The sequence below is a fragment of the Pinus tabuliformis genome, chromosome 4_2 (assembly GCF_031772625.1).
Source record: "Pinus tabuliformis cultivar Carrire ecotype Pingquan chromosome 4_2, CPIR1, whole genome shotgun sequence".
Lineage (NCBI taxonomy): Eukaryota > Viridiplantae > Streptophyta > Pinopsida > Pinales > Pinaceae > Pinus > Pinus tabuliformis.
The window spans coordinates 143330901-143475079 of record NC_142304.1 but is presented as its reverse complement, the minus strand read 5'-3'; positions in this window follow the sequence as shown (position 1 = coordinate 143475079).

Sequence of the window (144179 nt, the reverse complement as noted above, 5' to 3'; positions counted from 1 at the left end):
GAATGAAGAATTTACTATGTGTATTGATGCATGTAAGGAAGGGCTTAGATGAGTCGTCATGCATAATGGGAATTTGATATGATATGATTCAAGGAAAATAAAGGAGCATGAAAGGAATTATGCGACTCATGAATTTGAGTTGGCCTATAATTCATCCCTTAAAACCGTGGAGAAATTACCTCCTGGAAACGAGGTTTAAATTGAGGATAGACCATAATGGTTTGAATCATTTGTTTGGTCAACAAACTTTGAATGCCAACTAAATTAGATGGTTGGAATTTTCAGTCGATTATGACTTCGAAATATAGCACATAAAATTGAAGGAGAATACGATAGTTGAGATAGTCAACAGGAGGGTGCATGAAGTGCATGCTACATTGATAAGTGTATGTAAATATGATTTGAAAACCAAAAATTTAGATGTTGGAATTTTAGATCAACGATACATGCAAATTAAAGACAACCTACAACAAGATAATTTGAAGCTAAAATACAAAAACTTTGCGCTGAAAGAGGTTGTAATTGTCTTGTACAAGAGAAAAAATTATGTGCCAAATTTTTAGGGGCTAAAAAATATAGTGTTGAGTGAGATGGACAATGTAACCTATGTGGGATATCGAGGGTACCACAAAATAATTTTACCTATGAAGATCTAATAGTTTTAGATGGGTATGAAAGGAGAAGTGGTTGATTATGTAGTAGGTGTTTGGAATGCCAAAGGGTGAATGTTAAGCATAGGAACCTACCTGGATTGCAACAACCAATACCCATCCCATAGTGTAAATGGGAAATTGTTTCAATTTATTTTATTACAAAATTACTCTGGACTATGATGTAGCATGATTCCATCATGGTAGTGGTAGATAAGCTCACAAAGGTTGCCCATTTTATTCACATGATTCAAACACATAAGGTAGAAAATATTGTTTAAATGTATATTTTATAACCATATTTTCCACATTTTGTCAGTTAGAGTAAACACATGTCAACTTCCTTTAGTTATTGGTATCAATATAGACCTTCTCCCCGTATGAGCTTAGTTAGTAGCCTATCGCTCCCACAACCTTGGCATCTTGTGTACTCATCACTACCACAACCTTGGAATCTTGTGTACCCATTTCTCCATGCATGTTTTCTTCTTAGCACTTGGTATACATCTTGTCCTTTTCCTAGGATCAATGGTGGTCAAAAGTCTAGAAGATGTCTTTTCCAAGGAGATCAACTCGACCTATCTTATAATGAGTTTACTAAGGGCAAATAATTGTAGAAGTTTCCTAACATGTCTTGGCCCTAAGTATAACAGCCCTAGGTTAAAAGTTCATGTAATAAAGTTAATAAAGGAAAAATAATAAGATCAATGTCATGGGACATGTATTCCAAGTTGAATGTTGGGAAAAACATCATAGTGGGTGTCACTTTCAGTTTATTATGGCTAAGGAAATTGGCACAGGCATTGGAAAAGGAAAATAGGCATTAATTTGCATTTATTTATGAAAATAAATGAAAATAGGAGAAAAGGGAGATGAAAGGTCACAGATTTGAATGAGAGGTAAATTGAAGGAAAAATGAAGGAAAGTGAAGAAAATAAAGACCTCAATAATAAAAAAAATTATTCTAAGGATTAGTTCATAGCTTTTGTCAGTTCCATATTTTGTTGGTTTAAATTTTTGTTAGTTTGTCTTTGGAAATAGTTTCATAGAGAGAAGATCACCAAGAGGAGAAAGCAAGCAATCAAGCAAGGAAAGCAAAGGACAATAGAGGAAAGTTCGATCAAATAGGTTGAACAAGAGGACTTTGTAGGTAATAGGTTGCATGTGTGATTTCCTAGCTAAAGCATGAATGCATGGTACATGAATTTTTTTATTTGGTTCATTTGTTTTCATTTGTATGGGTTTTTCTTGATTTGACAATGGTTTCAAACTTTCCTTTCCATTTCCTAGATAGCCATGGTGTGATGGGATTCTTTTCTCGGTTGAGCTTTGGAGTCAGAAGGTTTTAGAACCAGGTGAGGTGATCTCAAGAAAATTCCCAAGGGTTTGGGGTGGAGGTCGTTTAATATTTGGGAAGCCCTCAATAGGATGGTGGAGATAGGAAAAATCCTCAAGGTATTGGTGAAGAAACTCTTAGGAATCCAAGCTTGTTTTGGGATTTGTTATCTCTTGACCTGTTTTGGCGAGATCACGATAACCTGAGGGTGGAGGTGGTTTAATCTCTAGAAAGCCCTAGTTTTTTATGTATTGAGATCCCACATTCATGCTTGGAATATGGAATGAGGGTGATTGGCTGAACAAAAGATTTGATTCAGCCCAATCTATGGTCAGGTGGTATGTGGAATTCCCTAGCTTGGTTAGCTTTGTCATAAGTTAATAAGAGTTATTTCCTATTGTAATCTATGAGAACTTTTACTTGTTATTATGTTGATTTAATGGTTGTTCTGTCATGATTATTAATCTAGTTATATGCTAGTTATAAGCATGGATTTGTAATATACTTTAACTATGACTTTTTCAAGATTTGATAAGTAATTGATGGTTAATGAATGCATGGGCTAATAAGTGTTATTGAAACTATTATGAGAGGGAATTTGAACTTCTTGGTTAGGCCTGGTTAGGTCAACTTCTTGTTCAATCTTTGTATGAATGGCATTTTCATTAAGTCATTTATCATTCTGGAAAGTCTCAAGAATTTTTGGATAGTGATCTTGAGGCCAACCTAGAACTGTGGCTCAGATATTAGGACCGCACCCTCTGAACTAAGGATTTTGCACTATAATTGCACTTTTACAGGATTTTGTGTGTGATTAGAGGATCATAACTACACCTTTGCAGGATTTTGCATGTGGTTATGGTCCCAGGTCACTAAAAAATCTATCCATCTCAGGGTTTGGTCACCTGGGGTGGTTCTTTGGCCCCTAAGTGTCTTGTAATCCTTGAGGGATGTCTATGAGTTGTCAGTTTTCTTCCCCACTTCCATAATAGAAGATTGGAGGTCGGTTCATGTCATAGTAACTCTTTTCATAATGTTTACCCTGGAAAGCCAGTGAAATTGGGTAAATGTGGGTGGGGGAAGTTACATGGTGGTATCAAAGTGGTTTTTCATTCTCTTTGGGTGATATTTGATACCATAGGATGGTATGAGAGCATGGTTCAAATACATGGATGACATGGGCTAGATGCATGTCCTTATGGATGCATTGTCATGGTTATGTTTTTCATGCATGAGGTCATTATTTTCCGTTAGTTTCATCATGAATTATGTTGATATATTGATATGATTTTGTACATATAAGTATCGTGTTAATCTAGATTGATTTTGAAAATGTGATAGCCTCCTATGAACTTCACTGAGGTATGTTGATTATGTTTATATTTGGTTATCTAACATGGTATGTTTGAAAGAAGAAAAGGATCAAAGATGACTAGAAAAATGGTGGATTACAATTCGCGAGCCTCCCCTTACATATCAAATGAGCAGCCAAGAGATGATTACTCTCCTGGCATAGCATATACCTTGATAATTCTAAAGGCAGAGATCAGAAGTTGCAAGGTGGGTAATGACAGGATCATTCAGTCGCAGGAGAGACTTGCCAGGGCACAAGAAAAGCAGGTAGAGTTCAATGCAGTTATCCTTCAGAGTTTCTCAGATTTGCAAAGGCATGGACAACCACAGATCAATTATGGAAAAGAGGATAGGACTAATAGGGGATATGGTAGCACGTCTCATGGAGGGTACAGGTCAAACAAGGATGACATATTCATAAATGGTAGGTTCTTGGGTACACCTAATAGGAGAGGTAGTGGTTATGGGTTCTATTCTAACTCTAATTCATACAGGTATCATAGCCATCATCATTATCATCCTTATAGGAGGAGTGAGAGGGGATACTTTTCCGATGAGTTCAAGAAATCCAAGCTACCTACATTCAATGGATAGTTGAAGAAATCGAAATATGTAGAAGCATGGATACTTGGGATGAAGTTCTTCAAGTTGCATGATTATCTAAAGAACATGAAACACAAGCTAACTATTTTCAGCCTAAAAGGGAAAGCAGACATCTAGTGGAAGATTTAAAGTGTGTTAGAGGCATTAGAACAGAGGACTTGAGTTGGCATGAGTTTAAAAGACTCTTCAAGAAGAGGTACTTGTCAGAGAGATACTATAATAGTAAGGCCAAGGAGTTATATGAGATGAAGGCGGGATCTATGACAAATGCAGAGTACATGACTAATTTCTTGGAGTTTTTGAGGTATGTTCCTTACCTCAAGGATGGGAAGATGAAGGTTCAAAGATTTATTATTAGACTACCATTAGCATTCAAGGATCAGATTGAGTATGGTGATCCTCGGTCTCTGGAGGAAGTCATTGGAAATTTGAAGAACTATTATGAGCAATCAAAGCATAAGTCTTAATCTAAGCAGGGTTAGAAAGGGAATGATAAGACTAAATTAAATTGGCCATCGAGGTGAGAAATACCTCAAGATTCAAGTGGGAAGGAAAATGTTGCAACTTACAAGAATTTTAATGCAACGAAGAAGGGACATGGACCTTAGCCTGGAGAGCAGCAGAATATGGGAAGTGGCAAAGCTAGTGTTGGACATGTGGCAAAGGTCATCACAAGAAGGATTATCTATTGTATTAGGGTGGAAAACCTCATATTTATAGTGCTAAGAAGGTGTAGACAGCTAGGGATGTGGTCCAGGTCATTCCTCGGATCTATGCAACATTTGGTAACAAGTAGGAGGATCACCATACATCCATTATTGAGATGGAAGGTAATATTTGTGATTGAGTTGTTTGCATTTTGATTTATCTTGGATAAATTATATCTATGTTAATCCTAACTTGGTGGATAAGTGTGGTTTCAGAAAACAAGTGCATGCGGAGTCTTGGTTGGTGTGGTTGGCCACACGGACTAAAAAAAGAGTTCATCATTGGGTGAGAGATTGTGCATTTGATTTGAATGGTATGCATACATCAGCGCATCTAAATGTGCTTCCATTGGGATCATACAACATTATATTGTGTATATATTGGTCATACCTTCACGAGACTAAGGTGGATTTTTATGAGAAATCTATCGAGTGATTGGATGGTGATGGAGGGAAGAGAATATTGCAGGGTAAGAAGAATCCTACATTAGTAAGAATGGTTACAGCTATGCAGGCAAAGCGCAGTTGCAGGAAATGGTGTGTATAATTTATAGTACATGTTTCTAGTGACAACGGTAAAGATTTTAAGGATGCAAAAGTATTGAAGAGGTATTTGATTTTGCAACAGTTTCAGGATGTATTCCCAGCAGAGATTTCAGAGTTACCTCTTCACAAGAAAGTGGACCTTTCTATTGAGTTGGTACTAGGAGCAGCATCAACATCAAAGGCACCCTACATGATGAGCACTTCAAAGTTAGTGGAACTGAACTTGCAGTTGAAGGAAATTCTTGAAAAGGGGTATATTAGGCAAATTTTATCACTTTAGGGTGCACCAATGTTGTTTGTGAACAATAAATATGATACTCTTGGATTTTGTATTGATTACAGGTAGTTGAATAAGGTGACGATCAAGAATAGGTATCCTTTACCATGGATCGATGATTTATTCGATAAATTGAAGGGAGAAACAATGTTCTCGAAGATTGACTTGAGATTAGGATATCATCAGGTACACATCAAAGAAGAGGACATCTATGAAACTACATTTTGGACCAGGTATGGGAATTATGAGTTTGTTGTGGTTCCTTTTGGTTTGAATAATTCTCCAGCTACTTTCATGTGTTTGATGAATAATGTGTTGCATCCTTATCTAGAAAAGTTTGTGATAGTATTCATTGATGATATGTTGATATATTCTAAGAATGAGGAAGAGCATGCAGAACACCTAGCAACAATGTTAAGACTATTGAGAGATCATCAATTGTATGCAAAGCTTAGTAAGTGTAGTTCATTTCAAACAGAAGTTCATTACTTGGGACATGTTATTTACAAAGAAGGTATAACATTGGACCCAAAAAATATCAGAGCTATCATGGAATGAGAAGCTCCTATAAATGTGGATGAGGTCAAATAATTCATGGGGTTAGCACGTTATTACAGGAGGTTCATCAAAAATTTCTCACAAATTTTCTATCCTATTATATCTTTGCATAGGAAAGCAAATAAATTTGAATGGACAGAGGAATGTGCGACTAGTTTTGAGTAGTTGAAGCAGTTTTGTACAAATTATCTCGTGTTAAAGATTTCAAATCTAGATAAAGTGTTTGTGGTGTGTACATATGCTTGCAAGAGAGGACTTGGTGGAGTCCTGGTGCAAGAGGGATAGGTGGTATGCTATGTCATGGAAACTGAATGAGCATGAGAAAAATTATGTGACTCGTGACCTTGAGTTAGTAGTGATCATTCATGCATTGAAGATATGAAGGCACTATCTTCTTAGCAAGAGGTTTGTTTTGATGAGTGATCATAGTGAACTAAGATACTTGTTTGACCAATCTAATTTGAATGTCATAAAATATATATGGTTGACGACACTCATTGATTTTGACTTCGAGATCAGGTACATCAAGGGAAAGGAGAACAAGGTTGCAGATGCTCGTAGCAGAAGAGTGCAGGTAAATCATATTGTAGCTATGACTTCATTGTTAGGATATTCCGACACATAGGAAATAGTTAAGTACAACTTGGTCTAGTATAGAGTTAGGTATAGAGTTAGGTAAAGTGTGTTTCTTTACCGTTGTACATTTTGTAACTTACAATCCGACGGTCACGATATGTAGTGATCCGACGGTTCATTCTCTCCTCGGTATTACCGACACTTGATCTGTGGCTTGACACCCGATTGGTCCATGATTTCTATTTAAAGCGCATGGAGGGTCATTTGTAGGGTAATCCGTGCATGAGAGAAGCATATGTAAATTTTCATTCTTTTATTAATAAATTGCCTGAAGTGGTCGTGTTGGCTCAGGCCATGGACTGTTTCCCTCTTTGAGGGTTTTAACCACATCAAAAATACTGGTGTATTGATCTGCGATCTGGTTGTGAGCGGTGTCCTTTGGTGTTCTGTCTGAGGAACTTACCCTGTAAATTCCTACATGGCATCAGAGCTATTTGAGGGTCGCGTCCATTGGTGATCCAAATCTGAAGCCGGTAGAACTGCATCCGACTGCTGTTTCCTAGATCTGCTGTTTCTGACTGCTTTCGGGCCGAGAGGACTGCTCTGTTGTGTTGGGAGCATCTGTTCCAGTGAGGAACCCCTTTCGTTTCACGCGAAAAGGTTTCCGGTAGCCCTAGCTGCGTCATTTTTAAGATTTGGAGGTATACAGTGTTTATTTGCAGTTTACTGTTATTTTCTCTCTGTTTATTTTGGTTTTGGTTTATTTAGCTTTTTTTTATTACCGGATCTATACCTTTCATTTCTGCGTATGCTCTTTGTCCTGCGACTCTGTGCGATCTGGGCAAATCAGAAACAGAAAGGAAGGATTTTTCTCATGCGTATGCTCTTTTCCCTGCGCCTTAGGGTGATCTCAGAAAATCAGAAACATTGAGGAAAATATTTAGTTTCCGGGCAAAGCTAACTTTGAGCCGCAAGGTTCATTTTTGAAAATATTTAGTTTTTCGGCCAAAGCTAACTTTGAGCCGCAAGGTTCATTTTGAAAATATTTAGTTTTTCGGCTAAAGCTAACTTCGAGCCGTAAGGTTCGTTTTCTTTGCATGTCCGTGTTGGGTTTTCTGTTTTCTGTTTTGTAGGGAAAAAGAGCCTTCTCAAAGCAAGCACACAACCCAAAGCATCAACCCCTCTCTCTCTCTCTCTCTCTCTCTCTCTAATTTTTTGTATAGCTCAATTGGTTCAAAGCTATTCTAAGAGAGTAGAGGTCTTGGGTTCAAGTCTCCATTTTTTGGGGGCGGAATTTTTCATTTCCGCACATTCCCGCACTTCATCGGTGACTTCATCAACGTTTTTTCAAAAAGCCATAACTTCTTCATCCGGAAGTCGTTTTCAGAGCCGTTTTTTTAAACCAGCCTAATTTTTCGAGATCTATCCATTGGAACACTTATTTTCAGCATCTTTAGCTTCAGTTTCCGTTGAAATGGAAAGTCAATACCAAGTTACCCTTGACAGCACCAACTACTTCCAATGGTTGTCCTACATTGAGGATTTACTTAGAAGTGAAGGTCTCTACCGAATAGCCTCAGGCCAAGAAAAGAAACCAAATGATGAAGATAAGGCTTCTAAATGGGAAAATAGGCAAGATCAAGCACGTGGATTGATAGGGATGTCTATTTCTCCAGATCTTAGATTCCATATTGCAGAACTTGATACTCCTAATGAATCAATGAAACAAATCAATAAATTTTTTGGGATTAAAAATGAACTTAGAGCCCATCAACTTGAAAATGAGTTGCTTACATTGGACCCTAATAATTTTTCTTGCATTGAAGATTTCTTGTCCAAATTCAAGACCCTTAGATATCTCTTGGAAGGTGTTAAAGTTAAGAAAGAAGATAGTAACCTTATCTATTCCATTCTTACTAAGTTGGGACCAGCCTACTCTGTGTTTGTTTCCACCTTCCATTCTATAAGAGAAGCCTTCATTTCTCAAGGAACAGACTACAAGCCCCCTTCCTTTGACTCTTTTTGTGATTCTTTAATAAGAGAACAAGAAAAACTCTTACACCTTGGTCTTCTTAATCTTGGAAACTCTTCCAAGAAAGCGTTAGCCGCCCAGCAGCAACCAAATTCAAAGAATCCTAAGAAGTCATATCCTAAAAAGAATGGTCCTAAACCAAACAAGGGTCCTAAGCAATTTCAGCCCCAAAATGAAAAATCATTTCAACAAAATGATAAGACAAATAAAAACAAAGGGAAGAAGACTGATAGACATTGCAATTTTTGTAATCAAGATGGCCACTTAGAATCAAAATGCTTTAAGAAGATGGAAGCCTTGGAAGTAGCAATGAAGAAGCATAACATCCAATTGGGGCAATCTTCAACTTCAACTTCATCTTCAGGAATGGCACTTTCTGCATGTGGTTGTCAAGCATCTCGGTTTGGCTATGCATTAAATGTATCTTCTTCTTCTCATTCTCATGAGTGGCTCATTGATTTTGGAGTTTCTTATCACATGGCCAAAAACAAAGCCATGTTTTCTTTTTTAAATGATTGTAACACCAAAAATATATATGTTGGTGATGATAGATCTCTTAGTGTTGTAGGGACTGGAACTGTTCATCTAGACAATGGTCAGTTTAATGATGTATTATGTGTTCCAACCTTATCCTGCAACCTTCTATCTGTATATCAGATAACTCATTCAGGTGAAGGTAAAATCGTTGAATTTTCACCTCATGATTTTGTAATCAAGGACCTAAGAGATCCTAAAAAGATTTTAGCTACTGGCATTGCTGATGATTCTACAAGGTTGTATAAGTTTCACAACTTTGGGTCATCAAATCTTCCCTCAGTATTTGTTGCTCATAACGATGAAGTGAGCAAACTTTGGCATGAGCGATTTGGTCACTTAAACTATCGCTCCCTTCAGCATCTATGTAAAGAAAATATGGTGACACGTCTTCCTATGGTATCTTGTAGAGATGGTGTTTGTTTCGGATGTGTACTCGGAAAACATCAACGGGACAATTTTGAAAAACGTGCCTCTTGGCACGCCTCAGCCCCTTTACAGCTTGTGCATAGTGATTTATGTGGTCCACTTCCTGTTGTTTCATTCTCTGGCTGCAAGTATTTCTTAACTTTCATTGATGATTTCTCCAGACGCACTTGGGTATACTTCTTAAAACTCAAGAGTGAAGTATTTAACACATTCTTAGCCTTCAAAGCCTTTGTTGAAAAACAATCTGGACATCAAATTCTTAAGCTAAGATCTGATAATGGCGGAGAATATGTTAAAAACACCTTCATCAACTTTTGCACTGAGAATGGAATACAAATGCAACATACTGTTCCATATACTCCACAACAAAATGGTGTAGCTGAAAGGAAGAATCACACCTTAAAGGAAATGGCTAATTGTATGCTACAATCTAAAGGACTTGGTCTTAGTTTTTGGGCAGAGGCAATTAACTGTGCAAATTACATAATAAATCGCACTCCTACTAAGGCTTTAAAGAATATCACTCCAGAAGAAGCATGGAGCTCAATCAAACCAGATGTAAGTCACTTTCGTGTTTTTGGAAGTGAAGCGTGGGCCCATATTCCAGATGAAAAGCATAAAGCTTTAGAACCTAAGAGTGAAAAATGTACTTTTGTTGGATATTCTGAAGATGTCAAAGGCTATAGACTTATTCCATTTAAGTCCAAAAATGTTATCATTAGAAGAGATGTAAAATTTGATGAAAATATATCGGCCTGCGAGCCTAGTCCGGCGGTTGTGCCACCTCTCCCTATCTCTTCTACTTTTGAAAAAAGTTCTTCTTCAGATGATGAAAGTGAGGATGACAATCCTACCCCACCATCTCAGGATCCTCCTTCAGCTCCTCAGCTTCCAAAATGGGTTCGTGCTACTCGAGATGCAGCAGGTGATCTTGTCGGTGATCCTACAAATCAGCGATGTACACGTTCTCAGTTCAAGAGAGCCTCTTCTTTACTGGCTCAAGCTCTAGTAAATTATGATCCTGACACCTTTACAGAAGCTTCAGGCCATCCAGATTGGGAAGCAGCTATGAATGAAGAATATCATTCATTGTTAGCAAATGATACATGGGATCTTGTTCCTTTACCAAAGGGACGAAAACTTGTTAGATGCAAATGGGTTTACAGAACCAAGTATGGACCAGATGGGAAAGTTGATAAACATAAAGCTCGTCTTGTTGCTAAGGGTTTTTCACAGGTTGAAGGCATTGACTACACTGAAACCTTCTCCCCTGTTGCCAAAATGAACTCTATCCGCCTTGTTATTTCCCTTGCTGCCTCTTTCAAATGGGAAGTCCATCAGATGGATGTTAAATCTGCCTTCTTGCATGGGGACTTGCATGAAGACATCTATATGGAACAACCCATTGGCTTCATACAAACAAACTCCAGCCTTGTATGTCGACTTAAGAAATCCCTTTATGGTCTCAAGCAAGCTCCTCGGGCTTGGTATGCCAAAATGGATAGCTTTCTTTTAGAATCTGGCTTTTCTAGGTGTCATTCTGACAATACTGTCTACACCAAGAAAGTGGGAAACTCTCTTAACATCCTTGTTCTTTATGTTGATGATCTTATCCTTACTAGTAGTGATCCCAACCTTATAAACCATGTGAAGTCTAGCCTTAAAAGGAAATTTGAAATGACTGACTTAGGACACTTACACTATTTTCTCGGTCTTCAAGTCTTGCAATCCAAGGAGAGTATTTCCCTTTCCCAGTCCAAGTATGCTTGTGATATTCTATGTCATTTTCACATGGAAGACTGTAAGTCAGCCCCTTCTCCCTTTCATTCTGGAGTCAAACTTTCAGTCACTTGTACTTCTCCTGAAGTTGATGCTACCTTATACCGTCAACTTGTAGGAAAACTCTTGTATCTAACTCATACTCGTCCTGACCTTTCCTTTGTTGTTGGCCTTGTTGCTCGGTTTATGCAAAACCCACGTGAAAGTCATTGGAAAGTATCTAAAAGAATACTTCGTTATGTTCGAGGTACAGTTCAGTTTGGGATTCATTACAGTGCCGAAGCAGCTCCTCTATTGGTTGGTTTCACTGATTCTGATTGGGCTGGTGACCCTGATGATCGGAAGTCTACTGCCGGTTATGTGTTCACTCTTGGTTCAGGACCTATTACATGGGCTTGTAAGAAACAAGCTGCCATTTCTCTTTCATCAGCAGAAGCAGAGTATCGCGGTGCCGTAGAAGCTAGTAAGGAAGCTTTGTGGCTTCGTCAGATCCTGTCAGAGTTTGGCTTTCAGCAGTAGCATCCGACTACACTTTGGTGTGATAATCAAAGTGCCATTCAGCTATGCAAAGATCCAGTCCAACATCAGCGCAGCAAACACATTGAACTGCACATGCACTTCATCAGAAAGCTCATCCATGACCATGTTCTTGAAGTGCAATATTGTTCTACAGATGATCAAGTTGCAGACATCTTTACAAAGGCTCTCACAGAGGCGAAGTTCACTAAACTTCGATTTATGGTTGGAGTTCAGGAAGTTGTCACTAAGGGGGAATAGGCTCTAGTGCCTCCTTCCTTCTCCTATTGTGTCATATTTGTAAATCCTTCAATCCTATCCCAAGTGGTTCTTAAGGGGGGATGTTAGGATATTCCGACACATAGGAAATAGTTAAGTACAACTTGGTCTAGTATAGAGTTAGGTAAAGTGTGTTTCTTTACCGTTGTACATTTTGTAACTTACAATCCGACGGTCACGATATGTAGTGATCCAACGGTTCATTCTCTCCTCGGTATTACCGACACTTGATCCGTGGCTTGACACCCGATTGGTCCATGATTTCTATTTAAAGCGCATGGAGGGTCATTTGTAGGGTAATCTGTGCATGAGAGAAGCATATGTAAATTTTCATTCTTTTATATTAATAAATTGCCTGAAGTGGCCGCGTTGGCTCAGGCCGTGGACTGTTTCCCTCTTTGAGGGTTTTAACCACGTCAAAAATACTGGTGTATTGATCTGCGATCTGGTTGTGAGCGGTGTCCTTTCTCTCACAGGAGAAGATCTTGTAGGTAGGAAAAAAGGATGGCAGGTACCAGCATCTTAAGCATAGGTTACAACAGCAGGGTACAGGGGATCAGGATGTGGATTATCATCTCATGGTAGATGGCTTGGTGAGATTTAGGGACATGATCTATGTGTCAAACACCTGTGAGAGAAAGAAGCTTATATTGATGGAATTTCATGTTAAGTCATATCCAAACCACCCATGATATTATAAGACATTGAAAGTTGTGAAGAAATTATACTATCAGTTGAATTTGAAGAAAGAGGTGGTTAAGTTCATTGGAAGGCGTTTGAATTGTCAACAGGTAAAAGCAGAGTGTAAACATCTAGCTGGTTTATTACAGCTGATTCTGGTTCCAAAATGGAAATGGGAGGTAGTTTCCATGGATTTCGTTATAGGTTTTCCAAATACATCCAAGCAACATGATTCCATTATGGTTGTGATTGAAAGATCAAGGTGGCTCACTTCATTCCAGTGAATTCTACTAATTCAACTAGCGTGGTATCTAAGGTATTCATCAGGGAGATAGGGAGATTGCATGGTATTCCCAAGAAGATTGTACTGACAGATATGTTAAGTTCACTTCCAGATTTTGGAAGGAGTTTTTCATTGGTTTGGGGAAATAGTTGGCCTTTAGTACAAGAGATATGGATGGACAGAGAGGGTTAACAAGATCCTTGAGGACATTTTGAGGATGTATGTTATGCACCAACAATGGAAGTGGGAGGAGTATCTTCCACTAGTAGAGTTTGCGTACAATAATGGGTATCAAGAGTCCTTGAGGATGATTTCATTTGAGTCTCTTTATGGACAAAGATGTAATACTCCTATTAGTTTGGGTGATCCAGTGAATAGGGTGTTAATTGGACCAGACATATTGGCAGAGATGGAATAGGAAATGCAAGTTATCAAGAAGAATCTAAAGGAAGCACAAGCATTAGGGGAATTTTGAGGTCTAAAATGGGCCTCCTAAGGAAATAATAAAATAATAGCTAAACCAATAAAATAATATTTATGAATTTTTCAATTCACATTTTGCACCACAATCCATGTAACCATGGTTAAATTCAATTGAAAAGTTGTACCAAAACAAAATTAATAAAAAAATTGAATTGATGTGACTATAAATAAAAATTAGTTTTTTAAGAAAAAGTCATTATCGTTTAACAACTAATGCATTTGTACTTTGTATTTAAATAAATTAAAATAAATTATAAATATAAATTCTTAATTGTATAATATACTATTAATTAATAATTTAAATTATATAATAACATTTAAAAAGACACTTTTTTTTAGGATTTTTCGTGAATGCCTCCAGAAACCGCAGTCGTTGCAGTGCTCAGCCGAAGCACCTCGACACCCAATCTGCAAGTCACACCATGGCTGCCCACTTCTCCTCCCATGGCCGGCCTCGCCATCAGATCCAGAACGCGGCTCGCCTCTCCTCCCTACTAGCTCTGATCCCTTGCTTCCTCGCCCCTGCTGGAGGTCAAGCCCAAGTCTGGATTGGGCACTGCTTCAAACCTATTCGCCTCTGAGGATGACCTCGCCTCCACTGTCACTGCATAGGTTGATGATGCCACCAAGCGCTGGGGCTACTGAGGGATCGTCTCCAAGGCCAAGAAGAGGGTCAGGGTTTTGAAGGAACCCGATCTTAACGATAAGAAGGGCTCTATCTAGGCTGATCTGAAGGCCCCCCATGATGAAAATCAGTACATTACAAAGGATCCACGCATTAGGGCCGCCGTTATCATCACCAAGTACCAGATCGACAAAGGTGCCAAGGTTATTCTTACAAGTTACCTTATGGAGCAGGCAAACACCCAGGGGAGGCCGGATCTGGTCAACTTCAGGGGGATTCGTAATCGTACCCTAGATCTGGAGCACACTGCAACTGCTTGGGCTCTGATATGGTTAAACCCCCCTCAATCAGGAATCTATGCAGCAGAATGTCCCCTAAAATGGTCATATCTAAATCAATATTCTTAGATTCGAGGCCTCCCACAGCTCGATGACAAGAAGAAACGGGTTGGGGTGTGCGGCAAAGCAAGAATGGGGGAAAACATGATAGAAAGTAGTCCCCTAATATATAATGACACATTATTGATCAATGCAAGGCTAGAAAATCCAATAGATAGCCCAGATCCGAAGATTGCAAAACTAGACAGAGCCCTGATATGCCTTGATCCATCAGATATGGATACCTGGGCAATAGATCGAGCCCTTTCTCAGACGAATCCACACCTTACTGAGGCAGATCTCATACAAATTTTCATCAAAACGCTAGAAGGCAGGCATCTTTGCTGGAGGATTTGGAAGGGGAGCAGGACCCAAGACCTAAGGTATAAAATATAAAACCACCTTGGTATACCAGCTAACAGGCAAAATCTGATCTATGCGGGACACAGTTTAAAAGATAACTACACCCTTCAGGATTATAATATAACTACAGACTCGACCATCATCATCAATCTCCGTCTGTGGGGTGGATGCTCTGGAACTAGTTCTAAGAGCACAGGCTCCTTCAAGGATGCAGTCAAAGGTAAGGAAAAAGCGCAAACCAAACCAGCATCAATGCCTGAGCTTCCTGGGCCCTACATTGTAGAACAAAAAACTGAGAATCCGGCTCTCACCATTGCAATGCCTGAGGTAAAGGACCTGTACTCAGACCTCTACTCCAAATAATTTATATGAAGATTTAACAGATTTTGGCCCAAATCTAATGTTTTGCATCAATGAATATATGATACATGGTCACCAAATTGTGAAATATATTTGTGCCCCAAGGGGTTCTTTATAGTCAGATTCAAAACAGAACAGGAAAGGGAATACATCCTCAATAAGGGACCATGGTTCTAGGGCAATGCAGGGCTCTTCATGACTCCTTGGTTTCCAGATTTCGATGCCAACACAATGGTGGTATCAAAGATGCCAGTTTGGGTTAGGCTGCACAACCTCCCATTACACTTCTAGCATCATAATGTTTTAATTTCCATAGGGAACACTGTGGGGAAGTTCCTTAAGATTGATGGGGACAGACTTACAAGGGGAATATTCACTTTCGCCAGAATTTGTGTTGAAGTAGACCTTAGCCAAGGATTACCAGAAAGCATAACACTAAATTTCAACAACACACAATGGACACAACCTTTAGATTACGAAAATACAGCATTCTGATGCCATGGATGTCTACAAATAGGCCACCTTCACAGTGCTTGTCCACAAGCAAAACAAATCCCCAAATGGAACAAGAAGCAACAGAGAAAGCCAAAAGGATGGCAATATATAACCCCTTTGGATGAAGAAGTAGACACAGCAGAGGCAACAAAATATAAAGTAGAAATGGAAGATCAAAAAGTCTAGAACAACACACTAAAGGAAGAGGAAGCTCCCAGTAACCCTATGCAGCAACAAGAAACTCAGCCAACAGGAATGGAAATATCTGGCATCAAGCAAACTCATGGATCAGAGGGATCAGATTTTGACAAAGACTCTCCCATAAATATAAACAAAAACCAGCTATCCATTGTAACAACCACCCCCAACACTGGAGGTTGGCAGAAGGTGGAGAAAAAGAAAGGGAGAAAAGAGTAGTATTTTATTTTTTTATTCTTTTGGTTTCTGTGAAAACAGAAAAAGACCATATGCATATGCTTTTAGCATCTACAAAATGTAATTTTGTCTTATGAATAAAATTACGACTTTTTCCACGGGAAAAAAAAATAATATTTAATTAAGATATTGTATAAAAATCAAATAATATAATATAATAAATGTAATATATTATTTTGTGTATTAATTTTATATTACATATTTAATTGAATTGATTTATAACATAAGAATAAATAATATATAATATAAAAAGAAATATAATATATATCCTATTACCTTTAGATTATTTTTCATAATTGAGTTGTATTTAAAATTAAAGAAAAAAATATTGAAATAGATTTATTACACTGTAAGGCGTTCCCTTTGGGAGGAACTCCCCCAGCTGCCATTCTGCACTCTTCTGCACCATCAAATCCAATGTTAGACAATTGAAAGTTCTTCCAACATCAGATCCCACTACTTTAATTGTCAATCGTTCACCTTGTTGATATTTATCTTTATTATAATCCAAGAACATATTGCAGTTACTTTCCCTCATTTTTTTCTCCTCAACCACCATGTCGACGGATCTGACTATGAATTCAAGGTTGATCCTTGCCATCAGATTCTGAAATAGACATAAGTTCAAAGAATTTTTTAACAAGAACATGCCAATTCAATGTCGGGAAACATGATTTTTCTAATGGGCATATTTATTTTGATTACAAATATTCCAAAAATTGACATCTTTATTTTGGTATCTTTATCATTTTATATGATTTTTTTTCCCTTTTGCAATTTTTTATAATGTTACCATTAAAATTTGAAATTTAGATCTCTCAATGTTATGTTGAAGTATTAATTGATTTTGGATGATTTATTGAACATGATGCAGATATACTGAATTTGTTCCAACTGTTCGATGAAAGTGTGGATTTTCATATTACCTACAATAATTGCGTGTGCAATCCTCACAGCCTATCGAATGCAATAAAAAAAGGTTTCAACTTCATTCATTCCAATGAGAGAATTATTAAGTTTTATGAATGGTGGTATCACTCCAAAAGTTCCCACCCTAATATGCATGATCAGAGCATCTCAAACGAGATCAAATCAGAGAAGCACATGTCTTAAATAAGTTTGAAGATGTTGTTCCTCAATACCAAGTATTAGAGGGTTTTGTCAGTGGAGATAAACTCTAGAGGATGTCGTCAGAATGCATGCCAATTTTTGTATAGGCATGAAGGCTAAGCTCATTGATTTGAATTTAATTTTGCAGGATTTGACATGATTCCACTCGCCCAATACCGATGTAAGAACCGAAGTCTACTAGAGAGCTTCCAATTCCTGTTTCCTCTCTTAGTAAGGTTTCAAGGGCTAATTTCCTATATTATAATATTGGCACTCCCTGAAGCATTGACCTACGATAGCCTTGGACTGCTTTCAACATTGAGATATGGAAGGTGATTTAATTTAATGGTTTTAATTTCAAAACATGCTTACAATGCTTCCTACTATTGACACCTAGAAAGTGATTTAATTGAATGATTTTAGTTTGCCAAAGTGATTTAATTGAATTATTTTAGTTTTCATTTGGAAATGGATTGTATTGGACCATTCAGAAATGAAATTTTCCATTCTAGATAATGCATGTACTACAACCTAATAAATATATAGTCTGTTATTCCTGCAAATCATATGAATACATTAGAATAAGCTTGGACCTCTTCCCAAACATTGACAACTAGAAGGTGTTTAAATTTTATAGTTATAGTTTTAATTTTGTAATCAAATTGTACCAAACCATTGTTTAGCGAAAAAAAAAAATGAAATAAAATAAAATAAAAAATAAAAAAATTTCCCATATCATTACAACTACAATATGCATGTAGTATGCAATTTTAATGTTTTGGCCCAATGTTCTTTTCATAGGGTGTGACATTCAGCTATTACACTCTTACACATTAATTGCATAACATATAATGAGTTTGCATTACATTAACATAAGAAGGTAATTTGCATGAATGATTTTAATTTTAATTATGTTGATATTTTATCTTTTAAGATGGAATAATGGGGGAGAGGTTCTCTCTCTATCTTTTCATGTTATGTAAATATAAATAATAAAATAATAAAAATAAAAGTAATCTATTGATCCATGGTATATAGTCTATTAAAGGGGGAAAGACTCTTTAAAAGGGAAAAAACTAAGATCCATCAAAATTTCAAGTCTCACGGATCAAAATCTCTTAAGTAATAAGTTTGTACTACATTTATCACTAACATGAGAAGTTGATTTACTTCAATGGTTTTAACATGAAAAGGTGATTTAAGTGAATGATCTAAGTTTTAATTATGTTGATTTTTTTATGTAGAATAATTATTTTTTTATTAAAGATTTTTATTTTGTGTTTATACTTCTTTATCAATGGATAGAATTATAAAATTTTAAGTGTTAATTTTCTTACCCTTTTAATACGCTTATTGTTAATAAATCTAAAATTTGCAAATGGGCTATTTTTTTGGACATTTTCTAAAAAAAAATATTTGTCAATTTGGTTAAAAATTCACCGATTAAATGGAATATATTCCCCAAAAAAGTACCAATTTTAATTGTAAATTTCATGTGTTTTATTGAATATTCACCTACATTCTATACATATGAATTTTCAAACCAGAATAGCCGTCTGCAATACTATATAAAGAAAAATATTTAAATCCTTAAAAAATGCCCTGTTACACATTATCAAATAACAAATAACAAATAACATCATAGTTTATAAAATAGATAATGGGTATGTAGAATTATGCACATGGATTCATTCTTATGATCTATAAAATATTTTTCATTCTACAACCTAATATGAGGGCGAAGTGTGATTCCTTCAGTGACTAATATGAGGGCGATGTGTGATTCCCTCAATGCTCAAAGTGGAGTTGCCATATGTCCCTTTTAAAATAAAAATAAAATATTATTGAAGTATAAAAATAATGTCCCCTATAATAGAAAACAATAACAAATATGCGTGTTTAGTTAGTTTTAATTAAAGGTATTATAAAATTCAATAATCTCAAACTCACTATAGTCATGTGATAAAAATATTTAACTCAAATATGTCATAAATAAAATATTTTGATGTCCACATAATGTAAGATAATTTCATAACAACTTTAACCAGAGATAAAGATCTATGGTAACTAATTTATGTCGATGTCAACTTCATATATATCTATATAGAAAGAAATTGTTAAAATAAAAGTTAATTAAAACAAATTATTGTACTTACTAATAAGAATTAAAAGAGGGAGATGTGTAATTGATTTGATTCTTAATTTAAAATTAATATATAACATTTAAAAATATTTTTAATAATTAAAAAATTCAACATGAGTTATCAATAAAATATTTTAATATGCACAATTAAGTAGTATACTAAAAACTATCTTAATAAAAAAAAAAAATGGATAATGTAGTCTATAGATAAAATGTTTTAATTTGCATGTTATGTAATATATAATGATTAAACTCCACTAAGATTAATGTGATCTACCTCCGATCGAGGTATGTGCCCAAGTACGCCGACTAGTTATGGTCGTCAGGTCACATAAGGGAAGGGTACTCCCCACCGCCCCTCACACATGCTCATGGTGATGGGTGTGATGGCCTTTCGCGTGGTAACTGACAGAAGACAAGGAAGAAGTGGTAGTCAGGGCCAGGGTAGTGAAGGAGGTGGGAAGGATAAGCTAGGACAGGTGATGGGAAAGAGGAAGGTGGAAGGGGATTATGAAGGAAGGCAAGATGGAGGGAAGAGTATAGTTGATATGAGAGGAAGGAGGAGCGAAGCCACAAGATAGGGAAGTGACTAGTAAAGACCTCTACGAATTGCCTCTAGGTATGTTCACTAGCCTTACACTCCCATTTCTATGTTTACTGTGCTATTCCATGCCTGGGGTGTGAGGGAGAAGACCAGGGAGGGGAATTGGCATAAAAGTTGGGGAGACCAACATATGATGGAAAGGACGGTTATCAAGTTTGAGCTAGAGGCTAGTGCTGGGAGAGAAAATTGGGGTTGGGACCTTGAGAAACCACCTGCGATTAAGCAAGATAGCTAGGTTACCAGGGAGGGAGGGGAGACTGTAGATAAGCATGTGCGAGGGAAGGCAATTCGTCTTGGTAGAGATGAGAGAAAGCAGCACAGGACAAAGGGGCGAGGGAAGGCTATGTGAGTGGGAGTGATGGTAACCTGGCTCGATGGGTTGGCGGTGAGCGTCGTAAGCATAATTCGAGTTTGGCATCGGGACATTACCCCCGGGAGTAGGGGAGAGATATGCCAAAATCAGAAAGGTGGAGAGGCTACCGCAAGGTAGGTGAGGGGCACAGACACTTCAGATAGAGGAGATGCACCACATCTTTGGGTAGAGGGGTACCTGGGAAGAGGCAATTATGGCTTGAAATGTGAGGGGAGGGGAATCAACATCAATCTGGAAAGACACGAATCTACACCCAGTAAACTAACACATATTGTGTGTGAATAGGTTCAAAAAAAAGAAGAAGTGATGGCCAGACTAACACTTGGAAGAGGACGAGGTAGAAGGGGGAGGGAGTTGCCTAGAACAGTAGACACGAGCACCTCAGAACCTACGCATGGGAGAAATTCGATAGAACATCTCATCAGTGAAGCCGCAACAATGTACAGGGAAGGAATGGATTCAAACATCTGCAATATTTTAGAAGAATGGGAGGAAAATATAAAGCAAGAGGAGGAATTTGAAGAGGAAATGGATAATTGGCGGGAGGTAATCCCAGATCTTGGGAATACTAGGGGTAAACTCACACAGTTTAAGCAGACACTAGATCTGTACTGGCTCATGAAGAGCCTTATGGGGAAGTCCATGGAGCAAATGTCAGTGGGGATGGCTATGACCCTCCAGGACATGCCCAACTACAAGAAAGACTTGCAAACCATTCAATTCCAATTGTGTAAGCAGAACATCTGCCTAGATCTTATTCAAAGGCACATCCCTTGTATTATCGAGCTAGCTGACATACCCAGAGACTCTGCCGAAAGACCCAGCTCCGGTGGAGTCAGATCCACAAGATCAGCAGGACTAGTCAAGTTCCAGGATGGTTTTTTTGGTTTCTTGCAGGTAACATTTACTTTTACTGATGCATGTTTATGATAGATAGACACTTCCACTCTTATCATGATACATATACATATATAGCTTTAGTAGATCGCCTGAAACTATATTATTTTCGAATGGCTTATAGCGAGGATAGGTGGCCAACAGACTTGGTTTCCCACTGGGCAAGTTGAGGCCACCTATCTCACATATGTGGTGTAAACTTGTTTTTTATAAATAGAAAAAAGAAGGTCGTGCCAAGCTTAACAAAAAAAGAAGAAGATTAATGTGATCTATTAAATTGTGTCTCTTTAGTATTTACTTTGTAAGGAGTTCATTCTCTCTGGGAAGAACCTGTTTTAATTTTATAGTTATGGTATTAATTTTGTAATTAAATTGTACCGAACCATTGTTTAGGAAAAAAACAGTTTCCCATATTATTACAGCTATGATATGAAATTTTAATGTTTTGGCCCATTGCATGTTTTCATTGACTATTCGCATACAGTATATGCATATGAATTTTCAAACCAGAATAGTCTCCTGCAATACCATATAAATAAAAATATTTAAATCCTTAAAAAATGCCCCAATTACGTTACACATTATCAAATAACAAATAACATCATAGTTTATAAAATATATAATAGGTATGTAGACTTATGCATGTGGATTCATTCTAATGATCTATAAGATATTTGGCATTCTACAACCTAATATTTGGGCCAAGTGTGATTCCTCTCAGTGCTCAAAGTGGAGTTAGTAAATGTCTCTTTTAAAATAAAAATAAAATATTCTCTAAGTAGAAAAATAATGCCTATTATAATAGAAAACAATAATGAATATGCATGTTTTTTAGTTTTAGTTAAAGTTATTGTAAAACATCAATAATCCCAAACTCATTATGCCCATGTGATAAAAATATTTCACTCAGATACTCTGAGTCATAAATAAAATATTTTGATGTCCACATAATGTAAGATAATTTTATATCAACTTTAACAAGAGATAAAGTAATTACAAGTAAAAATAAGTGTGAGTAAGATGTTTAAACCTTAAATTTTCAAAAATATTTAAAGATCTATGTTAACTAATTTATGCCGATATTGACTTCATATATATCTATATAGAAAGAAAATGTTAAAAGAAAATACTGTAATGGTGTATATAGTAAAATATTCAATGTCCATAGAAAAAAATAATTGAAAGTTAATTAAAAAAAATTATCGTACTTAGAATTAAAAGAGGGAGATGTGTAAGTGATTTAATTCTTAATATAAAATTAATATATAAAATTTAAAAATATTCATAATAATTAAAAAAATTCAACATGAGTTATCAATAAAATATTTTAATATGCATGATTAAGCAGTATACTTAAAAATATCTTAATATATAAAAAAAAAAATATGAATAATGTAGTCCATAGATAAAATGTTTCAATTTGCATGTTATGTAATATATAATGATTAAATTCCACTAAGACCAATGTGGTCTATTAAATTGTGACACTTTAATATTTACGTTGTAAGGCATTCCCTCTAGGAAGAACCTCTACGCCGTCAGATCTAATGTTAAAGGATTGAAATTTCTTCCATTGTTTGATCCCATTGCTTTAATTATCAACAAAATATTGATTTGTGCAACCATTCAACTTGTTGATATTTATCTTACACAAGAAGATATTGAAGGAACTTCCCCACCATTCCCTCATTTTGTTCTCCTCTGCCTCCCACCTTTCCTCATTTTGTTCTCTGAGTCAGCCACAGTGCTGAGGGATCTAAGTATGAATTCAGGGTTGATCCTTGCCATCACTGCTTCTTTGCATTCTTTGATGGACATTTCCATTCATAATGTGGACGAATATGTGCAAAACCGTCCCGCCATAACATGTGTTTAAGAGCCTGTGGTACGTGATGTTCCGGATGAAATTGTGTTCCCCCTGGAACATTTATAAATGATGATCTTTTCCGTGCTATTCCATCCAGAAAACACATGGAAACAGACCCAAATGCCATTGAATATATAATATATACGCATTAGAGATATGTGTAAATGCCATTGAATATATAATATATACGCATTAGAGATATGTGTATTTAAATACTTATTGGGTTCTCTAGCTCTAGATATGCTTCATGGTTATTAGTTTTAAGTTTATGTATGTACAATATACATAAAAGGCAGTTGTAATCCCTTGCTAAGAAGATGCATGTTCAATGTGCTTACATTTTGATAGATATATACCATGAATAGATGCTTATCAATATTGATGATGTGGAAAGAAGTTACGAAAGTGGAGTGTGAAGTGTCATATTCCTGAATGATAGAAGTGTGATATGGAGCGTGATAGTTCTTGAGTGGTCGAAGTGGGAGGAAGGGCTTTAGATATTTTTATATATTTTTCATTAACATCCTTTTTTTTTAGAATTCATTACTTACCTTTCTTAACATCCCTATTTGTTTATAATTCATTATTTACCAGTTGTTTACCTTTCTGTCGATGTATGCAAACAGAGTTTCAGTATGGAATAAAAATGTTTTACATAATAAGTCATTTGTAATACATTTGTCATTAATTTTTCATTTCAACTCTTTCTCATTTTTCAGTGGAACATATCAGTAGTAATTTGATGGCATGACCATTTCCGAACACTTTTTGTACCCAAAGAAACTTCTTGGGATCATCCTCTAAAAAAAAATGGAGCTAGCACATGTTTCTTTGAACATTTCTTTCTGTGGATCTTGTAAGTTTGGATGACATCTCTGGCTTCCCAGCAGATTTATTTAAGTTTACAAAATTATTGTGTGAAGGATTTGGGGACAACCATAAGGAAGTATGTTTCTTGTTAATAAGGGACTGAGGGTGCCCAAGGGAGGAGAAATCTTGGTTGGCCTTTCCCTCACCTTGTGGAAGCATCCATGAAATTGATGCTCACAGAAGTTGCAAAGTGTTAAAATCTTCTACTTCAATGTTCCCTTCATTAAAATCCAATTCATGTTAGACATGTACCGAATAGTTCTCCATAGAAAATCTTGTAAAACTGGAGTTTCACTCTCTGCTTATATTATAGATCTCTTCATCATCATGCATAATAAATATATAATTTCAATGTATTTTCTGGGATTTATAGAAGTATAGAATGAAATGATAAACAATAGTATAATTTCTTGTTGTTTCTTTTCAATCATTCCTAAAATGTTAGTATAACAATTGGCTAATATTAAGCTTTTGATGGTGTAGAATGCATAATCCTACTATGAGAAAGACTGCCTCTTATGCTATCTTATATTCTATGCTTCAAATTATAAAGTAAATTTATGTATTCGCCAGAAATAAGAACATTAGTATCTTAATTTTATGTAGAATTATGATGCATTGATGAGGATATATGTTACATTGTGAAAATATATTATAATATATTTAGTGTCAAGTCTGTTTAGTCGTCAATCCAGGGTACATTAGTTAGATTTTCCATTTAAATTGATATTTCCAAGGGTCTAAACTAGGTGCAATATATTTGAGGTTGTAAAATTATTTAAAATGTTGTATAAACTTTTGTTCTTTTGAATAGGAGGAAGAGTTGTCTCTTTGATTTATGGCATTGTCATTATCATTTTCTGTGACTTTCCATATCTTATTTGTCTTTCCATATTAATAGTATTAAATGATTGAGGTATGGGATCGAAGGTTCTTTTTCTCAAAGTTTTTCCTCTTGAAGGGAAGCCTACCTAACAGATACATACTGAAAATAAATTTCTTTCACTCATTCACAAACAAGTCTGCCCTTTTCAGTTAATGCAAATGCAATCTTGGGATAAATCCACTGGACCAAGTCACATTACCTGACCAATAAGAACCATGTACATGCAATGATGAATTTGTAGCCAAAGGCAAGGAGACTTGTATTAGCAATACCCAAGGATCTACCATCCATTCTGATTCACACACATAAATCTCACAGCTTGATTTTTATCTTTGTTCTATCATGCCCTTCGTTTAGTCCCTTTGCTCAAGTGAGCAAATTTTTTTAGGAATATAATTCGTATCTCTGCTCAATTGTTTTCATTTATTAACTACAACACTACTTTTATTTGAAAATCACATTTCATTCTCATTCAGTTTAGTTGGCTCATTTCCTAGGTAAGAATTTTGTAGAAATCCATGTAAATTTCAATCATTGACTCATTCTTTTAATTTCTTTGATACAATCCATTACTATGGCAATATAGCACCATGCTGAGAGCCGATAGATTAGTAGTATGTGATTAATAGGGAAGATTTAATGAAGTCATGGACTGTGGAATTTTTTATGCTAATTTTGAATGCATATATTTCTGAGATCGATTTTAATGTTTCTTGTGACAGTGCGTTTAGATTAGTGTGCATTTTATCATAATAAGATAGTATTTCTGGTGGATAGGCTCCCTTGGCCCTCATGGGGTAAGTGTTTTAGTTTATAGTTACATATCTATTTCTAAGTCAATTTATTGCTCCTTGAAACTCTGATAAACTTGGGGTGAGAAATTCTTTGGTGTTTCAGTATTATTTCTTCAGTATAATATGGTTGCTCACTATGGGGAAATCAATGAAGAGTGTCATTATAGTGATCTTTCTTCTTCTTTGGGGAAATATGAGCCCCATGAGGCACCCTTTCATGAAGAGCTTCCTAGGCTACCTGTGCCCAATTTTTACTACACTCTCGAGGATATTGTATTTGAGGCTGCAAAGAAGAAATAAGGATTAACTTGGTCTATTCACCATCTGACACACATATTTGGCTTCTCTCCTTGGATCTTGATTAATGTTTTAGGCACGCTATATGTTTACATTTCCATTTTCAAACAGGAGGGGTTGTCCTTCAAGTACCTAAGGAACAACATTTCATGGGAACAATTTATGGATGCATCTGATGTAGATTTAATTTTAGAACAGGAAATTTGGGCTACCACAGATCCTTATTTAAAGAACGAGGTATTTAATTTTGCTAATGGAGACGTGTATAAATGGAAATACCTATGGAGAATGCTCACATAGAAATTTGATCTATCAATTAAACCCACTCATTTTTTTTAGTAAATTAAGTTTTATTCTTCTACTATCACATTAAATAAATAATTAACTTGTAAATATACTTCTTTACCAAAAAAAGGATTGATATTTGTTAGTGAGTGAAAATGGTTGGAATAACTTATGAATATTGTTCTAGTAGAAGTAAAATATCATCAAAAAGGGCATTCTAATGTGTTGTATATTCTTACTCATCTACCTTTCATGATGATCTCCACCTCTTCCACTATTACGTAATTTTGGGACATGTTTCATTTGTAGTATATAACTAAATGCCAAGTATGGCTCTTGATAATCTAGTGTATGGGAATGATTGTTTATTTGTTTAGGGTGTGAATTTAATATTTTCATATGGTAAACCACCCATCTCCTAATATTATGTGCATCTTATCAACTCCAAAAGTTTTTCAGAAAGAAAAGCGCTATATTATATTGAGGCAATATATACAAAATGTTCTGATGGATCTGATAATAAGATCGCTTGAGAGAGACTGAAGAATTCAGCATTACAGTGACATTAAAGGATAAGGACAAAATACGGAAAGATAGAAGCCTTCGGAAACAACAAGGATATAGACCAAAATTGAACTTCACATGGACTGCATTCAACGGATAGGTGGAAAGAGAGCTGAAAAAGAAGAGAGGACATAATTGGAGGAGATATTTGAATTCTCAAAGATTTTTAAGTTCTTCCACTTCCAAAGGCACCATATAGCGATGGGAAGGATTGGAGGTATATCAGTTTCTTGTCTTCCCCACCAGGTGAAAGCTGCATCAACAGAGATGAAGTTTAGATGCGGAAAAGAAAAAAACAGAGCTAATTCATACCAAATTTGTTGGGAGACCATGCACTTGAAAAACAAATGATAGTTTGTTTCCTCCTCCATTTTGCAAAATAAGCATCTGTTGGGACCATGCCAAGAACGGATTCCAACTCCAAAAGTTATGGAGTCATATTTCATAGTTCTTTCAACATGGTTATCTCAAGCTCGCTATAATACTCTACCAAAAATTTAGGATATTGTTTACATCAAATAATTTATAAAAATTAAGAATTTTTATCTTCACCAAATAATTTATAAGTAGGTTACAATTGGAATATTGTTTGCATCAAATAATTTATAAAGATTGAGGATTTTTTTTTGTTGTTGTCAAGATGGCAGGTAGTCACACCAGGATTTTTTTTGTTTTGTGTTGTCAAGTTAGCAGGTAGTCACGCTGGGATTTTTGTTTTGCGTTGTCAAGCAGGCAAGTAGTCACGGCGTCAAGAGTGAACTTGAAACAGGTTTTGAACTTTAAAAAGCACGTGAATTACTTAGGAATAAAGGATTAGAAAGTGCATAAAAGAAGGCTAGCCGAATTGTAGCTCAAGGGAGAATAGGCTCCTATATCCATGATAGTCGTATTGGTGTACTGATTGAAGTAAATTGTGAAACAGATTTTGTTTCTAGAGGTGATATTTTCAGGGAACTAATTGAAGACCTAGCGATGCAAATTGTTGTCAGTCCACGAGTTCAATATATATATTTGTGGATGATGTTTCAGAAGATGCTGTGCACAAGGAAAGGCATATTGAACTGGAGGAGGATCTGATAAATAAGCTAGAAAATATTAGGGCAAAGATTGTAGATGGTCGCATTGGAAAGATACTTGGGGAGTTGGCCCTTCTAGAACAATATTATATTAAAAATGACAAGATTATTGTGAAATATTGGGTTAAGAAAAGCATAAAAACTTTGGGGGAGAACATTCAGGTAAGAATATTTGTTCGGTACAATCTTGAGGAAGGTTTGGAAAATAAAAGCCAAGACTTTGCAGCAGAGGTTGTTGCACAAACTGCAGCAAAGTCTTCATCCTCAATGCCAACAGAAAACTTTGTTGTTAGATCTGAATCACCTAAGATTATAGGAGAGATCAAATATTCTAGAGAAAAGTAAACAATGGTTATTTCTGTTGTATTATTAAAGAAACTTGGGGAGGAGACAGGGGCAGGAATTGTGCACTGTAAAAAAGATCTTACAATGGTGGGGACCTTGTAAAAGCTGAGGAGGTTTTGAGGAAAAAGGTTAGCAAGCATTACAAGCCGTAGGGTAGAATAGAAACTAACAGTAGAGTAGGTTCCTATATTCATGTTTCAAATGCTACCCAGAAGCCCTTGTCTCGGTGGCCAAGTCGAATTTGGAGGTCTTTTCTTGGTTTTCCCGCTAGGTCAAATCTGGAAGTATTTTCTTGGTTTTCCTGTCAAAACAAAAATAATGGCGTGCATCTAAGTACATTTAAATTGCATTTGGAATAAATGCAACATTTCGTATCTGCATTTTCCATTCCCACAATTTTTTTCAAGCCCTTCTTTTCCATCCCCATAATTGTTTTCTTCTTGGCCAACTATCAGTATTAATTTCACCTCCATTAATTTGAAATATGGCCTCCAAACTCTTATCACAAAGAAAATATTGTATGACCAAAGAAAAAATGAGGAAGAAAGATTTCGAAAAAAAAGGAGGAAGAAGAATTTCAAATATAGGAGCTACTCTAACACACCTTGTGGGACTGAGGAAGTGACTAATATGGGAACTCGACTCTCTAGGTGAGAATGGGTTCTACGACTCACATTATTTAAGTTTGGCTTCGGTTGGATTATTCATTATTTGCAGGGATCTAGTAATTTTTCGTGGTAGTCCCAATTTATACATAAGTAGGATCATTCTGTAATATGTTGATTCCATGAATTCCTTCAAGTGATAGATAACAATATCACAAAAGTTCTATACCTTTTCCATGTTTCAAGGTCATATAAAAATATTGGGCCAATAAGAGTATTGAATGGCTTCACTAATTTCAAGACCTAGAGATTTTAGTAATAGGTCTTAAGGCTTGACATAAGGTCAATACGAAAATTGCAAGTTCAGTTAAGGTTGGGATCATTTCTTGGCTTCCTGCACAAACAACATTTGGTCACATATGGAAACAATCCATAATTATTTAGGAAGAGATATACCCTTGAACGACAACACATTCTATTATCCAATAAGTAGGAGGACATAAATAATTTGAAACATTAACCAAGGAAATCATTCTTGAACTTACCTATTGCATGGACCAAGTTTTTGGAAATTATCTCCACCTCTTTGAAGATGGTTTTGTCTTCATAAAGCCATAGATCACAAGGATCCAATTTTTTTATAAATGGGTTATTTCTTCCTCTCTATATGATATGCTCATTAGGACCATGAAATCTTAAACTACCAACTTGAAACTCTAAGTGGAGTACCACCCTTCGCTAAATTCCTTGAATGAATGTGGTGTTATTCCATCATTTTGCTATTTTTTTAGAGGTCATTGGTTTCTCTATAATCTTAGGCTTTCATTGGTAGCTCAAAGTGTCAATCCATTTTGAGAGATCATATCTACTTACTCAGTGTGGCCTGTTTTTTTCATCAACAATAACATTCCTCCATGGATGTCATTAAAGAGGGAGCACATAATATTGGAAATTATTGTTCCATATATTTGTTTAGAATACCTTGAAAGGCCTTGTTTGTGAGAAAGTTAGTCAAAGATAAACATTGTAAACTTTTACTATATTGAACAATTTCTCTAAACCCTTCAAGTAGAGGTTCCTTATCACATGTTCTAACTTTATGGGATCAATAATACACAACCACAAACTAGTGAGAAGAGAAAAATTCATTTTCTTGCAACATTAACCGAAGTTGCATTTGTCATTTGAAAAAGGAAGTTAGTACTTAGGTGAGCCTAGGCCAACTTGTTAAAAATAGCCACAAGGCCTTCCTCTTTTGTAGATCTTTAACAACAAGGATCTAATTGAAAAATACATATTTCCTTTAAATATTTGTAGGTTGAGGCAACTACTTCAAGCCCTTGAAATTCAAGATAATCGAATATTTGCAATTTTTTACAATAATAATTGCATTATGCACACTCCTCATATTAGAGTTCGGTAGAGAGGTAGAATACTTGATTTATGCCAACCTTGTAAATGAACAACCTTGCATACTCATTGGTTGGACTCTCCACCACTAGTTGAAGAAGTATATGTGCCTTGAATCAAAGATGATATCTTAATAGGATTTATTGAAACTTGAACATAACTGTCATGGATCTCATGGACGAAAAATGGAGAGAATATTTGAATCTTAGGAAACATTTTCTCATACTATACTTAATCTATAGGTGGTAGGTCTTCAATTTTTTCCATTTACTGAGAAATCTCACACAAAAAGTCAACCATTGACGAACCAATCCTACGTAAATCACACCTACCTTCTTATTTCTAATACCTTCATGAGCTTTCATCTATGACCCTTATAATCATCTTCCTTTAGCACCTTGAATGGTGGAATATAAAGCGTGGAAAAAGGAGGTAAACTCCATTCCCCTTCACCCTTTTTAACACCTCTAAATACACCTACAATCCATAACCCTCCTTTGAATCAACATGTATTTTTTTTCCACTTCCTTTACATACCCTCCCTTCAAGGGAATCCTCATAGGAAGAGATCGTGGTTGAAATATTATGAAAACAAAATGGGGCACACCATATATTTATAGGGTTTCAAGGGAGGGGTATTGGAAAATAACCATATTATCCCCTATAGTCCTTAAGACCTTCTAAACACATAAATGAAATGACAGACTGATAACTAGACCCAAAAACATATCTCAACATTCAAGGGCAAATCCAAATAGAAACATGCACACCATGGATTAATCATTGCCATTGATTTTTGATAAAATCAAGGACCTCCTTTCAAGATCATGACCTCGTTTTAGATTCTCAAATGGAAGATTTAAAACCCACATTAAAAAGGGGAGATTTTCACCTTAGCCTTTGCAACCCTTACCCAAGACAAATCTATCTAATGGACTAGCTTGGATATGTCAGGTATTGGATTTATAGACTACCCAATCAGTGCTTTTGAGGTTAACTCCCAAGCTCCAACTAAAATTTAGTCATATTGAAGAGGCAAATTGAAAAATCTTGCTAATAGCATGCATTTTTCCTTTTGATTAATTTGCAGCAAACCTCAAAGCCTCTCCTTTCTTATCTTCCTCTTCCATTCTCCCAAAAAAAATCATTAATATTATATCATAAACACTTTATATAGGTAAGCATTGTAATCATTTTTATCAACTCATGGGGTACATTTACACATCAACCCATGCAAGTCAACCTAAGTCCATGGCACAACCCATCACACTCTAAAATGGTTCTAATTGTCTCCTCAAAACTAGGGCATAACACACCTTACAATGCCGAATGGTTAAGCCATCTCAAACTTGTGCTTTAATTTACAGTACTTTACTTTATGACTTTAAAAGTACTTAGAGCACTACCATGGTTAACCATTATTTTTTATCTACCATGGAGAATGTGGCAAGAACCTCTAACTCTATCAAAGCCACCTCAACCATGGGGGATGATGCCATCCCCTAAAATGTGATTGGTTCTCATAAAGTGAATTTTTATTGTACATTTTCCTTAGGAGGCCCATTTTTTACCTCAAAATTCCTCTAATGAAAGGCAAAAGAGTTATGCAGATCATCATAGGGCATTTAAAGAGTTTCAAGTTGGGGATAATGTGTAATTTCACATCAAACCCAAGAGGATATCCTTGAGTATTGGATCATGTGCTAAGTTGGCACCTTGGTATTGCAGGAATTTTGAGATCCTTGGGAGGATTGGACTAGTGGACTATAGACTTGCACTTCCACCGATAGTGAGAATCCATGGTGTTTTCCATGTTTCATTGCTTAAAATATATGTGAAGGATGTTGATCATGCGATTGATTAGTTTGTACTGTAGGTGGAGCCAGAAGGATAATTCCAGCAGGAATCTCAATGCAAATTGAAGCGGAAACAACTTATGCTCCAAAACAGAGCAATCGAGCAAGTTAAAGTGCAGTGGAAGCACTTTGGGCCTCATGAAGCTACATGGGAGATGATTGATCAAATTAGGGCTTTATATCCATCATTGTTTGCTAGTTGAGGAAAATTAGTTTTGGTATATGTACATATGTATGTATGGTTGTTATTGGAAATACTCTAATGAGGTGTGTTATAAAGCTCCAATAAGCGGTATGATTTCCATGTTTGTCATGTTGATCATGATTTTTAATAGTTTTTCATTGTAAATATTTCATAGAGCTAAGTTATAAAGCTTTATAGGTAGCATGTTTTGTTTTCAGCGGTTTGTTGGTCATAGGTGTCATAAAACACCAATGGCATTGTTCCCCAAAGGCGGAGTAATTTGTGACAACCTCGGGTTAAAAGTTCATGTAATAAAGTTAATAAAGGAAAAATAATAATACCAAGGTCATGGGATATGTATTCCAAGTTGAATATTGGGAAAAGCATCCTAGTGGGTGTCACTTTTCGTTTATTATGGCCAAGGAAATTAGCAAAAGACAAAGAGGAATTAATTTCCATTTATTTATGAAATAAAGTAAAATAGGAGAAAAGGGAGATGAAAGGTCACAAATTTTAATGAGAGGGAAATTGAAGGAAAAATGAAGGAAAATTAAGAAAATAGAGGCTTCCATAATAAAAAGGATTGTGAGGATCAGTTCACATCCTTTGTCAATTATAGCTTTTATTGATTTATATTCTTGTCAATTTGGGTTTGGAATTAGTTTCAGAGAGAGAAGAGCACCAAGAGGATAAATCAAGGAAGGAAGAAAGGAAAGAAAAGGATAAGAAATGAATCTTGGGTCAAGTAACTTTAGCACGAGGAATTTCTAGGTAACAGGTTGCATGTGTGATTTCCTAGCTGAAGTGTGAATGCATGGTACATGAATTTGTTCATTTGGTTAATTTTTTATTATTAGCATGGGTTTTACCTAGTTTGACAGTGTTTTCATCCTTGCCTTACCATTTCCTGGATAGTCATGGTGCGATGGGATTCTTTTCTCGGTTGAACTTTGGATTATCGAAAGGTTTTGCAACCAAGTGAGGTGGCCTCAGGAAAATTCCCAAGGGATGGAGGTGGAGGTGGTTTAATCTTTAGGAAGCCCTCAATAGGTGGGTGGAGATAAGAAAATTCCTCAAGGTATTGGTGAATAAACTCTTAGGCATCCAAGCTTTTTTTTGGTTTTGTTATCCCTTTACCAGTTTTAGAAAGATCGTGGTAGCCTGAGGGTGAAGGTGGTTTAATATATGAGAATTCCTAGTTTTTTATGTCTTGAGATCCAACATTCATGCTTGGAATATGGCACGGGGGTGATTGGATGAAAGAAATATTTGGTTGAGCCCAATCTATGATTGGGTGGTATGTGGAAGGCCCTGACTTGGTTGTCTTTTGCATAAGTTAATAATACATATTTTCCTATTGTAATCTATGAGTACTTATACTTGTTATTATGATGATTTAATGATTATTATGTCATGGTTATTAATCTAGTTATATGTTGGTTATAAGCATGGATTTGTAATCTACTCTAGCTATGACTTGTTCGGTATTTGATAAGTAATTGATGGTTAATAAATGCATGAGCTAACAAGTGTTATTGCAACTATTATGAGAGGGAATTATACCTTCTTGGTGATTCTAAAATAAGTTTCATACTCATATGATTAGATATGCATTCATAACTCGTAGTTCACATGTTCACAATATGTTTGATGAAACACTGTCATGCTTAGTCCTGGTTAGTTCAAGTTCCTCAAGTTTTATATGAATAAAATTTTCATTAAATAATTTATCATTTTGGAAAGTCTCAGGAAGTTTTGGATAGTGTTTTGGAGGTTGTCCTAGAATTGTGGCTCAGATCTCAAGACCGCACCCTCTGAACTAGGGATTTTGGGCTATAAACACACTCTTACAGGCTTGTGTGTGTGGTTGCAAGGTCATAGCCACACCCTTGCATGCTTTTGCATGCGATTATGGGCCAAGGTCACTGAAAAATCTATCTAACTCAGGGTTTGGTTAGTTGGGTGGTTCTTTCGCTCCTTATTGTATTGTAAGCCTTGAGGGATGTCTGTGAGTTGTCAGTTGTCGGCCCCACTTCCATAACTGGATATTGGAGGTTGGGTCATGTCATAGTAACTTTCTGTCTCATGTTTATGTTGGCAAGGTAGTGAAATTGGGTAAATGTGAGGTGGGATAGGTTACACTAAGTGTCTAAATACATCCTCCTAGATATAGGAGAGGTCCATTTAGCGAGACCCTCTCAAGGGTGAGAGGGGAAATCATAGATAGATAACCCAATAATGGGCACATTTTTTCTCTAAGTTGAGAACTAATGAACCCAAGAGGAGAGAATTTGCTATGATTAAGGTATAATCTCTTAATGTACTGTTGTTTTTTTTTTGACAATAACGGCTAGTTATTATTTATGATTCGGCAAAACAGCTACCGAGGACTTTAACAAGGCTACTCTGTAATTCATTGTTACAGAATTGAATTTGAATGCAAATGAGGCTTGATTGTGTTCCGTTTTTTCTGTTGTTCCTTTTTTGCTGTGTTTTTTGATGCTCCTTTTCTGTTGTTCCTTTTCTGTTGTTCCGTTTTTTTTAGTTGTTCCTTTTCTGTTGTTCATTTTCTGTTGTGTTTTCTGCCGTTCCATTTTTCTGCTATTCCTTTTCTACTATTCCTTCGGGAAAAAGGAACAGTAGAGACCAAAGGTGTTGTTCCTTTAGATCGGTAGAAGAAGAAACCAATGGGAGGAAAGCTCTGGAAGACCTGAAAGCAAAGTGAGAAGGGGAAGAGAGTAGTGCGAATAAATAAGATGGGAGGCGCAGAGGATTAAGTAGGGAGGAGAAGTCATGGGAGGGAGACAGCGAGTGCGGAACAGGAGTCATGAAATGAGACACAGCGATGTAGTCTAGCAAAGAGCGGAAATCAAAAATGACTAGGATGCGTTCTGAGAAATTCCTTGTGGAGGAGTCCACGGAACCAAGCTGCTGCCAACAAAATTTGACCAAGCCCGAGGTTCAGGAGGAATCAGAACCAGAGGAATGCTCAAGAAGCAGGGGCCCAAACTTCTCCAGACTTAAGGAATGCTGCATTCCGAATCCACATCGTTGATTAACAGAGATCTCCTGCTGCGGGTGGTTCCTTGATTGGCAGCCAGGTCCGCCTGAGAGTTTAGCTTCCTCAAAATATGATAGAAGGAAATTTTGTGGAACAAGGGCAGAACTAGAATGATTTTTTTGAGAATGGGGGCTAAATGAACCTGAGAAGGGATCTTTTTAGAGATCAAAGCCTGGATAATAATTCTAGAGTCCCCAAAGACTGAGATGGAGAGGAGATTCCTCTTGATGGCCAGATTTAGCCCCTGCCACAGAGCAAGAGCCTCCGCTCTGTTGTTAGTTTCATGCCCTAGACCCCAAGCAAAATGTAGCTTTGTTGAGCCACCTGGACTAATGAAAACTCCACCGCCTCCCGCCGCTCCTGGGTTACCTTTAGAGGCCCCATCGAAGAAGAGGCAGTGCTCATCCAAGGCTGATCTCCATTTGATGAATTCCTGTTCTTCCAGACGAATTTCCCAATGAGCGGGGGCTTTAGCAGAAGGAATGGGTCTATTCTGATGGTTTGGAGCTAGTTCTTTTAGCCATTGATCTTCTTCGCTGTCCAGGGACATACCATTTCTTATGGCAGGTTTGGCTTCTAGGGCCTCACCCAACAGAGCTTTGATCTTAGAGATAATTCTGACCGGATTACAACTCTCCTCCCTAAAGATTCTGTTGTTCCTCTCCAGCCACAGTTTCCAGCATGTGAATTTGGGGATCCACATCCAGCCAGTCTTGAGAAGATTTTTTTTGGAGAGACAGAACGGGGATAACTTGGCCCAGTTTCTTAGCAGGTCCGGAATATTTTTGGGAAGCTCTATTTTGTCAGGTCCTAACATCAGGACACCCCTCCATACTTCTTGAGCAAAGGGGCACCTTAACAATAGGTGATTAGCCGTTTCTTCATCTCAAACACAGAGAGGGCACCTGGAGGGACCTTCCATTCCACGCCTTCACAGATTATCTCTAGTGAGGATACTTTTGAGTGCCAAAGTCTAGCAAAAGAAGTCAATTTTGGGAAGAGCAGGAAAGGACCAAATAAATTTCCATTGGGTTGGCTTTGGGGGAACGTTTGGAACAACAAATATACTTTTGTAACCTTCTGTTGTTGAGTATGAGCCTGAGAGAGAGCCCCACTCTCTTTTATCCTTAGAAGAGGCCTTTAAAGGGGATTTTCCTTGAAGCAAATCCAACAAGAAATTGGCTTCACCATCCAGCCAATGAGGAACCTCCCCCAGATTCCAACCATCCCAGAGTCCTCCTGTATCTTCTGTCCAATTGGAGATATTGTTATAGACAATTTTGTGCCTTGCAGCATCAGGCATGAATTGTCAATAATCCAAGGGATCCAAAGTCCCTAAACATGATGTTCCTACCCCTAGAGGAACAAGGTCAGCAAACCAACAGCTCTCAGATCAGTTCTCCACCTGAAAACACTCAAAAACAAGCAATCCTGAAATCAAAGCAGGTGTTCCACTAGGCTTCTGCGCTGAAACTCAACTCCTCCATGGTGTACCTGCGTTGCAAAGCAGGTAGAACAAAGGCCACCTGCGCTGAGCGAGATGGGACAAGTGGCACACTGAGTCATTGCTCTGGAATCTTCCAAAAATGACACTTGGATCAGGGATTTCGCCTTGTGATGAGTCAGAGGCTCTGTTTCTCCAAGTGGAAGCAAGGTTCTCCAAGTGGACTCAAGAACTGAAGATCAACTAAAGATCAACTGAAGAGAGAGAGGACACAAGGCAGCTACACATCAGTTGCAAGCTGACTCATCCTTTCTCAATTCATCTATATATTGAGCTCTCTCCTATGAGCTCAGGAGGCTGGAATTTTGTGCAAAGTAATGATATGATGTTGGTTTCACTATAGAGCTATTGGGTGATTGCTTGAAGGAGGTGAAGAGGAGAAATTCTTTCTGCTGGGAGGTGTTGCTGGATTGGGGCCTTCAATGGTTGTAACACTCTCAGAACTTTACTTCTTCCATTAATAAAAGCTATTGAGGTTCTTCTATATGCACTTGTTTCAATGATGTATTGTGATAATTGTATATTTGATTTATGCTAATCCTTGAATCAGTTATGATTGCATGCTTCTTGTAGTTTCCTTCTTTGTTATTTTGCAGGATCTCATTGTAGCTGGGCCAGCAAAAGAGCAAGGAGCTGGGAGCAAGCAAGCAAAGAGAAGAGTTTGGATTCGACATTAAGCGCAAGACAACGGTTAGTGCATTTCTTCATTCTCTCTTGCTTTCATAAAGAAGTAAACCTTAAGTAGTTTTCTTTACAGTTGTTGCTGAGGTACTATCACCCTTAGAGTGGGATAGGGTCATCCGAATCGGATACTTTTCCCTACAACAAACTGGCGACTCCACTGGGGATCGTATCTGTTTGATTGTTTGTAGTATTTTTCTATTCATTTCCTGAACAAAAGAGTACCAAATCGAAAAGCTTTTGACTATATCAAAAGCGAAGTAGAGGGCAGCTACTCTAGCTCATTTCTGAGCATGTTCATGATTTGAAGAGCTGATCTACAAGGATCCTTGTAAGCTCTTAGTGATAGCTTTTCATCTTCCTTGTCATCCCTTAGTGTGTGCTTGACTGATTGCTTCTGATTTGAGCAAAAACTGTGCATTTTTTAGAAAATTGTGACCCGGAAACTGTGAAAACGAAACTTTCGTTTTCCAAAGCAGGTAGTACACAGGCTACCTGCTTTGCAACGTAGGTCCCGAAGGGGCTACCTACGCTGAGAGCCAGACTGGCTGTGCAGCACTTGCGTTGGCCCAAATTTGCCTTGTGCATTTGGGGTTTCCTCCCTTTTTCTTGCCTGTTTTCACTATAGATTTTGCTGCAAGTTGTCTGTCTTGTACCTATTCTGAAACCAACCTTACTTGCCATCATTCCGCCTCTGTTATATAACGAAATTGTACTTGTTCTTTTTGTGTTTCTTACATCATTTACAATTTCCCATAACGGAAGTGAACTAGTCTTGCTTTGGCCTCTTAGATCTGAACCTGTGTTAGCCATTTTGCTGGTCTAAAGAGTTAGCTTGTTTGTTGTCCATAGCTGATTAGTCTTTTTATTTTCGTCATTATGGTTTGATTTCATGTATTTCCAGTGATTAAACAAGTAAATCTTAAGGTGTCTTTTGATTTTGGACTAGCTTGTTTACTTTCGCTTTAAATCGAAATCAAAGTTATATAACAACTTTCTTTTTGTAATACATCAACATTAAGAAAGGGAAAAGAAAATACATGCATTGTGCATTTTGCATTTGACTGCTTGCATGACGATTTAGGAAATTTTGCATTAGTGTGTGCTCTATGATCTGTGTGAAAAGATTTGCCTTTCTTCTCCCTCAGTAGTTAAGATTTTCAAAGTTGAAAGATTGAAAAGTTTGCTTCTCATCTTAGACTGCATCAGGAATTTGTCATATACATCTCGTGGTGATCCTTAAAGGCAAACTGCTAAGCAAGATCAACATTAAAATAAATTCAATTTACATAACAACGCTTTGAAACATAACGCAAACACATAGAGGTCTAGGTAGAGACGTGTTCCGGCGTCGTTAAACATAGTGACTGTCGATCTCTACGAAGGTGGGTGATTCCTCCTGAGAGTCGGTGGCACTAATACGGACTTGTGCTCCCACGTACCGTCGCGTATATATTGGGAGACCCCTATAGGAACAAAGCCTTTATCCATAGGAAGCCGTGTCGGCCGCCCTACTGATCGCGATGCAGTGAACACAGCATTCACGAAGATCGACCACCCGTACCGTAAAACGTATTCTGTGGTTTCGCGAAAAGTTTGGCACACCCTCTGCCTAGAACTCCAGAGCAGTTTCTTTTGGCCTTTTTCAAACTCTATAACTAAAAAAGTCCATCCGAGCATTTGTCACTTCGGGCTCGTTAATACATCGAAGGAGACTAGAGTCATCTTTAGCTTTTTCTCGACTCTTAAAACATGAAAAAGCAAAGTTGTGTCTAAAGCGTCGTTAATAAAATTTATTTTAATCGTAACATAATCACCTGTTATTCCCACGTTGATCTTTCAGTTGAAAAGTATGGAGCCCACCAACCAAGGAAGTCACCTTGGTGGAAGTCCCAATCCCTTCTCCTCTTGGGGAGATGTTGGTGCGCCTCATATGGCCACATTGTCACTTCCAGGATTGACAATTGGCCTACCTGTATGGCTCTTTTCAACTAATGTAGTTCAAATCGCCACTAATCCTGAGCAGTCGAATCAACAGTCAGACCAGTCTCGAGCTACCCACCAGCCTTCCACCTCTTACAATTCTTCCTCTGATCCTTCATCTTCGCAGGGTAGAGTTGGCAGAAGTCAGCCTCCCATGGAGAAGAAGGAAAAGAAGAAGAGAGAAAAGAAGTAGAAGGGGCCTATGGCGAAGGCGACTGGGGGCAAGCAAAAGACATCTGACAAAAATCCACACACTGCACCGACCGGGCCTAAATCGCCATGTGTCATTTGCAAAGGGACCCACTTCCATCATGATTGTCCTTGTATTCCCCGGATACTAAGGGACTGGTCCCCCAAGTTGCACAATCTGGTAGCATCAACCTCTGGTAGTCATGTTGATTGCAGTCCATCAACTAGCGAGAGTGAAGGACGAAAAGGGAGACCAAGATCACCCTGTATGTTGTGTGAAGGCGATCACGCCATCCACCGATGTCCATTCTTAGATGAGACGAAGAGAGTTTTGGAAGATCGTCCGGTATCACCGTTACGACTTCCTCCTGGATACCAAAAACTCGTGCCTAATCCCTCGATAGTTGAAAATCCAGCTGGCCCGCTCAAGTGGTCAGCTGAAGTGTCCGTCATTGAGAATGAACCTACTGAATCCAGACCAGACGAAAGTCTAAAGGTCGAAACGGCAGTTGACCCGGTTCTTCCTTCAGAGGTTTCATCCTCAGATGACACCGTCGTTGAAGATTCATCTTCGAATGACACCCTCACTGAAGAGAATAAGGATGACACCATCCAGATTCTTTTCATCAACACAGACTCTGATGAGCATCAGGGCAATGCGCCCATTCCTTTATCGCAGGAAGGAACATCGTCAGGGTCGTATCCGGCCGCGTATTCGGTCCCACCACCAAGCAACCTAGTTGTATCCTTTGATTGGAATCAACTAGGCAGACCCCGGTTACCAGCCAGTTTACCATTCAGAATCATGGTCCAAATCTATAGAATGGTAATGGCTGGAACCATCATTGATGAAGGGGCATCTGTGAGTATCCTTTCCTCTATTGCTTGGAAAGCACTGGGTTCCCCGGCGCTTTTACCTGAGATGAGAAATCTATCGGGTTTTGATAAAGGAACCAGTCACCCGTTAGGGATTCTCCCCAATGTTCCAGTTACATTGAAAGGGAAGACAGTTCATATGAACATCATGGTCGTCCAGGGACCCTTGGTTTATAACTTACTCCTTGGACGAGACTATATATATTGCATGGAGGCGATAGTGTCCTCACTCTTTAGAGTCATGTGTTTTCCGCACGAAGGAAGAATGGTCAAGCTCGTAGACCAACTTTCATTTCCAGGATCACGCATCGCAAATAGTCAAATACCATCCCTTAACGGTTTATTCACTCAAGGAATGCCTCCACCCCCAGTTCTACTTCCCGATGAATGCGAGTGATTCGGAAGAAAGAACTAGGACCCAGGGGGCATGCACCCTGGCCTGCCTTGGGCAGAGGAAACCTTGGGTATAAAGTTAATTTCCACAGAAGAATGGACTAGTCCGTACCCCGTCCGAAGAAAGGAAGAGAGGGTTGTTCTAGGATAAAGTTCTTTTGTCAAAGTTATGTGAGCGAAAGAATCGCTCCCTTTGTCTAAAAAAGTAGGCTCTCCTAAGGGAGGAGATCCATTTGTGACGGCAAGTAGCCACCATCTTTGAATGTCAAGCCTCACCCATTAAAACATATGTTTTGAAGGATAAGTAGGGGCAGTCTCCAAAGAAAGAGATGAAATTGCTGCAACAAGTAGTCACCATCCTTAGCAACCTAATGATAGACACCGCCGAAAAGAGAGTTTAGTTTGCGGCAGCAAACAAAACCATTTTTCGGATAATAAGTAAGAGGGCCTCCCTCCGTAACACCAATGTTTTATCTGTTGCGATCTTGCAAAATCAAAAAGTGAACTGATGGGAAGACAAGTACCGTCGGCACCGAAAAATAACGAGAAGACAAGTATCGTTAAAAATATAGCAAGACGACAATTAGAAAAACAGAGGTGGGACAGAGGAGGGGCAGCCTTGAAATTATTCTTTATACCTGGGGGCATGCGAACCTTTTGGAGTGCAAGCACGGGACGACTATTTATTTTTTTAAATTTTTAGGTCCTCCCTTTAAACCTGTAGGTCTAACCCGTTAAACTCGTAGGATTAGCCGTTTCCAGCTTGCATATAAAAAGGAATGTGGGGCAAAAGTTAAAACTTGCCAATTTGGAGTAGCTAGTGAGGTATAGCTCCTTAAATAAGAATACCTCATCTGAGGCGTTCCTTGTATTAAGACTGGTATAATTGAGCAAGGTTTGAACGCATTCAAGCTCGTTAAAAAATGAACTGCCCCTTAAAGTTTAGGGGGCATATGCCTCGTCTGCATTATTATGCTAGGGGCATCATCGAGCAGTTTTAGCAATGTTCATGCTCGTTAAAAAATAAACGCAAGAATCCGAGCAGTTTTAATACATAGTTCATGCTCGTTAAAAAATAAACATAAGTTGTGAGCAATCTTCCCCTACAGTTCAAGCTCACCCAGAAAAAATGAACCGGTAAATAACCTTGAGAGATGTAACCTTTGACAGCCATATTAAAAGCCCTTGGTCGTGTTTATATGCCATCACCTCCATCCGTTCATTTGGCCAATCGTTCATCTCCATATGTTTGTTTACCCATTTTGAGGAACAGCTGCGAAGAGTGATTTCACTTAGCCATCCTTGTGACACTGCCGTGATTGGAAAATTCCAACCTGTACCTGGAATCTGCTGCTATCCCTGTTTATCACTCGTTCCTCAAAAGACGAGTCTTCTTTGAGCTCTTTTCACTGACTCGTAAAATATGAAAAGTTTGCCGAGTTTTGGCCTTCCAGCTCATTAAAAGGACCGGAAGAGCTATCCCTCCTCTAGATTTTAATCTTTTTGGACCTGAGGGATTATTGCACAAAAAGATCGAGCGCTTGTTTTGTTCGGCTCGTTAAAGCAATCGAAAACTCATCCCTTCTGTATTGTTTTATACTTTTTCGGACTTAAGGGATTAAATGACGAAAAAGGAATTTTGGAGTTGACTTTATGTACCTTTTCAGACTCTCTAAAAATGAAAAGGACCGAGTTTTCCTTGTCGTTAGACTCGTTAAAATGATTAAATAGCGACAAACTTGTCTTTAGACGAGAACGAGTTTCCCTATCGCTAGGCTCGTTAAAACATAGCGATGGGCTTGCCCGAAGGGCAGGTTATAGAACAAGCATATGTTATCCTCCTCAAAGCTTGACAAAAATAAAGAGGTACTGGTCAGCAATGACTGGGGAAAAATTGGGAGAACCTCACAACTTTAATGGTAGCAAGTCGCTCTTGAACATGACACTTTGTCCTCCGTATCACATCGGGATGGGTTGTTTCATTCACCGGTCTCATAACCATGGTCCTCGCCACACCATCCACATTTTGGGGTAATGCTACCAATCCATCACATCAGTGTCGTTATATGTTCAAGAGATGTTGTTTTGCAAAGAGTCAACCGTGTCCCATCCACTGCCATACATTGTCCTTCATCCATTTCATGACCGCCGCCCTGAATCATACATCACAGTTTGTTTTCACCTCATCACAATCACTAGCTCCGTTCCGTGTCACTGATGTGGGATTCATTAAGGCCCTCCTTTGACGGATCGCTCCTTGTCGACATCAGCTCATTATCCAAGGAGTTGATCTAGGAACAACCCCTTCAGTACTTTGAAGCTTGCATGCCTCAATGGCAAGTTTCTCACTTCCGGCGACAGGTATACATCAATGACCTTCGACCAGAAGATTTTGCATGGTGGTCGACGCCAAGTCCTTTATTCCCACCATGTGAATTGTACTGCCGTACCTTGAGGGTCATCATCCTTATCGGTGATTCCTCTCGCGCTTGTTATCGGTTTACATCATTGACCGGTAATCAAGCGATGTCTTTCCATGTTCGACTTCAAGAAATTCTCACATGGATCGACTTGTACATCGAGTGAAGATCGGAAGAGATTGAAGACCCCGGATCTAGTTTCATCCATCTGGGCTGCGATATATATTCAGGATATAAAGACATTTGATGTGTACATCATTGCAGCATATGATCATCCTTCTCAAAGGATGATAATTTCAGCAGAGAATTATCAGTCTACCATCAGACGATCGTCTGTTCTATGTACCAAAATGAATTTATAAAGCTGAGCATGGGAATGCCCGCCTCAGCTAGATCATGAAAAAGTATGAAAAATAATGTATTGTATTGTGTCTTATTACAGGACACTTCTCAGCAGATTGAATGAACTTCGGATCCTCCTAATAAAGCATTTCACCCGATAAACGACCTCATACTTTAGGGGGCATCTGTTATAGACAATTTTGTGCCTTGCAGCATCAGGCATGAATTGTCAATAATCCAAGGGATCCAAAGTCCCTAAACATGATGTTCCTACCCCTAGAGGAACAAGGTCAGCAAACCAACAGCTCTCAGATCAGTTCTCCACCTGAAAACACTCAAAAACAAGCAATCCTGAAATCAAAGCAGGTGTTCCACTAGGCTTCTGCGCTGAAACTCAACTCCTCCATGGTGTACCTGCGTTGCAAAGCAGGTAGAACAAAGGCCACCTGCGCTGAGCGAGATGGGACAAGTGGCACACTGAGTCATTGCTCTGGAATCTTCCAAAAATGACACTTGGATCAGGGATTTCGCCTTGTGATGAGTCAGAGGCTCTATTTCTCCAAGTGGAAGCAAGGTTCTCCAAGTGGACTCAAGAACTGAAGATCAACTAAAGATCAACTGAAGAGAGAGAGGACACAAGGCAGCTACACATCAGTTGCAAGCTGACTCATCCTTTCTCAATTCATCTATATATTGAGCTCTCTCCTATGAGCTCAGGAGGCTGGAATTTTGTGCAAAGTAATGATATGCTGTTGGTTTCACTATAGAGCTATTGGGTGATTGCTTGAAGGAGGTGAAGAGGAGAAATTCTTTCTGCTGGGAGGTGTTGCTGGATTGGGGCCTTCAATGGTTGTAACACTCTCAGAACTTTACTTCTTCCATTAATAAAAGCTATTGAGGTTCTTCTATATGCACTTGTTTCAATGATGTATTGTGATAATTGTATATTTGATTTATGCTAATCCTTGAATCAGTTATGATTGCATGCTTCTTGTAGTTTCCTTCTTTGTTATTTTGCAGGATCTCATTGTAGCTGGGCCAGCGAAAGAGCAAGGAGCTGGGAGCAAGCAAGCAAAGAGAAGAGTTTGGATTCGACATTAAGCGCAAGACAACGGTTAGTGCATTTCTTCATTCTCTCTTGCTTTCATAAAGAAGTAAACCATAAGTAGTTTTCTTTACAGTTGTTGCTGAGGTACTATCACCCTTAGAGTGGGATAGGGTCATCCGAATCGGATACTTTTCCCTACAACAGATATCCCAAAGAGTTTCCAGATTGTTGGTTTGTAGCCAAACTCTAATATTTACAAGCTCTGCCATCTGATTCAAGGGCTAATCACCAAGGATCAAATCTTCCCAAATTCTTATTTGTTTCCCATTACCTAGGATCCAGTATAGCTTGTGACTGAAATGTTTCATAGCCGTGAGGCAGAGTTTGAATACCAGTGATCCTTTGGTTATTTTTGGAGGCTGGTCCAAAGACCTCAAGCGATGCCCATGGAAGTATTTTTTCCACAGAACTCTCTTGCTCCAACTTGGTTTCTAGAAACAATGTTCCAAAGGAGCTTTGAGCCCAGAGCAAGATTTTGGGCTGCTAGATCCCGCATTTGGAGACCTCCTTCCAAGAATGGCTTCTTAAGAGTGTCCCAGTTAACTAAATGGAGCCTTCTTTCATTATTTTTCCCTCCCTCCCACAGAAATCTTCTCAGGAGGCCATCCATTTTACTAATAAAGGTTTTAGGGGCCAGGAGAATGGAATTCTGATATAACGGAAGACTAATGAGAACAGATTTCATTAGGATTACCTTCCCAGCATTATTCAACCATGAGGCTCCCCAAACTTGAATTCTGAGCTTTAGCTTTTCTAGCAGGGGCATCCAGTGAGCTACCTTAGGGTTTGATTTGAAAATTGGGATCCCAAGATACTTAAAAGATTCCCAGGTCAGGGTTCCTTCCATTTCTAACAGCCTGGCTATGTCTATCAATTCCTTGATCGAGCAATTCCAACCATAGATCATGCTTTTTAGATAGTTGATCTTGCTGCCCGAAACCTCCCTATAAATGTCCAGTTCCTTCTTGAAAATCCTAGTAGAATTGATGCTAGCTCCTCCAAGCAATAATGTATCATCAACAAACTGGGCATGATTTATGTCTTTAACCTTGTGAGCCATCCTCAGTCCTGGAAGAGATTGGATCTGTTGATAGTAGTCAAGCTAGAAGCTGAGCACCGAAGCTTGAATGGCGAAAAGAAGCGGGGACAAAGGGCAGCCTTGTCTTAGCCCCCTCGAGGCCTGGAAGAATTCGGTTGAACGACCATTAACCAAAGGTGCAATCCATGGGGAGGCAATGCAAGATTTCACCCAAGTTATGAGGTCTTTTGAAAAGCCAAATTTCTCCATCACAGAAAACAGAAAATCATGTCTCACCCTATCAAAGGCATTTGTCAAATCTAGCTTAATCACCATGCCTTTCTCTTTTCTATGACAACTTGAGTATATTGCTTCTTGCACTAGCACATTATTGTCTAGAATATTTCTCCCTTTGATTAATCCTCCTTGGTTTTCAAGGATGATGATCGGTAGAATTTTCTTAAGATGGTTGGCTATTATTTTTGTAACTAGTTTATAGCTTGTATTACACAGAGAGATGGGTCGATATCTGATGAAGTCGGTGGCGCCTAGATTTCCAAACCATTCTCAGTAGATATTTTTTAATTGTTGGCTAGCAAGTCAGGTAGAACCTTGCTATGAACCCATCACGGTCTGGCGCTTTATCCAGTTCCATGCAATCTGGAGCTTTTTTAATCTCATCCATAATTATTAGTGCAGTCATCATAGTATTGTCAGAATCTTGAACACTATGAGGAATTAGATCAATCAGATAGGCTTGAGAATCGATAGGTGGGTGTTCTGGGGCTGAGTAAAGTTCTTTGAAGAAGGAGTGGGTTGCTCGCTTTATGCCTTCAAAATCTTTAACCACAGCATTTTGATAATGGGTTTCATTTACTGTTTTGAAGTGCTTGTGTGCTTCAGCTTGCTTATGGAAGTAACTTGTAATTTTGTCTCTGGCCTATAACCAAAGATTTCTAGATTTCTGTCTCCAGAACTCTTCTTCATCCCTACTTGCTTTATGGAGATCTTTTTGTAGCTCTACTTCTTTTTGAAGAAGGGTTTGAGTTACGTCGGAGTTCTCCATAGCTAATTGATGACTTGCTAAACTGTCATGCATCTCCTTTCTTTTGGTGGTGGGCGTTTTCAGCTTTTTAGCCCACTCCTTGAGCCCTCTTTTCAGTCCCCTCAGTTTTTCTTCCCACACAAGGAACACGGATCCTTGAACTTGCCAATTCCAAGCCTTGGTTACCACCTCCTGGAAACCTTCTTGATGAATCCATAGAGAACTGAATCTAAGGGGATGGGGCCCAGATTTCCATCAAAGGAGAGCTCGAGCATAATGGGTTTATGGTCAGAGATGTAGTTTGGCAGGATTTTAGAGGTGGCCATTAGACCAGAGGTCAAGAAGGAGGATTCGGCAAGAAATTTGTCCAAGTGAGCATCAATGTGAGTGGGGCCTATCCTTTTGTTGGACCAAGTGAGTTTACGTGATGAGGGCTTGATATCCTCCAAATCCCAACCTAAAATGAGATCTTCAACCCATTCTCTAGTTGGGTCCCTGACCAGCGAGCCCCCCTTTTTCTCTTCTGCAGCTAGAGTAACATTTAAATCACCTGCAATAATAATATTTTCTAGATTGTGCAAGAGGAGATATGACTGGAGCGAGTCCCAATTTTTTTTTTTCTCAAATGGTAAGACTAGAGCATATAGATTAAACATACTTACTTGATGGCCAGATTCTTTGTGGAGGAGCTTAGTGAAAAGCGAATGGGAGCAACATTCTTCGTAAATCAAATCATATTTGGAGTTGTCCCAAAAGGAGGCAATCCCTCTAGAGGCACCTCTGGCGCTGACTGCCCTCCCTTGGACTTTATGCCATAATGCTTTGCTTGCTTAAAGGAGTAGAATATCCTCTAGCTTTGTCACCTAGATGAGAAGGATTTCAGGCAAGTACATCCTCACAATGTCTTTTAGAGCTTCTTCTTTCAATCTGCTACCTAACCCTCTGCAGTTCCAGGAGACGTATTTCATTATTTACTGGCTTGGGGGGTTGTGGCTCCTTTTGGAGCCTGACCAGACTTGCGCCTGGATCTAGTATTCATCATTCCTTTGAGGGTTTTCTGAGAGCCTTGGAGTACATCTAGGTATGTTTTTTCTTCTCTTTGTTTCTTCTTGGACTTTCGACTCCTGGCCAATTTGATAGGAGTGACTTGCGAACTATCTGATTTGGAGACTCCATCTTCTGAATCTCCCTCAGAATCGGTTCCTAGATTGATGTGCTCCTTGTTTTCTTCTTTTCCCCCTTGCTCATCCTCTGATGGAGGAAGATTTGACTTTGCCTCAGCTTCTTTCGCTTTCTTCGATGGGTCTTCTGGTTTCTCTTGGGTCCCAATGGCATCCGTCTTTTCCCCTAAGGGAGGGCATTCTTTTGGAGCTTCTGTGGCTTTTGGTTTAGGCTAGGGCTTCACCAATGGCCCTGAATTTTTCTTCACAGTTGGCTTTGGGATTGCCTTGCCCTTTTTGATCTCTTTCCATCCTTCTTCATCCACTTTGTCCCTGGTTGGAGCTTTTGGGAAATTTTGTTGGAAGTGTCCATGCTCGTGACAGGTTCTGCATTTGAAAGGCAATTGCTCGTAATCCAATTTTTGATAGTGTTGCCATTCTTCAACTGTAAGTTTTACCGCTTCGGGCAGTCCAGCTTCCAGGTTGACTTCTACACAGATTCTTGCACAGGTATATTGGCCCTTGTTGTCTACTTTGTCAATGAAACAGCCAATACCATTTCCAATCTTTTGCAAGGTGTGATAGCTCCAGCAGTGGATCGGAAGATTAGGAAGCTGGACCCAGACTGGGACCTTTTTAGGGGCATCGACTAAGGGACCGAAGTCAGGAGTCCACTTATTAAGATATAGACCCTGATTTCCCATAAATTATGGACCGTTCCTGAATACCAGATCTTGATCTTCTTTGGAGGTGAACTCGAAAATGAAATACCGTCTTCGAAAAGCATAGTAGATCACATTGTTTTTTAGCTGAGGTCTCCAATTGCATTGGATCCAGTGATCTGTTGTTTTTGTAGATGGCCAGCATCCCATAAATTTTCCTACCAACCCTTTATCAGCCAGGGCAAGGGTGATTTTTATCAGTTGATCTTCTGGCAGGGCAATCTCAGGGATTTCTTCCAGTTTTTTGATGAATTTCGGAACTTCTGGGATCAGATTTTTCCTCCCTTTTTGCGTTAACAGTCTACGGAAAGCTTCCTCTGAAGATAATGGAGGGGTGGGAGAAGGCTCCCCACCCCTGGGCGCACTCATGGTGTGGCTGGGCTCCTCTGTGGCCGCTAAGCCTAGCAGACTCGGACGTTGAAGCGAGGTGCCTCTGTTAACATCTACTAGCATTGGCTGAAGGGGGATGGCAGAGCCTGATTGCGGGGATGTCAGGGAGGAATACTGGAAGCCCAGCAGCAGGGGTTGCCAGGCAGGAGGACTGTGGATGGCCGCAGGAGACAGGGATGCAGGGGCACGGGAGCTCCAATTCTCCAAGAGCGCGAAAATCCCTCTTAATGTACTATTGTTATTATATGAATGGAAAATCTATTTTCTTATCCATTTCATGTTGGTGTATGTGAGGATGTGGTATATTTTATATAATTATACATAGTGTAATCAAACTTTCCTTTTGTGTAGGCATACATCGTGTTATTTTTTTGTGCATATGTAACAATGCCTCCCCTCACATCTACCCACTTTCATCGGCTTACCCTAGGTAAACATGAGATGAGAGGCTACTATGAAAAGGCTATACCTCCTAGGTGGCATTAAGGAAGTGGAATCAATGGAAACCCACAACGCAGGCCTTTTATACTTGCTACAAGACACCCAAAATCCTTCCCAGTCATCCCCATGACCATTTCCTAGGTCCCACTGATTTTTTAGACCATTAGTCCCCCTTTCACTCACTTGACATGGGAAAGAGTGCATCTAGGAGGCTCCAGTCTCTTTCACAGCAAGGCATGGGTGTGATTGGGGACTTTTCTCCTCAGTCCTATGCATGTGACTATGGGAATTATGCCACTTTTCAAGCCCACAATCTAGGCCATTTCCCAGAAACCCCTGTAGCTTTCAGAATCCATAATTTACATGACAAAAAGACTTGTAAGCCAAAATGTATCTCCAGGACTAGGCCTGACCATCCCCAACCAAGACTAACATTATGTCAAACAATTGGAGTCAATGCAATCTACAGGACATGAGTACAATACTAAGCACAAATGATTGATAACTCATACAAGACTTGACAAGAAGGATAACCACCCTCTTCCCTTTATTGTTCTTATGTCAATTATCCTTTTAGTTACAAATAAATACACGAAATAACCATGACAATAACCAGTCATATAACCATGCTTATAACTAGAATTAAACACTGTAAATAACAATGAGATAAAAACTATTAAGGCCATGTAATAACAATTACAAAAGAAAGAGAACTTGGATTTTATTAAACATAGGCAAGATCCAACCAGGTTCAGGACTTCCACGTACCACCTGACCATAGACATGGCTGAAACAAATCTTTCTTCCAACCATTCACCCCCATGCCATATTCCAAGCATGAATATGGGTTCTCATGGATAAACCAATCCAAAAACAACCAAGGGAATCCATAGGTTAAACCAACTCCGCCCTCACCAAACTGTGATCGCACAAAAACCGAGATCGAGATCACAAAACCAAACCATGCTTGGATTGCCTATGGAATCCATCACTATAATTGAGGAATTTTTTTTCTCCTTGTCTCTGAATATTTACCTAAATCCATGCCGGATCACTATTCCCTAAACCAAGACTCCACCCTCAATATTTACTGTGTATCTCGCCAAAACCGGTCAAGGGATTCCTAGACCTTGGGGATTTTCCTTAGACCACCTCTACCCCAGATTCTAAAACCATTCAGAAATTCCAAATCTCAAAACTGAGAAACAATCCCATCACACCATTGTTATCTAGAAAAAGGAAAGGCAAGGCTGAAAGCCACTATCATAACCTAGCAATACCATGCCATTGACAACCAAAGAACCAAATACCAACATGAAAATCCATGCATGTCAAAACCAGCTAGGAAATCACACATGAAATATGTTACCTACAAGAATTTTGATTGAAGATGCTTGATCCTTCTCTTCCTTTCTTGCTCATGCTTTCCTTTATTTTCCTTGTCCTTCCTTTCCTTTCTTTTCCCTTCCTTGCTCCAAACCTAGAATTCTCCGAGAAAACTCTAAGTGTCCAAGAGTGAGAGAGAGAGAGAGAATAATGAGAGAGCTCCAAAATTGAATTGAAAAAAGGTTACAAACTGATCCTCAGGAGCCTTTTTATCAATGAGGCCTCTATTTTCTTCATTTTCCATTATTTTCCTTTATTCTCCTCCTCACATGCAACTTGTGACCTTTCACCTTCCTTTACTCTTATTTTCCTTTATTTTCATAAATAAATGTGCCAAAATACCTTTTTACCATTTTTAACTCATTAACCATCGCATTTGCCAATTTCCCTTAGCCATAGACACATACATTGTTCCCCACTATGATATATTTTCCTAACATTCATCTTGAAATAAGTGTCCTTTAACTGTGGTATTATTTTTCCTTTATTAACTTGTATTAAATGAAATTTTAACGAGTGTTTGTTACAGACCCCTCCCCCTTGGGGAACATCATCCTTGGTGTTAAACCACACCAAGACCTAAGAAAAACCACTTTATAACTTAGCTCGTTGCAATATTTATAATGAATGACCTGCTCAAAAGCAAAACATCATGACAACATGAAAAAATAAAAACCATACCGCTTATTGGAGCTTTATAACTCATCTCATGGCAGTATTTACATCCATATACATATGTACATATACCAAAACATCAACAAAAAATATTCCAACATATACCAAACATCATACAAAAATTGCTTTGCCTCCATCGGAAAACGAAGAAGGATACATGGCCCGTATCTAATCCTCCATCTCCCATTTAGATTCTCCAGGCCCAAAGTGCTTCCACTGCACTTTAACTTGCTCTATGGCTCTATTCCTGAGCACGATCTACTTCCGTTGTAATATCAAATGAGGCTCCAACTAGAATTCTCTTTCTTGATAGACCTATAATAAAGGCCAATAAATAACATGATTGACATCCTTTATATACCTCTTAAGTAATGAAACATTGAAAACATCATGGAATTTCATTTTTGGAGGTATTGCAAGTCGATAGGCCATTGGTCCAATCTTTTCAAGGATCTCAAAAGGCCTACAATACCGTGGTGCCTACTTGGCACATGATCCAATCCTCAAAGATATCTTCTTGGGATTGATGCATAAACACACATGCTCCCTAACCTAAAACTCTTTGAATCCTCTATATTGGTCTGCATAACTCTTTAGTCTATCCTGTGCTGCCTTTAGATTCTTCTTTATAACCTGCATTTCTTGTTCCATGTTTTCCAACATATACAGTCCAATAAGTACCTTTTTCACTGGATCACTCTAGATGATGGGAGTATTACAACTCCACACATATAGTGCCTCGAAAGGGCTCATCCTAAATGACTCTTGATAACCATTTTTGTACACAAACTCAACCAGTGGAAGATACTCCTCCCATTTTCTCTACTAGTACATCACGTACATCCTCAAAATATCCTCCAAGATCCTGTTGAACCTCTACGTATGTCTATCTGTTTGCGGATGATATATTATACTAAAGGCCAAATATGTACCCAAACCTATAAATAGCTCCTTCCAAAACTTTGAAGTGAACTTCGCATCCCTGTCTGACAAAATATTCTTCGAAACACAATGTAATCTCACAATCTCCCTTATGAAAACATGTGCCACCTCACTAGATGAATATGTCATCTTCACTGAAATGAAGTGAGCTACCTTTCTCAACCTGTCAACCACAACCGTAATAGAATCATGTTTTCTCACTATCCTCGAAAGACTTGTAATTAAATCCATGGGAATGACTGCCCATTTCCATTCTAGAATCGGAGTAGGTTTTACTAGGCCACCTGGATTCTTACATTCTTCCTTTACCTTCTTACAATCCAAACATCTAGCCACGAACTCTGCCACTTCCTTCATCAAATTCGGCTAATAGTAGAAATTATTCACCATCATCAACGTCGTCCAATATCCTGGGTGACGTGAGTATGAATTGACATGAGATGATAGTCTGCATCCTGATCACATGTACTTTTACCTGTGCATGTACCTGTGCCTGTACCTATACCTATAATATGTTGTAAACTATGCATAATCTCCATATACATGGCATCCCTCTATCCTACCTACCAGATCCTATCCTACAAATATTTCCCATAAGAGCTCATAGTTGCTATATGATTCACCTTTACCTTCCTACTAAGAGAATCAACAACCTGGTTCTCCTTTCCCTTAATGTATTTGATCTCGAAGTCAAACTCACAAAGGGTAGCCAACCATATAGCTTGCTTGGAATTTAGATTCAACTGGTCAAACAAGTATCTCAACCCACTATGATCACTCATCAATAAAAATCTCCTAAAAATAAGGTAATGCCTCCACATCTTCAAGGCATGAATCATATCTTCCAACTCAGTATCATGAGTCACGTAGTTCTGCTCATGCTCATTCAACTTTCTGGACTCATAGCACACCACCTATCCCTTCTGCATAAGGACTCCACCAAGTCCTCTTTTACATGCATTTGTACACACTACAAACTCTTTATGTGAATCTACAATCTTAAGGACTGGAGCATTGGTCTGTTATCCCTTACAATTTATTAGGTTGAGGAGAAGATCGAGAAGGGTAGCCTCGAACCACTTTCAATTCAGTAGCTAGCCCTACTGAGCCATAGAGGTATCTCTAGAAGTTTTTTTCAATGAATAGCTTTAAAGAACCAAGTTTTTAGGCTAGGTATACATATTTGTTTGTGTGTTGATGAATTTGAGATTTTAGGGTTTGTTGGACTAAGGTTTAGAGCCAATGATTAGGTCTAGGCTTTAGGAATGTAGAGACAAATATAGTGTTAGAAAATTATATATTACGGAGCAATGGAACACATAAAATATTGCAGAAAGATAAACACAGAAAACGCATAAAACAAGAGAGACACAAATATATGTGGTTCACCCAGTTTGGGCTACATCCACGAAGAAACAAGCAGTCCTTCCTTTTATATTATCCAGCAAACTAAAGAGATACAACCTACAACAGATCCGCTGTAACACCCTCTTTGCTCTCAATCTCCTCTCTCTTCCTCACTCAGAATATAGATCTACATAGACGTAGTACAATTCCCTCATATATAGTGAGGCGTTGTCTTCTAGGGCAAAAAACCCTAAATTAAACATAACTTCTACCGTCAGATCATCTGCCTAATGAATGGCCCGGATTGACTAGAAATTACTGGACTTTTATAAGGCAATTTTACATCTATTTTTGGCTTCGGGGGCGCTGCCCCGAACCCCTGCCGGGGGACCGCTGGCCCTCGGACCCCTGCGGGGGGGACAACTCCCCCCTGCACCCCCCTGCATGGAGGGGTGTACAATCTTCCTGGGGTATACATCCAGCTGAAACCTTTGAATACAAAAGATAATCAGGCTCCACACCCAACAATCTCCCACTTGGAGACTGATTATAGAAACTCCACCACTGCTTCATTTACTAGACACTGACTCCACTTTGGACCTGGCTGTTTCTCATCTTCTTCATCATACTTGAAGACCAATTGAAGCTGAGCAGATTCTTAGTTTCTCCCTGGTTACAACTTTTATTAACATATCTGCAAGATTCTGGCTAGTGTGTATCTTTTTTAGCTTCAACTCTCCATCTTCCAACACTGGTCGTATGAAATGGTACTTGAGCTATATGTGTTTAGTCCTAGAATGAAATGTTGAGTTCTTTGCAAGATGTATGGCACTCTGGCTATCACTGTATAACCTACCCAACTCCTGCTTCTTACCCAATTCATCCAGAAACCTTTGTAACCAAATCATTTCTTTACTAGCCTCTGTAGCAGCAACATACTCTGCTTCTGTTGTTGAAAGTGCAAAAACACTTTAGATTTTTGAAACCCAATTAATAGCTGTTCCACCTACAATAAACACATACCCCGTTGTGCTCCTCTTGTTATCTCTATCACTTGCCATATCTGCATCAACATATCCCTGTAGAGCAATGTTTGAACCACCAAAGAATAATGCTTGATTTGTGGTACCTCTCAAATACCTGAGAATCCACTTCACCACCATCCAATGTTCGTTTCCTAGATTGTTCATGTGCCTACTTACAACTCCCACTGCATGTGCAATATCAGGCCTTGTGCAGACCATTGCATACATTAAGCTTCCAACTACTGAGGCATATCGAACTTTAGACATATGAGCCATTTCTTCCTGAGTCTTGGGACACGCCTCCTTACTTAATTTGAAATGGCTAGCCAAAGGTATACTAACTGGTTTTGCATTTTTCATATTAAACCTTTTCAACACCTTTTCTATGTACTCAATTTGAGACAATGTTAATTTTCGATTCTTCTTGTCTCTAGTTATTCTCATACCAAGGATTTGTTTTGCAGCACCCAAATCCTTCATTGCAAATGAGTTTTCCAATTTTCTTTTGAGCACATTTATTTCCTGCATGTTAGAACCTGCAACAAGCATGTCATCTACATACAATAACAATATAATATAGCTGCCATCATTTTTCCTTTTGAGATAAACACAATGATCAGAGTGACATCTAGTATAACCTTGTTCAGACATAAACTTGTCAAATTTTAGATACCACTGCCTTGGAGCCTGTTTTAAGTCATACAAGCTCTTCTTCAACCTGCACACTAGTTTCTCCTTCCCTTTTACCTCATATCCTTGTGGCTGCTGCATATATATCTCTTCCTCCAAATCCCCATGGAGAAAGGTTGTCTTTACATCTAACTGCTCAAGATGAAAATCTTCAACTACTACTAGACTTAAAATAGTTCTGATTGAAGTCATTTTAACAATAGAAGAAAATATTTCATCAAAATCAATACCTTTCCTCTGTGTAAACCCCTCCACCACAAGTCTAGCTTTGTACCTCTGTTTTCCTCCATCTTCTTCCTTCAGCCTATAAACCCATTTATTCTACAATGTTGTTTTGCCTGTAGGCAACCTGACTAAGTCCCAAGTCTGGTTATGTGCTAAGGAGTCCATCTCTTCTTTCATGGCTTGCTTCCACTTCTTCCTGGTTTCTACCTGCACTGCTTCTCCATAACATTCTGGTTCACCAGAATCAGTCAACAATACATAATATAATGAAGGAGAGTATCGTTCAGGGGGTCTACTTATCCTGGTAGATCTTCTAACACCACTTTCAGGTGTTTTAAGTGCTTGTTGTTGTTGTGGTTTTTGTTTTGGCTGTTGATCATTATGATTTTTAGGCACCATCACTTTTCCTGTGATATCGTCAAGCACTGTGTATTCTCTGTTTTCTTTTTCTTGTTTATTTTCCTGCAACTGATTCTTATACAAGACCTTTTCATTGAATATTACATCTCTAATCCTAATGATTTTGTGATTTTCATAATCATATAAGCGATAACCAAAATCATTAACACCATATCCAATAAAGGTACATTTCTTTGATTTTGCCTCAAGCTTTGTTCTACTTTCTTTGTTAATGTGGACAAAGACTTCACAACCAAAAGTCTTTAAAAATGAGTAGTTTACCTTTTTACCTGTCCATGCCTCCTCTAGAATACCACCATCCAAGGAACTTGAAGGCCTTTTGTTTATTAGATAAACAACAGTATCTACAGCATCTGCCCAAAATTGTGAAGGAAACCCTGCATGCAATCTCATGCACCTTGCATGCTCCATGATTGTCCTATTCGTCCTTTCTGACACACCATTTCCTTGTGGTGTTCCTGGGACTGTCTTCTCTCTGTGAATTCCATTCTCTGAATAGTACCTATCAAACTCTTTGCTGCAATATTCACCTACATTATTTGGTCTGAAACACTTCAACCTTTTCCCTGTCTAATTTTCAACCAAAGCTTTCCATTTCTTGAAAGTATCAAATACATCAGATTTACGTCGAATACAATAAATCCAGGTTTTTCTAGTTGCATCATCAATAAAAGTAACATAATAATGAGAGCCACCAGGAGATGATACCTGCGTAGGTCCCCATACATCTGTATGCACAAGCTCTAATTTTTCACTCTTCTTTTCTTTCCCAACTCTAAGGAATCTGACTCTCTTTCGTTTTCCATAAACACAATTCTCACAGAATTTTAAATCAACATGCTTCAAACCTGGTAACAAATTTCTTGAGTGAAGAATCTAAATCCCCTTCTCACTCATGTGCCCGAGCCTATGATGCCACAATGCCATATCTTCTCCTATAGAGGTTAAAGCATTAACAGAATTAGAAATACCATTGCATAAATACAATGTGCCAACCTTTTCTCCTTTCTCTATTAGTAGGGATCCTTTAGTGACCTTCCAGGTTTTATCTGTGAAATTAGTTACGCAACCTTCACCTCCCAACTGCCCCGTTGAAATTAGATTTTTCTTCAGATCTGGAACATGCCTTACCTTCTTCAATAGCCACTGATTTCCATTTTTCTATTTTATGAGAACTGTACCCATTCCAACAATTTTACAGGGTTTATCATCACCTAATCGAACTTTTCCAAAATCTCCTTGAACATAATCATGAAAATGTTTCTTATCAGGTGTGGCATGGAATGAGGCCCTTGAATCTACCACCTAGGAATCAATAATATTTTCTAATGAAAGAATCAAAGCATCTTGCAACACATCACTTGTTATATTCGCTTCATGATTAGTTTCTTGCTACGTGTCTCCTTCTTTTCCCTTCTGAGACTTGCAGTCTTTCTTAAGGTGTCCTTTCTTCTTGCATTTCCAGCACACTATCCTTGATCTGAACTTGGATATGCCTTTTCTTGACTTACTGTGATATCTTGGGCTCTTTCTTCTTTCCATTTTTCTTCCCCTAGTCTCTGCAGTCAAAGCATTACCTGATGTCTCACCAGAGCTTTTCCGTCACATTTCCTCGCTAAGGATTGCACCGACAACATCATCAAACTTTAAAGTACTAGATCCAAAGATAGAGTTACTAATGGCCATAACTAAACCATTCCAACTTTCTGGAAATGAGCATAGAAATAATAGAGCCCTAACTTCATCATCAAAATCTACCCCTAGAGAACTTAACTGACTTGTAACTGTACTAAAATCATTTAAATGATTTGCAATAGATCCATCTTCTGACATCTTCATATTAAATAAACACTTCATAATAAATACCTTATTTGAGGCCAAGGGTTTTTCATATAGTTTGGCCAATGCCGACATTAAACCCTGTGTTGTCATTTCCTTTGAAATATTAAATGATACCGACACCGTTAGGCACGGCTGTATTGTTCCAAGTGCCTTTCTGTCTAGAATATCCCATTCTGTGTCTGTCATACTCGTCGGCTTCTTTGTATTTCCGCTCAATGGTAGGTATAGATCTCTTTGATACAGATAATCTTCCATCTTCATCTTCCATAGCTGGTAGTTTTGGCCATTGAACTTTTCGACCCTAAACCTACCATCTTCTGCCATTGCTCCCACTTGAACCAGGAACCCTTCTCTCCTGCACGTTTATCAGCCAAATGGACCTTTGGCTCTAATACCAATTGTTAGAAAATTATATATTATAGAGCAATGGAACATAGAAAATATTGCAGAAATATAAACACAGAAAACACATAAAACAAGAGAGACACAGATATACGTGGTTCACCTAGTTTGGGCTACATCCACAGAGGAACAACCAGTTCTTCCTTTTATATTATCCAGCAAACTAAAGAGATACAACCTACAACAGATCTGTTGTAACACCCTCTTTGCTCTCAATCTCCTCTCTCTTCCTCACTCAGAATACAGATCTACATAGATGCAGTACAATTCCCTCATATATAGTGAGGGGTTGCCTTCTAGGGCAAAAAACCCTAAATTAAACATAACTTCTACCACCAGATCATCCGCCTAATGAACGGCCTAGATTTACTAGAAATTACTAGACTTTTACAAGGCAATTTTACATCTATTTTTGTCTTCGGGGGCGCTGCCCCCGAACCCCTATCGGGGGATCGCTGGTCCCTGGACCCCCACAAGGGGGACAAGTCCCCATAGCACCCCCCCGCATGGAGGGGTGTATAGTCTTCCTGGGGTATACATCCAGTTGAAACCTTTGAATACAGAAGATAATCAGGCTCCACACCCAACATATAGAAAGGAGATAGGTATCAAAAGGCCATGGTGTACTTTAAATATTTCCAATGTAGTATAGAATAGAAATATTTGAAGAGACTAATGAGCATATGCAAGTATGAGTTCAATAGCTTTTAGAAGAAATAAACACAACTATGAAAACCATATAAACAGAGCTTGAAATCAAGAATCCTGTCTATTTAACTGCAAGTTAATCCACAGAAAGAAGACAAAACATGTGGAGAAATATGGTTTAACCTTTAGAAAACTTATAGAAAGAAGAACAAACACCATGCACTCACTAGACTAGAGTTCCTTAAAAATAGCTGCAACTACATATGTATTAGCTGAAGAAAACATAAACATGCAAGCCTCCTCCACAAAAGTCCAACATAACTCTCTAAAAGAGAAATGATACATATATACTCTATTAGAACACTTCCCCATGTTCAGGAGTCAAATTCCTTGGTGGTGGAACTGACTCCAAGATTCTCTCAACAAACAGGTGAGAGTGAGAAGGTAAAACACAAACACTTATTGGAGACTTTGTTTAGGACTTTTCTTCCTTAATGAGGCCTATTAAACATAAAAAGCAACCTATCATGTCCATTTACTTATTATTACATCATTTAAACTCGAACCAATTTCAATTACACAAATGTTTTTGACTTTGACTAAGTCAAACTGAAAACTAGGAAATTTACATAGTGAAATTTTAAATAAAAACACAGGAAATTTCATAGGTGCAGCGCTGAGTTTGAGCCCACTTTAAGGTGCCTTACAAAGGTCCAAATGAAGATATGAAGGAATGGTCAACTATATTTTCCAGTATAGTGTCCATAACACCTTGACTTATTGAAAATTACCCATGGAATGCCTTCCAAAATCCAAGCTCCCAAGGTCGCTCCAGAAGCACATCGCCTGTCAAAATGAGGTCCAGAAAACTGATTTTTTTACCACTTTTTCCCATTTTTCTCAAAATTTAGGCCTCCTTTGTAAAATTTGAAGAATTAGGTTTTGAGAGGATCCCAAGGGCTTTCCAAAAATGCAATCCATTCCTGAATTGAGTGCTTGAGGAAAAATCACGGTGCCTTAACTCGCTAAATTTCTGAATAAGGCACTAAAATTTCCAAAAAAACAAAAAATGATAATAATTTCTTCAAAATTGGTCAAGAGTTGTAAAATGAGGTATATTAAGCCCTCATGGATGCTTCATAAAGCATCTCCAGGTTTCCTTTATCATTTTGGTCCTTTACAGCTTCTTTGAGCTTGTTTTTCAGCTGTTTGACCTTGACATTGCAAATCATATTTCTGGCCTGGTAGTGATGTGCCATGTGCCTCAGTAGTTGGTTGTCTCTATTTCCCTTGTCTAGAAGCTTATCCAAGTGGTTATTGACCCTGTCTAGCTAATACTCCCTGTCTTCATTAATCTCTAAGGCGATTTTGTCTTCTAGCTCTAGTTCTTCATCCAACAAGATGTGTTTTTTCTCCTCTTTCAATGCCTTTCTAAGCCCTCTTATTCTTGGCCTCTTTCTCTCACTCGATCCTTCAGTTTTTTTAGGCTTATTGATTTCCAAGACTACTTTTCCCTTGCCTGCTTGTTACACTAGTTTAGCTTGCTTCTTTTCCATGATTAGTTGTCTTTCCTTCAGTTGACTATTTTCTTGTTCTAAGAATGACAAATCTTTCCCTTGCCATGTTATCCATGAGTTCTTTGATCTTAGAATCCTTCTCTTTGATGACATGTTGCATGTTTGAAGGCTCATTTTTTGCTTCTAGGTCAACCAACTCAAACTCATGCTTAACCAATTCTTTATCCTGCACTAGTGGTCCTTGTTTTGTTGATGTAGAAGGCTTGGCCCCTTTCTCACCATGAGAAGAAAACACAAGCCTATGTCCTCTTTTGTACATCCTAGTCACCTCATGTCTAGGTGCTTTAGGAATCTCCACTGATTTTATTGAGGATACAATCTCCATTTGTTGTGTTGGCATGTTAGAATGTTGAACCACCACATTGGATTCATGCCATTTCAAAGATGTCTCCAAGAAAGATCCCCATGTCATATTCTTCTCTGCAAGTTGATGAAGAACTATAGTATTTATTAGGTTATGATGAAATAGACTAGGATAGTGTTCTTTGGTCTTCACCTCTATCCTCCCTAACATCTTTGAAAGGCTTCTACACAAATAGTTGCACATATTGAGTGGTTTCTAAGTTGTAAAGTGCATTAGAATCTGAATGTGATAGGCATATAGTCTAGAGAATCTTCCTTCACATGTGAAGAATTTTATGAAAGATTTCATCAATGGAGCATACTTCTCCAAGAGGTACCTGAAAGGTATGATATGAGCATGTTTTTCCTTGTATGGTGTTTTCAAGAAAGATCTATAATGTACAAGATCTAAGTTCATCCCCTTGAACCAGTATTCACCATTATCTGGTATCCCTGTAACAAGTGAAATGGAAACAACTGAAAAAAATGAACTCAACACCAGCAATAATGGCACTTTCACTTTTCAAATGGGTAGCAAACCAATTTGTCAACTGCTCGTGGAAACCTACTTCACACACCCTTTTGCAAAAATCTAGACAATTCACATCTTCAAAACAATGTTTGATAAAGGGTGATGAATTGATTTCATTGCAGTTCGATGGTTCATATCTGAGAATATTTCCTCCCTTGTGTTGTTTCTTCCTTTCTGGTGAAGAGTCTCCTTCCATGGTGACAGACACCCTAGCATCAGGAAAATGAGAAAAGACAGTGAGGGATGAGTGAAAAATGAAATGATGGGTAGGTGGAGTTGAAAAATTGGCAAGGGGAATTCGCAGGAGGTGGATATGGACTATGAACAACTCATGAATATGAAAGGAGGTAAAATGAAGGAATGATGTATTTGTGAAAAAAGCAAAAACATGGTTTCTAGGAAAATTGTCCAAATTCCATAGGAATGAGCTAGGGTTTCATTTTTGGTGAAGTAATTTAATGGTTTGTAGTTAGTTCAGTGGTTCATGATGTATATTAAACATGTGTAAAGGTGTACGATGAGGTTTTACATGTTTAAACTTATGAAAACTATATGATCATCATCAACCCTAGCATCATTTCATGACAAATTCACTAGAAACCCTAAATGAAGAAACCTTTGGCTTGAATTCATTTGGAAAAATAAAAAGGTAAGTAAGATGATGTACTTACTTGTAGATGAGTCGAGGTTTGCAAGAAAAAGAATTTGCAAGATTTAGAATTCGATTTGGGTGAGTTTCTGGTGATTTAAGTTGCTCTAGCACAAGTGCAGGGTAGTCTCTATGAGCGCAACACAGTGTCCAGGAGTGCAGTGCTGGCCTCAGAAGTGTAGCACAATGTTTGGGAGCACAAAGCCGGAGGTTTTTTGCTAATTTTTCCTAGAAAATCAAGTTTTTCTCACTAATGGAAGGGAGAGCTCAATGAAAAATGAGGATTGAAAGGAAAATAAGATGAGTTTTGGGATTTTTGGTTTATATAGGAAAACTAATTTCCTTTTTGAAAAGAAATGGGACCCACAAACGTTTGAAAAACTGATTTTTCACCTTTTAAAATTGAGTCACCTTAGAAGGCTGAGACCTGGACTGTATTTTCACTTTTTGAACTCTGGAACTTCTTCTCCTGGAGCATTTCAAACAGAAATCATGATGAACTTGTGAAAACTCAACAATTTAATGTCAAAGAGATGATTGTCATGATTTATTCAATGTTGGATTTACACATGGTAATGACGGACCTTGAAAACCCTAATGACCTAATGAAAAACCTGAAACTAAATGGAATGATGATGATGAGTGATATAAGGAAAAAATTACTTTTATTATGACACCTTCATTTGAATGAGACAGGTGACCAACATATGTGACTTTCCCAATAGACTGAACTCATTCCTAGACCAACTAACCAGTAACCAAATTTTACTCTGTAAACCTAGTGAAATGGTAAAATTTGATTTTGAGAACCCCTGAGAAACTTGGTAAAAGCATCTTTGATCACTAGTGATAGGAAAACAAGACTGACATAACATTGGCTCTAGCTAGGGATGGCAGCTCCTTGGAGGTGTCAAGAACACCATAGACCAAGTAGCCTTATTCATTGGGCAATGGAGTCAACATGCAGAGAACCAAACTTTGACTCAAAAACTCACTGACTTTTTGACATGATAAGGCTACAAAAGTAAAATAAAAATTGCAGCTGACCAAATAAGCCTTAGGGCCTTCTCTTCTAGCTTCAAACTCCTATGATATCCACTTAGATACTAGAACATAAAAACACACCGTATATACAATGATGATGAAATTTCAGAAATTTTTTTAAACCTAGTAGTGCTTGAGAAGCCTACCATTGATCGCTCCTCCTGAATAATCTTCTCCATCCATTTCCTCCAATAGGAATGCATTCTTCCCTCTAAAAGTAGAAATTTTGTAGGGTCCCTTCCAAAAGTTTTCAAATTTTCCATGTTTTCCTTTTGTTTCATTTCTAGCATACCACCAAAGAACCACATCTTCTAAATTGAATTTGTTCTCCTTGGTCTTGTGATCATAGATCTTTCTAATCCTCTCCTAAAGTTTAGAGGTGTTTTGAAGAACCTCCTCTCTAGTCTATTGTAGATGAATCATCTTATTTATCCTTATTTGCATATCATTGGTTTCACTGTCTAATTCCTGCAGAATTTTCATGACCTGGACAACAATAGATGAAGGAAACACTGTGTTAATTCCATACACCAACTGAAAAGGAGACATACATATTGATTTCTTAGTGCTGACTTTATCCTCCCATAAGGCATTAATGAGATTTTTATGCCAATTCTTCTTGTTCACTTCTAAAACCTTCTTGATGATGTTAATCAATGAATTGTTGGAAGATTCAGCTAGACCATTCCCTTAGGGATGATAAGTCGTGGAATGGCCTAATACAATATGGTACTTAGGACAAAAATCCACCATTCTTTTATACTTGAAGGAAGCAACATTATCAATGATTATTTTCTACGGGCAGCCAAATCTAGACAAGATATTAGACTCAATAAATTGAGTGTTAACAGAATCAATAGCTTTCCTGGTTGGGATTGCCTCAATCCACTTTGTGAAGTAGTATGTAGCTGTCAAAATCCATTTATGTTGTGCCGATGATGAAGGATGGATCTCACCAATGAAATCAAGACCCCACTGCTGAAGAGGGGCTAAAATTGAGATGGGCTGCAAGGGTAATGGAAAAAGCTTTCTTTTTCCTTGGAAAATATGACATTCATGACAGCTCATCACTGTTTTATATACATCAAAAAAGAGAGTGGGCCAATAGAAGGTAGCTCTTAAGATCTTGTTTGTTATAGTCTTCTAGAAGTGATGGCCACCATAGTCTCCTTTGTGAAAGTCTTTCATCACATCCTTAGCTTCATTTTCTACCAAACAATTTAGCAACACACCACTAGGATCTTTCTAGTATAAAACACCATCAAGAATACAATAGTTTGAAGCTTTAATTTTTTATGATATAACTTTAACTTTGGGAACTTCCAATGGAGGATTTAAATGTTGCAAGACATAGACAATGTTGGAATACCATGGAGAGGAAATGAACATATCGAACACTTGTAGGCATGGGTCTTCTTCTTCTTCTTCAGAAAGTGCAGCAATCAAATTAATGTCTAGTGCATGTAGATTTTATTAGGCCATAATTTTAGCTAAACCTTGTCCCTTGATGAAATTTGTAGGCTTTATCTCCAAATCATACTCTAGCATGGATGTAATCCATTTTCCCCTTCTCCCTTCAAGATCTGTCTATACAATAATTTCTTTCACCATTGTTGTAGGAACATAAGCAATGGTGTGGGAATGCAGAATATAAACTCGAAAATTCTTGAGAGCTTTCACCAAAGCCAAGGCTTGCTTCTCAATGATGTTGTATCTTAGTGTTACATCTCTTATGGTGTGACTAAAAAATGCTATGGGATGCTTGTTTTTCTAATATTTCTTTTGCATTAGGACTACTACTAATGTATGCTCAGAGGCAAAAGAAAAAATGATGAAATCTGAAGTATAATCTGGACTAATCAAAATAGGAGCAGTGGATAATGCAAAATTAACTACATGAAATGATTTCTTAGCCTCTAAATATGAATTTACCTCATTTTCCTTCTTCATCATGTATGCCATCTCTTTCAAATGTTCAGGTAGATTGGGGATGAATCTTCTCAAATAATTGACTTTCCCATTAAAAGACTGAATCTTTTTCTTGTTCCTTGGGAAATTTAACTGTTGAATGGCTTGTACTATTGCAATATCAATGCAAATGCCATCCTTAGAGATGATGTGTCCCAACATCTTACCTTCTTCCATGGCGAATAGACTTTTCTTTGGATTGAGTGAGATGCCAAATTTTCTGATTTCTGGAAAACAATTCTCAAATGATGTAAATGATCTTCATCAGACTTGGAAAATATTGTGAGATCATCTAAATATATAACCACAAATATATCTTCTTCATTAGCGAAAGGTATGTCCATAGCCTGCTGAAAAGTTGTCACATTCTTTAATCGAAATGGCATCTTGGCATACATGAATGTACCCCATGGTGTTGCAAATGTTGCCTTCAGCTAATCATCTCTATGCACCAAAATATGATTGCACCTAGAGTATACATCTAGAAATGACATTCTAGAAGACCCAACTACTCTCTGAAGTTAGACTTTAAGCTTCTATGGTAGTTTTTTGGAGTAGTATGATCTAGATTTCAGAAATTTACTCTCTAAAGTATATGATCTATCTTTGGCAGGGGACAATTATCTTACAAGGATACTTTGTTTAAATTTCTGAAATCAATGCAAAGATGAATCTCCCCAGTCTTCTTTCTTACTAGCACTATATTAGACATCCATTCAGAAAATCAAATAGGAACTATGATACTAGACATATAGAACCTATTTACCTCTTTTTCAATTGATGGCAACAACTTAGGATTCATCCTTCTAAGTTTCTGGTGAAATGGATTATGATCAGGCTTAACCGGAATGGTCTGATAAATGATACTCTTTTTGTAAACTGTCAGATATGAATAGTCCCAATAAAATACATCAGAAAATTCTTTCATTAAGGCTATGTACTTACGTTTCATTTTAGGAGATAAGGACTTTGATATTATGACCATCTTAGGCTTGTCAGATGCACCAATATTTACATCTTCAACATCTTTTTCTGTGAGAACCATGGTGGGATTTTTGGCACATCATCATGATTGAACAACTCTTCCAAAGGTACCAAGCCTCTTGGAATCTTTTTGTCCTTCAGCTACAATATTTCAATCTCAGCTGATTGGATGTCCGAATCATTCATATTGGATGTTTCATCAATGCGAGAATTCTGAAATTCTCCTTCCAATTGCAGAAAATTGTCGATTTGTTTATCATCCCAAAACACTTGCCAAAATATCATATTATCTGGGATAGTTGGGTGATGTTTGACATGGATATATTACTTTTGATTAGAGTGAATAGGAATCTTCACCATACTATATGCAGTAGCAAGAGATTCAACTATAACATTCTGAGTTCTAGGAATACGAGACAAAGTATATTTTGTAAAAGTTTTGAGAATGTCAAGTACAACATTGCGATAAGTTCTCATTCTTGGATGCTTGGCCTGGTATTCCACATTAACTTGTTTGATTACTAACTCGGAGTGGCCATAAATAGAAATTTTCTTTGCTCCCAACTTCTTCAGAATTTTGAGGCCAACAATCAATGCCTCATACTTTGCCTCATTGTTTGAGCATTCAAAAGCTAACTTGTAAGAACTCATTCTTACATTGTGAGGAATATTGCATGACTGATGTAATGGACCATGAATCCAAACACCAATCCCAACTCTTGCTCTTCCCACTACACCATCAAACGCCATGGTCCAAAGACCATTTTCTTCATTCGGAAAAAAGATTTCTGAAGGCTTAACTTTCTGAGATTTTGAAGGATGGCTAGCTATCTCAAGACACTCTATTTTCTACACTATCTCAACAATATCTTCAAGAGTGTTTTCTGGCTGCAAACACTCTTCATCCATCTCTTTCCCTTCATTTGTGATAACTCTTTGCATGTTGCTTATAACCCTTGGAACTTCTGAAATTTCTACAAGATGACTTTCATCATCGACTGAATTCATATCGCTAAACAAAATGAAGGAATCAAGATCAGTGTGCACAACATGTATAGGGTGATTTATTGGTTTTTCCTTACTACTGATCATGAATTTCATCTTCTTTTCTTGATAGATCTTCCTAAGCTGCCCAAATACTAGGATAGTGGCATATGAAAAGTCAAGCTATAGAGTGCCCTTTACTTTTTCTCCCCAAGACCTTGAAAGCAACATACCAAACCTAGGAAGAATATCAACAACTACTGCATCCATCCGCACATTTTTGGTTGAAATTTGTTCCAAGGATACTACCAAGTCTTTAATGAGGCTAAGACATTTCACTCTACCCAAATCAAAGAATAGAGGTCATGATAAGGTTGGGTGATACTTAGTCCTAGTTTGTCCATGATGACTTTAGGTATAAGATTATGTGAGGCACCGGAATCTAGCATGGTGTTATGGAGGATAAGGTCATGAAGTTTGAGACTGAGATGAAAAGGTGGAATTTCACTATCTTCAGGACTTCCTTATAAGGCTGGACCAAAAAGGATTGCTAGCTCATCATCAGCCACATTCATAGTATCTGACATCTGGTCAACCCTAAGAATTTTTTAAATCTGAAATTTATATTTGTTATTCTTCACTAATTCAGTGAGAGGAATAGAAACTTTCAACTTAGAAATTTCATTTTCCAAACTAAAAATATTAGATTGCTTTTCTACCTCCTTTGCAGTGATATCCTTCTTTTCAATCTTCCCTTTATCTTGGGATTCCTTCTTGTGACTTTCACTCTGAGACTCCTTATCCTTTCTCACATTTTTGGTAGATGCCTCATTTGTTTTATCCTGACTCAGTATAAAACCTTCTTTTTCTTTATTTTGATTCGAAGGAACTGCTTCTTTGCTTGGTGTGTCTTTCTGCAGATTTTTCCTCTTCTGGTTCAATGTAACAGGTACATTTATGTTCCTCAAGTTGTACTACTTTTGCAGATGACTAAGAGCATTTTGATATCCTCTTTGATATTCTTCAGTTTGAACAACCAATATATCATCACTTACAAGTACAAGCTACTAATCACTTGGTATGAAAGAATCTTTAGAAAATTGATCATACTCTGTAAAAAAGGTAGGCAACTCATCTTCTTTAAGGAAGTGATTTGCTTCCACAATATCTTCTTCATCTTCAACCTGACCTTCAGTATAATTTTGTTGAAATTGCACTCTTACTTTCCTTGAGGATCTTGATTTCGTTGCTCTTTCTGTCTATTTTTGAACTATTGTTGTTGTTGGCCATGAAAGCTCGGATTCCTCACTGAAGGCTCCGCTTGTCGATCAGCTATGGATATTCTATCCATCATTATCTCCACGGTTTTGACCAGAGTGTCAAGCTTTACATTTGAAGATGATGAAGGTTCTTCTTTAAACAAAACTTTCTTTTCAGTCCTCTCGGGATTTGATTTAGACTTCTTGATAAGCAGATTGGCTTCAACACTCATTGCATTTCGTTGCATTTCTTCAAGAGTAGCAGGGTCTCTCTCTCTGAGCTGATATGCCATGTCTAGGTCAAAGGCATCAAGATAATGGAGAAGTGCTAGACTAGGTGGAGGCTTCATATCATCAGGAATAGAATTGTATACCAAATTGAATCTTGTTGTAAATTCTTGGACTGTCTCATTTGCATTTCTTTTCATTGAGTTATACTCAGCCAATATCTGTAATGGATTCTTCTTCTCTTGCCAGCGAGCTAGGAACAACTCAATCAACCTCTGTGAGTTATTGACAAAATTAGCAGCTAAGCTGCGAAACCACTTCTTTAGATCCTTTGAAAAGCTCTGAGCTATGATTCTCATCTTAGAATCATCTTCATCAATTTCTTCCAAGTCAATAAAATCTATCAATTTATCAACATGATGTTGAGCTGTGATTTCTGAACTCCCATAAAATAGAGGAAGTCTTTGACCATAGTCCTAAAGCAAAGCAACAAGTTGAGCAGGTAGTATGAGAGGTACAAATCGTGCCATGACTGCTGCAGGAAATGAAGGTACAACAATGGGCTGAGTAGGTAAAGATGATGATATTGATGGAGGTGGATGAAGAAAGGATGAGGTGACTGAGGTACTTGGAGATGTAAAAGAGGTACTTGGAGGTGTAAAGGAGGATGAGAGAGCAGTTAAGTATTCAAGTTGATACTGAATGTAGGATTTTTCATTGGTGATTTGAAGTTGGCCAGCAAGACTTTGAAGTTTGTCAAAATTCAACCACGGCTCCTAATCAACTTTATGAGATAGAGATTTTGAAGAGTGAGAGTGAGTTTCAAATTGAAGTGTTTCAAATGTTAGTTCAGAAATGCAAGACTCATATTTTGACCTAGAAAGAGACAACTATAACTGAGTATTGAAAGGAAGTTGCTCAAAAGAAAATATATTTCTAGGTAGAGAGGTTGTTCTTTTAATTTTTTGAACTACACTTTTAGTGATATGTAACTTTAGTTTTCTAAGTAGTTTTTTTGCATCTTCAACAATAAAAGGTGGATTCAGTTCAAGATTTGACCTAGTATATATTTTAGGAGCTAGAATTGTTCACACCTTAAAATTGATGAAATCTATAATTTCAGCCTATCTTTGGATACTGGAAACTTCCAACCACAGAACAGATCTTTTGAAATCTCTAAGATATCTCCCAGGAATGATTTATCAATCGTTCCCTAGCAACAGTGCCAAAAATGTTATGCCTTACGATTTCCTAGGCTGAGGAGGAGATCGAGGAGGGTAACCTCGAACCACTTTTAGCTCAATAGCTAGCCCTACTGATCCAGAGAGGGATCTCTCAATTTTCTTTTCAATGAATAGCTTTAAATAACCAGTTTTTTAGGGTAGATATACATATTTGTTTATGTGTTGATGAATTTTAGATTTTAGGGTTTGCTGGACTAAATTATAGAGTCAGTGATTAGGTCTAGGCTTTAGGAAGGCAGAGACAAATATAGAAAGGAGCTAGGTATCAGATGGCCATGGTGTACTTGAAATATTGTTAATGTAGTATAGAATAGAAATTTTTGAAGAGACTAATGAGCATATGCAAGTATGAGATAATTAGCTTTTAGAAGAAATAAACACAACTATGAAAACCATATAAACAGAGCTTGAAATCAAGAATCATGTATATTTAACTGCAAGGTAATCCATAGAAAGAAGATAAAAAATGTGGAGGAAGATCATTTAACCATTAGAAAATTGATGGAAATAAGAACAAACACCATGCACTCACTGGACTAGAGTTCCTTAAAAGTCGTTGCAACTACCTCTGTATTAGTTGAAGAAAACATAAACATGCAAGCCTCCTCCACTAAATGATACATATAGTCTCTATTATACCACTTCTCCACCTTCAGGAGTCGAATTCCTAGGTGGTGGAGCTGACTCCAAGATTCTCTCAACCAATAGGTGAGAGTGAGAAGGTAAAACACAAACACTTATTGGAGACTGTGTTTAGGACTTTGCTTCCTTAATGAGGCCTATTAAACATAAAAAACAACATATCATGTCAATTTACTTATGATTACATCATCTAAACTCGAACCAAGTTCAATTACATAAAGAGTTTTGACTTTGACTAAGTCAAACTGAGAACTAGGAAATTTACAAAGTGAAATTTAAATAAAAACACAGGAAATTTCAGAAGTGTGGCGTCGACTTTGATCCCACTTTAAGGTGCCTTCCAGAGGTCCAAATGAATATCTGAAGGAACAATCAACTATATTTTCAAGTCTCGTTTCCATAATACCTTTAATTCTTTAAAATGACACATGGGAATGCCTTAAAAAATCCAATCTCCCAAGGTTGCTCTAGAAGTGCAGCGCCTATCCAAAAGAGGTCCAGAAAGCTTATTTTTTACCACTTTTTCCCATTTTTCTCAAAATTTAGGAATCCTTTGGAAAATTTGAAGAAATTTGTGTTGAGAGGATTCCAAGGGGTTTCCAAAAATGCAAGCCATTCCTGAATTGAGTTCCTGAGGAAAAAGTGCAACGCCTGTGACTGGCCAAATTTTTGAATAAGGCACTAAAATTTCCAAAAAACCAAAAAATGATCATAATTTCTTAAAAATTGGTCAAGAGCTATAAAATTAGGTATATTAAGCCCTCATGGATGCTTCATCAAGCATCTTCAAGTTTCCTTTATCATTTTGGTCCTTTAGGGCTTCTTTGAGCTTGTTTTTCAGTTGTTTGACCCTGACATTGCAAATCATATTTCTGGCCTGTTAGTGATGTGCCATGTGCCTCAGTAGCTGGTTGTCTCTATTGGCCTTGTCTAGAAGCTTTTCCAAGTGGTTATTGACCCTGTCTAGCCAATACTCTCTGTCTTCATTAATCTCTAAGGCGATTCCCTCTTCTAGCTCTGGTTCTTCATCCAGCAAGATCTGTTTTTTCTCCTCTTTCAATGCCTTTCTAAGCCCTCTAGTTCTTGTCCTATTTCTCTCACTTTGTCCTACAGTTCATTCAGGCTCATTTATTTCCAAGACTACTTTTCCCTTGCCTACTTGCTGCACTAGTTTAGCTTCCTCCTTTTCCATGATTAGTTGGCTTGCTTTCAATTGATTGTTTTCTTGTTCTAAAAATGAAATGACAAATCTTGCCCTTGCCATGTCATCCATGAGTTCTCTAATCTTAGAATCCTTCTCTTTGATGATCTGTTGCATGTTTGAAGGCTCATTTTCTTCTTTTAGGTCAACCAACTCAAACTCATGCTCAACCAATTCTTCAACCTGCACTGGGGGTCTGTGTTTTGTTGATGTAGAAGGCTTGGCCCCTTTCTCGCCATGAGAGGCAAACATAAGACTATGTCATCTTTTGTACATCTTAGTCACCTCAAGTCTAGGTGCTTTAGGAATATCCACTGATCTGCTTGAGGATCCAATCTCCATTTTCTGTGTTGGCATGCTAGAATGTTGAACTACCACATTGGATTCATGCCATTTCAAAGATGTCTCCAAGAAAGATTCCCATGTCATATTATTCTCTACAAGTTAATGAAGAACTATATTCTTGATCAGGCTATGATAAAATAGACTAGGATATTGTTCTTTGTTCTTCACCTATATCCTCTCTGATGTCTTGGAAAGGCTTCTACATAGATAGTTGCACATGCTTTCACATGTGAAGAATTTCATGACAACTTTCATCAAAGGAGCATACTTCTCCAAGAGGTACCTAAAAGGTATGATATGAGCATGTTTTTCCCTGTATGGTGTTTTCAAGAAAGATCTATAATGTACAAGATCTAAGTTCATCCCCTTGAACTAGTATTCACCATGATCTGGTATCCTTGTAGCAAGTGAAATGGAAACCACTAAAAAAATGAACTCAACACCATCAATAATGGCACTTTCACCTTTCAAATGAGTAGCAACCCAATTTGTCAACTGCTCATGGAAACCTACTTCACACACCCTTTTGCAAAAATCCAGATAATACACATATTCAAAACACTGTTTGATAAAGGGTGATGAATTTATTTCATTGTAGTTGGATGATTCATATCTAAGAATTTTATCTCCCTTTTTGGTCTTTCTTCATTTCTATTGAAGAGTCTCCTTCCATGGTGACAAAAACCCTAGCAGCAGGAAAATGAGAAAAACCAGTGAGGGATGAGTGAAAAATGAAATGATGGGTAGGTGGAGTTGAAAACATGGCAAGGGGAATTTGTAGCAGGTGGATATGGTCTATTAACAACTCATTAAGATCAAAGGAGGTGAAATTAAGGAATGATGTATTTGTGAAAAAAGGAAAAACAAGGTTTCTAGGAAAACTATCCAAATTCCATAGGAGTGAGCTAGGGTTTCATTTTTGGTGAATTAATTTAATGGTTTGTAGTTAGGTCAGTGGCTCAAGATATATATTAAACATGTGTAAAGGTGTAGGATGAGGTTTTACATGTTTAAACTTATGAAAACTAGATGACCATCATCAACCCTAACATCATTTCATGAAAAATTCACTAGAAACCCTAAATGAAGAAATGTTTGGCTTGAATTCATATTGAAAAATAAAAAGGTGAGTTAGATGACATACTTACTTGTAGATGAGTCGAGGTTTGCAAGAAAAATAATTTGCAATCTTTAAATTTCGATTTGGGTTATTTTCGGGCAATTTTGAGCTGCTCTGGCACAAGCGTAGTGCAGTGCCCAAGTGCAGTGCAGTGTCCAAGAGCATAGTGTTGGCCTCAAAAGCGCAACGGAGTGTCTAGGAGTGCAATGCCGAAGGTTCTTTGCTAATATTACCTTGAAAATTAAGTTTTTCTCACCAATGGAAGGGAGAGCTTAATGCACAATGAGGAATTTGTTGGGCATGGAATCCCCCCAATGCATGTTTTGGGGCTTAAAGCCCAAGTTTTGACCGAATCTTGTTGTAAAAGCTCCGTGAATTTCTAGAGCAGCGCACGAAAGTATAATAGAGTCACAGGGTTTTCCACCTTAGTTTTTGTAATGTAATGTTGGCTGGATAGACCTACCCATGGGATTGTATGAATAGAGCAAGGCTCTAAGTGTAGAAGGGAGGAACTAATAGAAGCAAGAGAAGTCTAAGTGATTGAGTTGAAGTGTAAAGTGTGTCTGTGGGTCGTAGATTAGGAAAAGGCTCTGCAGCTAAGTGCGCAGAGGCCTAGTAGTTCGCAACTGAGTGCGTGGACCCCTACTGTTGAGTGCGTAGGGCAGGTCGAGTCTGTAACCATTTGAAGAATCAATAAAGGAAAGTTTTGCTATAATTCTGTGTATATTTTCCCGATTTAATGCATGATTGGATATAATTTGCAAGTATACTATTTATTTACTGCACGAACCTGTATGAATGTTTTGTATTGTTAAGTATAACTTAACACATTTAAGTAGGCTAAGGTGCTTAATTAATACTGGAAGATAAATAAGATCTTGGGTAATAGCACAGAGTGTGGCACATCCCCTAGTTAGGGTTGCACAAAGGTAAGGTATCAAGCCGTGAGGGATGAAAAGTGTGCGAAGCCACCTGCCCGCATGTTATAGACAATTTTGTGCCTAGCAGCATCAGGCAAGAATTGTCAATAATCCAAGGGATCCAAAGTCCCTAAACATGATGTTCCTACCCCTAGAGGAACAAGGTCAGCAAACCAACAGCTCTCAGATCAGTTCTCCACCTGAAAACACTCAAAAACAAGCAATCCTGAAATCAAAGCAGGTGCTCCACTAGGCTTCTGCGCTGAAACTCAACTCCTCCATGGTGTACCTGCGTTGCAAAGCAGGTAGAACAAAGGCCACCTGTGCTGGGCGAGATGGGACAAGTGGCACACTGAGTCATTGCTCTGGAATCTTCCAAAAATGACACTTGGATCAGGGATTTCGCCTTGTGATGAGTCAGAGGCTCTGTTTCTCCAAGTGGAAGCAAGGTTCTCCAAGTGGACTCAAGAACTGAAGATCAACTGAAGAGAGATAGGACACAAGGCAGCTACACATCAGTTGCAAGCTGACTCATCCTTTCTCAATTCATCTATATATTGAGCTCTCTCCTATGAGCTCAGGAGGCTGGAATTTTGTGCAAAGTAATGATATGCTGTTGGTTTCACTATAGAACTATTGGGTGATTGCTTGAAGGAGGTGAAGAGGAGAAATTCTTTCTGCTGGGAGGTGTTGTTGGATTGGGGCCTTCAATGGTTGTAACCTTCTCAGAACTTTACTTCTTCCATTAATAAAAGCTATTGAGGTTCTTCTATATGCATTTGTTTCAATGATGTATTGTAATGATTGTATATTTGATTTATGCTAATCCTTGAATCAGTTATGAATGCATGCTTCTTGTAGTTTCCTTCTTTGTTATTTTGCAGGATCTCATTGTAGCTGGGCCAGCAAAAGAGCAAAGAGCTAGGAGCAAGCAGCAAAGAGAAGAGATTGGAGCAAATATTAAGCGCAAGGCAACGGTTAGTACATTTCTTCATTCTCTCTTGCTTTCATAAAGAAGTAAATCTTAAGTAGTTTTGTTTACAGTTGTTGCTGAGGAACTATCACCCTTAGAGTGGGATAGGGTCATCCGAGTCGGATACTTTTCCCTACAACAAACTGGCGACTCCGCTGGGGATCGTATCTGTTTGATTGTTTGTAGTATTTTGCTATTCATTTCCTGAACAAAAGAGTACCAAATCGAAAAGCTTTTGACTATATCAAAAGCGAAGTAGAGGGCAGCTACTCTAACTCATTTCTAAGCATGTTCATGATTTGAAGAGCTGATCTACAAGGATCCTTGTAAGCTCTTAGTGATAGCTTTTCATCTTCCTTGTCATCCCTTAGTGTGTGCTTGACTGATAGCTTCTGATTTGAGCAAAAACTGTGAATTTTTGAGAAAATTGTGACCCAGAAACTGAGAAAACGCAACTTTCGTTTTCCAAAGCAGGTAGTACACAGGCTACCTTCTTTGCAACGCAGGTCCTGAAGGGGCTACCTGCGCTGAGAGCCAGACTGGCTGTGCAGCACCTGCGTTGGCCCAATTTTGCCTTGTGCATTTGGGGTTTCCTCCCTTTTTCTTGCCTGTTTTCACTATAGATTTTGCAGCCAGTTACCAGTCTTGTACCTGTTCTGAAACCAACCTTACTTGCCATCATTCCGCCTCTGTTATATAACGAAATTGTACTTGTTCTTTTGTATTTCTTACATCATTTACAATTTCCCATAACGAAAGTGAACTAGTCTTGCTTTGGCCTCTTAGATCTGAACCTGTGTTAGGCATTTTGCTGGTCTAAAGAGTTAGCTTGTTTGCTGTCCATAGCTAATTAGTCTTTTTACTTTCGTCATTATGGTTTGATTTCATGCATTTCAAGTGTTTAAACAAGTAAATCTTAAGGTGTCTTTTGATTTTGGACTAGCTTGTTTACTTTCGCTTGAAATCGAAATCAAAGTTATATAACAACTTTCTTTTTGTAATACATCAACATTAAGAAAGGGAAAAGAAAATACATGCATTGTGCATTTTGCATTTGACTGTTTGCATGCTGATTTAGGAAATTTTGCATTAGTGTGTGCTCTATGATCTGTGTGAAAAGATTTGCCTTTCTTCTCCTCAGTAGTTAAGATTTTCAAAGTTGAAAGATTGAAAAGTTTGCTTCTCATCTTAGACTGCATTCAGGAATTTGTTACATACATCTCGTGGTGATCCTTAAAGGCAAACTGCTAAACAAGATCAACATTAAAATAAATTCAATTTACATAACAACGCTTTGTAACATAACGCAAACACATAGAGGTCTAGGTAGAGACGTGTTTCGGCGTCGTTAAACATAGTGACTGTCGATCTCTACGAAGGTCGGTGATTCCTCCTGAGAGTCGGTGGCACTAATACGGACTTGTGCTCCCACGTACCGTCGCGTATATATTGGGAGACCCCTATAGGAACAAAGCCTTTATCCATAGGAAGCCGTGTCGGCCGCCCTACTGATCGTGATGCAGTGAACACAGCATTCACGAAGATCGACCACCCGTACCGTAAAACGTATTTTGTGGTTTCGCGAAAAGTTTGGCACACCCTCTGCCTAGAACTCCAGAGTAGTTTCTTTTGGCCTTTTTCAAACTCTATAACTGAAAAAGTCCATCCGAGCATTTGTCACTTCGGGCTCGTTAAAACATCGAAGGAGACTAGAGTCATCTTTAGCTTTTTCTCGACTCTTAAAACATGAAAAAGCAAAGTTGTGTCTAAAGCGTCGTTAATAAAATTTATTTTAATCGGAACATAATCACCTGTTATTCCCACGTTGATCTTTTAGTTGAAAAGTATGGAGCCCACCAACCAAGGAAGTCACCTTGGTGGAAGTCCCAATCCCTTCTCCTCTTGGGGAGATGTTGGTGCGCCTCATATGGCCACATTGTCACTTCCAGGATTGACAATTGGCCTACCTGTATGGCTCTTTTCAACTAATGTAGTTCAGATCACCACTAATCCTGAGCAGTCGAATCAACAGTCAGACCAGTCTAGAGCTACCCACCAGCCTTCCACTTCTTACAATTCTTCCTCTGATCCTTCATCTTCGCAAGGTAGAGCCGGCAAAAGTCAGCCTCCCATGGAGAAGAAGGAGAAGAAGAAGAAAGAAAAGAAGTAGAAGGAACCTAAGGCGAAGGCGACTGGGGGCAAGCAAAAGACATCTGACAAAAATCCACACACTGCACCGATCGGGCCTAAATCGCCATGTGTCATTTGCAAAGGGACCCACTTCCACCGTGACTGTCCTTGTATTCCCCGGATACTAAGGGACTGGTCCCCCAGGTTGCACAATCCGGTAGCATCAACCTCTGATAGACATGTTGATTGCATTCCGTCAACTAGCGAGAGTGAAGGACAAAGAGGGAGACCAAGATCACCCTGCAGACTGTGTGAAGGCGATCACGCCATCCACCGTTGTCCATTCTTAGATGAGGCGAAGAGAGTTTTGGAAGATCGTCCGGTTTCACCGTTACGACTTCCTCCTGGATACCAAAAACTCGTGCCGAGTCCTTCAATAGTTGAAAATCCAGCTGGCCCGATCAAGTGGTCAGCTGAAGTGTCGGTCATTGAGAATGAACCTACTGAATCCAGACCAGACGAAAGTCTAAAGGTCGAAACGGCAGTTGACCCGGTTCTTCCTACAGAGGTTTCATCCTCAAATGACACCGTCGTTGAAGATTCATCTTCAAATGACACCCTCACTGAAGAGAACAAGGATGACACCATCCAGATTCTTTTCATCAACACAGACTCTGATGAGCATCAGGGCAATGCGCCCATTCCTTTATCGCAGGAAGGAACATCGTCAGGGTCATATCCGGCCGTGTATTCAGTCCCACCACCAAGCAACCTGGTTGTATCCTTTGATTGGAATCAACTAGGCAGACCCCGGTTACCAGCCGGTATCCCATTCAGAATTATCGTCCAAATCTACAGAATGGTGATGGCTGGAACTATCATTGATGAAGGGGCATCTGTGAGTATCCTTTCCTCTGTTGCTTGGAAAGCACTGGGTTCCCCGGCGCTTTTACCTGAGATGAGAAATCTATCAGGTTTTGATAAAGGAACCAGTCGCCCGTTAGGGATTCTCCCCAATGTTCCTATTACATTGAGGGGGAAGACAGTTCATATGAACGTCATGGTCGTCCAGGGACCCTTGGTGTATAACTTACTCCTTGGACAAGACTATATATATTGCATGGAGGCGATAGTGTCCTCACTCTTCAGAGTTATGTGTTTTCCGCACGAAGGAAGAATGGTCAAGCTCGTAGACCAACTTTCATTTCCAGGATCACGCATTGCAAATAGTCAAATACCATCCCTTAACGGTTTATTCACTCAAGGAATGCCTCCACCCCCGGTTCTACTTCCCGATGAATGCGAGTGATTCGGAAAGATGTAACTGGGACCCAGGGGGCATGCACCCTGGCCTGCCTTGGGCAGAGGAAACCTTGGGTATAAAGTTAATTTCCGCAGAAGAATGGGACTAGTCCGTACCCCGTCCGAAAGAAGGAAGAGAGGGTTGTTCTAGGATAAAGTTCTTTTGTCAAAGTTATGTGAGTGAGATAATCAGCTTCTCGCTCCCTTTGTCTAAAAAGTAGGCTCTCCTGAGGGAGGAGATCCATTTGTGGCGGCAAGTAGCCACCATCTTTGAAGGCAAGCCTCACCCATTAAAACATATGTTTTGAAGGATAAGTAGGGGCAGCCTCCAAAGAAAGAGATGAAATTGCTGCAACAAGTAGTCACCATCCTTAGCAACCTAATGATAGACATCGCCGAAAAGAGAGTTTAGTTTGCGGCAGCGAACAGAACCATTTTTCGGATAATAAGTAAGAGGCAAGCCTCCCTCCGTAACGCCAATGTTTTATCTGTTGCGATCTTGCAAAAATCTAAAAGTGAACTGATGGGAAGACAAGTACCGTCGGCACCGAAAAATAATGAGAAGACAAGTATCGTTAAAAATATAGCAAGACGACAAGTAGAAAAACAGAGGTGGGACAGAGTAGGGGTAGCCTTGAAATTATACTTTATACCTGGGGGCATGCAAACCTTTTGGAGTGCAAGCACGGGACGACTATTTATTTTTTAAATTTTTAGGTCCTCCCTTTAAACCTGTAGGTCTAACCCGTTAAACTCATAGGATTAGCCGTTTCCAGCTTGCATAAAGAAAGGATGTGGGGCAAAAGTCAAAACTTGCCAAATAGGAGCATAGCTTCGTGAGATAAAGCTCCTTAAAAAATAGCTATCTCACCTGAAGCGTTTCTTGTATTATGACTGGTATAATCGAGCAGTTTTAGCACACAGTTCATGCTCGTTAAAAAATAAACGCAAGATCCGAGCAGTTTTAGCACATAGTTCATGCTCGTTAAAAAATAAACATAAGTTGTGAGCAATCTTCCCCTAGAGTTCAAGCTCACCCAGAAAAAATGAACCGGTAAATAACCTTGGTAAATGTAACCTTTGACAGCCATATTAAAGCCCTTGGTCGTGTTCTTGCAGTCTCACCTCCATCCGTTCATTTGGCCAATCATTCATCTCCATATGTTTGTTTACCCATTTTTAGGAACAGCTGCGAAGAGTGATTTCACTTAGCCATCCTTGTGACACTGCCGTGATTGGAATATTCCAACCTGTACCTGGAATCTGCTGCTATCCCTGTTTATCACTCGTTCCTCAAAAGACGAGTCTTCTTTGAGCTCTTTTCTCCTGACTCGTAAAATATGAAAAGTTTGCCGAGTTTTGGCCTTCCAGCTCGTTAAACGACCGGAAGAGCTATCCCTCCTCTAGATTTTAATCTTTTTGGACCTGAGGGATTATTACACAAAAAGATCGAGCGCTTGTTTTGTTCGGCTCGTTAAAGCAATCGAAAATTCATCCCTTCTGTATTGTTTTATACTTTTTCGGACTTAAGGGATTAGATGACGAAAAAGGAATTCTGGAGTTGACTTTATGTACCTTTTCAGACTCTCTAAAAATGAAAAGGACCGAGTTATCCTTGTCGTTAGACTCGTTAAATTCATTAAATAGCGACAAACTTGTCTTTAGACGAGAACGAGTTTCCCTATCGCTAGGCTCGTTAAAACATAGCGATGGGCTTGCCCGAAGGGCAGGCTATAGAACAAGCATATGTTATCCTCCTCAAGCTTGATAAAAATAAAGAGGTACTGGTCAGCAATGACTGGGGAAAAATTGGGAGAACCTCACAGCTTTAATGGTAGCAAGTCGCTCTTGAACATGACACTTTGTCCTCCGTATCACATCGGGTTGGGTTGTTTCATTCACCGGTCTCATCACCATGGTCCTCGCCACACCATCCACATTTGGGGTAATGCTACCAATCCATCACATCAGTGTCGTTATATGTTCAAGAGATGTTGTTCTGCAAAGAGTCAACCGTGTCCCATCCACTGCCATACATTGTCCTTCATCCATTTCATGACCGCCACCCTGAATCATACATCACAGTTTGTTTTCACCTCATCACAATCACTAGCTCCGTTCCGTGTCACTGATGTGGGATTCATTAAGGCCCTCCTTTGACGGATCGCTCCTTGTCGACATCAGCTCATTATCCAAGGAGTTGATCTAGGAACAACCCCTTCAGTACTTTGAAGCTTGCATGCCTCAATGGCAAGTTTCTCACTTCCGGCGACAGGTATACATCAATGACCTTCGACCAGAAGATTTTGCATGGTGGTCGACGCCAAGTCCTTTATTCCCACCATGTGAATTGTACTGCCGTACCTTGAGGGTCATCATCCTTATCGGTGATTCCTCTCGCGCTTGTTAACGGTTTACATCATTGACCGGTAATCAAGCGATGTCTTTCCATGTTCGACTTCAAGAAATTCTCACATGGATCGACTTGTACATCGAGTGAAGATCGGAAGAGATTGAAGACCCCGGATCTAGTTTCATCCATCAGGGCTGCGATATATATTCAGGATATAAAAACATTTGATATGTACATCATTGCAGCAGATGATCATCCTTCTCAAAGGATGATAATTTCAGCAGAGAATTATCAGTCTATCATCAGACGATCGTCTATGCTATGTACCAAAATGAATTTATAAAGCTGAACATGGGAATGCCCGCCTCAGCTAGATCACGAAAAAGAATGAAAAATAATGTATTGTATTGTATCTTATTACAGGACACTTCTCAGCAGATTGAATGAACTTCGGATCCTCCTAATAAAGCATTTCACCCGATAAACGACCTCATACTTTAGGGGGCATCTGTTATAGACAATTTTGTGCCTGGCAACATCAGGCATGAATTGTCAATAATCCAAGGGATCCAAAGTCCCTAAACATGATGTTCCTACCCCTAGAGGAACAAGGTCAGCAAACCAACAGCTCTCAGATCAGTTCTCCACCTGAAAACACTCAAAAACAAGCAATCCTGAAATCAAAGCAGGTGCTCCACTAGGCTTCTGCGCTGAAACTCAACTCCTCCATGGTGTACCTGCATTGCAAAGCAGGTAGAACAAAGGCCACCTGCGCTGAGCGAGATGGGACAAGTGGCACACTGAGTCATTGCTCTGGAATCTTCCAAAAATGACACTTGGATCAGGGATTTCGCCTTGTGATGAGTCAGAGGCTCTGTTTCTCCAAGTGGAAGCAAGGTTCTCCAAGTGGACTCAAGAACTGAAGATCAACTGAAGAGAGAGAGGACACAAGGCAGCTACACATCAGTTGCAAGCTGACTCATCCTTTCTCAATTCATCTATATATTGAGCTCTCTCCTATGAGCTCAGGAGGCTGGAATTTTGTGCAAAGTAATGATATGTTGTTGGTTTCACTATAGAACTATTGGGTGATTGCTTGAAGGAGGTGAAGAGGAGAAATTCTTTCTGCTGGGAGGTGTTGCTGGATTGGGGCCTTCAATGGTTGTAACCTTCTCAGAACTTTACTTCTTCCATTAATAAAAGCTATTGAGGTTCTTCTATATGCATTTGTTTCAATGATGTATTGTAATGATTGTATATTTGATTTATGCTAATCCTTGAATCAGTTATGAATGCATGCTTCTTGTAGTTTCCTTCTTTGTTATTTTGCAGGATCTCATTGTAGCTGGGCCAGCAAAAGAGCAAAGAGCTAGGAGCAAGCAGCAAAGAGAAGAGATTGGAGCAAATATTAAGCGCAAGGCAACGGTTAGTACATTTCTTCATTCTCTCTTGCTTTCATAAAGAAGTAAATCTTAAGTAGTTTTGTTTACAGTTGTTGCTGAGGTACTATCACCCTTAGAGTGGGATAGGGTCATCCGAGTCGGATACTTTTCCCCAGTGGAGTCGCCAGCTTGTTGTAGGGAAAAGTATCCGATTCGGATGACCCTATCCCACTCTAAGGGTGATAGTACCTCAGCAACAACTGTAAACAAAACTACTTAAGATTTACTTCTTTATGAAAGCAAGAGAGAATGAAGAAATGTACTAACCGTTGCCTTGCGCTTAATATTTGCTCCAATCTCTTCTCTTTGCTGCTTGCTCCTAGCTCTTTGCTCTTTTGCTGGCCCAGCTACAATGAGATCCTGCAAAATAACAAAGAAGGAAACTACAAGAAGCATGCATTCATAACTGATTCAAGGATTAGCATAAATCAAATATACAATCATTACAATACATCATTGAAACAAATGCATATAGAAGAACCTCAATAGCTTTTATTAATGGAAGAAGTAAAGTTCTGAGAAGGTTACAACCATTGAAGGCCCCAATCCAGCAACACCTCCCAGCAGAAAGAATTTCTCCTCTTCACCTCCTTCAAGAAATCACCCAATAGTTCTATAGTGAAACCAACAGCATATCATTACTTTGCACAAAATTCCAGCCTCCTGAGCTCATAGGAGAGAGCTCAATATATAGATGAATTGAGAAAGGATGAGTCAGCTTGAAACTGATGTGTAGCTGCCTTGTGTCCTCTCTCTCTTCAGTTGATCTTCAGTTCTTGAGTCCACTTGGAGAACCTTGCTTCCACTTGGAGAAACAGAGCCTCTGACTCATCACAAGGCGAAATCCCTGATCCAAGTGTGATTTTTGGAAGATTCCAGAGCAATGACTCAGTGTGCCACTTGTCCCATCTCGCTCAGCGCAGGTGGCCTTTGTTCTACCTGCTTTGCAACGCAGGTACACCATGGAGGAGTTGAGTTTCAGCGCAGAAGCCTAGTGGAGCACCTGCTTTGATTTCAGGATTGCTTGTTTTTGAGTGCTTTCAGGTGGAGAACTGATCTGAGAGCTGTTGGTTTGCTGACCTTGTTCCTCTAGGGGTAGGAACATCATGTTTAGGGACTTTGGATCCCTTGGATTATTGACAATTCATGCCTGATGCTGCCAGGCACAAAATTGTCTATAACAGATGCCCCCTAAAGTATGAGGTCGTTTATCGGGTGAAATGCTTTATTAGGAGGATCCGAAGTTCATTCAATCTGCTGAGAAGTGTCCTGTAATAAGATATAGTACAATACATTATTTTTCATTCTTTTTCGTGATCTAGCTGAGGCGGGCATTCCCATGCTCAGCTTTATAAATTCATTTTGGTACATAGCACAGACGATCGTCTGATGATAGACTGATAATTCTCTGCTGAAATTATCATCCTTTGAGAAGGATGATCATCTGCTGCAATGATGTACATATCAAATGTTTTTATATCCTGAATATATATCGCAGCCCGGATGGATGAAACTAGATCCGGGGTCTTCAATCTCTTCCGATCTTCACTCGATGTACAAGTCGATCCATGTGAGAATTTCTTGAAGTCGAACATGGAAAGACATCGCTTGATTACCGGTCAATGATGTAAACCGTTAACAAGCGCGAGAGGAATCATCGATAAGGATGATGACCCTCAAGGTACGGCAGTACAATTCACATGGTGGGAATAAAGGACTTGGCGTCGACCACCATGCAAAATCTTCTGGTCGAAGGTCATGTTGATGCCCCGAAATTCGTTGCAACAACATCGGGGAAACCACCCGGTCCGGAACTTAGTGCAGCTCCTTTTCCGTTTGGAATAGTGGCTCCGACTGGGGATAATGGGACCAGTTTCCCAAAGATTATAAGTAAACGGGATGGATGAATGATTTACGATGTAAGGTGATAATAAATAAATAACTAAACTACAAAAGAAATATAATAACTATAAACTAATCCCGGGACTTATCGATTCATTTGAATACAGCGTTTGATAGTTTAGGCTTACTGGCAGGCATATAGATGACACTAACAATAAGCATAAATGTTTAAATCATTTAAGATTGCTCTACATAAGTAGTTATGCAGAGCGATAATAGCGAATTACTGTACTCAGTCATTTATATCATTATTACACGCATGATTAAAAGAGATAACAAATCACAAAACATTCAACAGTGATATGAAATGCAGACTTGCTGTTATATTGCATACATGTAATCAACAATAGCAAAAGTAATAACACAGCAATTCATATAATAGAAAAGAGAACAGATACAGATAATAGTACCATGCAAGCTGTTTGATCAATCCAATATATTAATCGCTATGTCGCGGTTCCTCCTTTAGACCAGAAAGCATTCCAAGCAAACGACAATAGTGCACAATTTACTTAAAACAGCCTTCCAAGTAAAATTAAGAACCAGTGGTCGAGTTTCAAAAAAAGAATATAGACTGAAGCACAATAGTGCAAACTTCAGCCTTTAAGTCTTTTACAAAATTTTACGACCCTTTCCAAAACAATGAAAGGATCTATAAATACTATGCTAATCTAAAATATCTAAATATCTAAAACTGAAAAACAACTAAATCGGCATTAACAAATATCATTTTGTATTTTGGTGATTCGGCAGTCGGCGGCGATGTTTCAGTCAGAGGTCTCTTTGCCTTTACTCCTTTGCTGACATATCGCCAGCATTGGCTCTACTTCTGGTGGAGTATTGAGGCGTGAAGTCAGCTGTGCATCATATGTGGCATCTCGAATATCGGCAATCAGGTATTGGAGAGCATCTGTTAGACAATTAAGAGCCGACCTTTGAGAATGTGGTTTAATCAGGAAAAGCCAGTATGAATCGGCGGTCAAGGTATTTACTCCAGTAATTAACCGCCCTTGTTTCTCCAGATCAGGGTAATTCCTGAGCTCCAGCATATTTGCCGTTGTTATGTTTCTAGGTGTGCATTGTGAAATCATGTTTGCCAGATACAATGTATCATTGACTAGATTGATCATGTTACTGGCAATCATTTTGCATCTGGAGGCTGCTCTTTCTGCTTTCATCATCTGTGTGTTCCATTCCATGAAGAGTATGTCCTTGTATGTTACACAGATTCGGGAGAAATTTGCGGCTTGCCCTTCTGGAGAGTCTTGCCATTCAATATATTCTGTTATATCGTCTTCAGCCTGATCCAACTTACTTCTGGCTTTCTCGATTTGTTGACACACTGTTGTAGATGTTTCACACAGTGACTCAGCTTCAACAAGTTGTTGGCATAAGATCCTGATTTGAGATATCAGTGCGCTGTTTATTCGAGTTGCCTCTGCTCTGAAATCATTGATACTCTTGGCGCTCTTAACACCTTCAAGTTGAGCTGATAGCTGAATTATTTGCTCGTCTTTAGCTTGTATCATCAGCTCATTCGATGCCTTCAACTGGGATAATGCCTCTGACAATTCTTTTGCTTTCTGAATGTCACTTTGGTCTATCCTTAGTTGTTCAATTTGCTGGGTTAACAAATGATTCTCTTGTTGTTGGGCCAGCAATTGTTCCTCTGCCTGTGCTGCCTTATTCCTTGCCTCTATCACTTCTGCTTGTAATGCGTATATCTCATGCTCTTTAGTCTTCAAAAGAAGACTTACTTCGGATGCTTTGTCAATAGTTGTCGCTGAATAAGCTCCCGCAAATTGCGATAGCTTTGTCAGATCTTCAGAGGGATCCAATTCTCCCTTCCAGACCACATTGCCCGTGATTGTTTGCTCAGGCAAAATAGAAGGTTGATCAAGCCTTCGCCTTTTCCTCGAGTGCCTTACAACGGCTCTATGCTTTGGGCTGTAGAAAATGTCTAGAGGAGGAATTTCCTCCACCTGAAGATCAATTTGATCGGATGGGTCTTGAGTGATTACCTCTACATTCTGTACCATGGGTGAGCCGCTGGTTCCCTCTAGAACCGGAGAAGAAGTAGTATTGGGAGTCTTAGAGGCGTCTGAGTCTTTGGAGGCTTCCTTACCACTTATGATGGAATCGAATTGGTTCCATTCTTTAATTAATTCAGGATCAGTAGAGATTTGCTCACTTTGTTCTTTATCCCGTTCAATCCTCTGCTGTTCCTCCAATGCCTTCCGCTGTTGCTCCAATTGTGCTCTTTGCTGCTATTCCTCCAATTCCCTTTTCTGCCTATCTTCCAGTTCCTTCTTTGCTTTCTCTTCTTCTTCTCTTTTCCTCTGTTCTTCTAACTCCTTTTGCTTTCTTTGCTCTTGTTCAATTTGTGCTTTTTGCTGCCTTTCTATCTGCTCTCTTCTTTGCTTCTCTGCTTGCAGCTTGTTTTGCCTTTCCTCCTGTTGTCTATCATATTCTTTAGTTGTAACAGGAGATAGGTGTATTTGCTGCTGACCAGGCTCGCTTGAGGAGGATGTTTGGGCTGTGGATAATAAATCTAGAGGCAAAGTTTGCAACCTTTGCTTTCTAAGTTTATTAAATTCAGTTAACTCCTCATCTTCATAACTCAATTTAGCAAGTTGTCTGACTTGGCTTATTGAATCGGCACTCATGAACAGGTCGTCAAACTGGTCTTCTTGATGAACAACCTTTGACAGTTTGGCCTGTTCCAAGGCAATGAAAGCAGTCTTTTTTGGATCATAGAGTCTATTTGGAATAGAAGCCAGGGATATCAATTGGAGTTTTGCTGCTTCCTTCTCTGCATGCTTGTAATTCAGCAGCGTATAAACTCCAATTCTTAAAGGAAAAGAGGGCCATCCTCTCTTTTTCTCCTCTTTGAGAGTTTGTGTGACACCCTCAGACATAATCTGGTAGGAGATTTCCCGGGCTAACAATTTATCTGGGACGTACAGGGGGAGGACATGTGGCTTAGCTTTGCTTCCAAAAACTCTAATATAGGTAAAATGTTCTTCGCCGAACCAATGGGCTACGGCTGGGAGATCAAAAGAAGCTTCATAGGAAATTCTAGGGATAGGTCTGTCAAAAATAGAATAGTGAACGGGAACCATAAAACCATTGCAGATTTGATATGAATGGTCTTTGTGAGAGGGTTTCCACAATTTCCGATGGTACAAGTGAATGGGTGTTGGGTCATGGGTTGTCCATCTCCAACCAAGGACAGGAAACTCAGAATTAAAACAAAGGGTATCCATAATGTAAGCAGAGTAATAGAATGGTGGGATTTTTCTCTCAGTGACTCTGGTTTTGGCCCTAAACTCACGAATAGCCATGACCAATTTATCAGACAAAATAGTGGCCCAATCCATGATTATACTATTGACGGCTGCTTCCATTAAAGGAACCATATCAATATGAATATTTGCAGAGTCATGAAATCCCCACAATCTACACATCATAATCCCGGCGTAGCAATAAGGGGAAGCCAAAGAAGCATTGGAGTACTTACCCGACATATCATGCTTGTGTTTAGTTGGATTCTGCCTCCACTCTCGGAGAGGTTCGGATGGCGATTCATTCTCCTTCGCGAATTTCTCCAAAAAGGCTCTATTATAGACTAGCTCGGGTTGAGGCAAATGATACATCCGTCTCAAGTCATCAAGCTTGAAGGAACCGAAAATCCTTCCATCCTTAGTATGGAAGGTTCTATCAGTGAGAGTAATTTCTTCAATTGCCCAACGTACCACATCAGTATAAGGCAAGACTTGTTCTCTGGCTGCTATTCTGTGCAGAAAGGAGTCAGCCAAATCTTTAAGAGTTGCCTCAGACTTTCTTAGTTCATCCACACTAGCCTCCGTTACTGTCTGTTCTGGTTGTTCTGCTTCTAGCAAATTGTATGTACCTTGCCATGTAGTACCAGGAAGACCAGTGCATGTAGTATCTGAGATTAAGCCTTTCTTTGAAACCATAGCAGCTTGGCCTGAGACAGGTGTTGGAGTAGAACCTGCCACCTTTTTGAACTTCTTTCCCATCATATTCAGACTCCTCTCGGTTGAATTCTACACAAATGCAAGAGAAATCGTAACAAAGAAATAACAATGATGATCCATAACGGGATAGATATATAACTTGAAGTGTGGTGAGATTAATTCTAAAAGTGGCTGCGGATCTAATGATTTGAGAGGGCACCGCAGATGCAATGATGGTGATTTTACGTCCTGCAGCTTCATAAATGACCATTACTTAAGTTATTAAACCGAATGACCCCTTAAAGCGTGCAATAGATTTCTTCAAAGGTCTAATCGTAATTGCTCATTAATTCGAAGGGGCAAAGCTTTAAATACGCATGCATTACCTTATCCCTTTACTTAACGGCATTTTGAAATTTGTGCTTTTGTCAAATCGGATTTACATATAACTTTAATGCTTTGAAATAATCATCCTTTTATTAGGAGTTCTGGTCATCATTAAGCGTCATCGCATCGCATCGGGAGTGTGAGTGACATTATCATTTGGGAGAGATCTTGGCGAATGCCGATTGCGACATAGTATCATATTAGCGCGCGAACATAATCCCTAAATGCATATCAATTGATTTACCGACTACCGATAGCGATATCACATCGCATCGGGAAAAAGATCTGAACGTCTTATGAAGATGTATGGGATTCTGCCGACTACCGATAGCGATATCGCATCGGGGAAAAGATGTGTGCTTTTTCTGTGTGTGCATTGGCTATCGCCGAAGGCCGATAGCGATATCGCATCGGAAAGAACCAAGGTAGCAAACGGTCTTGCGATTGCCTTTTCGGACTTAACCAAAAATTGCTTATTATTTGTTCAAAAAGGCTTTTGTTAACAAATTCATTTGATTATCATACCTTTTTCGAACAAATTCATTAATGCCAATTAAAATTTTTAAAAGGGACCCATTTCATATGTTAATTGTTTGTGATAAAAATATTATGAAATGGGGGGTTGTTGTAGGGCACAACAATTGGCGATTCGCTGGTAGAACCAGTTATCTCTGGACTAATAAATATACTTACACCTTTTCAAATAGAATCTTTATAAAGAAAGGAAACTTCTAATATAACTAGATGTCTATTGATTCTGAATAAAACAGGTTTCTTCATTTGACTTCCTCTTTTTATAAACACACTTTGAGTTTTGAAACAAGTCTTTATTGGTTCATAAAAGTAAAATAGAAAACTTTTCCATATCAGGTTTTTTAAAATAAACTCCTCTGTCACAGGTAGAGCCTCTGCTGCCAGCAAACGTTCATAGTCTCGGCAGGGTTACCTTTTAACCATGTCATTGTCCATTGTTCCATTCACTTAAGAGTGTGACTAAACAGAATGAATTCAAAAGATATTTTTGTATTTTTTGAATTTCACTTTCTTCTTTGCTTAAGATAAAAGCCATTGTCCTGGTTTGGTGGCCAGATAACGACAATGCCATTCACGGGTAGTAATCAAACTGAACAAGCTGGCTCGTGATGAGACCCCTTGTCTTGAAATTTCAAGCCATTACCCTGTTTGGTATGCAGTCTTGGTAATGTCAGTTAAATTATTTTCCTATGAACATGGTAAGCAGGCTTGTAATAAGACCTCTTATCTTTGATCTTTTATATTTTAGAATTACACTCTGAGAAATCATAAACTTTTAGTGAATGGGATGAACAACTATCTTCTTAAGAGTAAACGGATGACAGGTTTAAGAGTTAAAGATGCTGAAGATGGATTAGCTCCTCTTTTAATATAGATAACCTTTGGAGACTTATTTTGAAAACTCAAGATGACTCATAGAACTTCGTTCAGAGTAAAGTTTACAAAAGTTAGATTGTGATGTTCAGAATAAAAAGATGTCTAATTTCCTAGAAATGATCTTTCTTGGTTTAAGACGCTATTATCTAAAAGTAAATATTAATAGTGTAGTGGCGAGACAACTTTTAATTACAGCAAAAGGTCAATGGAAGATGTCCCATGTCCTTATTTCTACAAATCCTACAAACTATATAAAAACTATCAAACTACATAGAGAAGGGGTTACCTCCTCAATTAAAGAATTTCTTCAAGATCAGACCATTGACAGGGAGAGAATCCCTCACCCCTAATAGATTTTGCAGTATAAAAGTGGAATGGCCTACTTTTTCACAGATCTGAAATGGTCCGAGCCACATTTTTTGAAATTTGGAATGTTTACCTTTGTCTTCATGGGCTTTGTCCCATTTCAGGACTAGATCTCCGACTTGGAATTGTTTAGGACTAGATGAGGCCAGATCAAAAGCTGCTTTAATGACTTGCTGATGTTTAGCGTGTGTAACCTTGGCTTTTTCCCTTTCTTCTTCAAGTTTAAGAATTTGATCATATCTAAACTGGATAGAGGAAGAAGGAGTTTCGTCAATAAATTGCACTAGGGCTAGAGATGGAAAAAGAAGATTGGTTGGTACGATTGCTTCTTTTCCATAGACAAGATTAAATGGAGAGGTCCCTATGGAAGCTTTCTGTGTTATCCTATCAGCCCATAATGCAAATACCAAGGATTTATGCCAATTCTTATGATTCTCTTCGATTGTTCGCTTAATGATTTTGATTAGGTTTTTATTTGTTGATTCTGCTAGGCCATTACCCTGAGGATAGTAATTAGCAGAATATTTTAATTTAAATCCCCTTTTGATAGCGAAATCAATCATTGCATTACCTGAGAAGTAAGAAGCATTATCAAAGACAAGAGCGTTTGGAACACCAAACCTGGTAATGATGAACTGATCTATAAATTCAATGATCGCCTCAGAGTTTGTTGTTTTTAACGGAACTGCTTCTACCCACTTTGTAAAGTAATCAGTTGCTGTAAGAATATATTTGTGCTGCTTGGAAGAAGAAGGATGAATTTCTCCAATGATGTCCAATCCCCATTGTTCAAAAGGCTGCTCAATGTTGATTGGTTGCAAAGGGAAAGCTGGTTTTTGTTGTCTTCCACTGGCAGTTTGGCATTTGATGCATTTCCTTACATATTCGTGAGCGTCCTTAAACAAAGTAGGCCAATAGTATCCAGCATGAATGATTTTATGAGCTGTTGTATCAGCTCCGAAATGTCCTCCTGCTGGTCCGTCGTGTAGCTCCTGCAAAACCTTTTGAGCTTCAGGTTTCTCAAGGCATCTTAATAGGACAGAATCATAGTTTCTTCTGAAGAGCACATCGCCAATAATGGAAAAATTCTTAGCTTTCAATCTAATGGCTCTTTTGTTTTTGTAGGACAAATTGGTAGGTGCATAACCATTCTTTAAATAGAAGATCAGATCTGCATATTGAGATTCGGATTCAGGAATACTTAGCTGATTAACTTCTTGGGTTTGCTCTGTATCACTTGATTCCGGAATGTTTGATGCACCTGCTAATATCCTGCAAAAACCTTGACCTTTAACAAACTTTGCTGGCTTTATTTCTAGATCATATTCTTGGAGAGCTGCGACCCAATTTGCCCTCTTTTCTCCCAATTCCTTTTGGATTAATAGTTGCCTAACTGCTGAGAAAGGAACTATCACTTTAGTATGGGTTTTTAAAAGGAAGGGTCGATAATGTTTGACTGCTTTAAAGACGGCAAAAGCTTGTTTCTCAATATCGAAATAGTTTAATTCGGCGCCTTGAAAGTTTGAACTGAAGAACGAGATGGGCGCTTCCAAATTGTCATCATTCAACTGGGTGAGCACTGCTGCGTAAGATAAGTCGGATGCAATGGTATATAATATAAAATGATTAGAAAGATTTGGAGTATTCAGAGCTGGGACATTGATTATTGATTTCTTAATATCATTAAAAGCTTGCTTTTCCTCTATTCCCCATCTGAAGGTTGAATTCTTTTTAATCATCGTTTGTAGTGGTAGTACAATCTGTGAAAAATCTGGAACGAATCGTTTAACGAAATTAATCTGCCCTAGAAATGACTGCATCGATTTTTTGTTGTGCGGAAAAGGAATTTCAGAAATTTCCTTAATTCGATCAGGATCTACATAAATGCCATCTTTAGATACAATAAACCCTAGAAGCTTACCCTGGTTGAGAGCAAAGAAAGACTTTTTCGGGTTGAGAGAGATACCATATGTTTTGCATCGTTGAAAAATCTGTTTTAAATCATGCAAGTGGTTATATCTCTTTTTAGAATACACAGTAATATCATCGAGGTAGACGACTACTGTGCGATTAATTAACCCTCTAAAGGCTGTATCCATGGCTCTTTGGAATGTCGCTCCTGCATTTATGAGTCCAAAAGGCATCTTTTGATATGCATAAGTTCCCCATTTTGTCTTGAATGTAGTCTTTAGTTGGTCATCAGGATGGACCAACACTTGATTATATCCTGAGAAACCGTCGAGAAAGGACATTAATTCAGATCCTGCTACCGATTGGAGGATTTGTTCCATGGTAGGCAGTGGGAAATTATCTTTCAAGCTTGCCTTATTCAAGTTTATGAAATCAATACAGATTCGAATGTCGCCGTTTTTCTTCCTAACTGGGACCATATTGGAGACCCAGTTTGAGTGACGGACAGGGAAGATAATCTTAGCTTTTAGGAGCTTATTAAGTTCCGACTTTATTTGGCTCTCCAAATTCGGGTGTATTTTTCTTAACTTCTGCTGGATAGGTTTTTGATCGGGAAGCATAGGAATAGTATGTTGTATGATAGATGTATCATATGTCTTAAGGTCGTCATACTTCCAAGCAAAAAATTGCTTGTTTTTCCTTAAGAGTTTGATGAATGCTTCCTTTTCTTCTATAGAAAGTCCTAGTCCTAAGTTGATATTTTGAGGAGCTTGATCTGTTCCCAAATTGATTGATTCAAACCTAAGAGTAGAGCTTTGGAGTTTTGCATTAATTACAGGTTTGAACCTATCTTTAATGTCATAAAGGTCTTCGAGCTTTACTACAGGCTTAGGAATCGCGTTATCTTGAGATGTTTCTTTCATTTGAGAATCATGGTCATGCTCTTCAATGATTTGATTGTCATAAGACTTTTCAGAGGTTAAGAATTGCAAGATGTCCTCGTCATGGTTGAAAACCCTCCAGTTAGTGATGTTATCGGGAACTGAAGGTCTAAAAATTAATTCTATAGAAAATCTATCAAGGCTATAGTCTTCGAAAGGGAGGAGTTTGGAAGCTACGTTGGCTAGTAAATCAGCTGCCGAGTTTTGTGATCTTGGAATTGAAGAAATGTTGAATGCTGAGAAATGCAAAGTAAGATCTTGCACTAGCGATTGATAATGCTTAAGGTGGCTTGAAAGGCAATGAATTGTATTTCTTACCTGTTTAACAATGATCTCACTATCACCGAATACTTTTATATATTGGACTTTAAGGTCAATTGCCTTATATAGTCCCTGCACTAGAGCTTCGTATTCGGCCGTGTTATTGGTGCATTCAAATTCTAATCGACAGGATAGCATTGTTTTTTCGCCTTGCGGACTAACTAAGATGCAACCTGCTCCTGATCCCTCACTGGACTTAGAGCCATCAAAATACAAAGACCAAAATAAAGGAGAATCAACAAAAGTATTTACATCTTTTTGATTTTCGTTGAAGCATTTGGATAAATTGGTTTGTGAAAAATTTTCTACTTGAGATGTACAATGGTTAACTAAAAAAGGGGAAGATTGGGCAACAAAGTTGCCAAAGAATGATTCTGAGGAATAATTTCCCAAAATGTTGTTGTTGAAGGCCACAGGCTGGTTTTCTTGTTCGAAGTCGGTTACTGTGTGAGTCATGTGTTTCTCACGGTCGATCCTTATTTGATTTGGCTTACCCTTATAGGGGAGCCACATATGTGACCAATCTGTGGAAATGTATCCATGTAGTTTCTCAGACCAATCTCTGCTCAAAATTAAACCATAGAATTCAGGTATGTCAGCAATCAAAATATCTATTCTCTGTACTATTCTGGGATCAGCAGACAACCTGATAGTCACGGAATTAATTTCTCCAATAACCTGTACTTTGGTTCTGTCTAACTATACAATATGAATTGCGGACTTCTGGGGTTCTATGTTCAGTTTAGAACAAACTGAAGCTGGCATAATATTAGATGAAGCCCCTAAATCAATTAAACAGTTATGCAGATTTCGATTATAGATTTCATAGGTGAGCAAGAAAGGTGGGGTATGAGAATTGGATCTATCTCCGATCAGAACCGAATCGGTAGCTTCGACCATATCTGGAGGGGGTTGTCCTGAATCATTAGCATCTTTTGAACTGGGAAGAGGAGAAGAGGGGACAGCGTTAAATTCTCTTAGGAGCAATTTCTGCTGATGTTTTAACTTACTTAGTTCAAACATGGTTATGTTTGCCTTAGTCTTTTTCATATCATCAACAATATTATACTCCATGGAGTCAGATACCACTAGTGTCTTGGATGTTGAAGGAGAGTTAGAAATCGGAGGCTGGTTTTGAGGGGCTGCTACCGGAGACTTCTTTGGAAGAACTTTTTCTTTTGGTGTGGCAGCACCTGCACTCCTCTTTTTTGTAGCTGTTTGAGTAGGTTTAGAAGCGATTTTACTTCTTGTAGTAACAGGAAAAGCTTCTTCTTGATTCTCGGTGTCAGAATTTGGGAGTATGAAATCCCACATGCCGTGACACTCAACTACTTCTTCTTCATCATCCGTTTGAGAGGTTAATTCCTCTTCTTCTTCTTCCTGTTCAGAGTCTGCATTAGATATAACATTGGGTGGCTTTGTTTCAGTTTTCTTGAAAGTTCTAAATGGTCTTTTGTTCGAAGTTTCGGCCACCTGTTTTTTAATTTCAACCATTTCATTAGACAATGTTTTAAGGACCTTTTGTAAACCTTCCATGTCGTATGGGTCCTTTGGGGTCTTTTTCTTAGAATCTTCTTTAAATGAAACTTTTTTGGATTTTCTATCCTCCAAGGCAGCTTTCTTCTCTAGAGCATTAATACGCTTTTCAACTGCAAGTGCTTCCTTCATGTTTTCAGCTAAGGTAGGTTTGCCAGCCCTGTCAACAAAAATAGCTATATTGGAAGGGAGGGCAGTAATGTACCATTCGCTCCTAATTTGTTCACTTGGTTTCGAGGCGGTGGGGATTTTATTTAGGAGTTTGTTGAATCGAGCATTAAACTCCTTTATTGGTTCCCTATGCTCTATTCTCAAATTGGAGAGGTCGTTTATTAAAGTCGCTAGAGACCTGTCATCTCCATATTTGGTAAGGAACTGCTCTTGGCATGTGGTCCAGCTGGTAATAGAACCAGAAGGTAATGAGAAGTACCAGGATCCTGCCGATCCTTGCAGGGTATAAGGGAAAAGTCTGACAACAACATCTTGTTCTGTCACTCCTTTTAAGTTAACTGCTAACATGAAATTGTTAATATGTTCTTCAGCTTGTGTTCCGTTATCTGGATTAAATTTAGGCAACCATTTTTCGGGAGCATCAGTTAGATCATGTAATGGTCCGGGCATATTGACTGCACCTGGCGTAGTCCATGGATCTTCCATTATGCTGGCGATAATAGTTGTTACTACTATTGGTATTCCAGATGATTGAGGAGAAGAAGTTGTTGGAGCGAGAGTAGCTTGAGATGCTGTAGTACTTATTCCCTGATGAACAACAATGTGTAACGGAGGAGTGGATGGTTGACTTCGCAGAGGAGGAATTGAGATGGAAGATATGGAAGAAAGATCTTCACTATCAGATACTTTAGTAATCTTCTTAGCCTTTTTCCTTTTCGGTTAAGGGAACTCAGTAGGTTCGATACCGAGTTTTTCGCTCTGAAGTCTGGTAAGTGGATGGGATAAGTTTAACTGCGAGGTCACACTGCTTTGTGATACTTCAGATTTCTGAGGTGAAATCGAGAAGCTCTGAAGTTTATGGATAAGAGACTGAACTTCAGGGGATTCAAGACTTAAATGTTCTGAAATATGATGGGTATGAGCAGTGGTGGTTGATTCCTCTTTTTCTCGATTGTGTGCCGGAGAACCAGCATGTGATTGAGAAGGTGAAGAGGATTTGGAGGAAGAATTACTCTTAGAATGGTTTGCAGATTTGGACCTACTTGCCATTCACAGTCGATGGCCCTCCTTCTAGCGCCAAAAATGTTGATGCCCCGAAATTCGTTGCAACAACATCGAGGAAACCACCCGGTCCGGAACTTAGTGCAGCTCCTTTTCCGTTTGGAATAGTGGCTCCGACTGGGGATAATGGGACCAGTTTCCCAAAGATTATAAGTAAATGGGATGGATGAATGATTTACGATGTAAGGTGATAATAAATAAATAACTAAACTACAAAAGAAATATAATAACTATAAACTAATCCCGGGACTTATCGATTCATTTGAATACAGCGTTTGATAATTTAGGCTTACTGGCAGGCATATAGATGACACTAACAATAAGCATAAATGTTTAAATCATTTAAGATTGCTCTGCATAAGTAGTTATGCAGAGCGATAATAGCGAATTACTGTACTCAGTCATTTATATCATTGTTACACGCATGATTAAAAGAGATAACAAATCACAAAACATTCAATAGTGATATGAAATGCAGACTTGCTGTTATATTGCATACATGTAATCAACAATAGCAAAAGTAATAACACAGCAATTCATATAATAGAAAAGAGAACAGATACAGATAATAGTACCATGCAAGCTGTTTGATCAATCCAATATATTAATCGCTATGTCGCGGTTCCTCCTTCAGACCAGAAAGCATTCCAAGCAAACGACAATAGTGCACAATTTACTTAAAACAGCCTTCCAAGTAAAATTAAGAACCAGTGGTCGAGTTTCAAAAAAAGAATATAGACTGAAGCACAATAGTGCAAACTTCAGCCTTTAAGTCTTTTACAAAATTTTACGACCCTTTCCAAAACAATGAAAGGATCTATAAATACTATGCTAATCTAAAATATCTAAATATCTAAAACTGAAAAACAACTAAATCGGCATTAACAAATATCATTTTGTATTTTGGTGATTCGGCAGTCGGCGGCGATGTTTCAGTCAGAGGTCTCTTTGCCTTTACTCCTTTGCTGACATATCGCCAGCATTGGCTCTACTTCTGGTGGAGTATTGAGGCGTGAAGTCAGCTGTGCATCATATGTGGCATCTCGAATATCGGCAATCAGGTATCGGAGAGCATCTGTTAGACAATTAAGAGCCGACCTTTGAGAATGTGGTTTAATCAGGAAAAGCCAGTATGAATCGGCGGTCAAGGTATTTACTCCAGTAATTAACCGCCCTTGTTTCTCCAGATCAGGGTAATTCCTGAGCTCCAGCATATTTGCCGTTGTTATGTTTCCAGGTGTGCATTGTGAAATCATGTTTGCCAGATACAATGTATCATTGACTAGATTGATCATGTTACTGGCAATCATTTTGCATCTGGAGGCTGCTCTTTCTGCTTTCATCATCTGTGTGTTCCATTCCATGAAGAGTATGTCCTTGTATGTTACACAGATTCGGGAGAAATTTGCGGCTTGCCCTTCTGGAGAGTCTTGCCATTCAATATATTCTGTTATATCGTCTTCAGCCTGATCCAACTTACTTCTGGCTTTCTCGATTTGTTGACACACTGTTGTAGATGTTTCACACAGTGACTCAGCTTCAACAAGTTGTTGGCATAAGATCCTGATTTGAGATATCAGTGCGCTGTTTATTCGAGTTGCCTCTGCTCTGAAATCATTGATACTCTTGGCGCTCTTAATACCTTCAAGCTGAGCTGATAGCTGAATTATTTGCTCATCTTTAGCTTGTATCATCAGCTCATTCGATGCCTTCAACTGGGATAATGCCTCTGACAATTCTTTTGCTTTCTGAATGTCACTTTGGTCTATCCTTAGTTGTTCAATTTGCTGGGTTAACAAATGATTTTCTTGTTGTTGGGCCAGCAATTGTTCCTCTGCCTGTGCTGCCTTATTCCTTGCCTCTATCACTTCTGCTTGTAATGCGTATATCTCATGCTCTTTAGTCTTCAAAAGAAGACTTACTTCGGATGCTTTGTCAATAGTTGCCGCTGAATAAGCTCCCGCAAATTGCGATAGCTTTGTCAGATCTTCAGAGGGATCCAATTCTCCCTTCCAGACCACATTGCCCGTGATTGTTTGCTCAGGCAAAATAGAAGGTTGATCAAGCCTTCGCCTTTTCCTCGAGCGCCTTACAACGGCTCTATGCTTTGGGCTGTAGAAAATGTCTAGAGGAGGAATTTCCTCCACCTGAAGATCAATTTGATCGGATGGGTCTTGAGTGATTACCTCTACATTCTGTACCATGGGTGAGCCGCTGGTTCCCTCTAGAACCGGAGAAGAAGTAGTATTGGGAGTCTTAGAGGCGTCTGAGTCTTTGGAGGCTTCCTTACCACTTATGATGGAATCGAATTGGTTCCATTCTTTAATTAATTCAGGATCAGTAGAGATTTGCTCACTTTGTTCTTTATCCTGTTCAATCCTCTGCTGTTCCTCCAGTGCCTTCCGCTGTTGCTCCAATTGTGCTCTTTGCTGCTGTTCCTCCAATTCCCTTTTCTGCCTATCTTCCAGTTCCTTCTTTGCTTTCTCTTCTTCTTCTCTTTTCCTCTGTTCTTCTAACTCCTTTTGCTTTCTTTGCTCTTGTTCAATTTGTGCTTTTTGCTGCCTTTCTATCTGCTCTCTTCTTTGCTTCTCTGCTTGCAGCTTGTTTTGCCTTTCCTCCTGTTGTCTATCATATTCTTTAGTTGTAACAGGAGATAGGTGTATTTGCTGCTGACCAGGCTCGCTTGAGGAGGATGTTTGGGCTGTGGATAATAAATCTAGAGGCAAAGTTTGCAACCTTTGCTTTCTAAGTTTATTAAATTCAGTTAACTCCTCATCTTCATAACTCAATTTAGCAAGTTGTCTGACTTGGCTTATTGAATCGGCACTCATGAACAGGTCGTCGAACTGGTCTTCTTGATGAACAACCTTTGACAGTTTGGCCTGTTCCAAGGCAATGAAAGCAGTCTTTTTTGGATCATAGAGTCTATTTGGAATAGAAGCCAGGGATATCAATTGGAGTTTTGCTACTTCCTTCTCTGCATGCTTGTAATTCAGCAGCGTATAAACTCCAATTCTTAAAGGAAAAGAGGGCCATCCTCTCTTTTTCTCCTCTTTGAGAGTTTGTGTGACACCCTCAGACATAATCTGGTAGGAGATTTCCTGCGCTAACAATTTATCTGGGACGTACAGGGGGAGGACATGTGGCTTAGCTTTGCTTCCAAAAACTCTAATATAGGTAAAATGTTCTTCGCCGAACCAATGGGCTACGGCTGGGAGATCAAAAGAAGCTTCATAGGAAATTCTAGGGATAGGTCTGTCAAAAATAGAATAGTGAACGGGAACCATAAAACCATTGCAGATTTGATATAAATGGTATTTGTGAGAGGGTTTCCACAATTTCCGATGGTACAAGTGAATGGGTGTTGGGTCATGGGTTGTCCATCTCCAACCAAGGACAGGAAACTCAGAATTAAAACAAAGGGTATCCATAATGTAAGTAGAGTAATAGAATGGTGGGATTTTTCTCTCAGTGACTCTGGTTTTGGCCCTAAACTCACGAATAGCCATGACCAATTTATCAGACAAAATAGTGGCCCAATCCATGATTATACTATTGACGGCTGCTTCCATTAAAGGAACCATATCAATATGAATATTTGCAGAGTCATGAAATCCCCACAATCTACACATCATAATCCCAGCATAGCAATAAGGGGAAGCCAAAGAAGCATTGGAGTACTTACCCGACATATCATGCTTGTGTTTAGTTGGATTCTGCCTCCACTCTCGGAGAGGTTCGGATGGCGATTCATTCTCCTTCGCAAATTTCTCCAAAAAGGCTCTATTATAGACTAGCTCGGGTTGAGGCAAATGATACATCCGTCTCAAGTCATCAGGCTTGAAGGAACCGAAAATCCTTCCATCCTTAGTATGGAAGGTTCTATCAGTGAGAGTAATTTCTTCAATTGCCCAACGTACCACATCAGTATAAGGCAAGACTTGTTCTCTGGCTGCTATTCTGTGCAGAAAGGAGTCAGCCAAATCTTTAAGAGTTGCCTCAAACTTTCTTAGTTCATCCACACTAGCCTCCGTTACTGTCTGTTCTGGTTGTTCTGCTTCTAGCAAATTGTATGTACCTTGCCATGTAGTACCAGGAAGACCAGTGCATGTAGTATCTGAGATTAAGCCTTTCTTTGAAACCATAGCAGCTTGGCCTGAGACAGGTGTTGGAGTAGAACCTGCCACCTTTTTGAACTTCTTTCCCATCATATTCAGACTCCTCTCGGTTGAATTCTACACAAATGCAAGAGAAATCGTAACAAAGAAATAACAATGACGATCCATAACGGGATAGATATATAACTTGAAGCGTGGTGAGATTAATTCTAAAAGTGGCTGTGGATCTAATGATTTGAGAGGGCACCGCAGATGCAATGATGGTGATTTTACGGCCTGCAGCTTCATAAATGACCATTACTTAAGTTATTAAACCGAATGACCCCTTAAAGCGTGCAATAGATTTCTTCAAAGGTCTAATCGTAATTGCTCGTTAATTCGAAGGGGCAAAGCTTTAAATACGCATGCATTACCTTATCCCTTTACTTAACGGCATTTTGAAATTTGTGCTTTTGTCAAATCGGATTTACATATAACTTTAATGCTTTGAAATAATCATCCTTTTATTAGGAGTTCTGGTCATCATTAAGCGTCATCGCATCGCATCGGGAGTGTGAGTGACATTATCATTTGGGAGAGATCTTGGCGAATGCCGATTGCGACATAGTATCATATTAGCGTGCGAACATAATCCCTAAATGCATATCAATTGATTTACCGACTACCGATAGCGATATCACATCGCATCGGGAAAAAGATCTGAACGTCTTATGAAGATGTATGGGATTCTGCCGACTACCGATAGCGATATCGCATCGGGGAAAAGATGTGTGCTTTTTCTGTGTGTGCATTGGCTATCGCCGAAGGCCGATAGCGATATCGCATCGGAAAGAACCAAGGTAGCAAATGGTCTTGCGATTGCCTTTTCGGACTTAACCAAAAATTGCTTATTATTTGTTCAAAAAGGCTTTTGTTAACAAATTCATTTGATTATCATACCTTTTTCGAACAAATTCATTAGTGCCAATTAAAATTTTTAAAAGGGACCCATTTCATATGTTAATTGTTTGTGATAAAAATATTATGAAATGGGGGGTTGTTGTAGGGCACAACAGGTCATTGATGTATACCTGTCGCCGGAAGTGAGAAACTTGCCATTGAGGCATGCAAGCTTCAAAGTACTGAAGGGGTTGCTCCTAGATCAACTCCTTTGACGGATCGCTCCTTGTCGACATCAGCTCATTATCCAAGGAGTTGATCTAAGAACAACCCCTTCAGTACTTTGAAGCTTGCATGCCTCAATGGCAAGTTTCTCACTTCCGGCGACAGGTATACATCAATGACCTTCGACCAGAAGATTTTGCATGGTGGTCGACGCCAAGTCCTTTATTCCCACCATGTGAATTGTACTGCTGTACCTTGAGGGTCATCATCCTTATCGGTGATTCCTCTCGCGCTTGTTAACGGTTTACATCATTGACCGGTAATCAAGCGATGTCTTTCCATGTTCGACTTCAAGAAATTCTCACATGGATCGACTTGTACATCGAGTGAAGATCGGAAGAGATTGATGACCCCGGATCTAGTTTCATCCATCCGGGCTGCGATATATATTCAGGATATAAAGACATTTGATGTGTACATCATTGCAGCGGATGATCATCCTTCTCAAAGGATGATAATTTCAGCAGAGAATTATCAGTCTACCATCAGACGATCGTCTGTTCTATGTACCAAAATGAATTTATAAAGCTGAGCATGGGAATGCCCGCCTCAGCTAGATCATGAAAAAGTATGAAAAATAATGTATTGTATTGTATCTTATTACAGGACACTTCTCAGCAGATTGAATGAACTTCGGATCCTCCTAATAAAGTTATCACCCGATAAACGACCTCATACTTTAGGGGGCATCTGTTATAGACAATTTTGTGCCTTGCAGCATCAGGCATGAATTGTCAATAATCCAAGGGATCCAAAGTCCCTAAACATGATGTTCCTACCCCTAGAGGAACAAGGTCAGCAAACCAACAGCTCTCAGATCAGTTCTCCACCTGAAAACACTCAAAAACAAGCAATCCTGAAATCAAAGCAGGTGCTCCACTAGGCTTCTGCGCTGAAACTCAACTCCTCCATGGTGTACCTGCGTTGCAAAGCAGATAGAACAAAGGCCACCTGCGCTGAGCGAGATGGGACAAGTGGCACACTGAGTCATTGCTCTGGAATCTTCCAAAAATGACACTTGGATCAGGGATTTCGCCTTGTGATGAGTCAGAGGCTCTGTTTCTCCAAGTGGAAGCAAGGTTCTCCAAGTGGACTCAAGAACTGAAGATCAACTGAAGAGAGAGAGGACACAAGGCAGCTACACATCAGTTGCAAGCTGACTCATCCTTTCTCAATTCATCTATATATTGAGCTCTCTCCTATGAGCTCAGGAGGCTGGAATTTTGTGCAAAGTAATGATATGCTATTGGTTTCACTATAGAACTATTGGGTGATTGCTTGAAGGAGGTGAAGAGGAGAAATTCTTTCTGCTGGGAGGTGTTGCTGGATTGGGGCCTTCAATGGTTGTAACCTTCTCAGAACTTTACTTCTTCCATTAATAAAAGCTATTGAGGTTCTTCTATATGCATTTGTTTCAATGATGTATTGTAATGATTGTATATTTGATTTATGCTAATCCTTGAATCAGTTATGGATGCATGCTTCTTGTAGTTTCCTTCTTTGTTATTTTGCAGGATCTCATTGTAGCTGGGCCAGCAAAAGAGAAAAGAGCTAGGAGCAAGCAGCAAAGAGAAGAGATTGGAGCAAATATTAAGCGCAAGGCAACGGTTAGTACATTTCTTCATTCTCTCTTGCTTTCATAAAGAAGTAAATCTTAAGTAGTTTTGTTTACAGTTGTTGCTGAGGTACTATCACCCTTAGAGTGGGATAGGGTCATCCGAGTCGGATACTTTTCCCTACAACACCACAAGAACAAACAAAGGACTAGTCAATCCTCTTGCACATCTCAAGGGTGCAGAAACCTAGTTCTAGCACCCTCCCATACTACTTCGGGTGAGACCTCAGTCCGCGCTCTACGGACTGTTGCCGAAAGTGTTAGCAGTATAGAGATTTGTTTGGCTAATTAACTTTGAACCTAGGTCAGGCCACAAAAAGCCAACAAATGGTTTCATTGCCGGGATCAGGATCTGCATAGAGATGTCTGATGTTGTATCATTGGAATTCAACAAAGAAAGGAATTGAAGAGTGGTTGGATAGAAAGATTCACGAATTCGTGGCATAGGAAAATAGGAATCCACGACTATCAAAGGAAGAGTGGTTATATTGCTACTTGTATATGGAGATCCATGAAATTTTCTTTGCATCCTTCCCTATTGAGTTGTATGAATGGATCGTGAAGCTAGCAGATAGCCAAGGAAGGTGTAAACTTGACAAACCCATTGTGTGGACTCCAAAATTGGTGCGCAGACTGGAAGCATTTGAAGATAAGATCGTGCACATTGTAAATCATTGGCTCGATCAAATCATAGGAGGATTCATCACTGAATTCGCAGTATATACTTCAGTTAGCTATAGCAAGGTAGAACGATGCTTCCTCAAGGGGCTACGAAGTAAGTACGTTAAATATTTGAACACTTGGATTACAATGCTACTGTGTGAAAAATGGGTTGTGCAAATAAATTGATGTTTGGGGCTACAAGGAGTGAGAGAATCTACAGATGAAGGTAGCACAGAACTAGAAACTAGCCCCTTGATTTCACCTCCACGAGGGAGCGAAGAAGAGCTCGCAAAGGTTTCGCCAAGAAGTGCGATCAATCTGATAAGGGAGAGAATTCCGCACATACCACCCCCACCCACACCACCACCAGCTCCACCATATTCACCCCTGACTTCTCCCATACCACCTCCGCCACCATCGCGAAGCAGTATGGCTAACGTAATAAAGCTACCAGTGTTCAAGGGAGTAGGGAATGAAGATCCAGACCAGTTTTGGTTTGTGATAAAAGTTGTATGGGAAGCACAGGGTGTCATGGATGACAATATAAAGAAGGCGATGTTGGTCAGTGCTCTGCAGGATCACATGTTGAATTGGTACATTAAGCATTCCAATGACAATCCAAATGTGAGAATAGTGGATATCCAAGCGGCCCTAAATAAAGAATTTAGCAGGCCAAAATCAGAGGCACAATTGATCATTGGATTCAAGGAAAACAAAATGCTACCAGGTGAAACCCCATGGGATTTGGATCAAAGACTGAAATGCACAATTCATGAAGTGAACATGACATTAACAGATGGGCAACACCGCGAATGGTTTGTAGGATTGTTAACACCACATCTACGGAATGCGTTGTCGCAACAAAGGCTAACCACTCAGGCTGAGGCTTTGGAGGTCACGATGAGATTGCACGAGACTATGATACAAGATCCTAACCTGGGAGCTCAGAAAAATCACACGCAATTGAAAAACTTGTGCCTTGAGATGCAGTGTGAAACAAGACAGGACGGCTTGCCCAAAAGCACGCGATTAGGTATGGTGCGTAAAATGCAAGGGCCAAGGGCACAACAAGGACCATTGCCCAGTGTTCACGAATTACCTTGCGAGAGGAGGGCCAATGCCACTAAGATCGAAGGAAAAACAAGGACCAAGTGTGGCACATGTGTTATCATGTGTGATTTGTCAGATAGGAGGAAAGCATGCTATAGATAACTGCCATATATTATAGAAGTATACGCAGAATTCCTAGCAGTTGTTCTGTAATTTCTGCAATTCAGTAGGACATGATGAGCACACCTGCAAAAGTTATGAACTGATGATGGATCGAACTCCTACCTACAGAGTTCAGGCTAAAACACAGGCCCTTGATCAAAACACAGGAATGGCGCACACCAGATTTTAGGGGCACGGACGAGGCCAAGGTGGAGTGGGACTAGGAAGAGGTCACAAACAACTGATATGTTACAATTGCAAAGGGCTAGGACATTATGCCCATGATTGTACAAATCCAACACAACCATCATGCTTGTATTGTACATTGTTTGATCATGAGATAGGGTATTGTCCAACACTGATAGCGAGGTTGTGCGATAAAGGAGCACTCCAACATCCCCCGACTTAGAACCTGCAAATGATGAGGTCTGAGCCACGCGAGGAAGACCCTAATGTAAATATTGTGCTCCGAAGTGGTATTAAGATAGGGGATGACAAAGGCAAGCAACCTGAAGAAAGTACCTAGGTGCGCAAGGCCCCAACAAAGGAACCAGAATTTTATTTGGAGCACGCTAAGGAGATCGTCATGGAAGCTAAGAGGAGATTCGTAGATGCCTCCACTTCAGGAAGTAAAGACAGACTGGAGCTGAAAATGGACGCATCGATGCTCACTATGTTCTTGGAGAAATGCGTGAAGCTATTTCATGATAGTAAGGCTATAAAGTGGATGCAAGAACTCATAACTAGATGCGTTGGGACCATGCCAAGAGAACCACGCGTAGTCTGGAAGCTCGAGAAGCACATGACATGAACAGGAAGGGAGATGAGATTAACCACACATATTGGGGAATATGAGATGGAAAAAGTGATTCGGTATCTAGCATCGGATGTGAATGTCCTGCCAAAACAAACATGGGAGCACATGGGCAGGCCTGCACTGCAATGGTCTCCTATCCAGCTATGAATGGTGAACCAACAAAAGATCCTACCTATGGGGAGGTTTCAGGGAATCACAGTAGACATCGAAGGAGCAAGCATGCTAGAAGATTTCGAAGTGATAGAGATTGTTGAATATAGCAATCCCTACCCCTCACTATTGGGAATAGATTGGGTCATTGACATGAATGGAGTAATAAATCTAAAGAAGCACAAGATGATATTTGAGAAAAAGTCTTTGTGCATAGTGGTACCTTTAGACCCTATAGAAGGATCACGCTACAGAGAGCTAGTGCGCGACTATGACAACGATGATGATCCAGACTGCATCTACAAGATAATCACGTGGGAGAAGGATTGGGTAAATCCAACCGCAGATGGCCAAAACTCTTGGGAGCACGAAATCTCCTGCACATCAGATTCTGATGAGGAGATAGAACGATGGTAGAACCAGCTACACGAGGTAACCACGCTCAACTGTAACATGATGACAAGGTCACTGCAGTATGTGGCAACAAAGGTAAGAGATATGCCTACATATGATGGGTTGAGCGAGGTAGATGACTTCCTAAACAAATTTGAAAGACATCATTTTGATGCTCTAAAATGGGTATTGCAAGCTACACCCGCAAGATGGTGGGGGACACATCAAAGAAGTTTTGAGGACTGGCGCGAATGCAGAAGGATGATGCGCATGCGGTTTGGGAAGCCTTAGATGTGGTTAAAAGACAAATATGATAGATGGGTTGATCCACGTGTACACCTCACAAAATGGGCAAAGGTATATGGGGAAAAACTACAACCCAAGTGGGTGCACCTGTTCTGTCATACCTTGGATATTATACCCATGAATTGGTATATAGAAACAGAGCTCCACCATGGCACGAATGAATGGGATATCCTGCATGAGGGATTACTGTTAACCTTCACGTTTGAGGATCGTTGGTGGGATACTATTGATGATGCACTACAAGCAGTAAAAGCAGCTATCTTTAAAATACCCCAGGAACCAATGGAAGTGCTTCAGCGTGAATGGGCGACCCAGCTGAGCTGCACGTTGGAGTGTTACAACGTAAACATTGAAGAATATGATGAAGATCCTCGAAAAGTTAACATTCAAAATATTAAAGGTTATTGCGAGGTTTAAGGACCATTGATTAAAGACCTTGACATTACCGCGCCGGTAAAAACAAAGCAGGTGAACATTGGTATGGAGGCCGAACCAAAGTATGCAACACTCGATGACTACTAAGATGATGCCATGGTGGATAAGTCCGCTGAGTTACTCCGTGAGTACCAAGACTTATTCCTGACCAAGATCACGGACTTAAAGGGAATCGTTGGTGATTTAGGGATGATGAAGATCACTCTAAAACTCGACAAGAAGCCGATTAAGTAGAGGCCTTACTGCTTGAATCTGAAGTACAAGGAAAAGGTCCACATAGAATTAGACAAAATGCTCTTAGTTGGAATTATTGAGCTGGTGGAAGAATCTGACTGGGTAAGCCCTATAGTAGTGCAAGAGAAGAAGCAGAAGGGCGAGATAAGAATATGCTTGGACCTCGAGAAATTTAATGATGCATGTGTGCACGACCCATTCCAGACCCCGTTTACAGATGAAGTGTTGGAAAATGTCGACGGGCAAGAATCATATTCTTTCACCAATGGGTTCTTAGGGTACCGCCGAATCAAAATCACGCTGGAAGACTGGAGCAAGACCACCTTCACGATTGAGTGGGGTTTCTTTCAATACTCCATCATGCCGTTTGGGTTAAAGAATGCACCAACCATCTTTTTGCGCCAAGTTGTTGCTGCATTCAAAGAATATATCCACAAATTCCTGGAGGTATATCTGGATGATTGGACTGTATTTGGATTAGTTAAGCACCACGTAGCAAGCTTATGCTTGATGTTGGATACTTTCTGACGACACCAAATCATAGTTTAACCTTAAAAAGTGTATGTTCCTCATTCCCTTTGGGAACCTATTGGGACATGTGGTCTGCAAGCAGGGACTAATGGTAGACCCCGTGGAGATTGCAGTAATTCTGAATTTGGAAGCACCATGAATTGTTAAACAGTTGGAAACTACCTTGGGACATATGGTGTACTACAGGGAGTTCATCAAAATCTATGCCCAAATCACCGCGCCAATGGAGAAACTGTTGAAAAAGGATGTCATGTTCTGCTGGAATGATTATTGCATGAAAATCCTAGATGTACTAAAAGAGAAACTGGCCTCTGCCCCAATCCTAGTCTTCCCAAAATGGGATGTGGAGTTTCATGTCATTGTTGATGTGTCATGTATAGCGTTGGGAGGGGTGCTCACACAGGAGGGTGGAGAGGGATTGGATCGCCCTATCGCATTTGCAAGTCACAGATTGTCTAAATGGAAAAAAACTATTCCACAACTTAGCACGAGGGTTTGGCTATGGTATACGCGCTCCAAAAATATCGATACTATTTTCTAGGAGGATTTCAAGATGTATACAGACCATTCCACGCTAAAAGACTTGGTCAATAAGCCTGTGTTGGGGGGTGCATATACAGGTGGCTCTTATTGTTCCAAGAATATCACTTTGAGGTCGTGGTAAAGCCTGGATGCCTAAATGCAGGACCGGATCACTTATCACGCATTGAGACGGGCAAGGAACCTACTAGCTTGGAGGAATGATTACCTAATGCATAGCTCTTTGTTGTGTGTGTTGCAGACGGACACTTTGAAGATTAATCCACTTTCTGACAACAAGGACTACGCCGAAGGAATGCTCCGTCCAACAGAAGAAGGAACTGGTGGTGTGCGCAGCTAATTTTTCTGCCATCACAGGGCTCCTATACAAAATGGGAAATGATGAGATACTGTAAAGGTATGTACCTAAATTTGAACAAAGTCAAATCCTTGTGGAAGCACATGGGGGTGCTATAGGAGGACACTATGCAGGACGAGCGACTGTGCAAAAGATTCTCTGCACAAGGTTGTGGTGGCCAACCCTTCACCAAGATTCAAAAGCACACAGTAAGCCCTGTGATATCTATCAAAGGACAGGTAAACCATTGCAGAGGAATGAGATGCCTTTGAATCCACAAATGACGTTGTATCCCTTTGAAAAGTGGGCAATTGAATTTCTAGGACCTATCAAACCTTAGGGAAAAACGGGCACATAATACATCATCACCGTGACAGAGTACCTGACTCGTTGGGCAGAAGCACGACCGTCGTGGTTGTGAAGTTTTTGTTTGAGCATGTGTTGACTTGATTTGGCTATCTGAAAATCTTAATGAGTGATCATGGTACACATTTCCTAAGTGAAACCATCAGCGTGCTAATGAAGAGTTCCTGGTGTATCATCAGAAAGGCACACTGTATCACCCACAAGCTAATGGGACAGTACAAACATTCAACAAAATACTGGAGACTGTGCTAACCAAAGTATGCAATGTGTAGGGGAGAGATTGGGACCTACAGTACTATGGGATTACATGACAACATGCAAGAAATTTATGGGACAGACACCTTTCCGATTAGTTATGGTGTGGAAGCTATCATGCCAATGGAGTATATTGTACCTAGTCTATGCATAGCAGTGCTCACAAGTATGACAGACCGAGAAGCCCTGGAAGAAAGACTCGAACAGTTGGAAGAACTCAAGGAGTAACAGTTCCTGGTTGGCTTTCACCAACAAGTTCAAAGCAGTGTGAGAAGGCCTGGCATGATCGCCATATTAAGTTGTGCACCTTCAAGGTAAATGATTTAGTGTAGCTGTATGACAGTAATTTTGATAAATTCCTAGGAAAGTTTAAAATGCATTGGCTAGGACCATACGTTGTTAAGGAGGTCACAGACGGAGGCGTGGTACAACTAGTCAAACTAAATGGAGAGCCCTTCCTAGGCAAAGTGAATGGCAGCCACTTGAAGCCCTACATGGGTGGCTAGGCTATCTGACTAATCAGTAGAAGCACAGTCTTCACACTCCAAGGATTCGGACAAAGGCACGGGACTATAAACAAATGCAGGGGATACCGACACAAATGTAAAGAAGTAGTTCTGACACAGAAGGTCTCGGAACAATGTACGCAGTAGATCCAGCAAGCAACAACTCAGTGTGCTACTAAACTTACCATAGTTTGAGAACAATTGGAGAGAATTCGCATAAAGATCTCTGTGCTGATAGAGTGACTTGAGGGCGAGTCACGATGTTTGTCTTGGGAGCCTTTTGGGCATGGAATTCCCCCCAAGGCATGTTTTTTGCTTAAAACCCAAGTTTTGACTGAATCTTGTTGTAAAAGCTCCATGAATTATGAGCATAGGGTACGAAAGTATAATAGAGTCATGGGGTTGTCCACCCTAGTTTTTGTAATGTAATGTCGGCTGGATAGACCTACCCATGATCTGCGAACGATGGGATTGTATAAATAGAGCAAGACTCTAAGTGTAGAAGGGAGGAACTAATAGAAGAAAGAGAAATATAAGTGATTGAGTCGAAGTGTAAAGTGTGTCTGTGGGTCATAGATTAGGAGAAGGCTCTGCAGCTGAGTATGCAGAGGCCTAATAGTCCACAACTGAGTGTGCGGACCCCTGCAGCTGAGTGCACAGGGCAGGTCAAGTTTGTAACCATTGGAAGAATCAATAAAGGGTAGTTTTGCTATAATTTTGTGTATCTCTTCCCAGTTTAATGCATGATTGGATATAATTTGCAAGTATATTGTTTATTTACTGCGCGAATCTGTATGAATGTTTTGTATTGTTAATTATAACGTAAGACATTTAATTAGGCAAAGGTGCTTAATTAATACTGGAAGATAAATAAGATCTCGGGTAGTAGCGCAGAGCACAACACATCCCCTAGTTAGGGTTGCGCAGAGGCAAGGTATCAGGCCACGAGGGACGAAAGGTGCGCGAAGCCACCTATGTGCAAGAATAAGAAAAGGACCAGTCGAGCCTCTCAGACATCTCAAGGGTGCAGAAACCTGGTTCTAGCACCCTCCCATACTACTTCAAGTGAGACCTCAGTCCACGCTCCGCAGACTATTGACGAAAGGGCCAATAGTACGAGGATTTGTTTGACTAATTAACTCCGAACCTGGGTTAGGCCCAAACAAGCCAATAGAATGAGAGGAAAATAAGATGAGTTTGGGGCTTTTTGGTTTATATAGGCAAATTAATTTCCTTTTTGAAAAGAAATGGGACCCACAAACCTTTGAAAAACTGATTTTTCACCTTTTAAAACTGAGTCACCTTAGAAGGCTGAGACCTAGGGTATATTTCCACTTTTTGAACACTAGAACTTATTCTCCTGGAGCATTTCAAACTGAAATCATGATGAACTTGTGAAAAATCAACAAGTTAATTTCAAAGAGTTGTTTGGCATGCTTTATTCAATGTTGGATTTATACATGGTAATGATGGACCTTGAAAACCCTAATGACCTAATGAAAAAACTAAAACTGAATGGAATGATGATGATGACTGATATAAGGAAAAACTTACTTTTATTATGACACCTTCATCTGAATGAGATATGTGAAAAGCATATGTGACTTTCCCAAAAGACTGAACTCATTCCTAGACCAACTAACCAATAACCAAATTTTACTTTGTAAACCTAGAGACATGATAAAATTTGATTTTGGGACCCCTTGACAAACTTGGTAAAAGCACATTTGATCACTGGTGACAGGCAAACAAGACTAACACTAACTGCTTCAATTGTTAAAAACTAGTTTCACATTCATCTGTCCATTTGAACTTCTACCTTTCCTTTACAAGGATGTAATAGGATATGAGATGTGTGAGAAGTTCATGATGAACCTCCTGTAGTAACTTTCCAATCCATGAATGATCTCACCTCATCCACATTCTTAGGAGTTTCCCACTCCATGATGGCCCTTATCTTTTTTGGATCTACTATTATGCCTTCCTTGGAAATAGCATGTCCCAAGTAATGCACCTCTGTCTAAAAGAAGTTGTACTTTCTAAGCTTAACATACAACTGATGCTCTCTTATCAATATCAACACTGCTATTAAATGCTTGGAATTCTCTTCTTCATTCCTGGAGTATATCAATATGTCATCAATGAATACAATAATAAACTTGTCCATATAAGGACGCAACACACTATTCATCAAACACATAAATGTAGTTGGGGAATTTTTCAAAGTGAATGGAACTACAACAAACTCATAATGCCCATAACTAGTCCTGAAGGAAGTCTTGTAGATATCCTCTTCTTTGATGCGTACCTGATGATATCCTGATCTCAAGTCGATCTTAGAGAACATTGTTGCTCCCTTCAACTGATCAAACAAATCATCAATCCTTGGTAATGGGTACTTGTTCTTGATCGTCACCTTTTTCAGTTGCCTGTAATCATTGCACAGTATAAGAATACCATATTTCTTCTTTACGAACAACACTGGTGCACCCCAAGGTGATAGACTTGGCCTAATGTATCCCTTTTCAAGCATTTCCTTTAACTACAATTTCAAATCTACTAGCTCTGGGGTACTCATCCTGTAAGGTGCCTTCGATGCTAGTGTTTCACCTAGCACCAACTCAATAGAGAAATCTACTTCCTTGTGAGGAGTTAATTTTAGAATCTCTGTTGGAAACACCTCTTGATATTGCTTCAATATAGGTTACCTCTTGAATATTTTTGTATCCTCAACATCTTTACCCTTGTAACCAGATATGTGCATTGCAAACATCACCCAACCTTTTCTACAACTATGCTTTTCCTACACAACGGTAACCATCCTCACTGATGTAGGAATATTGTTTACCTGCAAAATTCTCTTTTCCACACTATCATCCAGGCACTCAATGGAATTTTTGAAGCAATCCACTTTGACCCTGTGAAGGTATAGCCAATTCATACCCAAAAGCATGTTATGCAATCCCAATGGTAGTACATTCAAATGTGTTGTTGTAGGCATACCATTTAACTCAAATGCACAAGCTCTTACCCAATGGTGAACTCTCTTATTTGTACATGTAACCAGTTGTACCAACCAAGATTCTGCATGCACTTATTTTCTCAAGCCACATTATTCCACTAGGTCAGCATTAATATAACTATAGTTAGATCCAGGATCAATCAAAATAGAAACAACTTGATCACAAAGCTTACCATCCATCTCAATGATAGATTCCTGTGTCGGGTTGTGTTATATTAGGTGGGAAGACCTACCTATGGTTTTGTGCATGGTTTTTCGCACATGGTTCTGGGTGTGATGATTTTTGGTCCATGGTATTGGATGCTTCGACATGTATATATATATATATATATATATGTTTTGTAACATTGAAAGGAACATAATGAAAAATCAAGCTGGTAGTCCTAGTTTTGGGATCATGAGGCATGGTTGATTGACTCAGGTGCATCCTTTCACTTCACTCCCCATAGAGAGTGGTTCTCCGAGTATGAGAAATATGACGGTGGTGATGTCTTCTTGGGGGATGAAAAGAAGGCTAAAATCGTTGGTTGCAAAAAATTCAAGTTGTAGTTGTAAGGTGGAAGGATTATAACACTTCCGGGTGTTCTCCATATTCCTACATTAGCAAGAAATCTAATTTTTGTAAGCAAGCTAGATGATTCAAGTGTAAAAATAGTGTTCGAGAAAGATACCTTCAACATGGTTTGGGGAGCATTGGTATTGATGTGGAGAGTTTAGATTGGAACTTTGTACAAGCTACAAAGTAGCACTATTATTGATGGGTGCAATAATTCTATAGTTCCTGAAAGTGGAACAGAAAATCTAGTGGTCTCTGGAGAAAAGACCATGCTATGGCATCAAAGGCTTTGACATATTGGAGAGAAGGGCCTTAGAATACTTCATGGTAAAGGTATGGTAGAAGGTATGACTAATAGCTCTCTAGATTTTGATTTTTGTGAAAATTGTGTATATGGGGAGCAGAATCGGGTGAGTTTCACCTTTGGTGGTAAGAGGGTGAAACATATATTAGAGATTGTGCACAGTGATGTGTTTGGACCTATGAAGGTTCCATCACTGGGTAATTCTGTGTACTATGTATCATTTATAGATGACTTCTTAAGGAATACATGGATATATTTCCTTAAGAAGAAATTTGAAGTCTTTGATAGGTTTAAATAATTTAAGGCTCTGGTGGAAAACCAGACAGAGAAGAAGATAAAGGCGCCGAGGACAGATAATGGTGGAGAGTTTTGCAAGAAGGAATTTGAAGAATTCTGTAAGAAGTGTGGTATAGCACTGCTTAAGACTACCCCATACACACTTGAGAAAAATGGAGTTTATGATAAATTTTTCGGCATAAATAATGAAATATCTTGTGATTTACGCCGAAAAATCTCTCATAAACTTAATATGGATCATAGAAGCCTCAATTCAAAAATGGAGTTGTGGAAAGAATGAACAAGACGTTGATGGAAAGGGCAAGAAGTATGCTCAGTGGTGTCAGGTTGGGACATGAATTCTGGGCAGAGGCGGTAGAGACTGCATGTTACCTAGTCAACAGATCACCTTCATCGGCTTTGGAAGATAAGACTCCACAAGATGTATGGACTAGTAAGAAACCCTCTCTTTCACATATAAGGGTATTTGGATGTGATGCATATGTACATGTTCCAAAGGAGAAAAGAACAAAGTTGGATAGTAAATCCAAAAAGTGCATCTTTATTAGTTATAAGGATGGTTCAAAGTGTTATAAGCTTTGGAACCCAGTGACAAGGAAGGTTGTGTACAACCGAGATATGGTGTTTAGAGAGGTGAAAGATCTTATTAAACATGAAGTCCCATCAAAGGAACCTGAGAAGATAGAGTTTGAGCTAAAGGAGTAAGAATCAAACTCTACAGCAGAAGAGAAATTAGAAGATGAAGAGCCACAAACTCTGGTTGTGAGAAGATCAGTTCGAGAAAGAAGGAAGGCAAAAAGGTATAGTCCATTTGCTTTCTGTTCAAATTTTCTTTATCTATTACTGATGATGATCTCATAACTGTGAAGGAATCAGTAGATTCAGAGGATGGAAAACTCTAGAAAGAGGCCATCGTTGATGAAATGGCATCTTTTCACAAAAATGAGGCTTGCGATCTAGTGGAGTTACCAGCTAAAAGGAAACCCATCGGCAGAAAATGGGTGTTCAAGAAGAAGACAAATGGAGAAGGAAAGGTGGATAAATAAAAAGCTCAGTTGGTAGAAAAAGGTTATTCCCAGGTGTCAGGAATTGATTTTGGTGATATTTTTCTCCTGTTTCCAAGGTAGCTTCTATTAGATTACTTTTATCTGTTATCGCTGCTTTTGATTTTGAGGTAGAACATATGGATGTGAAGACAACATTTCTTCACGGGGATCTAAAAGAAGAGATCTACATGAAGCAACCTGAAGGCTTTGCGGTGAAGGGTAAGAAAGAACTAGTATGAAAGTTAAAAAGGTATCTTTATGGATTAAAACAATCACCAAAGATGTGGTATCAGAAATTTGATACATTTATATAGGGACTTGGCTTCACCAGAAGCAAAGCATATAATTGTGTGTATTTTAAATTAATTGGTGGCCGTGTTATTTATCTAGTCTTGTATGTGGATGATATGTTTCTAGTTGGAAATGACAAAGAAATTATCAAAGATTTGAAGACCCAATTGTCCTCCAAATTCGACATGAAAGATCTTAGTGCTGCAAACTATATTTTAGGCATGGAAATTAAAAGAGATTGGAAAAAGAAGAAGCTTTGGTTAAACCAGAAGAAGTATGTCGGGACAATACTGCAGGGGTTTAATATGCAAGATAGTAAATCGGTGAAGGTTCCTATTCCAGTAGGTGTGAATTTATCTATTGAATAGTGTCCCAGGGCACAAAAAGAGGAAGAGGACATGTCTTGTATTCCATAATCAAGTGCAGTCGGTAGCCTGATGTATGAAATGGTGTATACTAGACCAGACATTGCACATGCAGTGGGAGTATTGAGCAGGTTTATGTCAAAACCAAGGAAGGAGCATTGGACAGTAGTGGAGCAGGTTTTCAAGTATTTGTGTGGCACTAGTGAATATGGTTTGTGCTACCAATTAAGACCAAGATTGGACAGAGTGTTGGATATTCATGGCTTTGTTGATGCAGACTGGGTTGGAGGTCTGGATTAGAGAAGATCTACAAGTGGGTATGTGTTTAACCTATTTGGAGGTGCAGTCAATTGGATGAGTAAGAAACAATTTATAGTGGCACTATCAACTACAGAGGTAGAATACATGGCAGCCACTCATGCAAGCAAGGAAACATTTTGGTTGCATAGATTGTGTTCAAGTGTGGGGTTAGTACAGGGAGTTATAACGATAGACTGTGACAACCAAAGTGCAATTTTCTTGGCAAAGAACCATGCTTATCATTCAAAGACAAAGCACATTGATGTTCAATATCACTTTGTGAGGGATATGATAGAAGACAAAAAGGTGTTGCTGGTAAAGGTGGACACTTTGAAGAATACTACAGATGCATTGACAAAATTTGTGAGCTCTAATAAGTTCTCTTGGTGTAGAGAAACAATGGGCATTGTAGGGCTGGATAAATAACTAAGCTATCCTGTGCCCCCCTGTGGAAAGAAAACAACAAGTGGTGTGTGGACCTATCTATGGTTTTGTGCATGGTTTTTCGCACATGGTTTTGGGCACGATGGTTTTTGATCCATGGTATTGGATGCTTCGGCATGTATATATATGTATTGTAACATTGAAAGGAACATAATGAAAAATCAAGCTGGTAGTCCCAGTTTTGGGATCCAGAGGAAAATCTTTGTGTATATGTGTTTTATGTGTTATGCTCTCGCATTGTTTATTTTCTTTGTTTTAGAATTCGCATGCAGGTAATTTCTATACAGGGTTAAAACCTATGATTTGTCTGCATGTTGTCCACAACTACATAAATATGTGGAATGTTATGACCAACATCCCCAGCTATATGCGCCTCCTGAGCACTATAGATTTTGGGTCTACCATCTTGATACTATGTAAAATACTTCTTACGATGATCCTTACCACATATCCACCACTATAATAGTGCTCTACCATTGCCTTTAGTATGCTCTTCTCCATGTCCCTTCTCAGCTATATTGAACGTCTTGTAAGGGACCACAATTTCTTTCTCACCTACATCTTGAGGTCTTCCCTACTTTGGTGGCCATTTTCCTTAACTTTCTCATTTCCTTTCAAGTCACGCTTAGGCTCAACTTTGTGCTTCTACTACTCATAACAATGTTTCAACTTTTGGATGGCCTCCTCCAACAATCTAGGCTCATCGAACTCAATATGGTATGTGTATGCTACTAGCAATCCACTGATGAATCTTTGAACCTTGGCCTTCTCCTCTTTGTGGTAAGGCACATATCTCAACAACTCCGTTGGGACAGGGTCCCTTGGGGTAAAGATTTGTAATAAGTTCTTTTATACTTGTAAAGTCTCCACTTTGTGAGGAAGCAAAGCACAAAGGTCATAGGAGTGAAAAGGGGCTTTAGTCCCTTAATTTTCTAGAAGATAGGGAGTTTTGTGACCCGCCCATGGTCCGCTGACCATGGGATTGTAAAAGCGAAGGCTATATATAGAAGAGTCATAGTGATTCTAAGAGGTAATGCGATAATAGAAGATCATTGTATGAGCAAGAAAGCGAAGGTAGGAAATTCTGTTTTGTGTACTTAGGCAAAGGGGAAGGCTCCTGTTGCTAAGTGCGCAGAGACCTTGGTAAGTCCGTAGGCTGAGTGTGTGGGCCCCTGGAGTTGAGTGTGCAGGGAAGAAGATTCTGCAACTGAATGATTATATCAATAAAATATTATTTCGAAGCTCTACTTGTGTATCTATGCGACTGTATTTACTTCTGCAAGTTTCTATATTTTTGCTCTATATCTAAATTTATCTAAATGAATTCTTAATTGATGCGCGAAAGTAGCATATCTTCTTATTTACTTACTTTTGAATGTTTAAAGCATTTCTCTAAAGTTTATATTATGTTTCTATTAGTTACTGGACTTATTTATATGTTAAGGGTTAGGGTTCATGAAGACTGAAAGAAGCCCTAGAAACCACAGGAACCCATCACACTGACCTTAGGATGCAAAAACCTAGTTATGCCATCCCCTAATACTACTTCAGGCAAGACCGTAGCTTGCGCTACGTGGATTGCTGTCGAAAGGGCCAATAGTTTGGGTTTTAAACAAAGTCTTCCGGTAGAAATCACATGAGAGAATTTTTTTTGGCGACGGATTTCGAACCAACAAGTGTGGTTCATCATCAGGACTAGATGAAGAGGTAGACCATGGAAAAGGCTTAAATAGAGAGCAATGTAGAGATATAATTTCAAGTAATGGCTATATTTAAACAATAATGTTTAAACTAAAATATTAATTTATTAATATATTAAAACAAATATTATTAAGTAACGACTAGTTTTTGAAAAAAATATTTAAATAATGATATTATTTCATTAATTTATTAAAACTATTAATAGGCAAAAACTATATTAAACTGCTAGTTTTTGAAAAATAATATTTAAATTAATTTATTAAAACCAAATATTACAAGTTCTTGAAAAATAATATTTAAATAATGATATTAGTTTATTAATTTATTAAAATATTCATATGTTACGGCTATATTAAATGGCTAGTTTTTGAAAAAATATTTAAATAATGATATTATTTCTTTAATTAATTTAAAATATTAATAGGTAACAACTATACTAAATGACTAGTTTTTGAAAAAAATATTTAAATTGATTTATTAAAACCAAATATTACCAGTTCTTGAAAAATAATATTTAAATAATGATATTAGTTTATTAATTTATTAAAATATTAATATGTAAGGGCTACATTAAACGGCTATTTTTTGAAAATAAATATTTAAATTAATATATTAATAAATTAATTGGGTTTTGTTGGTTGGCGCAACTAACATTGAACCTGGGTCAGGACCCATCAAGCCAACAAATGGTTCCAATGTTGGGACCGGGATCTATCTGAGAAATGTGTGATGTTGAATAAATGGTTCCAAACTAAGAAATAAATCAAGAAGTGGATAGATTGAAAGATGCACAAATTCGTGACTCAGGAAAATAGGAGTCCGCATTTTTCAAGGAAGAGTGGTCGAATAGATATATCTGTATACTGATGAGCACACTATTTTATTCCGTTCTTTTCCGTGCGAATTACACAAGTGGTTGTGTAAAATAGCAAATAGTCAGGGTATGTCGAAGCTTGATGGCCCTATTGTGTGGACCTCGAACTGGTGAAGTGCTTAGAGGTTTCAGAAAACAAAATTGTGTAGGTTGTCGATAACTATATTGATAGTATTCTAGGAGGATTCATTACCGAATTCGTGATCGATACGTCCACTAGTTATAGCAGAGCGGTACACAGATTTTTCAAGGGGCTAAGAGGTAAGTACCTAAAGTCCTTGAAGAACTAGATTAAAATGTTATTGTGTGAAAAGCGGGTTATTCCTTTAAATTGATGTTTGGGACTATGCAAAGTGGAAGACTGTTTAGAAGGGACCTAGATTCGGGCGTTGAATATATTTTGTTTTTAGGGTCGTCTGATAGTGACGATGAGAGAAGTATTCTAAAGACACTGTGAGGTGTGTTGCAGACTTGAATCCATGGTATCACAGGGATACCCCATCCATCCAATCCACCTCCACCTCCACTTCTTCCTCACACACCCACACCTCCACCTCCACCTCCACCTCCACCGTTCAACATGGCGAATGTGATGAAGATGTCTATGTTTAAGGGTCCGGGGACTGAAGAACTTGAGCAATTTTGGTTCATAGCAGATGTTGTATGAAAGGCACATCAAATTACTGATGATGACTTGAAGAAAACGGAACTGGTAATGGCGTTGCAGGATAGAGCACTGAGTTGGTATATCAAGTTTTGTTCAGGTAAACCCAATGTGACTATGTTGTAAACACAACAAGCACTGAACAATGAGTTTAAGAAGCCTAAATCACAAGCCCAATCAGTGACAAAGTTTAAATAGATCCAGAAAATGGTAAAAGAGTTTGTGTGGAAATTTGATTAAAGACTGGAGTGTCTGATTCAACATGCTAATATGAATATCACAGATGATCAACACAAAGACTGGTACATTTCTTTACTATTGCCTGATCTAATATTTCCATTATATCGACAGAAAATAGGAACACAATCTTAAGCCTTGAATATTTCTATGAGGTTGGAGGCTTCATCGATGCAGTATAAGAATTTGGAGGTACAACAGATTCAATCATAGTTGGCTAGTCTACATATGGAGTTACATAGCCTTAAGAAGGGAAAAGAATTCTAGCCCAAGTGCATGCAGAATTTTGGTGCCTGAAGTGTAAGGGCCATGGTCATTATAAGGACCACTACCCAGTCTACCAAAATTATCTTATTGGGGGAGGTCCTATCCCCTTAAAGCCAGAAAACACCACTGGGCCGAGGGTAGGAGTATCATTATGGTGCACTATTTTTCAAATCTCTAGGAAACACTCAACTGATAATTGTCATCTCCTACAAAATTTTGTGCAGACTCTACAACAGTTGTTTTGCACTTTCTACAAATTGGTAGGTCATGATGAGCACAACTACCAAAGTTATGAATTGATGATGGAGCAGACCCCTACATATAGGATGCAGGCAAAAAATCAGCCTCATGATCAGGGCGCAGGTGTGGCATGTGAAGGATTCCAAGTCCAAGGAAGAGGTCGCGGAGTAGGAGCTGGAAGGGGTCGTGGCCAGATTATTTGTTACCATTGTGGGGAAGTGGGTCATTTCGCACGTGACTGTCAAAATCCAACACACCCTTCCTATTAATATTACAAGTAGTTTTACCATGTCATCGAAGATTTCATTATACCTATAGAAAATATTCAAGAAGAGAAGACTCAAACCCAACAACTTATGCAGAACATTCAAATGATGAGGTCGAAGCCTCGCGAAGATGAGCCTAGCATTAATATTGTTACGCAAAGCAGTATCACCACTGGAGAAGACAAGGGGAGGCAGCCAAAAGTTGATGGATGGCTATGCAAGGCTACTAAAAAAGTAGTGGGGTTCGATATAAGCAAAGCAAAGGAAATCTTTATGGAGGCCAAGAAGAGCTTTGTGGAAGGCTCTACATCTGGAAGTCAGGGAAAATCCAAAGGAAATGATAACATGCAGGACGTAAACCCTTTGTTATGACATTTTTAAAGACTTGTATGAAGCTTCTAAGGGATTGGAAGGCGATGGAAGGATACAAGAACTAATAGATAATTTTACAGGTAAAAATAAACCTCTTTCGGAAAAATGCGCAGTACACAAGGTAGGCAAAAACAAGAAGTGAACTGGTCATGAGATGAGACTGACTGCACAAATTGGAGAGTATGAAATGGATCAAATAATTCTTGATCTGGGATTTGATGCAAAGAAAACTTGGGAGAGAATGGGGAGACCTGTGCTATAGTGGTCCCTTATCCAGCTACAAATGGCAAATCAGCAAAAGATCATTCTTATGGGGCACCTATATGGGGTAATGGTATATATGGAAGGAAGCACCCTAGCTAATTTTGAAGTAATTTAGATAGTTGATGATAGTAACCCGTACCTCGCTCTACTCAGAATTGATTGGGCGTTCGGCATGGATGTGGTCATCAATCTCAAAAAGAGAAGAATGAAATTCGAAAGGAAGGAGCTCATGGTTATTGTTCTACTAGATCCAACTATGGGTGCGTGATATACTAAACCAGTCCGTGATTATGAAGAAGAAGATGACCTGGATCAGATCTATAAGATCACTGTGCATGATGAGGATTGGATCAAACCTACTATGGATGGATGAATCACATGGGATAGGGACAATTCCTGCACTTCAGATTCTGATGAGGAGCTTGAACATTGGCAGAACCGATTACATGAAGTATCCTCATTGCGCTGTAACATGCTGACAAAATCACTTTGATGCATATCCACTGAGGTACAAAATTTACCTTATTATGATGGTTTAGAAGATGTTAATTTGTTTTTGGATAAGTTTGAAAGGGATGTACCGGAGGAACATCAGTTCCAAGCTCTAGATATTGCACTGTGAGCTACACCTTCCCTTTGGTGGGGTATGCATAAAAACAACTTTGCCAATTGGAAGGAGTACCTAAGAATGATGAAGTTGAGGTTTGGGTATGCCATTACCCACATGATGGAAAAATACATTGGCAAGGACAATCCGTGCAAGCATTCGGTGTGATGGATGAAAGCATGGGGAGAAGAACCGCAATCAAAATGGGTTCATATATTCTGCCACACGTTGGATACAATACCAATGAACTGGTATTTGGATACAGTGTTGCGACGTGGGACCACAGAATGGGATGTTTTGAAAGAAATTTTATGTTAACTTTTAGCTTTGAAGATGGGTTTGAATGTATAGATGAAGCACTACAAACGATCAAAGTTATGATATCAAGATGCTTGAAGAACTAATTGCCTAGGTACAACTAGATTGGAGTACACAATTGCACTAGGCACTTGAATGTTATAATGTTACCACAGAGGAGGGTGAAGAAGATCCCAGAAACATCAACATTCTTGAGTTTGAAGGACAATGCAAAGTCAAGGGACCTAAGGCAAAAATACCTGATATAACGAAGCCTTTAAAGACCAAGCAAGTGAATATTAGATCATAAGCATAGCCAAAGTTTGTGAAGATAGATGACTATTGGGATGAATATACAGTTGATAAAGTCGCGGAGCTCTTGCACGAATATAAGGACTTGTTTCCCACCAAGTTATCTAACCTAAAAGGGATAGTAGGGATATAGGTGTCATGAAGATTACTTTAAAGCAAGATGCAAAGCCAGTAAAACATCACCCCTATGAATTAAATCCCAAATATAAAGAAAAGGTGCGCAAGGAGTTGGATAAGATGCTAGAAGTGGGGATCATTAAACCTATGGAGGATTCAGACTGGGTGATCCCATGGTGGTTCAAGAAAAGAAGAAACATGATGAAATTTGGATATATGTAGACTTGAGGAAGCTGAATGATGTGTGTGTCCACGATCCATTCCCTACACCATTTACATATGACGTACTGGAGAATGTTGGACAGCAGGAAGCATACTCATCCATAGATGGATTCTCAAGGTACCATTAGATCAAGATTGCACTGGAGGATCAGAGCAAGACCACCTTCGCAACTGAGTGGGGTTATTTTCAATACACTGTGATGCCTTTTGGACTCAAGAATGTGCCCGCAATATTTTAATGCATAGTAATTATGGCCTTCAAGGAATTTATCCATAAATTTTTGGAGGACTACTTTGATGACTGAACAATGTTTGGATTGGTAAACTGCCATATTGTTATTCTACGCCTCATGCTAGATACTTGTCAAGGACATTAGATCGCCCTTAATCTAAAAAGTTCCATATTTTGCATATTGTATGGAATACTATTGGGTCATATGGTTTACGAGTATGGATTGATGATAGACCCTACCAAGATAGTCGTCATTGTTAATTTGGAGGCAGTGGCAAACATTAAACAGTTGCATGCAATGTTGAGCCATACCGGATATTACAGGAAGTTCATCAATGCATATGCGCAAATAACTGTGTCGATGGAAAGATTGTTGGAAAAGGATGCAACATTTTTTTGGGATGAAGATTGCTAGAAAAGTTTGTATGTTTTGAAGGAGAAAATGATTATCGCACCCATTTTAGTATTCCCGGATTGGAAGAAGGAGTTTCATGTTCATGTAGATGTGTCCTGTATTGCGCTAGGTGCAATGTTGACCCAACCATGCAAAGGAGGCATTGACCACTCTATAGCATTTGCGAGTAGGAAATTGTCGAAGGCGGAAAATAACTACTCGACCACAGAGCATGAAGGGCTAGTGATGGTGTATGTGCTGCAGAAATTTCGACACTTTTTGGGAGCACACTTCAAGATGTACATCGACCATTCTACTTTGAAATACTTAGTCAACAAGCATGTCTTGGTGGGGGGGGAGATATTTGTAGGTGGTTGTTGCTATTCTAGGAATATTATTTTGACGTAATTGTGAAGCGAGGACACTTGAACGTTGGTCCTGACCACCTCTCATAGATTGAGACTAGTGATGAGCCTACAAGTTTGGAAGAAGGGTTGCCTGATGTGCATCTCTTCATTGTTCACATCGTCGACGATCACTTCATAGATATAATCCAGTTCTTGTCTATAGGAATGGCCCTAAAAGGATATTCGATGCAACAAAATAAAGAATTGGTGGTCTGAGCGACTAACTTCTCAATAATCATTGGAAACTTATAAAAAATGGGCTCTGATGAAATATTGCACAGATATGTCCCAGAGCAAGAACAAACAACCATTCTTGTAGAAGCACATGGAGGAGTAGTGGGAGGTCATTATGAAGGCAGAGCGACTACGCAGAAGATCCTCAACAGAGGGCTTTGGTGGCTGAGGGTACATAAGAACTCAAAGGCGTATTGAATGGTGTGTGATGTTTGTCAGAGGATTGGGAGACCATCACAAAGGGATGAATTGTCAATAAATCAGCAAATAACATTGCTGTCATTTGATAAGTGCATGATAGAATTTTTGGGTCCAATTTAGCCACTAGGGAAAAAGATGGGTGCTAGATACATTATTATAGCAACTGAACACTTATCCCGGTTTATCCTGTAAAAGACTATAACGCTGCTACGGCCATGAAGTTTATCTTTGATTTTATTTTCTCTCGGTTTGGCTTCCCTAAAATTATAATGCGTGATAGGAGCATGCACTTCTTAAATGAAACCATTGTTGTGATGCTTGAGGAATTGTAGGCATATCATCATAAGAGTACACCCGATGACCCTCAAGCTAATGGCACGGTGGAAGCCTTCAACAAAATTTTGGAGAACACCTTCATAAATATTTGCAACGTGAAGTGGATTGATTGGGATGTGCGCATACCAATGGTGATTTGGGCATACAAGACCAATTGTAAGAATTTGACAGGCCAAAGCCTGTTCAAATTAGTATATGGGTAGGAGGTTGTAATTCTCATGGAATACATTGTGCCAAGTTTGCAGATTACAGCATTGATAGATATGGCTGATCGTGATACTATGGCGGAGCATTTTGCACAACTCATAGAACTAGAGAAAGATCGTTTCCTAGGATTTCATCAACATGTGCAAAAGGATTGTGAAAAGGCATGGCGTGATTGCCATATGAAACAGTGAACCTTCCAAAAAGATGATTTGGTATTGTTATATGATAGCAAATTTACAAAATTCCCCGAGAAATTTCAAATGCATTGGCTGGGGCCCTATATTGTGAAAGAAATTACATATGGTGGTGCAGTTCAACTCGTGAAAATGAATGGGGAATTATTCCAAAGAAAAGTCAATGGTAGTCAATTGAATTTGTACAGGGGTGATCCTGTCCCTGTGCAATGGCTATAGATTGCAGGACAGTCTTAGTACTCCAGGCAGTTGCAAGGAAGTACGAGACTATAAATTGCACTGCCCGAAAGTAGTAAAATCGAAGTAAGGAGGTTGCACGTCAGGTTGAAGTAAGGCATCGAGGGGAGCTGTGCCACAAGGATAGGTACCACATGGCCTAGCCAAAAAAGTGATCGTTGGAAGTGTTGTAGATGATTGAATGGAAAAACTTATGTTGCAAGGAATGGGGAAGACACATTTATGGAGCATATCTTTGGAAATACACTGCCAAAGATGAATTAATGATCAAAAATTGGAGATAACAATTGGATTCAAATTCAAAATCATCTATAAATATGGCATGTTGTCCCACATTCGAACACTTTTCTTCCGAAGCATTTTTATTGATATTTTTCACCTTGCTTTGTGCCAATTGCAGAACTGTATGTCTGGGACAGATTAGGGGGAGCTCTTTTCATGACCTAGGTTGGTTGACGCACTTGAGCTTTTCCGTGAGTATTTTCTAGCCAGAATGACTACAACTCACCCTAAGGTAGATGCAACACCATCTGTCTCTGTAATATTTTTCACTACGACACCTAGGTCTCCTAGAACTAAGCCTTTTGTACCTCAACCTTCTACATCCAAGGTGACAAATAAGAAGTAGAAGAAACCTCAGTAGGTCCTGGTGAGGCAGTCTCCATGGAAAACCCCATGGAATTCCACTAGAAGGGGAGGATGGATCACTCTCAAAAACCAACTAATCCAATGGATTTGGACGAATAAGAATTTCAAAGAGGTGTAGAGGAGATTGATGCTGAGGAGGGTGATCCGATGACTCGGCCACCAAAGTATATTCTATCGCACAAGGGCACAACTAAAGTGCCAAAAGATACAGACAATGCAAAGTTTATGGTATCCACGCCACTATTTCAGGAGAAGGTAGTGTTCGAGGGTGCGTTGTTGGCTCGCATACTGACACCCAAGATGGAGGATTGGGACTTAGTGGACCATGAGAATTTCCCGCAATTCGTGCCCATCAAATAGTTGTCTAAGGTATACTATGAAGAATCATAGGTTACACGATTGGAACCAATGAAGTAGGTAGCTAGTGTTAGGGCCGTGGGGCTCCTGAACATTTTTTGGGTGTTGCATTTCAGTCGCACCAACATAAACAACATCTGTGTGTGCCAATTTATCACACTAGTGCATGATGGGTGTCTCTAGTTGGGAGAACCCATCCTAATTACAGAAATGCTAATCCACCAGATCACGTTACTACCATACCAAGGAGTGGATCCTACATAAGCGTTTGGAGGAAAAACAGAGGAGAACAAGCTTGTGGACCAGATGAAGAGCGAGTTTGGCCTGATAAAGAAGTTGCACGGATACTATATCCGCTCTATCTTGGATCCCGTAGTGCAGTTTGCCATAAAGATATTAGTAGGGAAAGTAATGCGTAAGTGTTGCATAGATGAAGTATCGACATTGGTCATCTCTTTGGTTGTGTAGTGCACCAAAGGAGTATGTTTGGTCCCTATAATACTAGTGATTACCCCATTAATATTGTAGTTGCATCCCTTATTAATATTGTTGTGCCCCTATTATCCCCATATTTTTATTACTGTGCCCCATAGAATCCCTCTATTGTTATTTTCGTGGCTTTATATTATTATTGTTAGGTCGGTTGGGTTATATTGTGACTCCTTAGACTCCTATATATAGAAAGGAGGTATTGTCATTTGTATCATCCAAGAATTGTTCATTTATTTAATGCAAAGGAGGTTGCCCCCTCGAAGAGGTTGAATTATAAGGCGTTGATCTATCTTTTCTATCTTTTATTGAGCTGGTTTCATAACATTTGGTATTAGAGCTTTGGATTCTAGGGTTTCGCTGCTCCAAACAGGTCATCGTGGCATTTTCACTATAAATTTTTTTCTGCAGTGTTTCAGAAGCTAAAAAAAACCCATTTGAGAAGAAATCGCGCTGAATCTCGGGTCCAAATTTTAGAGCTGTTTGTGCTATATTTATGGAGATATGATATGAGGAATTTGGTCTTCTTGCAGACTCCTAAATTTCATTCCAAACAGGTGACCTGGGGAAAATCGTCATAAATTTCTCTCTGAGAATCTGATTGAAATTTCGTAAGAAGGTACAAAAATAGGACGGACTGTAGTTTGTTGTATATAATTTTCAGAGCCAAAGGTCGAAACAGTGACTCCTGGCACGTCGTACAAGTTCGCTCTACTGAACTAGTCTATAATCAGGTCACTGTGGGAGATTTTGCATAACTCTTCCTTGGAGAATGCAATTTGAATCAGATTGGTGGCATTGGAAAGAGGACACAGAGGGCTACTGCAGGTCGCAATTTCCAAACTAGATGATCTGAAAGTACAGAGATACATCAGAGGCCATATCGAGCTCCTACAAAGTGAAAAAAGGTATGTAGATTCTTTTAAATTTTTGCTTAAGATTTTTGAAGGAATTCAAAGGGCATAGTAGAGCATTATTATTGGTAATGGATGCCCCGAGGAAAGAAAATGCAAACACCTAGTAAGCAACCTGAAAGCCCTAACATGACTCATGAAGAAGAGGAAGAAATGCTACATGATATATCAAAATTACAAGAACAAGTGCAACAAATTTCACGCTCACAAAAGTTAACAGAAGCTAAGATAAATGGCGTGGAATCTACGATAAAGGGCATGGAGGCTAAGATGGATGATTTGAAGATAGATTTGAAGGCATATTTGAAGACAGATTTGAAGACAGAAATGGCAGATTTGAAGACATATTTGACAAATTTTCTACAATAAATACTTACTAATGGTGAAAAGGTTGTAAAGGAAACTCATGATGCGAACAAAAGAAATGTCAATCATGATTTCATAGACTCCAATGTGGAATCGAAGACCCACCATATTCCAAAAATTGATATGAGGAAGTTTGATGGCAAGGATCCCGCAACATGGATATTACAGATGGAGCAATTTTTCGATCTCAATAATGTGCAAAACACACAAAAGATACGTATTGCAACTTTATATTTGGAACCAAATCAGTTTGTATGGTATCAATGGCTTTGCCCTCGTAAACAAATTATCACTTAGGCAATTTTTATGGAAGAATTGACAGCACATTATGAGGATACAAAAAGAAACACTTTTTTTAGCCAATTGATAAGTCTCAAACAAAAGGGTTCAATAATGGAGCACATTGAGGAGTTTCAAAAATTGAACATAAGGGTAAAAAATATTCCAGAGGAGCATAGGATTGATGTGTTCATAGGGACTTTAAAGGATAATATCCAACATGATGTTTGCCTTTGGGAACTTGATTCATTAGAGAAGGCATTCAAGTTAGCAAGAAAAATGGAAAGTAAAATTATGGAAACCAGGAAGCATACCACTCACAACTATAAAGATGGAAGTGTTGTTGCTCCTAGTCTTCCACAACCTATAAGGTTGACACCACAACAATTGGAAGAAAAAAGAGAAAAAGGGATTTGTTACAGTTGTGATAGAAAATACACTAAAGGTCATAAGTGTGCTGAGAAGAAATTATTCTACATAGATTGCGAAGAGGAAGAAGAAAAGGAGAAAGAAAGGTCAAAAGAAGAGGATATACTCCAGGAACAAAGCCTAGATAAATAAGAAATGAATCTGACCATATCTTGTAATGCATTGGCTAGAATTACGATGCCTCAAATGATCAAGATAGAAGGACAAATCAAGAAGAAAAAGGTAATAGTGTTGATTGATTCAGGAAGTACCCACAATTTTATTGATTGTAAGGTAGCAAAAGAATTGAATTGCTTCTTATATCCAGCGCCAGAATGTCAAGTGATGGTTGCAAATGGAGGAATAATAAATTGCTCTCGAAAGTACCATAATATCAAGCTATCGATGGAAGAATATGTATTGACTAGCCCAATGCTTTCCATTCCATTGGGAGATGTAGATGTTGTACTAGGAGTCCAATGGCTACAATCCTTGGGTACAATAGCTTTTAATTTTCAAGAACTTTTCATGAAACGTTCTGTGGAAGGAAACGAAGTTGAATTAAGGGGTATTGTAGGGAAACCAGGAAAGATAATCAGCTCTAACAGTATGACAAAGCTTCTAAGAAAGGAACAAAGGGGTGTAATTGCACAATTATGTTCGCTAGATGTTTCCACATTGGAATCATCTATTTCTCCAGATTTCCAAAAAGTCTTGAACAATCATTCCAAGGTATTTGAGACTCCCAAAAGTCTCCCACCTATTCGTGATCATGATCATGCTATTCATCTGATTCCAAGAAGTGTTCCTCCAAACATCAGGCCGTATAGATATCCCTATGCCCAAAAGAGTGAAATTGAACGTATGGTTGCAGAAATGCTAGAGGCTGGTATAATTCAACCAAGTCAAAGTTCTTTCTCTACTCCAGTAGTATTAGTGCACAAGAAGGATGGATCATGGTGCATGTGTCCGGATTATAGGGAGCTCAATAAGCTCACTATTAAAGATAAGTTTTTGATTCCTATCATTGATGAATTACTGGATGAATTGCGTGGATCAATTTACTTCACCAAGTTGGATCTTCGTTCAGGATATCATCAAATCAGAATGAAGACTGAAGACATTCTGAAAACAGCATTTAGAACTCATGAGGGTCATTATGAAATTTTGGTCATGCATTTTGGCCTTACCAATGCACCTTCAACATTTCAAGGTTTAATGAATTCCATTTTCAAACCATTCCTTAGAAAATTTGTGTTAGTATTTTTTGATGATATACTAATCTACAGCAAGTCTTGGAAGGATCATGTTGAACATGTTGACAGGGTGCTACAACTATTGGAGGAGAAACAATTATATGCAAAAAGATCCAAATGTTTCTTTGGAGTACAAGAGGTGGAATATCTGGGTCATATTGTATCTCATGAAGGAGTTAAGGTAGACCCTAGCAAAATTAAAGCCATTAAGGAATGGAAAATCCCCACATCCATAAAGCATCTGTGAGGATTTCTTGGGTTGACAAGGTATTATCGCAAGTTTGTTAAGAATTATGGGAGAATAGAAGCACCTCTAACAACATTATTGAAGAAAGATGCATTTTCATGGACTCTAGAAGCAACAAAGGTCTTCGAACATCTTAAAGAGGCAATGTGCCAATCACCGGTCTTAGCTACACTAGACTTCACAAAAACCTTTATTGTGGAATGTGATGCTTCAGGAAATGGAATTGGTGTTGTTTTAATGCAAGATGAAAGACCCATTGCTTTTGAAAGTCGTCCAATCAAGGGAAAGTTTTTACACAAAGCTATTTATGAGAAGGAAATGTTGGCAATACTCCATTCACTTAAGAAATGGCGACCCTACCTAATGGGAAGACACTTCAAGGTAAAACATATCATGATAGCCTTAAATACTTTTTAAACAAATATTATCCTCTGAAGAGCAACAAAAGTGGGTCACAAAGATGTTGGGTTATGACTTTGAAATCATCTACAAAAAAGGGAAGCAAAATGTGGTGGCAGATGCACTCTCAAGAAAGGATGAGGACGTGGAAGCATTGTTGTGTGCCATTTCTATTATCCAACCAGATTGGATAAACGAAGCAAGGGAGGAATGGAAGGATGATGAAGAAGTGTGGGCACTTATTTGAAAGTTGCAACAAGATTCCAGTACGTCTGATACATTTAGCTGGAAAAATGGTTCTTTATGGTACAAAGATCACTTATACCTTTGTAAGAATTCCCAACTAAAACAAAAGATTCTTATGGAATTTCACACTTCTCCCTTAGGAGGGCACTCAGGATTTTTAAAAACTTACCACATGGTTAAGAAGGAAATTTTTTGGGATGGCCTTAAATCGGATATTCAAAAGTTTGTGGGAGAATGTTTGGTTTGCCAACAAAATAAAGTTGAAATAGTTAAGACCCCAGGTCTATTACAACCTTTATCCATTCCAAGCCAACGTTGGGAGGAGGTTTCAATGGATTTTATCACAGGTTTACCCAAGTCTGAGGGAAAGAGTGTCATCATGGTAGTAGTTGACAGACTTACCAAGTATGCACACTTTTGTGCATTATAACATCCATTTAAAGCCAGTACAATATCTACTGCATTTATGGAAACAATTCAAAAGCTACATGGAAACCCAAAGATTATTGTAAGTGACAGAGATCCCATTTTCACTGGAAATTTTTGGACAAAATTATTTTCTTGTCTTGGTACTCAGTTAGCTCATAGCTCATCTTATCATCCTCAATCTGATGGGCAAACTGAGATAGTAAACAAATGTTTGGAAGGATATCTTCGTTGTTTTGTATCTAATAAACAGACACAATGGGTCAAATGGTTGCCTCCGGCTGAATGGTGGTATAACACTTCCTTTCATACAGAAACAAAAATGACCCCATTTATGGCACTTTATGGATATCAGCCACCATCCATCACGTCATATTTAAGAGAAAATTCTAAGGTTCAAGCAGTGGAACATCACATCGAACATCAACAACAAGTCCTCCAACTCTTAAAGGATAACCTCGTGTTGGCACAAAATAGAATGAAACAACAGGTAGATCAACATCATAGTGAAAGAAGTTTTGATGTAGGTGATTGGGTATTCCTACGGCTACAACCATATAAGCAAATGTCCCTCAAGCAAGCTAAGAAGGATAATAAATTATCACCAAAGTATTATGGTCCGTACAAGGTGTTGCAAAAGATTGGTACTATGGCATACAAATTGGAGCTTCCTGCAGCTTCTCGATTGCACCCATTTTTCCATGTTTCATGTTTAAAGAAGGTTATAGGCAACAAGCTCCCAGTTCAAATAATATTGCCAGAACTTGACGAGGAAGGAAAAATTATACTGGAACCGGAAGCAGTCACAAAAACAAGAACTCAACAACTATGAAATCGATCATTTTCGGAGTATCTTATCGAGTGGAAGAACTTATCTGCTGAAGATTCCACATAGGAGGATGATAATTTTATACAGAAGCATCCAGAACTACTCAAGCGTTGAGGACAACACTTTTTTGAAGGAGAGGGGCATGTTGGGTCCCTATAATACTAGTGATTACCCCATTAATATTGTAGTTGCATCCCTTATTAATATTGTTGTGCCCCTATTATCCCCATATTTTTATTACTGTGCCCCATAGAATCCCTCTATTGTTATTTTTGTGGCTTTATATTATTATTGTTAGGTCGGCTGGGTTATATTGTGACTCCTTAGACTCCTATATATAGAAAGGAGGTTTTGTCATTTGTATCATCCAAGAATTGTTCATGATTTATGTAATATAAAGGAGGTTGCCCCTTCGAAGAGGCTGAATTCTAAGGCGTTGATCTATCTTTTCTATCTTTTGTTGAGCTGGTTTCATAACAAAGTCCTATATAACTGGGCTTAGTACTTCTGCAAGAAATTTCTGGAGAATTGCAGGGAGACGCAGGATGAGGGCAAGGAATTCAATTATTCCTAGTTGTTGCTATTGATAGCACTGGTGGCATGGAGGACTCCTGAGGACAGTCAGTTTCCTCCCCATGATTCAGACCTTCCAAAGGCGGCAAAGTTCACTTTGCTCTGGGCTACAAAGGACCCCGCACATATCACAGAGGTGAAGATCTTATGGGTCCTTTTTGAGATGGATTTGAGGATGATGATTAGCCAGAGGCTGAGGTTGTCACCCACACTATATGAATAGTATGAGACCATAGCTGATTTCAAAGAATATTTCCACAATCTACATATTCACGTGAGGATGGATCCCATGAAGATATGGCACAAGTTACCTTACTTGGTGGTTGAGGAGGACATAGTAGGGGTCGTTAGCAAGTGGCCAAGTGATTGGCTCCCCCTGTCAGATGCTGACACAGGTACTATTAAGGTCGCAGAAGGATCAACCACACAGACGATGGAAGCAGATAAAAAGAAGGAAGCACATAAGGCATCCACCAGGGATAAAGCTGCACAGAAAAAGGAATCTGTTGCCAGAGAAAAGAAAGTGGCAGCCAAAGAAAGAGTAGCACAGGTGAAAACAATGTCACAAGCCACAATTGACGTTGAGGAGTCAAAAAAGCAGAAAACACTGGAGGAGGAAGAAACAGAGGAACACAATGAAGGGGATGCGGAGTTAGAATCCCCCTTCATAGCCCAAACAAGGAAGATACAAACCTCAATTGGGTCGCGCAAGAAACAAAATTATGACCGATCAACATTCACTACCCCTTTATTCCTTACTGAAGGGGATTTATATGAGATAGGTGACGTGGTATATGATATGATGACTGATATTTGGGGCCACTTTGAGGAACAATACCAGTAGGTGCTGGGAAATGTTCAGCAGGATCTACATGAGTTGTAGATCCAAATAGGCAAGTCATAGACAAGCATGGGTCAGGCGAGTGGGAAACAAGCGAGCCTAAATCAAACGAGTGCATCCATTCTAGATACAGACAGAACTTTGGGTTTCCGCATCATTCAGTTACCAGAAGGATCCCTGCGTGCCGACACAGAAAAAGAAAGGGCCCAACTAATGTAGATAAAGAACCTAGGCTTAAACTTCACAAAGCCCCCTATCTAGACCTTGCATGAGCTACACCAAGGGATGTTTGGTGAATTGCGGATTAGGGAGAAGCATGTGCTGTTGGTAATCAGTGAATTAAAAAAAAACAATCAACATATTTTTTAGGAGAAGGTGTAGGCGCTTAAGGAGAAAGGGGAAATCACAACACAGAGCCAACAGTTGGAAGCAACCATTGCACAGGCTCGCAGTGACATGCCAGAGCTCAATATTCTGGCTGAAGTAGCCTCTGCAAAGAAGATCCAAAAGCTAGCCATTGTAGTGAAGGAGTGTATAGATGAAATCGGCTGAGTCTGGTTCAAGCTACAATTGCAGATATTAGAGCTACAATTGAAGCTGCAACCCATGACTCCTCCAAAACTTAGAGAGCAACGTGGAGCTTCTATCAAAGAAGGCATGAAAACTTTATAATAAGCAGTAAAGGTTTGCACTGAGCTATTTGAGAAATCCATGGAGTTATGGACCTCACTACAAGAGTATCCAACTCTGAAAAAAATTGGAGTGGATATCAGAGAAAACCAGAGGCTGTTCAATAAAATTCAATTGAATGTGCAAACACTGGCACCAATACAATGGTTCACGCGGTTGCAGGAATGGAAGCTTATAAAAAATGAAATTGATGAGCTGCACCATAAGGAAGTGATTATTTATAAATGGATGCAACCATGCATAGATGAGGCTAGTCATTTGACTATGTGAGTACACAGTAAGCTCAGGCGATGTAGTAGACTTAGAGGACCATGGACCTTGCAGTTGAAGGCCCAAATATTGAAAATTTGGTTGAGGAAGTGTAATAGGTTACTACATAGGGAAATGATGACCTGTAGGTTTTGAAGTTGGAGTTCTATGAATTGCAGGTCAAGATTGAAGCACCAGCAGAGTGACTCATGGATGAGTCACTAAATTGTGTTGGGGGCTTGTTGGGACAGGGTCCCCTAGGGTAAATTTTACTTGTAAATTCTCTGTGTTGTGAGGAAGCGGAGCACAAAGGTCATAAGAGTGAAAGGGGGATTTAATCCCTTAATTTGCTAGAAGATAGGGAGTTTTGTGTCCCACCCATGTTCCACGAACCATGGTATTGTAAAAGAAAAGATTATATATAGAAGATTCATAGTGCGTCTAGGATTTAATGCGATAAGAGAAGATCATTGTATGAGCAAGTAAATCAAAGGCAGGAAGAACTATTTCTTGTACTTAGGTGAAGGCGAAGGCTCCTACTGTTGAGTGCACGAAGACCTTGGTAAGTCTGTAGGTTGAGTGTTCGGGTCCCTACAGCTGAGTGCGCAAGGAAGAAGAGTCTATAGCAAAATGATTATATCAATAAAAGAGTATTTTGAAGCTCTACTTGTGTATCTATGTGACTATATTTACTTCTGCAACTTTCTATATTTTCACTCTGTATCTAAATTTATCTGAATGAACACTTAGTTGATGTGAAAAAGTAGCATATCTACTTATTTACTTACTACTATGAATGTTTAAATCATTTTGTGAAGGTTTAGATTTTGTTTCTGCAAGTTACTGCACTTATTTATATGTTAAGGTTTAGGGTTCAGGAAGACTAAAAGAAGACCTAGAAGTCATAGGAACCCATCACACTAACCTCTCGATGCAAAAACCTGGTTCTTTCATCCCCCAATACTACTTCGAGTGAGACTACAGCCTGTGCTACTCAGGTTGCTACCAAAAGCGCCAAAGTTTTGGGTTTTGTTGGTTAGTGCAACTAACTTTGAACCTGGGTCAGGACCAATAAAGCCAAAAAGCTCCAAGAACCTGCTAGTATACTCATCATATGTCATGGAACCCATCTACAACTCATAAAAATCCTTAGCTCTGTCATCATAGTACCTTTCCAAAAAATACTTCTTCTTGAAGAGCCTCTCAAACTCATTCCAAGTCAAGTCATCCTCCCAAATACCTTTAACATTCTTCACATCCTCCCACCAGATATTTTCTTTCCCTTTAAGGCTGAAAGTGGTTATATTTACTTTCATGTTCTTTGTATAGCTATGAAATCTGAAGAATTTCTTCAACCCAAGCAACCATGCCTCAACATCTTTTGACTTCTTCATCTCTCCATCGAATGTAGGCAGCTTGAATTTATTAAACTCCTTAGGAAAGTACTCACCCTTCTTGTAAGGATGATGGCTATGATGACTATAGTAATGTATCATAGAAGAGGAACAATAATGATGCCCATACATACCAATCCTCCTGCCAGATGTATCCAAGGATCTGCCACCTCTAATTATGGTCTTTATCTAACCTGTGTCCAAACTGACACCTGCTACCCTAGGCTCCGTTGGTCTTTTCTTCCTACTCCTGACTAAACCTCATTTTTCCCTATTTCTACAACTTTGACATGCTCTAAAGGATAGCTACATTAACCTCTATCTGCTTCTCCTGAGCCCTTGCAAGTCTTACTTTAACCTCAACCAACTTGTCATTATCCGCCTTGCAACTTCTGATTTCAGTCCTCAAGCTCCTTAATGTATCTACCATACCAGGAGAATTCTCATCTCCTTGCTACCCAACTAATTTGTAAGGAGAGTCATGTGAGCTATATTCTACCATTTTCTCCTCGTCCTTGATTCTCTTCTTCGTGCAAGTATATCATGTCTAAAAAACCAAATAGATACCAAAATAAAATACATACCTTATTTCTATTTAGGGGAGGCTTATCGCATCTGTAAGATCAATCCAAATTAGCATGTACATGTATAAACATAAGAATATATCGATATGTAATGCTATCAACACATAACATCATGCATGACCATACCAACAATATACCCTGATCCCATGCATGATGACAATGACCTTGACAACATCATAATTTTCCCATAGAGAGTGAAACTTTCTCTGATGCTACCTTGTAACGACACCTCCCCTCATATCTACCTACTTTCACTAGCTTACCTAGGGTGAAAATGAGATGAGGGGCTACTATGACACGAATCGACCTCCTAGGTGACCTTAAGGAATTGGAATTGACAAAAACCCACAACATAGACCTTTTATACCTACTACATGACTCCCATAAGCCTTCCCAACCATATCCATGACCATTCCCTAGGTCCCACTGAGTTTTTAGACCATTAATCCCCCAATCACTCCCTTTACATTGGCAAGAGTGCGTTTAGGAGGCTCAACATGTTCCCATAGAAGGCATGGGTGCAATTGGGGATTTTTCTCCTCAGTTTTGTGTCTGCGACTCCAGGAATTGTGCTACTTTTCAAACCCAAAATCTAGGTCACTACCCAAAAACCCCTATAGCTTTCAAAATCCATAATTTACATTAAAACAAGACTTGCAAGCCAAAAAATGGCTCTAGGAATAGGCCTGACCATCCTCAACCAGGACTGACATTTTTTCAAACACTTGGCATCAATGCAATCTACAAGACATGAATAAAAGACGAATCATAAATGACTGACAACTCATATGAGACCTAATAAGAAGGATCACCACCCTCTTCCCTCAACTTGTTTGACATAAATTAGGTCTTGCATCCATTATCCTTTCAGTTACAAGTAAATACATGAAATAACCATGACTATAACCAATCATATAACCATGCTTATAACCAACATTAAACCATGTAAATAACAATGATATAACAACCATTAAGCCCATGTAATAACAAGTACAAAATCAAGAGAACTTAGCTTTTATGAAGCACGTGAAAGAGCTAACCAGGTTCGGGACTTCCATGTACCACCCGAGCATAGACATGGATAAAGCAAAAATTTATTTCAGTCAATCACCCCAGTGCCATAATCCAAGCATGAATGTCGGATCTCATGGATAAACCAATTCAAAATAATTTGAGGTAATCTAGAGGTTAAACCACCTTCATCCTCACCAAAATGTGATCTCACCAAAATTGGCACCGATCTAACAAAACCAAACTGAGCTTGGAATGCCTCCAGACTCCATCACTATCCTTGAGGAATTTTTCATCTCCTTGTCTCTTAGTATTTACCACAATCCACACTAGATCACTAGGCCCTAAACTAAGACTCTACCCTCAGTATTTATAATGTATCCCACCAAAATAGGTTAAGGTATTCCTAAGCCTTTGGGAATTTTCCTTAGACCACCTCCACCCCATATTTTGAAACCATCCAACAATTCCAAAGGTCAAAATTGAGAAAAAAATCCCATCACACCATGGCTATCTGGAAAAAGGAAAGTCAAGGTTGAAAACCATTGTCATAACCTAGCAATACCATGTCACCAACAACCAAAGAACCAAATACCAACATGAAAATCCATGCATGTCAAAACCAGTTAGGAAATCACACATGCAATATGTTACCTACATGTATTCTTATTTAATTTGCTTGATCCTTCTCTTTTTTGGAAATAATATTGAGAGGGGGGGTGAATCAGTATTAGTAAAGTCAATAATATTTTTCTTTTCATACTCAATTTCATATACGCTACTTTAATGAAGGTAACCCAAGTGTGCACACAACTGTGTTTAAGGAAACAAGCGTATATCCAGTAAACTCATGATTCAGTTAATTATCATATGTTGATCTTTAATATGAGCACCAGTATTTTATTAAACATTAAACAGTAACCGTGTGTAGTTAATAACAGAAAGAACCATCACACATAAGCAACACACATGATCACCAGGATGTAAGGTGGAAACCCAATGTGGGTAAAAACCACCTGCTGTTGTCATCTCTATCTTCTTTTAATAATAAGAAAAACTATTTACAACATTGTATTGGCGTAGACTCATACCAATATGCAAGCTTCTACTTGCAGAAGGCTACCACCTTCTCTCATTCTCTAGCTTCTACTGGAAGGGAGCTACAACCCCCTGGCTCTTGTACTGGTTGATATGTTTACTAGTATGTAGGTGTCAGCCTACTGAAGGCTACAACCTTCTCTCTTCCTCCAGGGACCGCATTTCATAAATTTTCATACTGGATACTCCTGGAACACAACATCAAAATCTGAAGGCCACATTTCATCCAATTTTCATACTGGACCCATCAATAACATTGAAGCTCAAATCAATCACCACTGCAATACATCTATATTATCCAATCACTGAAACTCAATCTGAATCAACCAAACTCAATCAATCACTAACAACCTCTAAACCTCTGACACAACTGAATCAATCATTCATATTTTAACCAATCAACTTCAATAGATAGATCACTATAACCAGTACACAGATCTGAGTTACATTATCATTCAGAATCAGTTGTAATATTAAAAACCATGCTTCAGAGGGTATACACTATTTGGCAGAAGCCAACCTGCGTGTATACACAGCTTCCCTGAAGCAAACCCACATGTATATCTGCAAACACTTTGCTACACTTCCAGACTTCGAACATAATCATACATAGAGGATAAAACATGTGTTAGTGATTAGGTCCAGCCCATCCATTATCAGATCACGTGATAATAAGTCATTATGATCCTGATCCATCATTAGATTTTATCCATCAACACTGAAGCTAATCACAATCAACCAATCTGAATATGCAGAATACTGTTACCAGAAACTAGTCACTAGAACACAATGTAAAACCCAGAACTCTGCATCAACACCCAGTACCAATTGCAACTTCAAAAATCATAGATCACAAGATATACGCTACTTCGATGTGTCAAAACTGCATGTATACGTGCTTTTACCAAGGTCAACCCGCGTATACATCTATAAATATTCATTCATAAATTTGCAGCTATTCCAGACTTCAGTTGTAACCAGATCATAATATTTACAGATCAACACATGCATCAGTATACAGATCTAGAATAAACATGAAAAAACCATATAAATATTATTCATTCCAAGTCTTAAGATCTCGATCCATCATTAGATCTTGTCCACCATCAACCGCTAAGGCTCCTCCTTGGTTCAGATCAAGCAGAGCATCATAAACCCATAACCTGCATACTTGATCTCACACTTTATCAAATATCTTATACTTGAGTGTCTTGGCCTAATGATCTTCTCCTCCTTTTATAGTCTTAGGCCTTGCTCAATACCATGGACCAAAACCACTTAGGATCAATACCTGGGGTCAATACCTCGGACCCAATACCATGGACCAAAATACTTCGAACCAAACGTAGTAAGGTATATGTGCTTTTCCTTTTGTGAAAGTGCATGTGTACGTATACATGTCTTTGTATATAGTGAACCCGTGTGTCTATGCAACTTGGTCTATGGTGAACCTGCGTATACCTCTTTTCTTTAATTCTTTGTTGTTAACCTGCAGAATATTGATCTTTCATCTGAGAGATTTGCCATCAAGGACAACACCTGTATCATAATGCCAACAATCTCCCCCTTTGGACTTGATGGAAATGTTAACTTGTTGCACTGTGAACTGTCATATTATTCCTTTGAACTGCCCTACATCACATTTGTTAACACAACTACCATGTATGCTATCACATCTGACATTTCTTCTGTAGATTCATATAGATACCATATACAAGAGAGTTGTTCTGCTTCAAGTGGGTTTCCATCAAGTACAACGCATAGATCATAATTCCAACACTCTTCCTTCTTTCTCTTTGCTTTCCTTTCTTTTCCTTGTCTTTCCTTAGCTTGATTTTCCCATCCTTGCTCCAAAACTAGAATGCTCCAAGAAAACTCTAAGTGTCCAAGAGTGTGAGAGAGAGAGAATAATGAGAGAGCTCCAAAACTGAAATGACAAAAGGTTAAAAACTGATCCTCATAAGACTTTTTATCAATGAGGCCTCTATTTTCTTCATTTTCCATTATTTTCCTTCAATTTCCTCCTCACATGCAACCTGTGACCTTTCACCTTCCTTTTCTCCTATTTTCCTTTATTTTCATAAATAAATGTGCCAAAATACATTTTTTCCTTTTTAATGCCTTAGCCATTTCCTTTGTCAATTTCCCTTAGCTAATAACACATATAGTGATGCCCACTAGGATATCTTTTCCGAGCATTCAGCTTGGAATAAGTGTCCCTTAACCATTGTCTCATTTTTCCTTTATTAAATTTTATTACATGAACTTTTAACCAGGGGCTGTTACAACATATGTGTAGGGGTTTGGATGGATTTGGATACAGGATTTGTGGGTATGATCAAGGTTTCCAACTACCGTGGGTCTACAATCAATGCCACCATGTGAGGGTTATAAGGTGTCACCATTTATTTACTTTCATCCAATGATTTTATCGCTTATTATTGCATTATGACTAGGAAATTAGTTTGTATATTTCACCCACCATTTGGCGAATCATGAGGTAGGATTTTTGGGAAAATAATTCCTTTACTTTTTTTGAATTTAGGGAAAATTATATATGAAGTAATTTTCCAAGTTACATGGATTATATAAGGTAATAATTTTAAACATCGATCCCAAGTTCACATCAAAGTTTTCGAAAGGTTTGGTAAATGAATTCGAAACTAGTTTCAACTCTAATAAAACATGCCAATTAGAGTTAGATGAGTAGAAAAATAGGACCAATTCAATATAAGATATGTTGAGGATGTTTGTGATGTATAAGCCATCAAAAAGGGAAGAATATTTTCACTTGGTATAATTTTCATATAATAATGGGTTTCAAACATCTCTAAAGATAAGCCCATTTAAGGCTTTGTATGGTAGAAATTGCAACACACCTATGAGTTGGGATAACCTAGTCGATAGGGCTATTGTTGGGCAATATTTTCTTAGGGAAATGGAATAGAAAGGGGTAAAAATTAAATATAAATTTAAGGCCATCCATCATAGTTTTGACGTTGCGATCAACACCCTTCAAAAATTTTCCTACACTGGAGTTTTGGAGCCTACTGAGGATCTAATGATCTATCGTTCATGTTCACTTCATCATCAATTGATGTTGTATTAACTGTCTAAGTCTTCTTCTTGGATTCTAATGATCAAATTCACTTGCTCACACATGCTTAGTATTTTTTGAATATATAAGCACACTTATTTTATGCAATATTGAACAATCATAGCACAGTCCATCAAGACAGAGCCTGTGCAATGTTCAACCCTTGTCAATAATTTGTGCACACTTTTATTGATAGTATCCCTCACTTTGGTTACAATTGTAGTTTCATTCTGGTGAGTTTTCTCAACTATCACTTTTATGCACCTTTGCTTTCACAATTGTTATTTTCACATTCACGACTATTGCTTTTGCTTGCTTTCACTTTAATAAGTGTCGCTTTCATGTTATCTACACTTTGGCATGTGTCAATTCCAATGTTGTTCGCAGTTTGCAAGTGTCGTCTCTAGGTTTTCATCTTGTCACAGGTGTCGCTTTTGTTGTTTTCAAACTTGAATATGTCACAATGTTTTTCATTATTAGAGTTATTTTTGGTGTACTATTATGCATTTTATGGTCTTACATATCATTAGAGTATCCATTAATCACATTCCTACAACTTAATGCACCTTTTGATCATAGTCAACACTTTTGTCGCAACTTGTGTTCTAAGTGTCATAATGTGTTATTTCAACTATTGCACTTAGAAATAAGTGTTTCCTTGTTGTAATTTCAAGGTGTGATTGTTATCCATGAGTCTTTGATATCATTTTGTCTTGTATTAATGGTTTTTATGTGTTTGATCCAAGTTTAAGCTATGTTTGGATGCATTCCCCTCTTCTACTCTTTAGTCCCACACATAGCAATTTGTTTATATCTTCTTGGTCCTCCTACTCTTTGTAATTTGTCAAAGTATTAATCCTTCAACCAATTTATGAGACAAACATATTCATGAGCCTCAATGAGGCAAGATTACTTGCCAATATTGGTGCACTAAATCCTCAAAACTACTACACATTAAGAACCTTCCAAGGGAAATCATCTAACCCTTATTTGTATTACTGAATGACTACACTAAATTTTGATCTCCTCTGCCTTGCTTGAAACATAGAGAACTCCTATCTAACAAAATGGACTCCTTCCACCCTCTTGTAGAGGCAAACTATTCATTATAATGAGCCTCCTATCCTCACAATGTAGTGAAAATACTCTTAGGAAATATGGCTTCCTTCCTATGGACTCCCTCAATGAAAAGCACATTCAAAATGACCAAGAACCCATTATTGAGTCAAATTGTGCTATCCTAGAAGGAATAGCACATTCTATATCAACAATCACCCCTTTTTTAGTCAAATTCTGTTGGCCCTTGATCTTCCTCTTCCTCCCAACGCATGGCGCACAATGAAGCATCATTGCATCACCTTCCCTCTTCCTAATTTTCTTTGTGATCAAGCATCATCTTTGAAAATTATCCCTCAGTGATTGTTGCAATTTGAAGACACTGTGATCCTTTGACTAGACAAACAATGTTTTCCTAAAGGCCTCCTCCTTTCAACTAGCACATAGCGCAGTCTTAAGTTTCAAGCCTTCGTCCTTTCCTCTTCCCCTTGCACTTTGCATTGAACACTTACATAAGCCTCTCTTATTTAGCACACGGAATAGTAAAAATTCTCAATGAGTCCCTCTCTCAACCTTTGACTAATCAAACTGCGCCTTCCAATTCTTCCTCTCTTTCCTTCTTAGCGCATGGTGCAATCTTAAAAAACAAGCTCAGCACCTTGTCCCTTGAACTTTTCTGTGCCCTCCTAATCAAGCCTCCTCCTTTCAACTCTTCCATGGGCCTATCATAAGAAATTCATTCCTCAAGCTAGGTAGTGATAGAATAGATGATTTTGAGACTAATTTTTCTTTGTCAAGGATGATTTTCATTGGTAGGAGTACCCTCCTAACATGACAAGGTAATTCTCAAATATGATAGCAAGGAGAAAGCACAAAGAAGCTCTTGCATAGAATAAGCACATAGGAGAATCGTCATGAAAAAATGAAGCAGATTTTGGACCAAGATAGAAAGAAGACACTGCATGATGA